We start from the raw sequence: 144,179 nt of genomic DNA, 5'->3' as shown, positions 1-144,179 counted from the left end.
GGTCTTGCTAGTTGGTCAAAATTGACTGCTCTTCCTGCTGATATTTCTTCTCTGTTTGCTTGAACAGGATGAGTAGAATCAGTGTTGAATTTCATTAATGGTATGGCTCTCGCTCAGCTATATCCATTTCTTCTCTTTGTGTATAGGGAACGTGTAGTCCTTTAAATATAGAATGAATACAATACATTGTTCTTAAGGCATGTCATCCCTTTTCGTCATAAACATTAGTTTCAGTTGGCCAAAGTAGTGTTTTTTCCTCTCCCTTCTTTTTATAATTGCTTATGTACATTGTCATTATTTGCATCCTGCTTTCATAAATCTTCCCATAACTGCTTAGATAATACTAATATCATTTGTATTAATGACAGTAAATACAGGTAGCCCTCAATTTATGACTTAACAACTCATTCCAAAGGCATCAAAAAAGTGATTTAAGACTGATCCTCACATTTGCAACTGGTCTTCACACTTAAACATTGCAGTGTCCTTGTGGTCACATGATCTAAAGTCAGGCACTTGGCAATCAGCATATAGTTACCATAGTTGAAATGTCCCACGGTCACATAATTGCCATGTATCTAGGGCCATGATGGCAAACCTATGGCACGCATGCCACATGTGGCATGCAGAGCCATATCTGTGGGCACACGAGCGTTGCCCTAGCTCAGCTCCAGCGTGCATGTGTGTGCCAGCCACCTGATTTTCTGGCCTTCCGGGCCCACCGGACATTGGGAAATGGGCGGTTTCTGGCCTCCGGGGGGGCCTCTGGGGCGGTGGGGAAGGCTGTTTTCGCCCTCCCCAGGCTTCTAGAAAGCCTCTAGAGCCTGGGGAGGGCAAAAAATGGGCTTACCGGGCCCACTGTGGTATCACGTGCCAAAAGTGGGGGACACGCGGGGGGTTGCGCACACATGTGCAAGGGGGTGGGCCACATTGAACTATGGGTGCGGGCACGCACGCACACAATCCCCCCGCACTCCCTCCACTTTTGGCACTCAACAGCAAAAAGGTTAGCCATCACTGATTTAGGGGCTTCTGACAAGCAAACTCAATGGGGGGAAATTGGATTCATTTAATGACCACAGTGATACACTGAACAAATAACACGGGCAGAAAAGTTGTAAAATCAAGTGCAACTCGCTTAATGACCACATTGCTTAGTGATGGCAGTTCAAGTCCCAATTGTAGCTGTAAATCGAGGATTATCTGTAGAGTAAGTATTACTTAAGAACATCCAACAACAAGCCTCTAAAATCCCCTATGGTCTTGGTGTAATTTCCCTTTGGAAATTCCTTGTGTTTTACAGACTCTGGTTTCTTTTTGATCTGATTTTTAAAAAAATTAGGACTTATATGTATATTTGTGAGGGTGAAGGTTTGTTCTTCGAGCTTGTGGGTTGATTTCCAAACATTTCATTACTAGGCTAGGTAACATCTTCAGCGGACTTTAGGGGAGTTTAGTTCCCCTAAATCAGGGGTCTGAAACCTTAAGCATTTGGACCCGTTTCCCACAGAAAAGAAAACACTGGGAGCCACAATACCTGGGTGGGCGTGGCCAACTCGATGTCACTCACTTCCACCAGTCACATGACACCCACCCTAGCCACGCCTACCCAGCCGGTCATTAGGGCAGAAAACCAGTTGTTAAAAAACACCGGGAACCACAAAACCCTTTTGACATATATCTCTCTCCCCTCCCTCCCTCCCCCCTCCCTCCCTCTCTCTCTGTATCTCTCTATGTCTCTCTCTCTCCCCTTCTCTCTGTATCTCTTGATCTCTGCCCTGGTCGCTTCTCCTTCCCCCGTCACCCTTACCTTCTCAGGCCAGGCAAGGAGTGACTGGGAGGGGAGGACGAGGGGCGGGGCCAGCCAGTGGTAGGATCACCCGATAGGGAGCCACAGCAGAGGGCCCAAAGAGCCGCATGTGGCTCCGGAGCCACAGATTGCTGACCCCTGCCCTAAACTAAAAAAGCCAACCATAGGTTTCTACTTCTCATATCATCACCTCTTCTCTCACCCTCCTAAAAACCAGTACTCGACTGAAACTCAAAGAAGTGAACATTATGGCAATATGCTTTTCCTTAAATGCATCCTTTTTTATGAACTTGTTATCCTGCTTTGCTTGTCAACCCAGCAAATGCGTCTCGTGAGCCTCCCTAGGGATGTATACTTATTAATAAAGACTTTGTTAATAAGAAAGAGTAATCACTAATGAAGAGAGATTGTTCAGAGGAGATAGATTTTATGCTAACTCTATCCCTGGAGAGAATAAGAAACTATTTCTGCTGTGCTTCAGTTTTTTTTTTTTAACAATTACAGAAATTAGGACAAGAATCATAAATCCTTCTTCCCCTAACAATATCAGAATAAATAGTTTCTAAAGAAAATGGGTCATTTATATTTGATTAAAATACTTTATAACCCTTTCAAATTATCTAGTATAAAATGTATCTGAATCAAGAATGTTTAAGCTATAATCCCACGTTTGCTATCCTAGAAGAAGATAAATTCACTGAGATTTAAGTCTGATTAAACATACATAGTGTTGTGCTATCAGTTTATATTTTAAGAAGCATTTTACAACTGATTCTCTAGTCTTCTCTCATTTGGATGGATTGTTTTGAACATAATAATCTAGGTTTCTGGAAAATTGTGCGTTATTACAAGTATAATGATTTATATTGTAGGGAATCATTCTGTCTAGACTCGTTCAAAAGCAGAGATATGGCCTGCTCTAAAACAACCAGAATTTATAACCTTGCATATTGATAGAGAACCAAATACTGAGACTTAATTGTGTATGACAAGCATGTGAGCTACCTAGCCAAGAGTTTGGGATTAAGTTCATGTATAGTTTTCAAAGTTTTGTCTTTGATTACAAGCAGGTATTTTGATTCGTCGCAGAAGTATAAATGTTTAGGAAAGATGCTATAATAAATTATCTTGACTTTTCTTAGTCATTTTGTAAATTTTTTTAATGCAATAATAGTACAAACGGTTACAGTATATCACAGGTGAGTACACCCCCTCACATTTTGTAAATATTTAAGCATATATTTTAATGTGACAACATTGCTTATTTACAAAATGTGAGGGGCTGTACTCACTTCTGTGATATACTGTGATATACAGTTGCATAATCATTCAAGTTCAGAAGACCTGTGAGTGTCATCACTGATGCTATTTTTGTAACTTTCTAGTACCCTTTACGAGCTGAGCACTGCCGACACTAACTGTTCTGCCCCAGCTACGGACCCCAAAGAACCCAGCACACACAAAGTCTGTACAAACCTTAGTTTACTAAATTAAATCAGTCTTTTTCAAACAAAGGCTGTTAATTAACTTTCTTAACAGCCTACAAGAATCCAAAGAATAAATAATCGTAATCTTACTATGGTTGGCAGAAAGCCCAGAAGCAATTTGCAGAGAACTAAGATCAAGACATGAAGGAGAGTGAACGAAGTTGTTCCCTGCAAAATTCCCTCAATCGTCGTCCTTCCTTAAATAGGCTAAGGGAGTGGCCAATTAGCCTCAAACCTTACTCTCAAGGAGATCTCTTCCTGAATAGCTACTCCAGTCTTTTGGCAGCTCTGCGCGCCCGTGCATCGAGAAGAGGCTCCTCCTCTTCTTCCTCTTTACTTATGGGAGTTTCTGGAGGTTCTGAAGGCCCTGGCTGAATCCCCGCCTCTGGCACCACATCTTCTCCAGCCTCCTCATTGTCTGACTCGAGTGACAGCTGCACAGGCTGTTGGCGCAGCACCACACCAGCCTCCTCACTGTCGGAATCAGCTACTAGCTGCACAGGCTGCTGACAGGCCACAACACTAACTGACCAGTAGAAGAAGCATCCAGACAGTGCTTCCCTTCCCCCTATTTGTTTTTGTTTTTGTGGAGTCACTCCCTAGAGTGGGAGCTTCAGTGATATTTCTCTGTTCAAATAAAAATAAAATGGTGACACCATAGCTTCCTTGACTTTGGAGAAAGGAAGTGGGAGGCTTTTCACCATGGGGTGAAAGTTCTCACTGTCAGAAAATTGCGTTCTTCACAGGCCCAGCATTGCTCTTGTTGTTGGAATTGGTTCCGCTGTGGAAGAGCTCTGGAGATACATTGAGGCGTGGTTTAAGTATACATCTAAGGCAGGGGTGTCAAACTGACGGCAGGCGGGCTGGATGCGTCATGTGTAAGCGACGCCCACCCCAGCTCCGCAAATGGGGGAAATGTCATGAAACCTCATGTGATGGCAATGTGACATGGCAAGTTTGACATCCGTGATCTAGGACAGTGGTCACCAACTGGTGGTCCGTAAGCTGCTAGTGGTCCACGAGAAAATTTTGGAGGTCCGCAGAAAAATTATTTGCATTTTTTATATTTTACTAAATCAGGGGTCCTCAAACTATGTCCCCTGGCCAGATACGTGCAATGAACGCTTGTGTTGCTACAGAGAGTCTCCCCGTTTGGGGTCTTTTTGTGTGGGTTGGAGGGGGCAGAAATTCTGACTTGGGGTCTGCTTCAGCCTCCTGGTGTGGGGCTTTGGGCGAAGGTTGGAGGGAAGTGCCGCTGGTGGCAAAGAGCCAGAGGGCCTTGTTCCAGTGGGACTGCATCATGGCCTGGAACTGGCTGACCATCTGAGCCCGCTGAGCCTCCAGGTGCCGGACCTGGACTTGCACTCCTGCAGGTCCTCCCTTTGCTTGGAAAGCTTATGCTCCTAGTCCTCAGTGAGGTGCTTCTGCTGAGCCTCCTTCTTTGTCAGATCCAATTTGAACTGAGCCAGCTGTTTTGCCAACTCTTTCTCGTGGTGGCCACATAGCTCCAACAACTGCTTCCTATTGGGACCTAAGGAGCCCAGGTGGGCAGGCAAGGAGTGGTTTGGAGGGGAGGGGTGAGTAGAGGCCGGCAAGACACCCCTTGATGTGAGTGACATCAAGTTGGCCCCACCCATCCAGTCACATGACCACCTTACCACACCCACCCAGCCGGTCATTAGGCAGATCATATTAGTGGTCTGTGGGATTTAAAATTATGAATTTAGTGGTCTCTGAGGTCCAAAAGGTTGGGGACCCCTGATCTAAGGTATATTTTAAAAAGAAGACAAGGCTATCCAAATTTGTATTTGGATTTTTTTAACTACAATGTGACACTTTTATTGTTATTTATTTACTTATATTTGTTATGGCTGCCCACTCCCAATAGATACTGTTTGTGGGAAGTTCTGCTATATGTTGTTTTCTTCCTGGATAATAGTGAAGGTACTTGGCATAAACAATTGTCAGTAGACATGAGCCCAAGAGATTTGCAATTAATATGGCTCTAAGATTGCGGAGTAATCTGAACCTACTAATCTTATGTTTCACTGACTAATTGAATTTTTTTTCATCTGTTCCTTTCATTTATTTGCAATTTATTGGTAATCAATAGTGAATAGAATCAGTAAATTAAAATAAATAAATAAGGAAGCAATGGTTGTACAAGCTCCAGTACATTGCTGATACAATTTAATTTCTTCTATTCCTGTTACTTGATTTAAGAGAGAAATCTAGAGCTCCTTTTGTTCTGTTGTAGCAGTCCCTTAAAAATTTATTTTGATTGACAAGAACATTGTGGCACAAATGAATTTCACTGTCTTTTACTATAAAGAACCTCACTGTTGAAAGTAATGGCTGTATATTTTAGCTCATAGCTAATCAAGTTACACATAATCTCCCTTCCCCATGAACTGTGCAGACTTTACACAACTCGTAAAATTGTGGAGATGCACCATCCATGCAACACTTTAAGTTGTATTGTTACTTGGAATATATTTTGGGGGAAGAAGCTCTGATGCTGTAAATACTTTTCAAGTAATTTGAAAGTCTCCAAATTGAAATAACGTTATTCTGTTTTGATTGTCAGTTCCTTTGCCACTTCAAACAAGTTCATTTCTCAGCAGTGTACAGGTTTTCTTTTTTAAATCCCCAATTCTGCTTAAAATACGTAAAGTATGATTGCATGTTCCATGGTAAAGGTTTCCCCTGTCCAGTCATGTCTGACTCTAGGAAGTGATGCTCATTTCTGTTTCTTAGACGGGGGAGTCAGTTTTGTCTGAAGACGCTTCCATAGTCATGTGGCTAGCATGACTATACACTAAGGTGCTCGAAATGCTGCTACCTTCTCACAGAGATGGTACCTATTTATCTACTTACATTTGCATACTTTTGAACTGCTAGGTAGGCAGCAGCTGGGGCAAGTTACTGGATCTTGTCCCATTGCACAACCCTTGGCTCTGGAACCAATGACAATCTCAGCTTCTTTAATGGCTGAACCCTCATGCCTCCCAAATTCCCCATTAACTGGGCTCAAATAGAGCCTTGGTAGTACAGGGGTTTAAGGCACCCTGTTATTAAGCTGGTTATTAAGACCAGCTGCCTGCAATTACTGCAGGGTTCGAATCTCGCCAAGGCTCAAGGTTGACTCAGCCTTCCATCCTTTCTAAGGTAGGTAAATTGAGGACCCAGTTGTGGGGGCAATAAGCTGACTTTGTATAAATATACAAAAGGATGAAGGCTATTGCTGAGCACATTGTAAGCCGCCCCGAGTCTTCGGAGAAGGGTGGCATACAAATCAAATTAAAAAAAAAATAAAAATAGGACATAGTCAAACCTACTTGATAAGGAAAGGGAAAGAGCATCTATGGTGTGGCAAGTTCAATGAAGCAATTTCAAAATGTTAACACACCACTGAAGAATGTAAACAGTTCAGCACAAAATGATTAATAAAACAAAGTGAAAGAAGAGTAAGATCCACATATAAACAGGATCTCATGTTGTACTTTTACAATCTGTGCTAGGATTGGCCTAGTGTTATATAACAAAAAGGTATGGTTCAAATTAAGATATTCTTCTGTGTGAATTTTTTGCTTGCATACTGTAAGCCACAGAACCATCCAAGCTGAACAAATAGCTTTGTGTCTGTGATGCAGAGAAAATAAATAGTAAACCCAACGTTTTAAGAGGGATATCCTTTTGCATTCTTATGAAAAAATGTGAATTAACATGTGATTCCTTTAATTTATTCATCACATCTCAGTATCAGGATAGAGCTTATTGATCCACAAAGAAGTTAATAGAAAATTCCTTTCTTTTACCCTGGAAGGCTATGAGATAGGGGTCTCCAAGAAATCAAGCAGTAGTGGTTATACCTTTGATATTCCAGTGAACAGTTTGCGGGAATGGATGGAAAATTTCTATCTTCCCCCTTGCTTTCCATGGTTGAGAAAGAAATTGAGATGGACATTGATATTTTCTTCTCTATATTTGTCCTTCCAAGACTGAAAGAGAATATTGAGACTCAGGGAATGCAAGGAGAATTGCTATATATTTCCCTCCAATTAAAATTATCAAGTGGTGTTTATGATAAAAAAAATTCAGGCCATCCAAATTTGAATTCCCAGATACAAAAGCAGCATCTGTCATTTTTCCGAGATTCAGGCTCTTACTTTTATATCATGAATGGTATATATGCACACAAAACAGAGGTATTGGGGAACCTCAAGATTTATTTATTTATATCCCGTCTTTATTGTTTTTATAAATAATTCAAGGCGACAAACATGTCTAATACTTCAGCATCCCTGAGAGAGAGTGTCTGGCCCAAAGTCACCAGGTGGTTTTCATGCCTAAGACATGATGTCATCATACAAAAATGCTTAAGGAAAGAAAGCTAAAGTGGGAAGGAAGGCACAGAATGTTGACTGACTTTGGGATAACCCTGGAAAAACAGATGGGAAGAAAATGAATTGGGATATTGTGGAGGAAGATATGAATGCTTGTCTGGCACCTTGCATAGAAACATTGCATGCTGCAGTATTTGTTTTGCCGGTTTTGTTTTGAATAGAATGCCAAAAAGATTATTAAACTCTCACTGGATGCTTAAAAACAAAGCACCAAATTATTATTTGTAGCACAAAATAGTAATTTTTCTTAGAAAAATGCTGATGCTCAGGCAAATATGCACAAGCATATTTTAGCTAGATGAATCCCTTCTCTAGTCTGTCTGTCTATTTATCTATATCAATCATTATTTATCTATCATCTATAACTATCATCTATCTATCATCTATCAATCAGATATCATTTTTGAAAATATTTTTTTCTGACATTGCGTGAATTTTCCAGACAGAATAAATTGATGAAAAGTGAGTGTCACATTGAATACACTGTCACTTAATTTTTTTGATGTAATATAATGAATATAATTTGCAACATTGGCAACATACTTAATTCTCCTCTTTCCTCTGTTCTGAGTGGGATTGGCATTGGGAAGGATAAAAGCATTCTTAGCCTGAGATCTAAAAGGACTCACAGAAAAATAGCCAGTAGGTCAGTCCAGAAATTAAAAGCTGAGCCAGTTTGAATTTCAAAATAGAAGACAATGAAGTGTCAATGCACCACAGAGGTCTGAAAGAGTATAAGTGTTAAGAGTGATAGCAGCTGCTTCAGTTAATGAGTTGCTCTTAGAGAACATTCTGTTAGAGCAGGGATTTTCAAACATGGCAGTGGTAAAGTTGTGTGGACTTCAGCTCACAGAATGTAGGTAGAAGAGCAGACAGAGCTGGGGGAGGGTGTTAAGCATGTCATTATTTTAGAGTCTTTACATTCCCACAAGCGCTCCGAGTCCAACCCCTCCTGAATTCCTTTGACTTTATCTAATGGCAAATTAGTCTTGAACTTTAGTTGACAAGATTCTTGTGTATAGACTTGAATAAATGTTCTATGCTGCAACCTTATGATTGATCCTGATTCTTTGTGCCTGACACAGAATTCCTCAGCCAATAATGCTAAAATAAAAACAATAAACAAACATTAAAAAAAACAATGCAAAACAGAACAAAAGGGGATCCAGTCATTCTATACAATACAAATCGCAGACAAAGAGAGACATGACATATCCAATAAGGGGCTCTATCCATCTCAGTCTAAAATCATGGCAACACATGATTTCAAAATTATTTTAAATATGCCCTTGAGCCCTGGATTTTGTGCTTCATTGGCTCAGTGTTTTAAGGTTGTTGCCTAGCCACTGTTCTTGATTTTCATAGTTTATGGCCTAAAATCTAATTATTTTGATCCTTTTTTAGCTTAATGTGCATTTGACTGAACAAATCATGAAATCTTATGTTTTAAATTTGCTCTTGCTGTAAGGCCTGCTATGTGTTCTGATTGGATTGTTTTGTTTTGGTCTTACCCTGCATCCCAGGTCATCATTGATAAAGGAAATGAGTTTGGTGTCTTTTGCAGGATACTTTGTTCTATTTTCAGCTTTTCATAAATGTGCTCTGACCAATGGATAATGAATTGATAACAAGAGTTCAGCTCAATAATTCATTCAACACATGGGAGAACTATGAAGATGTTTGAGTCTAATTTCTAAAACAACCCAATGGTGGATATGTTAACATAATAGTTAATAAGATTTTACCTTTAAACCATTTTGTCTTTTTTACATTATTGTGCCTCTGTTAGCAGGATGCAAATATATGGTAATATAGGGTATGAAAAATGGTAAATTTTTCATATAACCCATACAAACTAAAAAATACCTGCCATTATCAATGGAGTTGACAAGAAAAGGCCTTTTCTTGTCAATTCCATTGATAATGGCAGGTATTTTAGTCTCAGGGAAGAAGAAAACTGTTTCTTGATGCCGAAGACGATTCATTGAAAAGGAAGCATGGAAGCCCAGAGATCATTCACTTGGCTCCAAAATATTTTATCAGATTGAAGCTTTTGAATGATCAAAGTTGTCACTTTGTTTCTGTTCCTTTCTTTACCAGGATTGTAAGCAATTCTGCAAAGTTTTAAAGCATCACAAAAAAAGGTAGTAGCAAATATTGGTGCAAAGAAGATTGTGAGTCAAATTGCCAAGAATCAACCTGGACTTGAAGGAGGCTCTATCTTTCTTCTGTCCGCTGCTTGGAAAGTCCAAGCATGGGTTAAATTCAGGGGTGAAATGCTCCCGGTTTGGACCTGATCGCCCGATCCGGTAGCGATGGAGGTGGGTGGTTTGGCGAACCGGTAGCAAAAATCCCTGCCCCCCCAATGCCCAGCTGAGCCACGCAATCATCAGAGGCTTTTTAAAAAAAAATTAAAAGCATTTTTTCTACAACCTCTTTGGCCGAAAAAATGCTTTTAAAAGTAAAAAAAAAGCCTCTGATGATCGCGCAACTCAGCTGGGACCATCAGAGGCTTTTAAAAGCATTTTTTCTACAACCTCTTCGGCTGAAGAGGTTGTAGAAAAAATAGTTTTAAAAGTTCAAAAAAAAAAGTTGGCCACGCCCACTCAGTCATATTACACCCCCCACCAAGCCACGCCCACAGAACCGGTAGTAACAAATTTTACATTTCACCACTGGTTAAATTTGTTTGATTGGTCAGAGACTGAGTTGGGAATTCTTTGGCCATGTCTCCTTCTCCCGGCCGAGCCTCAGTTTTTTTCAACTCAGTCTGGAAGAGAGACTTGTTTGAATTGGCTCTGCAATTAAATTAAATTAATTAGGAGAAATTGGATATTAAAAAAAAAAAGAACCTCTTTAAATTGAGGCCTGGGTGGCTAGATAGAGCGTGGAGAGTGAGTCAGTGCTGTGAGCTCTGAGGGATAGCAATCGGATCGCTATTGAAGCGGCCATTGCCACGTGGCCAGAAAATTGCCAACAGAGGTGGCAGAGGCACAGGCGAGCATAATAGGCATTTGGGAGAACCGAGGCTTCAGTTTCTCCCCAATTGGGTGCCAGCTGAGACCCGTGGCTTGAGGAGAAGCGTACTGATCGGAAGGCTGATAGCTGCCATTTTGTGGCCGGTGGCCATTTTTTATGCAGTTTTACAGCAGCTAGAAAATGCAAACCGATCGGCCTGCCAGCAATTTGGAGCAAGTGGTCTTCGTTAACGGGCCTGGACATCCCTGAGGAGCACTTTACACGCAAGTAAACCATGTTGCTGGTTTTTAGGCATGTTTTTGTGGCGTTTGTGGCCATGTTGCCAGTCTCGCACCTGTTTTAGCACTGGAAATGCCCTGATTATTACTGCTGCTGCTGCTGTTACTGTTTGCAATTTCACATGCTAACAAACTGTGTTGCCGGTTTGGCGTGATTTCTAAAGGTTTGGACTGTGCAGTGAGTAATTGTCTAGGCTTGCCTAGCATTCTTATCTCCACAGCTCAATTATATATTATATATTAATCCTTAATACAATAATGGCAAATACTAGTGATTCTGAGAGATCTTCCACCAGTCAGCATCAGGCTGAATGTTCTACAGCTAAGAAGCCTGGATTGTGTTCTAACAAAGCCTTTACTAGCACCCAAGCCAAGCATTCAAAATTATCATCTGCAGCAGCTGAAAAAGATGCTCAGAGAAGGCAAAAGGCCTTAGAGAAGCATTTTGCAAAGGCTCAGCAACAGGCTGGGGCCCCTAAATCCCCAGAGCTTTCTAGGGGTCAGAGTGGGCTTACTAAACCCTTAACTCCGGCTTTGCAAAATGTGCAGGAGGATCAGCCTAACTGGCCTCCTACTATGCCTCAAGAGTCAGGTTTTCATGCTGTTCCATTTCAGGAAGGGATTGAGCAGACCCCTATTCAGTCTACTTCAGGTTCCTTGCAGGGGCCTGGCAAAGGGCATTCTGTGCCATCTGCCATGTTTATGCCCACAGCAGCTGGACTCTGTCCCTATGGAGGTGGCAGAGTTACATTATGCTATTGTGCAAACTATTACTCAAGGCATTGATGAGGCACTGGCACAAAGAGGGTTGATGGCTCCTTTACCTACAGTACCCTTAAGGCCTGAACCTCTGCATCACCCCTTGCATGGCAATAGAGATTATCTTGAGGAATCACATCATGCCACTGCTTCTGTTCACAGTGAGTCTTTGCTGGAAGGAGAGGAAGAACTAGGGGATTTATAATTTTCAGGTGATGAGGGGATTGTCCCAGATAAGCCCACCTATTCTGGTTTGTTCCGCCCCCATCTTTTTAAAACCTTATTACTTAAGGCCAAAATGACTGCTAATATGGGGCAGATGGAGAGTTCCACTGTAGATACTATGGAATCTCAGGATCTTTGTGCTAGTCTATTTACAGAGCAAGTCACCACCAGGAAGTTATTCCTTCACCAAATTTTTTTGTTGATGTAATTCAAAGGTGTGCCAGAATTTGTGCATTTTTCACCGAGACAGGGTCATTCTTTGTTTAGACCCGACGTTTGTGCTAAAGATAAATACCTGGTTCCACCGGGCACAGGAAGTTATTCTACCAGACTTCTGCCCCAATCCGAGACATCTGCGTGAAAAACGCTGGCATACCTTGGAGATTCGCAGGGCTTTAAAGAGGTACATTAAACGCACGGCCTCTTTCCATTGAACGGAATCCTTATTTGTATCCTTCCAGCCCATATCTATGGGGAAGAAAGTATCACTATCCACCATTGGATGTTGGCTCAAGGCTTGCATTGCCTTAGCTTATGAACAACAGACCTGTCCCGTGCCTTGTCGCATCACGGCACATTCTACCCATAGTGCCGCCACTACAGTAGCCTGGGCTACACAAGCCTCAATTCTGGAAATTTGCAGCCACTTGGGCTTCTCCTTCTCCATCTCCATTTGTGCGGAATTACAAATTAGACCAGTACACATCTGCGGAAGCAGCATTCGGGAGACGTGTATTGCAGAGAGTCCTGCCGGCCAAGGGACCAATCTGTCTCCCGCCCTGTAACAATTTAGCTTGGGTATAGCCCATGCTTGGACTCTCCAAGCAGCGCACAGGAGAATGAACGTTGGACTTACCTTGAACATTCTTTCTATGTGCACTGCAGGAGAGTCCAATCCCACCCTGGCTTGTTGTGGTCCGGGGTCCAGGTGAGTTTGATTCTTCGATTGGATTATGTCTTCTTCTGTTCCTGGTTTCATTGAAAAAAACTGAGGCTTGGCTAGGAGAAGGAGGCGTGGCCAAAGAATTTCCAACTCAGTCTCTGACCAATCAGACGAATTTAACCCATGCTTGGACTCTCCTGCAGCGCACATAGAAAGAACGTTCAAAGTAAGTCCAATGTTCATTTACCTTTAGAAAAAAAGCAAAGTCTTTCTTTCTTTCTTTCTTTCCTTCCTTCCTTCCTTCCTTCCTTCCTTCCTTCCTTCCTTCCTTCCTTCCTTCCTTCCATCCACCCATCCACCCATCCACCCACCCATCCATCCATCCATCCATCCATCCACTGGAAAGCTGACAATCCAATTTGAGTCTCAAATGCTGTGCATAAAGCGCACAATTTGCTCCTTAAGTCTCCCAATATTAAAAAAAAGTCCACATTTTTCCCCTGCCCAACCTCAGGTGACCATAAGCACAGCGGAAGGAATATTGAAATGGCACACTTCTTGCCTCCTTGCAGTAGCAATGCAAGTGTTTATTTAAGTTGACAGGTACTATGTCTATTTAATCATTTGTTGTTATTTGTTCCAGAGTTGGTGGTGTTGCTGGAATGGTGGTCAGGCACTACTTGTACCCTCCATTTGGATCAACAACCAAAGCCCAAATTTGGGAGTGAGAGTGCCATCGTCATCCTTAATCACAACTTTGAAATCGACTTTGTCTGTGGTTGGAGCTGTTGTGAAAAATTTGGGGTTCTGGGGGTGAGTTTTTATTAACATGTTAACAGATTCCTTTTTTTCTCTCCAGTGTGATACAACACAACTGCTTTCATGGCCAATTTGGTATTTATTTATGTCTTTTCTTCAATATTTCCATTTTTTATTGGTTTTAAAACACTGAAGCAATTTGGAGGATAAAGAAACTCTTATAGTGTTTAGTAGATCTGTACAGCCCATGATTTGTTCAATCTGTTCAACAATTAGAATCAGGCACTTAACAAAAGTCTACATCCATTGGATGCTTTCTTGGTTAAGGTTTGGATTTCAAAACTGTCTTCAGTGTAAAAATGTCAGTAGAATTATTGTAATTGCAGATTTTATATCAAGTGATAAGAAAGGGTTGCCTAGGCTTAAATTGAGCTCTAAATCTGTGCTGAAAGTGATTATAACTATTTTTTTTACTAATAGATTGTAAATTTATATATATATATATATATATATATATATATATATATATATATATATATATATATATTCCTATATATTTAATATATTTAATATATTTAATATTGCCTAGAGTAATTGAAGACTGATATTTTTTGGGAAACATATCTATGACCACCAATTAAAATGGAAAATGGAAAATAATAGGTCAAATAACACAACTAAGCCTACTACTATTTTAAATTTATATAATTTTAGGAGCATTAGAATAATACATCATTTAGGATTTTGCTGAAATAGAAGTTGAAATAAATATATTAAATGGTCTTCTCTTATATAATTGCCATGAAGATTCCTCCTCATGTTCCAGGTTCACATGTCAATAATCAATCAAAGAAAGTATAAGATAGTGACCTGGTTTCATGTTGCTATTAAGGAACAACACCTTACTAATTTTTTTAAAAAATATTAATTCTATCTGTGCTAGGGAATGCAACTGATATAATAATAATATTATGTCCACATCCCACTTTTAGTAGTAAAAAGTTAAGACATTCACATTCCTCTCATTCAAGGGAGAAAGATTTGGCTGTGTTTACCATAACATTTTATTTGGAATGAGTTGTCGTATAGTGAAAGATTGATTTAAAAAGTGAAATAAAATTAAAGAGAACACAGAACAAAAAATTGATTGCTTTGATTTTCTTTTATGCAGCCATACTGTGTAATTGTTTGATGATCACATTTGTCATGTTTATAACTGTTTTCGTTGTATGGTTTGAAATTGTTCCGAAAATAGACATTTTGAAATTTTAAGTCACCCATAGTCTTTTGGTATAGGTGACCATAATAAATCTTAGTAATTACTACTACTTCTACTTCTACTTCTACTTCTACTACTACTACTACTACTACCACCAATAGCACTTAGACTTATGTAGTGCTTTATATCCCTCTTTGAGTAGTTTATAGAATCAGCATATTGCCTCCAACAATCTGGGTCCTCATTTTACTGACCTCGGAAGGATAGAAGGCTGAGTCAACCTTGAGCCTGTCAGGATTGAATTCTAGGTTGTAGGCAGAGTTAGCTTGTAATACTGCATTCTAACCACTGCGCCACCAGTGAGGTCTGATCTCATATCATGTACCTTGTAAACTGTGGTTTATATTTTGGGGTTGATTTGTATATCATACTAAATCACAACAAAATCAATCACACCTTCGATATCTTAACCAAAGAAAATGTGGGTAAAGTGTTATGAGATGTAGATAAAGAATTTGTTATTTCATGCTACAGAGTAACTTGAAAATCATATTATAGTTTATCATTTATTGGCTCATTGTTTGAATAGGGATTTTGTTAGGCAGTGTATTTTCAATGATGCAGTCTATAATAAAAATTTCCATCTGTTTCAGGAGTTTGTATTTGGTAAGTTTGAGAATAGCACAAGAAAAAATAACTTTTTGCTCTTATAAAAGGCAAAAATGAAAATGAAAGGAATCTGTACTTGTGATTCACAATGCTTGAGGCATTGTCTGGCAGCATGAAAATAAGATGACATGTTTTGTAGCCAATGCAAGCTTATAGCATTCCCTTGAAGGAAAAGGCCATAATGGAGTAGGGAATTTTCACCCTTCAGGGTTTTTGTTTTCTTTTGCTTTTGTTTTAGCGTATTGCACGTGTTAGCCAGGGATCACCAAAGTGACTAGCTGCCTGTGTGAAAAGAATTTTTTTGGGCGGTGTTATCTTACCTGCGGGATGCCTGAATGCCAGTAGGCCAGGGGTTGTCTCAGGAATTCTGGGAGTTGAAGTCCACAGGTTGTAAAAGAGCCACATTTGCCCACCCCTGCGGTAGGCAATCAGGAGAGGCTTTCTTTTCCCTACACTGTTTATTCGCTGACGGGAATCGAGCCACCGCGCTGCCGACCTCAGCAGAGCGCAGGCTCAGCGTCTTTTTTTTATTTTATTATTTTTTTTTTAATTTGATTTATATGCCGCCCTTCTCTGGAGACTCAGGGCGGCTTACAATGTGCTCAGCAATAGTCTTGCCATGTGAGCCTCCGCGATCCCTGCCCTTCAGTGATTTATTGCTTCAATTAAAGATTCTTTAGCAGAAGACTTGCAATGGGAAAAACTTTTGCTCAGAAGATAATCAGACAGAGGAACAAACCCAGATTGAATCAAGAGATATCAAACATACTCTGCATTTGAGGGATCCTTGGTGCTTCCTGAGCGTGTTTGTTTTCTTGCAGACGTTTCGTTATCCAAACTAAGTAACATCAATAGCACTCCTTACTAGCACTGATGATGTTACCTATCATCAGTGCTAGTGGTGGGATTCAGCCAGTTCGCATCTATTCGGGAGAACCGGTTGTTAACTTTCTAAGCAGTTCAGAGAACTGGTTATTGGAAGAAATCTTATTTTGTTTTTTTTCCACTTTATAGGGCTAATCCTGTAAGGAAGGCAGGAAGGAAACATTCTGATGTTGTTTCTAGCCTAATCTTTATTGCCCTGCTTACAGAAACTGCCTCTCTGCTTAACCCTTATTACATTGTAACCGATAAGTCGAAGTACCCATCAATGTGAGTGAAGTTGAGTTGGCCACGCCCACAGTCACATGACCACCCAGTCATGCCTACCCAGCTGGTCATTAGGGCAGAGAACTGGTTGTTAAATTATTTGAATTCCACCACTGCCTATGGGTAATGGGTAATGAAACATCTGCAAGAAAACAAGCTCAGAGAGCACCAAGGACCCCTCATGTCAACCCTGAGCTACAAATATTCTCCCTTATTAATACTCTGCATTTGCTACGCACTAGAAACAGTTTTCAGGTTTTTGCAGTGAAACAGACTCTGAGTATTTAGAAGAAAGAAACACTGCAGAACAGGAGACAGGACAGTGGATCCTCAAAAGGCAGAGTTACAACTATGTTCTGCAAGACTAAAGGAAGAGCTGTGGTGGTTGGGGGCTGATTACTACTAGGATCTTTAATGAATGCCTACCAACCACTCTTTCAGCTCATTATGTGTGCTGCCCACCAGAAGATCTGGAATATGAGAGAACAACTTAGAAAGGTAAAGGTTCCCCTCGCAAATATGTGCTAGTCGTTCCCGACTCTACGGGGTGGTGCTCATCTCTGTTTCAAAGCCGAAGAGCCAGTGCTGTCCAAAGATGTCTCCGTGGTCATGTGGTCAGCATGACTAAACACCAAAGGCACACGGAACGCTGTTAGCTTCCCACCAAAGGTAGTCCCTATTTTTCTAGTTGCATTTTTTACATGCTTTTGAACTGCTAGGTTGGCAGAAGCTGGGACAAGTAACGGGAGCTCACCCCATTACGCAGCACTAGGGGTTCAAACTGCTAAGCTGCCAACCTTTCGATAGACAAGCTCAGCATCTTAGCCACTGAGCCACCGCTTTATAGAACCTATCAAAAGATGTGCTGTCTGGAACCATAAATTCTCAGTGATGTAGAAGATGATGGGTTAGCCTGAAATGGGTTGTCCTCACAAGGAATAGTAAGAACGTATTTGGGCCAAATATGTGCTTTTTGGCCGAAGACAGTTAAGAGTGACTTACGCTGTAGAGGTTATAAACAAAGACCCCGAAGGAAAGAGCTTAGATAAAAACTTGTTCACACTTTGCAAAATGGAAATGTTGCTCATATATGGCTTCCTCAACCATAGGCTGATAATTAAAATAAGGCTCAAAAGTAAAGAAAATGGAGTATAGAAATGTGAGGAGGGGAAGGAGGCTGATTGAAGAGGTAATAATGGAATAATAGCAGAATGACTTCCTTGACTGGAATGCAGCAGTTGAAGAATGTAGGTTTTTTCCCAAAGGAACAAAAACAGTAGAACAGTACAAGGAATTGCACTGTATCTTAAAGCGGTGATAATTGCATTTTAGGATAATGGAGGAACTTGCTGATGAGCTACCTATATTGATATGCATTATCTTTGAGAAATGGTGAAGTGCCAAATGGCAGAAGAGGGCAAATATCCCCATCTTCAAAATCAGCAATAGGGGGCTAAAGAATGCCACAGACAATCTTGCTAAATTGAGCATATCGTTTGATTAGACAACTTTCTTAATAGATACATGTCTTGATTTATTGATGATTATAAAATAGATTACATAACATGAGGATTAATTGCTGGCTCAAAAATTAGTGCATCAGTGATTCCTGATCAAATTGGAGAAAGGTATTTAAAGCATTTATCTCCTTGGTTCTTTGCTGTTGTTCCTTTTTTATTATTTTGATGGGGGTGTAGGGAATGCTTACTAATTTTGTGTAGGTAACACAAAATTGGCTATTACCATAGAAAACAGAAATAAAATTAAGAAGAGAGAAATGGGCTGAATTAACAGAAATAAAAATAAAATGGAATGTAGAATGGGAGAAATGCGCCTTGGCAATTGTATTTCAGAAAAAAATATGCTTGAATACCAAGCAGTTGCAACTTGAGAATGAGCCAACTATGCAGTCAAAAAAGACAAACAAAATTTGAGGTTGCCTCAACCAAAGTAAATTATCCAAACGATGAGAAATAATTGTTAAATGACATTCTTCATTGGTCAAAGACCATCTTGAGTACTGTTTCCGTTTTGGGGGTTGCAGTTTAAATATTCAGAACAAAATGGAATAACTTCAAAGAACAACTAGGATAGTTAAAAACTAAGACCTGTGAAACGGAAACCTCTCCTGTGAAGGGGAGATGGGTATGTTTAGCTTAGAGGAAAGGTGACTGAATGAAAGGAATGATAACAATGTTCAAATACTTGGAAGGATATCACATGGTTAAAATCTGTTCTTGCTCATTGCAGAACACAGGTAATGGAATAATGTAGTGGTGAAATCCTACCGGTTCTGTCCAGCTCGCACGAACCGGTAGAGGCAGCAGCATGTGGTTCGGCGAACTGGTAGCGAGGGAAGCACAAGGCTCTGCCCATCCACCCAGACGTCATTACTTCCTGTTTTGAACCAGGAAGTAACCTGTTTTTGACCCTCTGTGCATGCGCAGAGGGTTAAAAATTGGATGTGACAAGGTAAGCGTGCGCAGGTGCGCAGCAAGTGCACTTCCGAACTGGTAGGGAAGGTAAGTAGATTTCACCCTTGGAATAATGGGTATAAATCCCAGAATCCCAGATTCTGATTGAATGTTAGAAAAACATTCCTTAAAAGTAAGAACAGTAAGAATCACCTGTTCAGAGAGATGGTCACCTCCCCTTCATCAGACAAGTTCAAGCAAAGGACAGACACACATCTTTAATTTGCTTTAATTTGAATTCACACACTAGGGAGAGGATTGGGCTTGATGGCCCAGTGAAAATACCCAGAAATCAGGTTTTTGTGCTTATTCTCCTTTTTTTTATTCTTGTGTTTTTAATATATTGCTTCAACCTGAATTTATTGTTCAGTTTTAATCTGCAGTTGTGAACCATCCTGAAATACCAGCATTGAAAGACAGGCTAATAATGCCAAATAACGCCTTTTGTATGTATGACCAGTGATAAAGTATTTACCAATTTTCTCCTGCTTTTAAGCTTGTGAAATAAAAGCAGCTAAGGAAGTGTTGTCCTTAGCGTTAGAAAAGTGTTGACCCAACAAAAGAAATGCTTTGAAATGCCAGTGTAGTATTATTAAAGGGTACCAGCATTCATAACATCAGAGATAGTGTCAAAACCCGTATGTGTCACTTTCATGGAAGTTGGGCGGATCTGGCTCTTGCCAAGGTAACCAATTGTGACAGTAACTAGAATCCAGATAATGCATCAGCAGGGACATTCAGTGCCCTTGAATTTATATACAGCTAAAGGAATTAAATCCTATTACTTCTCCTGTAGTATGCATTAATTTTGAAGTAAGGATCCACAACTTGTGTTTCTGATTTTCTTTTCAAGAGGTAGAATTTAGATTCTTTTTCATCACTGAACTCTTTTAATACACTAATAAGGTAGTGTACACTCTAAAAGTGTACTCTTTTAGTCCACTAATAAGGTTCCCCTCGCACATGCGTGCTAGGCGTTCCCAACTCTACAGGGTGGTGCTCATCTCTGTTTCAATCCGTGGTCATGTGGTCGGCATGACTAAATACCAAAGGCGCATGGAACGCTGTTAGCTTCCCACCAAAGGTGGTCCCTATTTTTCTACTTGCATTTTTACATACTTTCGAACTGCTAGGTTGGCAGAAGCTGGGACAAGTAACAGGAGCTCACCCCCTTACGCAGCACTATGGATTCGAACCGCCGACCATTCTGATCGACAAGCTCAGTGTCTTAGCCACTGATCCACCGTGTCCCCATGGTACACTAATAGTTAGAGGTAATTTGAAGCAGTATTATTCTACTATGTAAATAAAAATATATATATTCTCTGGAGCTTTGTCTCAATTTTGACAAATTAATTTGAATTAATGTGAATAGAGTTAAGGAAAATATGTGAGGTGTAGGATTCTGTTCTATTTATAATGGCTTTTCATCATCAGTGACTAGATCTATGTATTTGCATTTAGGTTAATTTATTTTCCAATTATCTGTTCATTTTCCAAGAAAGGCAGATGTACATTTCTCTCTTCTACTTGCATTTTGTACTCCAAGCAGGAAAGAAGTCAGTGTACTCTCTAACAAGTGGTGGAAAGTGAAGTCCTATATATTGAATTGATATACGTGGAGCATGATTGTTTTTCTCACGTTGCATTCTGTATTTTTCAAAATGAGTCTCATCCTTTATATTTGACTGATCCTTATGATTCAAAATGTTGAATCAAACCATTGATATTGTGTAGTGGCAATGAGGAACACCATTATTATTTCAAGGCGTTTAGCGGCATATTTTGATTTCCTCTTCATACCAAGAAAAGTCGAGAAGTTTGGAGCTAATTCTGAGCTAACCTGCTTGTTTGTTTTATTCTTATTTGCTGAGTAAAGAAGAAAGGAGGGGGGAGGGGAACCTTCACATGGAGGTAAAGTTTCTCTTATCTGTGAAAATCTCAGATTTTTTTAATCATGTGCTATCCGGTCAAGGTCAGGTCTTTCGGTCCTGTAACCATAGACACGGGGCCATGAAGTTCATGTTGCCAGATTTTAATAAAAAGTTCTAGTTCTGTCCTTTAAGTATTGGGCTGCCCTTGGATATCTCTGCTGTTTTTAAGGAGGGTGTTGTTGGGTATCATCTTGTTTGGTATGTATGCTTTTATGTTATGCTTTTAAATTTGTTTGTTTGGGTTAATAATAAAATTTAAAATCTCTTCATTTACTGGAGTGTTCATTGTCCCTGGATCAAGGATGGGTTCTACTTACCTTTACTACCGGTTCGCAACAGGGCCGTGTGTGTGCGCTTCGCTTCCGCGCATGCGCAGAAGCTTCCCAATGACAGGGTCTGTGGGCGGAGCCTCCCGCCAGTCTGAACCGAGGGCAACCCACCACTGCCCTGGATCCAAAAGAACCAATTGCCTGGGCACTGACAACTGCCCCACCACTCAGCAAAACATGTCATTAGGCTGTATTGAGAGTATTTTGTAGGGTATAAGGTTAAAATGCATTATGAAGGTTGACATAATACAATGAAGACAATCACTTTCATTAGGTAATAAAATGTTTACTTGTCCCCAGCTGAAAAATTGTTTGTTCTTAATTTTGATTTCCATTTGACAGATCAGTATAAAGCATTCTAATAACAAAGTAGAAACCAAATACCCAGAATGAAAATAGAACAAAGAGTACTTTGAATCAAAATTTTGAGTGCTACAATAAAGACACTGTTTTTCTACTGAACAGCAGTTGGTACAATGTTGACATGATATTCTGCTGCTGAATAAAAGATCTTAGATGAGCATGATGCAAGCTGCTGCAAGGACAATGCCTAATTGTCCTGATAACTTCAGCCTACCTTAAACTTGTTTTTAACATCAATCAGGAAACCTGCTCACCTTTAGGGATGGTGTTGATGCAGAGAAATTCTCAAAGCTTGCACACAGTTCTCTAATACATTTTTTCCCTAAACGTAGTCTTGACGCTTCTGAAGCTCAAGTCAATATCTTTTTTAAAAGTTTCACTCCTTTTATTTGGAGATCATTATGTTCATGTTAGGCCTTTTTTAATTCATTCATAATGTATAATATGTTTTATATTGTATAAAATATTTATATAATATAATTGTTTCCCCCCTTTATTTCTCTATGAAGGGACAGTATTTGCCTTATGAAATAGGCCATGTAAAAGTTGAATTGAGAGTAAATTTGCTCTGAGTAGCAAAAATTAAATGCTGGAATATTGGTTTCATAAAAAGGGGAATATTAACTATGCAATGAAACATGAAATCTCAGAAGGTGATAAAGCAACATTTGTGCTAGAACTTGTACTAAAACAGTGGGGGTATTAAATTGGTTGATTATGTGTTGTTAAGTTGTTTGCAACTCATACTTAAAAGCTGATGGAAAGAAAGAAGAACATTACTGGGTATATGTTAATGCTTCTTATTCCTCCCTCCCTCTGGTTCGATTCTAGTTTTCTTTATGATTCTTCCACCACACCAATACCAGACAACCAAGGGAAAACTTTTCAGTATGGCTGCCCTGTAAAGAAATAACCCAGGAACTGGAATTTTCATTGATCACCCAGTAGATTTTGCTGTCCTGAAAAAGTCATATGCTACTAGGCTACTTATAAGGTCATAGGTAGTATATAACAGGGGTGAAATCCAGCAGGTTCTGACAGGTTCTGGAGAACCGGTAGCAGAAATTTTGAGTAGTTCGGAGAACCAGCAAATACCACCTCTGGCTGGCTCCAAAGTGGGGAGGGAATGGAGATTTTGCAATATCCTTCCCCCAGGAGTGGGGAGGGAATGGGGATTTTGCAGTATCCTTCCCCTGCCACACCCACCAAGCTACGCCCACCAAGCCACGCCATGCCCACAGAACTGGTAGTAAAAAAAATTGAATTCTACCACTGATATATAGATACTGTATATGTATATGCTTTTAAGTAGCGTACATTCTCAGATGTTATTTTCCAAAGCCATTGGGAGCCAGTTGTACTTCATCCAGTTGCAACCCTTCTTGTCATATCGTACCAATATCTATCCAAATAATTTGGATTTGTGTCTCAGTCTCTTTTTCTGTATGTTTTATAGAGTTCCAAAGTCTTTGCCAAGAAAGAACTTTCCTACATGCCGATCATTGGCTGGATGTGGTACTTCCTAGAGATGGTGTTTTGCAAGCGAAAATGGGAGGAGGATCGGAAAACTATCATGCGCAGCCTGCTCAATCTCCGAGATTATCCTGAACACTTCTGGGTATGAAACATTACTGTCAAGTAGCACCCTCATCACAACTGCATTTTTAGAAAGCCTGGCAGGCATAAGGCTAAAATTACTCTCTGAACCTGAATAAAATATGTTCTATTAATGTTACAAACCAAGAAAGGGAGATGAGATAGTCATTTCAGTTTCATTTTTTCCATTAAGAGAGAGTGCAGGTGGAGTCATAAATGGGAGAATTACTTATTCATTCACTGAAAAATGAGAAGGGAGGAAATCGGGCCTGACTATTAGGAACTCATAGGCATATGTGTGGGGGAAGGCAAAAACTTGCATAGGCTGGAAACGAATCACTCAAAACAATACATCTAGATTTATTTTGTCATGGGGTTCATGATTTATTTCTGTTTTGGGCTCATGGTTTATTTCTATTGACTTTCTGGAAGATTGGTTTGTTGATATTTTAGTACTGCTCTTTCAAACTGAAACTGTTTTTAATGTTTTTAATGTTTTTAATTTTTCAATGTCTTTTTATAATGATATTTTAAAATGTATTGTGAGCCGCCCTGAGTCTTCGGAGAGGGGCGGCATATAAATTTAATTAATTAAATTAAATTAAGCTGACCCATGTAGGTTTTATTGTGCATGCCTCGACATATCTATTCAAAAACCTGGTTAAATTCAGGGCAGCTTGTGTATTTTGTAAAAGTTTATATGGTTGCATTTTTACTGTTTGTCGGATGAAAGGGTTTTTCCTCCCCCATGGAGTACAGGAAATCTCGATTTACAATAGTTCATTTTGTGACTATTCAATATCACAATAACACTGAAAAAAGTGACATGATCTTTTTTCACTCTTACGACCATTGCATCATCCCTGTAGTCATTTGATCCCTATGGTCATTTGATCAAGATTCATATTTATGACAGTTGCAGTATCCCAGGGTCATGCGATCACCTTTTGCAACCTTCTGACAAGCAAAATAAATGAGGAAGCCAGATTCACTTAACAACCATGTTACTAATTTAACCACTGCAGCAATTCACTTAACAACTGTGACAAAAAATGTCATAAAACAGAACAAAATTCACTTAACAAATGTCTCACTTAACAACAGAAATTTTGGGGTCAATTGTGATCGTAAGTCAAGGACTACCTGTAGAGATTTAGATTGCTGCTTGAAAAGCACTTATAGGCAGTCCTCAATTTAGGACTACAATTGAGCCCAAAATTTCTGTTGCTAAATGACTCAGTTGTTAAGTGAGTTTTGCTTCATTTTACGACCTTGTTTGCCACAGTTGATAAGTGAAACACTGCAGTTGTTAAGTTAGTAACACAGTTGTTAAGTAAATGTGACTTCCCCGTTGACTTTGCTTATCAGAAAGTTGCAAAAAGTGATCATATGACCCGGGATACTGCAACTGCCATAAATGGAAGTCGGTTACAAAGTATCTGATCACATGATCATGGAGTCCTGCAGTGGTCATAGGTGTGAAAAACAGTTATAACTCACTTTTTTCAATGTCATTGTAACTTCGAACGGTCACTAAATGAACTGTTGAAAGTGGAAGACTACCTGTACTGCCCACTCTTCAGATATTTGGCTGGAATTATGATTTGATTTAAAATGACAATAAAAAGTTATTTGGTTACCACCTTTAGAGCGCTCCATGGCTTAGGACCGGGGTATCTACGAGACCACCTTCTGCCACCAGTAGCCTCTTACCAACCAGTACGCTCCCATAGAGAGGGGCTCCTCAGGGTGCCGTCGGCCAAACAATGTCGACTGGCAGCCCCCAGGGGGAGAGCCTTCTCGGTGGGGGCACCTGCCATCTGGAACGAGCTCCCCCCGGAGATACGGAGGATCCCGGACCTGCTTACTTTCCACCGTGCCATCAAAACATTTCTTTTCCAGCAGGCCGGCCTGGCCTAACCTCTCTTTTAAACTTTTTTAAAAATTTTAAAATTTCTAAATTTTAAATTTGTCTTATGAATTTGGGTTGTTTTAAATTTTGTTTTCCGGGCCAATTATTTAATTGTATTTTAATTGTTTTTTAACATTTGTATTATATGTATTTTATTTGGCTGTTCACCGCCCTGAGTCCTTCGGGAGTAGGGCGGTATACAAATTTAATAAATAAAATAAATAAATAAATAAAGTAAAAGTAAATGCTTCCCTTTCCAGTTGGCCAGGGTACCATACAAATACAGGTAGTTTCAACATACAGCAGTTCATTTATTGACCATTCAAAGTTACAATGTCACTGAAAAAAGTGACTTATGACCGTTTTTCACACTTATGACCATTGCAGCATCCCCATGGTCACGTGATTTATATTTGGATGCTTGACAACTGGTTCATATTTATGATGCTTGCAGTGTCCCGGGGTCATGTGATACCCTCTTGCAACCTTCTGACAACAAAGTCACTGGGGAAGCCAGATTCACTTAACAACTGTGTTACTAATTTAACAACTGCCGTGATTCACTTAACAAATGTGGCAAGAAAAGCATAAAATGGGACAAAACTCACTTAACAAATGTATCACTTAGCAACATAAATTTTGGGCTCAATGGTGGTCGATACGTCAAGGGCTACCTATATAACAACAATTAAAAAGTAAGTCTAAATCAGGGGTGAAATGTTCCCGGTTCGGACCGGATCGTCCGATCCGGTAGCGATGGCGGCAGGTGGTTCGGAGAACCGGTAGCAAAAATCCCTGTGTGCCCCCCCCATGCCCAGCTGTGCCGCAGGATCATCAGAAGCTCTTTTAACATTATTTTTAAAAGCATTTTTTCTACAACCTCTTCCGATGAAAAAATGCTTTTAAAAGTAAAAAAAAAAAGCCTCTGATGATCACGCGGCTCAGCTGGGATCGTCAGAGGCTTTTCAAAGCATTTTTTTCTGCAACCTCTTGGCCGAAGAGGTAGTAAAAAAAATGCTTTGAAAAGTCTCTGACGATCCCAGCTGAGTTGCCTCATCGGCAGAGAGGCATTTTTTAAAAAGCCTCTCTGATGATCCCAGCTGAGTTGCCTGATCAGCAGAGGCTTTTCAAAGCATTAGAAAAAATGTTTTGAAAAGTTAAAAAAAAAAAGTTGGCCACGCCCACCCAGTCACATTAACCCCCCCACCAAGCCATGCCCACAGAACCGGTAGTAACAAATTTTACATTTCACTCCTGGTCTAAATGCATATGTATGTATGTATAAAAACAGATCCAGCTTTGAAAAGACTGACTGCTGGTCTAATCTAGAATCAGTGATGGGATTCAGCCAGTTCGCACCACTTCGGGAGAACCGGTTGTTAACTTTCTGAGCAGTATGGCAAACTGATTGTTGGAAGAAATCATTAGGGCAGAGAACCAGTTGTTAAATTACTTGAATCCCACCACTGTCTAGAATGCAATATGGACTTGATTCAGTCTGTTATTAAACCTGCATTTGCTATTAAACCTGCATTTGGCTTTTACACATTATATACTGCATTGAGGATCGCTGATAAAGAAATAAAAGGAGACTAGTATAGATCTATTTCAAGCTATTTAGCTCTCATCAGCTAGCCACACCCTTACTCAGATTTGAACTTGGGCTGCCTGCATATTAGGCAGTTGTATTAACCTCTGAGCCACAAGTTCTCCTCCCTTCATCAGCTTGAGCCAGGGGAGAGATTAAGTGTTCTTTATCAGCGAAATATAAATTTGATATAAAAATGGTTTGTTGTGAATGTGACTGCTTGAAGGCTCCTGGATTGGAGCTGAAAGGCGAAAGGAAAGCAGAATGCTCCCTCCCACATGTTAGGGTAGACCAGGTGCCTCGATATAAAAACACTTAATTTCTCCCCTGGCCAAGCCACATCTGGCCAGACGACTGCTGTTTTATTTTCAATTTATGTATGTGCATGCTTGCATACTTACACACCTTCACAGTCCTTTTGGTTCAGATCTCCACAACAATCCCAGTTGCTAATGTGACCCCTTGAGAAAATTAATTGCCCATCCTTGCTCTGCACATTTTATCCATCTAATTCAGCCCTTGCTGTATTGGCATCCAAGGTTGAATAGGGCCACCATGATTCAGACAAGAAGCTTCTGCCCTTATTTATTTATTAATAATTTTTTGTGCCGCCCATCTTACTGATAAGGCGATTCTTACCTCCCCTCCAAATGTAATATGTAACTTGATGTTCAGAATGCAACCAATACTGCTTTCAACCATCTTTCACTATTTCTGCTACGCTGTCTGCTATTTATGATATGATATGATATGAGAATTACTTGGTCTGTTGTGTGGATGTTTGGGTGGTTTAGGGATGGGGAATTGTGGTGGGAGTGTGTTTGGGGATTGTTATGTGTGTTGGACCTGGTCTTTGGGTGTTAAGTGAATTTCGTTATATGGGTATACTGTATATACACGTACAATGACAATAAAGTTATTATTATGATGATGCTGTGTTCTGCGATTGCTGCTGAATCAGATAGGAGAGTCAAAATAGGAATTGATAAATGTTTCTGATGAAATGCTCCTTAACGCCTAACTTTACCCTGTTGCAACTACTCATGCTCAAAATAGTGCTGATAGCAATACAGTCTTTGTGTTTTTAAAATAGTTCAAACAGGAAATGGATGTGTTCTTTGGACAAGAGAGAAAGCAGCTACTGGTACTCAAAAAAAGAACATTGTGATGCTAAAACTGCATGTTAATTGTTCTTGCAAAAAGGCCTTATCAGCTAAAATCTGTAGTAAAACATGAAGAGCCTTGCAGATTGCTCTTCCTGAATTGTAGATGGCTCATGATGTTTAGGTCTTAAGAAAAAGGTGTGTATTTGAGATTTATCACAGTGTTGTGATTAATGTATAGAGTGGTCTTTTGTTTTCCTCTGTGCCCCATACATTGGCATGCAGTATTCCATAAAGAAATGTACTTCTTCCTCCCACACTCCCAATATATCTCTTCAGTTTTCTTTCTTCTTCTTCTTCTTCTCTTCAGTTTTTGATTCACTGTGAAGGCACAAGATTTACTGAGCAAAAACATGAAATCAGCATGCAGGTGGCCGAAGCTAAAGGCTTGCCAAAGCTCAAACATCACCTCCTCCCGAGAACCAAAGGATTTGCAATCACCGTCCAATGTTTGAGAAATGTAGGTAAGGAATAACATACCCAACACATCTAAGACCGCCATTTGAAATGTTTGTAATCAGATGTATCTTTTAGTTAAACTGGCATTTGGAAATAAAGGAAGTGGACATCTTTTGATTGCCATGTTCTGAAAAATAGCCCTGTTGAGGGATGGTGATAGCTAAACAATATCTTCCTTTAAGTCTTTCTTCAGGTCTCACTAATCATATTTAGATAGTCTTATCTTGATTTAATTGAGGTGTGAGATTTAGCCACATATCTCCAATTCCTTAATTCCCTCCTTTGCAGCAGGAAGAAAACAAGCTATGTCAGTGCCTCTTAACAATTATAATTTGTTGCTTTGTTCATTCAATAAACTGTGATTAGCAACTTTGGGACCCACTAGAATTCAAAAGCTCTGAAAACCATCTTCCGCTGAAGTAGACTCCTGTAAAGTGCACTAGGGATGGTTGGGTTGACATTTGAACCAGTCTATTTAAAAAACATAAAGTTGTATTTTTATGGCTGGTATAAGCTTTGAATTTCTGCTCTATTTTCTTGGAACACAACAAAATCTGGCCCTGCCTTCACAGCCTTTTTGTAACCTTGTTTGTATTTGGTACTAAACTATAACAATTATTTTTCCTCTTAACTGCCAAAGCTCCTCATTTTGATAACCTGAGCTTACATGGTGGTCACAGGATCGTGATATGTTTTGAAACCTCTGACATGCTTTAATGTGCCCTATTCTACAGTTTCAGCTGTATATGATTCTACACTGAACTTCAGAAATAATGAAAATCCAACGCTGCTTGGAATTTTACATGGGAAGAAATACCATGCAGATTTATACGTAAGGCAAGTACCTTTTTCTTAACATTTATTTTATTATTTATTTATTTTTTAAATTTATATACCGCCCTTCTCCCGAAGGACTCAGGGCGGTGAACAGCCAAAGGTAAAAACACAAAATACAAAATTTAAAAGCAATTTAAAATAAATTAAATAATTTGGCCCAACAGTTTAAATACCCCATTAAAATTCAGATTAAAATTAAACAATTTAAAAAATTTAAAAATTAGGCCAGCCCGGCTTGGTGAAATAAGAAAGTCTTTAGGGCCTGGCAAAAAGTTCGTAAATCCGGGATCGTCCGTATCTCCGGGGGGAGCTCGTTCCAGAGGGCAGGTGCTCCCATAGAGAAAGCTCTCCTCCTGGGGGCCGCCAGTCGACACTGTTTGATCGACGGCACCCGAGGAGCCCCTCTCTGTGGGAGCATACTGGCCGGTGGGAGGCTCTCGGCGGCAGAAGGCGGTCTCGTAGATATCCAGGTCCTAAGCCATGGACCGCTCTAAAGGTGATAACCAACACCTTGAATCGCACCCGAAAGACCACTGGAAGCCAGTGCAGCTCGCGCAGGAGAGGTGTTACATGGGAGCGCCATGACGCTCCCATAATCACCTGCGCGGCCGCATTCTGGACCAGTTGGAGCCTTTGGGTGCTTTTCAAGGGGAGCCCCATGTAGAGCACATCTTTAAAAGGCATCGTGTAATAGTAATCCAAAAGGAACTTTGGTGAAAATGCCTCTAAGACATTTTGAATTGAGCTCTACAATTCTTTATAATAATAGAGCTTATTATTATATCTTTATATTAGGAGAGCCAGTTTGGTATAGTGATTAAGGCATCAGGCTAGAAACTCTGAGTTCTAGTCCTCTTAGCTCTAGGAAAAAGGCAATGGCAAGTCACTTTTAAAAACCTTGCCAAGAAAACTGCAGGGACTAATCCAGTCTGCAAGAATTGGGCATAATTGAATAGAAGGAGGGAAAAAAGCTTGAATAGAATAGAATAGAATAGAATAGAATAGAATAGAATAGAATAGAATAGAATAGAATAGAATAGAATAGAATAGAATAGAATAGAATAGAATAGAATAGAATTCTTTATAGGCCAAGTGTGATTGGACACACAAGGAATTTGTCTTTGGTGCATATGCTCTCAGTGTTTATATTGAAACACTAATAACTTGTATTTTTCCCACCCAAATCTTGTTGCTTACATTCCCACCATAAATGAAAGTGAGCAGGTTGGTTATATGGTTTGTTTTCAATTCTTCTCTTCATCCTATGCTCTCTTCTTCAATATTTCTAGGCGGATTCCATTAGAGGAGGTTCCGGAAAGCGACCAGGAGTGTTCTGATTGGCTTTACAAACTCTATCAAGAAAAGGTTGGTTTACTATTTAACCATTCTTATGATGATTAAGACTTGAGATGGCCCTCCACAACAATCCCAGTCTCTCATGTGGCCCCTTGAGAAAATTAATTGCCCACCCCTGCTCTTTCTGTTCAGTTGTTACTAATTTCCATTCCTGAAATCTGAAAGCGATTGCTTAATTTTCTTAAAGAGAAGAACTGAATCTGTAGATTTTGCAAATGAGAAAATGGCAGTTTAGTGGGTGGAGGAATAATGTATTCAATAGCATTCTGTGGCACCCTCCCTAGAGGAACAGAAACACCAGAAATAGGGAGAGAAATCACACTTCCTGCTTGCAGTGATGAATTTAGCAGATAACCAGCTCTTTCCCATATTGTTCTGACTAGGATACCTTCCAAGAAGAATACTACAGGACAGAAAGCTATCCAGGGATCCCACTTGTGCTTCCTCGGCGGCTATGGCCTCTCTTGAATTGGCTTTTCTGGGCCTTGTTGCTACTCTATCCTTTATTCAAGCTGCTCATCAACATGATTAGCAGTGGCTCATACCTGACACTTGCCACTGTAGCCTCTGTCTTGATTGCAGGTGAGTTGTTTCCAGCCCCAAGGCTGCATCTATGATAAGGCCCTCTTTACAACCCTACCCAAAACTCTGCCCTCAGCATCTAATGTGGATAGATGAATTTGAGTGGGAGGAGTAAGGTTGGGCTTTGGTAATCTCAATTTAACTCTGAAGACAGAGGTGATCTAAAATTTCATTGGGCTGTTGTCCTACAAATTACTTGGTTTTTTAGAAGTTTACATAACTGCGTTGGAACTGCACTAGGAAATACTGAAGAAAAAAGGCAGAAGAGAACGTGTAAAACTAGCAAATTTTCAAATGTGTGGCTTATTGTTTCTCAGATCCATCTAACTTTTCTCTGTGACATTTCTTTCTTTCTTAAAAATACCCTTATGGCATCTCAAAGCACCTGGCTTTTCCTCCCTGGTATGAATGGAATAGCGGACAGTAGAAGATCCACTGCTTCTGGAGCTGGGGAGCCTAATGTGGCCTTTGGGGATGCAGGGGATCATATCTCCCTATGGCCATTATGGATGGTGCCAGGCAGAAAGCAGGCTGCACTGGGAGTTCGTAGGTCCATTGCCTTATTCCAGTTCAGGTCCATTGCCTTATTCCAGTTCAGTTCCCTGAACGTGTGGATGCCCCTGGGGGGATGAAGAGATGCTGCCTGGGAAACAACCAAGCGAGAAGGAGGAGCCCCAGTGGCTTAATGGTCAGAGAAGGAAATTTAGGAAGAACCCACCCTACTTGATCAGTGGCTTAGGTGGCAGCAGGAAAGATCTTGCTTAGACTTGCAAGATGTTGTTAATGTAACCCTACAATAAAATAGAATTAGCTCATCTAATTGTGATTTACCAGGAGAGGCTGACATCAATTTTGCAAGTCTGGAGGTGCAGACTTCCCACTGCCATTTTTAACTGTTTGATCAATTCTCTGCTGAGTCACTCATGCCTTAATCATCTCTTACTGTAATGTGTTCTACATGGTGCTGCCCATGAAAAGTATCCAGAAGCTTCAGCTGGGGCAAAATGCAATGATACAGGCAGTTATATTTACCTCTATAAGACCACACGTTATATCTCTGTTCTGTGAGCTGCATTGGTTGCCAGATTATTTCTGGGTCCAATTCAAGGTTCTGATTTTGAGCTTGAAAGCCACTCATAGTATGGGGTTGGGTTGCTTGAGGGGCCTTGTCTCCAAAATTACATCTCCCTGTCCCATCATCTGGCAGAAGACACATGCTGCGGGTCTCTTCTGTAATGAAACTACATATGGTAAATCCCAGGAGACGTGCCTTCTCTGCCATGGCCCCTACCTTAAGGAATATTCTTCCCTCAAAATTAATTAGCTCCATCCTTTTTGACTTTCCTGAAGGCCCTCAACACTTGGTTATATTATGAGGCCTAGGGATCGCAGGGAACCTGAGATATGCTTGGATGGCTCCATTGTTAAGATTGCCATTTTTATTCTCTCTTTGCCTAGGGGTTTGTATATTTGTTTTTTATGCTATTTATTTCTTAATACAGTTTTTTTTCCACATTTGTGGGTTTTTTAATCTGTGTTTTTTATATGATTGTTGTGCACTGTCCAGAGTTGCTTCTGATGAGATGGGCAACTATACAGATTGATTGGTTGGTTGGTTGGTTGATTAATTAATTAATTAATTAATTAAGCTTAAGAACTGATCTTGCTCAACATTCTACTTTTATTTTGTAGCCAAATTGTTATAAACTGAAAGTGCATCAGCCATTGTCTAGCAAGTGTATATATTGTTTTATTATTGTTCTCATGAAATTCTGGATGGAGCATGAATAGTCATAGATGGGCAATTGGTTCTGATGATGCTAGTTTCCCATCAAGTAACACCTATGTTTTTCAAGCAATGTTGAATATGAAACGGTAGGGCTATATGAGTAGAAAAGCTGTATGTGTATGAGGCCAAGTTCTCATTTCCAAATTATCTGGAATGTGGTCTTGAAATCCTCCACTTTGTGTTCCCTTTATTGTCTTTCCCTCCAGAGCAGTGCTTCTCAACCCTGCTATTGCAAGAATTTTGGGAATTTAGATCCACATATCTTTAAAGTTATTAAGACTGAGAAACATTGCTTATATATAAGTTATAGGTTTCTCCACAGCCCCTTCATCTAAAGCAGGAGAACTATCATTATGGAAAGCAAAATCCTTAGATAAGACCTACCTCTTACTTCCCTACTTCTTGCTGAGCTTAATGATCAAATGTGTACTTTAGGAAACTCTACAAAGTACTTAGTTAGGAACAAATGATGGACAGCCCGAAACTGCAGCAAAATAGATTCTTTCTTCTTTTATGATGTGTGGAATTCCTTGTTGATCATCAGAGCTGTGCATGGATTTTGGATAGTGCTACTAATTAAAGCAAACACATCTATTCAGGCTCACGTCAAAGTCTGAAATAAAGAATTGGTTGCTTTAATTAGTAGGGATTCTGTGCTTCTATGAGGTCCCCAGCACTTCTTCCAAATATTGATTAAAGCATTTAAAACTTAACTTGAATGCTCTATGCCCGTGATGGCGAACCTATGGCATGCGTGTCACAGGTGGCACGCGGAGCCATATTAGTGGGCACGCCAGCTCAGCTCTGGGGCGCATGCGGGCGCCGGCCAGCTGATTTTCGGGCCTTCTGGGCCCACCAGAAGTAGGGAAACAGACTGTTTCCTGCCTCTGCAGAGCCTGGGGGCGGGGTGGGGAAGGCCCGTTTTTCTTTCTTACCTGGCTCCAGATCCTCTCTGTGTATCTGGGAAGGGCGAAAACAGCCTTTCCCACTCCCTTGGAGGCCCTACGGAGGCTGAAAGGGCCCATTTCCCGACTCCCAGTGGGACAGGAAGTGATGTTTTTTCCTGTCCCCAGCCTCCAGAGACTCCTAGAGAGGCTCCTAGAGACTCCTAGAGAGGCTCCTAGAGACTCCTAGAGAGGTTCTGGAGGCTGGGGACAGCAAAAAATGTCACTTCCTGTCCCACCGAGAGTTGGGAAATGGGCCCTTTCAGCCTCCGTAGGGCCTCCAAGGGAGTGGGAAAGGCTGTTTTTGTCCTTCCCAGATACACAGAGAGGATCTGGAACCAGGTAAGAAAGAAAAACGGGCCTATCAGGCCATCATGTGCCAGGAGCGGGGGGGGAGGTGGTTGCGCACGCATGCGCGTGGGCACGTGCGCGCGCGACCCTCCCCCGCCCCCCCTCTCCTGGCACGCGATGGCAAAAAGGTTAGCCATCACTGCTCTATGCCAAATATGATTTTTGTATCGGTTATAGAAGTGAATGGGTAATTGGAGTGGGTGGAAGAAAATTGAAGCAGAGCCTTCAGAATCATGCCGTGGTTTTGCTGGTGTCATTGCTTTATAGTTCTTCCCTTGGGCCCCTCTACCATCTTCAGGGCTTTGAGGATGCAGATTGTCTCACTTCCTTCACTTTGAATACCCTTTTTTTTTTTCCTAAGTCTGTTTTATTTCTGTTGCATGCAGAGGTGGGATTCACTTACCTTCCCTACGGGTTCACAAAAAACGAGCGTGCAAAAACTGTGCATCCACACGGCCTTCTGTGCATGCACAGTAATCGCACATTACGTCCGGGTGGGTGGGTGGAGCCTCCTGGAGTCACCACTACCAGTTCGTGCGATCCGTAGAGAACCGGCTGAATCCCACCACTGGTGCATGACAATATTTTAATAACGAATACCTTTGGTTTGTCTCTCATGAAGTCAACCATTGCAACTATCCAGGTAATGTAATGCGATTTGGCACTAACCTGAGTACATGTAGTCCTCAACTTACAACACTTCATTTAATGACCGTTCAAATCTGAGAAAAGTGACTTATGACTATTTTTCACAGCCATGACCTTTAAAGCATCCCCATGATCATGTGATCAAAATTCAGATGCTTGGCAACTGATTCATATTTATGATGGTTGCAGTGTCCTGGGATCATGTGATCCCTTTTTGCGACCTTCTGACAAGCAAAGTCAATGGGGAAGCCAGATTCACTTAACAACCAGGTTACTAACTTACTAACTGAAGTGATTCAGTTAACAACTGTGGCAAGAAAGGTCATAAAATGGGGCAAAGCTCACTTACCAGATGTCTCACTTAATAACAGAAATTTTGGGCTCAGTTGTGGTCATAAATCAAGGACTACCTGTATTTTCTATAGGCCAAATTTTCTTTTTCTAGATTAAGAGACAGAAGGGGGCATTACAATAATTTGGGGCTGTCAGAGAAAAAAGATATGTGTTGTCCTCTCTATAGCTTATATAATCTGGTCCCTGCAAAGTCTACTGTGATTTCTGTACATAGTTTTACACCTGATTCAAAGACTGAAATGCAGTCTTTACTTTGACTGCATCAAAGTAACTTACATTCTGCACTGGTTTTATACATTGACCAATTTATCCCTATGTATTTAGGATGCAGGAAATAGTGTTTTCTATCTATTATTTTTTTCATTGGTTTATTTGATCAAGGTTAAAATAGATAATTGTTATCTCTGGTAACCCTAAATGGACTTTTGCTGACCAGGACTGAACAAGGTGGCTTTAAGAAATTGTTTATAGATAAGAGATGGAACATGGGAAGAAGGTAGTATGTTATATTTAAGAGAAGTTGATAAGATGATAAATTATTAAAAATGTTTATACTTGTGATGCCGGGGAAAGTCATTTCTTCATGTATTTTCTTTTTCTTTACTATATTCTTATTTTTCTTTTCTGTGCTTTCTATTTTTTCTTTTTTCTTTTTTTAGTTGTATTAGTTTTTATATTTTTAATAAAGTTTTGTCTAGCCCCATCAGCCTAACATGCTTTTTAAAGATAAGTGAAACCAGTACCATTTCTTTCATTTCTGCAGAATACATATCACTATGTTCATATATAGTGTAGAATAAATACGTTTTCTCCCTACAGGCAGTTCCTGAAAATTGAACTGGGTATTCACCATTTAAGGTGTTTGGAATAAGAAATAGCAAAGATTGATGTGAGATAGTACAGAGAATAAGGGAATCGTCTGGCCGCCCTGTTTAGGGTGACCCACTCCCTGCTCCATCCGGGAGTGCGGGAGGATCCCCTGGAAGGCAGGGCGGAGGATTTCAGACAATACCTGTATGACAAAATCGCTCAGATCCGGGGGGATTTGGACTCTGACTGGGTAGATCAGGGCAGAGTGACGAGGAATAGTCTTGAGAATGTTATCTGGGAGGAGTTTGATGCTGTGACTCCTGATGATGTGGACAGGATTTTGGGGAGACTTAGTACGGCCACATGTTTACTGGACCCGTGTCCCTCCTGGTTGGTACTGGCTTCCCGGGAGGTTACACGAGGCTGGCTCCAGGGTGTTATTAACGCTTCGTTGAGTGAGGGTTACTTCCCCGCTGCCTTGAAAGAGGCGGTGGTGAGGCCTCTCCTCAAGAAGCCGTCCCTGGATCCGGCAATATTGGCCAACTATCGTCCTGTCTCCAACCTTCGCTTCATGGCGAAGGTTGTTGAGAGTATGGTTGTGCGACAGTTTCCACAATTCCTGGAGGAAACATCTTATCTAGATCCGTTCCAGTCGGGTTTCAGGTCTGGGCACAGGACGGAAACGGCATTGGTCGCGTTGGTTGATGATCTCTGGAGGGCTCGGGACAGGGGTTGCTCCTCTGTTCTGGTCCTGTTAGACCTCTCAGCGGCTTTTGATATCATCGACCATGGTATCATGCTGCACCGGTTGGAAGAGTTGGGGGTGGGAGGCACCGTATTGCGGTGGTTCTCCTCCTTTCTCTCCGACCGGTCGCAGTTTGTGTTGGCAGGGGGGCAGAGGTCGACCTCGAGGCCTCTCGTCTGTGGAGTGCTGCAGGGATCAGTCCTCTCGCCCCTTCTATTCAACATTTATGTGAAGCCGCTGGGCGAGATCATCCGTGGCTTCGGGGTGAGATACCATCAGTACGCTGATGACACCCAGCTGTACATCTCCACCCCAGGCCACCCCAACGATGCCCTTGAAGTGATGTCTCAGTGCCTGGAGGCTGTGTGGATCTGGATGGGGAGGAACAGGCTCAAGCTCAACCCTTCCAAGACTGAGTGGCTGTGGCTCCCGGCATCCCGATATAGTCAGTTGACTCCATCACTGACTATTGGGGGCGAGTCCTTGGCCCCCACAGAAAGGGCTCGCAATCTGGGAGTCCTCCTGGATATGCAGCTGTCCTTGGAGGAACATCTGACGGCTGTAACCAGGGGGACCTTTTATCAGGTTCGCCTGATTCGCCAGTTGCGGCCCTTTCTTGATCGGGATTCCCTGTGCACAGTCACTCACGCCCTCGTCACCTCTCGCCTTGACTACTGCAATGCTCTCTACATGGGGCTCCCCTTGAGGGGCACCCGGAGGCTCCAGCTGGTCCAGAACGCAGCAGCGCGGGTAGTGATGGGAGCAGCATGGCGCTCCCATGTAACACTGCTCCTGCGCGAGCTGCACTGGCTCCCGGTGGTCTTCCGGGTGCGCTTCAAGGTGTTGGTTATCACCTTTAAAGCGCTCCATGGCATAGGGCCTAGCTATCTTCGAGACCGCCTGCTGCAACCGACGACCTCCCAGCGACCCATGCGCTCCCACAGAGAGGGCCTCCTCAGGGTGCCATCAGCCAAACAATGTAGGCTGGTGACTCCCAGGGGGAGAGCCTTCTCTGTGGGGGCACCTACCCTCTGGAATCAGCTGCCCCCAGAGATAAGGAGAATCCAAGACCTCAGTGCCTTCCGCCGTGCCCTTAAAACCCACTTTTTCCAGCAAGCCGGGCTGGCTTAGGAAGAAATTTTTAAAAATTTTTAAATGTTTAATTGGTTTGTGTTTTTTTTTAAATTTTGGGCCAAATTTATATAGATTTTAATTGTTTTTAATATTTGTATTTCATGTTTTTAATTCTGGCTGTGCACCGCCCTGAGTCCTCAGGGAGAAGGGCGGTATATAAATTGAAAAAAAAAAAAAAAATACTTGCATGCAGGCACAGCTTATTTACATACAATTATTTGTGAGTGTGTCGTCCCCCCCCAATTGTATTGTGAGTATGTTAGCCAACTCAGATTTGCCAACTCAGTTGCTATAAGCATAAGCTACAACTCTAAGGATTGTCTACTCGTCCTACTACATAACTAGGGTCTTGTCCCACATGTTCAAGGCAAGGAATTTGGAGGATACTTTCATCAAAACAGGTGCACTATTACTCAGCTTCATACTGACTAAATGAAATGAATCAGCCTTTGTATATGGAAATAAGAGAAATGAAATTTTGCACCATATTTGTTCCATGACACAGAGGTGTTGTGATTATTATTGTATCTCTCCAAAGGTTTACATCCTGTCCTCCTCTTCGCCCCCTTCCATTAAGAGATGGAGCAGAAATTCTTATATTTTTGATGCAACATTGCATCAGCAGCGAAAGTTTGATTGCTTCCTGAACTATCTGTCAAAAAGAGCTTTGCTCTTTTTTAAAAAAGGAAATCATGATGTTGGTTTTGAATATTTAATGGTAAGAGGAACTTAAAATGTTATGAAATGTTTCCAACATAAACATTTAACAGACAAGAGAATGAGCTGATCTTAAAACACATAAAATAATGAGATTAAAGCTGCATGATCACAACTACTGTATGGCTAATGTAATGGGAGAGGCTGCACCCACCGATTTTTGTGATGGAAAGGATATTAAGAATATTATTCATTTTGTAATCATCCAGGGTAAATTTTAAGATTGATTTCCTAAAACAGAGAACCCAACATTTGAAAGGAAAATCGTTGTGGGTTACAGTGAAACATCACAACAATTCTGACTCTGGTTGCATGCATGGCTGCATGTTTTTGCATGCAGTTTATTTGAAACCATTATAAAAATGTTGACTTTTTAAACTTTCAAGCAAGTGCAGATTTTAATCACTGAATCTTTCTACATAGCAGAAATATCACAATAAAAGCTATTTTATGTGAACCAGATGAGTCTGCTGCAAAATAGACACAGAAATGTCAGAGCCAGTTAACAAATACTTTAATTTCAATAGAAATTATTACTGTTTTGAAAGCTGAAAATATCTAGTTACTTACTCATATCATACTATGAAGAAATGTGTATAATGATAGTAAATCTGGTTACCACAATCTAGCATTGTCAACCCCATTTATTACAAATTTCTTCTGACTTTCCTTATTTAATTCAAAGAAGCTCTTAAACACTACACCAGGTTAATTGATTTTGAGATTACATTTTTAATATTCCTAATGTTCCATAATTTTTATTATCTGGAATGGTTGAAATACTAATAGTTACTAATGCTACTAATAGTTCATCATAACATGATGGAAAAAATTAAAAAAGGATAATAGCAAACATTATCACCCATCTTCTTTTCTCCAAAATGGAGACATTATTTGCTAAACTAAATCAGCAACTTTAGCCCTGCTGGATAGGAGTATTTTAATATAAGCTATTATATTATGTAATTAATAAATACTGAATGCATTCTGCAGATTATTGGTAAACCTGTTGAATATTATCACTGTCAATTACTAGCCAATAGAATGTTAGGTGAATCTTTACGATTGGAACTAATTTGATGATAGAATAGAAGAAGTAATTTTAAGAAATGAACTTACATGTAGAATTATTTCAACTCTGCAACCCAAATTATTTTCTGAAAACTATTAAGATGACCACTTAGTTAAAATTGTTAACATAATGTGAAAGAAGCTATTGTAACGATGTTTTAAACAGAGGTGCAAAATACTATTACACTGTCTTGAAGCAGCACGTTAGTACAATTTTCTTCATTCAATATAAGGAAACCATCTTTAATGCACATGCATCCCAAAGTAGCATTGAAGTCCAGATGTTGAATTACAGCATGGTAGACGGTTAAAAGATAATCTGAGATTTATATCTACTCCGGAGGAGTAATTTGAATAAGCTATTTGAATTCCAGAGATTCAGTTTTGAAAAATTATCTTGCTTTGGGAAGACAAGAGTTGAATAAAGTTGGACTTGGCCTCATTATGGTCTTTAAATAATACTTTATTGTGACAGCTGGATATGCAACATGCTGCTCTAATGAAGGGCATTTGTCATTTGGTAAGGAGGTATTTGGTTTGAGCACATTATATAAAGGACATTTGAGGTTACATTGATTTAAATGAAGTCCTGCATAGACATTAGCTGTTTTTAGCTAATTTGTATCACTCCACTTAATAATATCTAGCAGAATAGTGGCCATTTGAGAGATCCGGTGTGGTGGTGTGGTTAAGATGTTGACCTAGATTAGGGCAAGGAGATCTAGATTTGAGACTTTCCTCAGACACGGCAGTTCAACAAATCAGTCTCTTGCTCTTGTACAATCCTATCCCTCTCATCATGTAAAGAATGAGCAGAATGCCTGTCCAGTTGAGCTCCTGAAGAAAAGACAGGATATAAATCTTAACACATTTCGATGGCTTCTGTGACCGACAAGTGTTTTGGTTTCTTAGGGCCTTCTTTGCTATTGTGTCAGTAGATTTTCAAGTTGAGCTCTTCTAGATGATGTGCTAGGTTCAAAAAGTGGATGAGGGAGATTATAAAGTTGCTTTTTGTACATTAATAGAAGTTATTCCTCTCTTCAGCCACAAAGGCATTAATGAGGAATTTAACCAGGGTTTGGGGTGGGTGGGTGGTGGGAAGACATTGCCTACAAGTTTAAATCCTAAAAAATGTGACACAAAAAGAGACAAGAAAGGCAAAGGATGAGCTTGGGATGTTCAAAATAATAGTATGTAATAATCAGGTGGAGAAAATAAGGAAGAGCATCTTGATGAATATTGTAGAAAAGTATTTTGGAACACACAGGGGTGCATACATATTACTCATCTGCAGCTTCTTAATATATCTTTGCCTGGGGGGGTCATGCTACAACTATACAGGGCAGCTATGCAATCCTGATAAAGAACACGGTTGCAGATAGATGCTATGCTATTGTCTCATGCTCTGTAAAATGTCTTCTTGCCTTTAAACCTGGAGTGCTGCACAATTGTGGTAAACATGGAATGTTTCACAAGAATTTACAAGAAACCATCCAGCAGAGGGAGAACTCCATCAGTTAGAAGAGTTAGGATAATAATTGACTCTTTCTTTATTCATGTCAGAAGCACCTTCAAACTGTAGACATATAATGGTGAACATTGAGCATGTAAAATAAGTATAAAATAGGTCATAGAAATATAGTACATAGAAAAGTATGTAAAATAAATAGGATTAAAACTAAATGACATTCGCCCAATATCGGGCCACATCAACAGCATTTTCTCTCACCAGCATGAGGTTTTCTTCTGTACATGTTGAAGGACGTCATATGCACCGTAGCATATGTGAAGTGGATTGTTCTTCACACAAAGTATCCTCTATAGGGAAGCCCCATATATAATTGATTGATGAAGTCTCTGAATCAGAGGTGGGTTTCAGCAGGTTCTGACCAGTTCTGGAGAACCAGTAGTGGACATTTTGAGTAGTTCGGAGAACTGGTAGTAAAAATTCTGACTGGCCCCACTCCCATCTATTCTCTGCCTCCCAAGTCCCAGCTGATTGGGAGGAAATGGGGATTTTGCAGTAACCTTCCCCTGGAGTGGGGAGAGAATAGAGATTTTACAGTATCCTTCCCCTGCCATGCCCACCAAGCCACGCCCACCAAGCCACACCACAGAACTGGTAGTAAAAAATTTTGAAACCCACCACAGCTCTGAATGATGCAATACTAGTGGCTGCTATCACAACCTCAAGTATATTTGTTTCCTCTGATGTTTATTTTTACATAGTTTTCATTTTCCAGGTAAATGCCAGTATATTAGCCTTATTAAGCTGCTGTTCAAAAATATAGAATTCTGAGCTTGGTTGTTTTCTGGCAGACGTTTCAATGCCCACACTAGGTAATATCAGTGGTGAATGAAACGTTTGCCAAAAAAAAAAAAAAAAACCCAAGCTCAGAGAGCACCAAAGACCCCGCATTTCAACCTTGAGCTACATATATTCTCCTTTATTAACACAGAATTCATCTAGTTCAATTTCAGCTGTACATGAAATCGGCTAATTATTAGAAGCATTATGACCATGTTACAAAGAAATTGGTCATATATTTAAGATATTTTGAATTCTTTACCTTGCACACGTGTCTCTCTCACACACAGTTCTCTAAACAATTCCCTTCCCTCTTCGTTATCTGTTTGCAGCAAGAATTAAAATGGATTCTGGATTAGTAACATAACTGAATAGAAAGTACAAATAGGCCTTGCTTACTAATAGCAGTTGGGACTGGAAACTTGTTACTGAGTGTCCTGGTCTCTAAGCAAAATAATCTTGTGATTTACAATTTGACTCTCACCATTAAGCAATCATCGTGGACATTAAGCGAGACATCACATCTCAATTAATGGCTTCTGATTTCACTTCTGCGTTCTCCCTGCTTGTTGGAAGCCGGTTGTGCAGCTCTCAAGACAATTATGTGACAGCAGGATGCTGCAATTGTTGTAAATGTGCGAGGATCCAAATGAGGATCACATGACTGCAGGATGTTGTAGTGACTGTAAATGGAAGGAGTGGTCACAAAGCAGGTTTTCCCCCCCAACCCTTGTAAGCTTGAAATGGCTGTTAAACAAGGCAGTCAGTGAATGAGGACCAGTCCCATACCCTTTAAAAAGCGAGGCTGTACCTTATGCTAGAGAGTATGGATTCTTTTCAATAATATCTGCAACAGTCAAACTCAACACAATGTCTTTTATAAAAGTGCATGAACATGTAGTTTCAATTGAACGGTGCATGCGTTCCTGCGCATGTTTCCTTTCTCTCTCTCTCTCTCTTTTTTTCTTTCTTTCTCCTCCTTTCTAGGCCTCTGCTAGGAGTCTAATGGTTAAGAACCTTGAAGAAGGCTAGACGCCAGTAAGTGAAATTGTTTGAGCTGACCCAGGACTGAGTATCTCACTCAGGTCCATTAGAATAACAAGAGATGGGATGAGATATTGTGAAAACAGAACTTACAGTACTATTCTCTCTCTCTTGGTTATTACTGAGGTTCCAGTTAAACAGAAAACAGTAATTTCCTTATATTACCATAGCTGTATTTTCTACAACGAAGTTGACTTGAAATAATACGAATTGCATGTAAAAATGGAGGAGACCAGTTGTTACATTTTTATGTCAACCTGAAACTTTGCATGGACTACCACTACCACAGAGTACCTTTTCCATTTAGGACATGGCTTAATGGTCAGTAATAATCACAGAAAGCTGTTGTCATATATAAGATCCATTTGGAAAGAAATGAAGGAGCAGTCAAGTTCTGCACACAGAATGTTGTCCAGTCCAGTAAGCCATATATGGTATATATAGTTTATGCAAAAGGCGTTACGTTCTTATTTTTATGACCAATGTAGCTTTAACTTCGCTTATTCAAAACTATTTTAATATAATGGGAATCATATATCTTATATTTGTCAGATTGTTAGATTTCCCTAGCTGGAGCTGCTGAGAGTCTTCACCAAATAATGTATTTGGTGATTGGTTATTCTGCTTTGGAAGTGTGGTTATAGGATTATTTAATAGCCTGTTGCAAAACCGTTAAGCTCATCTGAATAAGTCTTTGTAATATCACAATGAATTTTCTGTACATAGTCCATACTATTCTGTAGCAAGTGAATATATATTGGGGGTGGAGGAATGATGACAGCATTTGTGCTCTCTGCAAATAATATTTTATTGTATTGATTTATTGTTGTTGAATTTCAAAACGCTGTCAAAACGCTTGGCAATCATTTATGCTGTAAGAGACATTGCTGCTAACATCACTGAGGGAGAAGAGTTTTAGAAGTTAATTTATAATATCCTTGCAATTATAGGATGCAAAATTGTGTTGACTAGGTTGTTGGAGGGTCATGCTTTTAGAAGTCATTAAATATCAAAGGTTACAGGCTAGTCACCACATTATCCAGAAATAAGCCTTTTGATGTTCAGGAGACTTTTGAATGGCATATATAGTATTATTTTAATGCCCCCAAACTAGCCAGTTGTAAGGAGATGACCAGGCTGAGCCCAAGGCCTGGGTCAAGTACATTGTCAGTCTGGAGTCACCCCCAAAAGACACCCGAGTCCCCCCCAAGTCCATTGACTCTTATCTGGCACCAATTTGCCTTGGCCATTATATATAGGTTGCCTAGAATAAACTCTCAATGTTTTCTGAACTCTGTCTTGGCTTCTGGCACCACCAATCAGGTTTGAAATCAGGTTTTTTTTTTAAAAAAATAATTCTTCATTCGAGAAATTGTTGTATTGTTTTAACCAATTAACACACAAAAACCATTTCCAGTAAGGGATATATAAATGACTTTAAATTAGTGATATAGCTTTAAGGAGATAAAATGGACAGCAATCTGTCTAGTTCAGGGGTGTCAAACTGGCGGTCTGTGGGCCGAATGTGTCATGCGCAGTCCACGCCCACCACAGCTCCGCGAAGGGGAAAAACATCATGAAACATCACCTGACAGCAACATGAAGCCGCAAGTTTGACACCTGTGGTCTAGCTGAACAAAGTATCTGACAATCATCAGTCTGTGTTTTTGTGCCTGCCTTTTCTCCTCCAATATTTTTAAAACTACAGAGGAAAAGCATTTATTTCTAGCATGATATCCCAAAGGCTGAATAATTCTCTTTCTTTGCATAACACGGCAGACTACTAATAGTGCAATATAAAGTTTGTATATGCTCTCATATATGAGAGCGAATTTGCAATTAGTTTTCTCCTTACTTCGCTGTGTTTAACACCAGATATCCTCTTTTTTTAAAATTTCAGTTTCAGTTGGTGTTCGATGGATGATAGGAGTAACAGAAATTAACAAAGGCTCAACTTACGGCAACCATGGACACAAGGAAAAGCAAAAGTGAAATCTCCAGAGACTGCTTCATACCCAAAGGGGACAAGCTTGTGAACTGCTGTGCACATCTGTCTTCAATCATGAAGACCAGGAATCTGTAGAAAGAGCTCATGCCTTCACTGAAGTCACGTCTCTTCTCTATCCATCTCCTCCCCTGCTCCAGCTGGCAACAAGAGTCAATATTCTGCAATTTATTTTATTTTTTTCTATACTTTGTTTTTATTCAGATTTTCCAGACAAACAATTCTTTTTTTTAAATTAAGGAAGAGAAAATATGCAGACATAGTATAGGAAGGAAGCAAATGAATGAATTAATATTCTTTTTTTTCTGAATAAATCTTTAATGGATTAAAATATGAAATAAAATTTACTTTCCTATAAGATGACCAAAATGAGTATTTTGTATATTTAACTAAAAAAGTAAGAACTATTTTACTTTGTTCTTTCTAGTCTGGTGGCCTATTTCCCAATTGTGTCCAATAAGCTGCCTCTGGAAAGCCCAGAGGCTTGTTATGAAGTCTGTATTCCAAATGCATTTTAATTTGTTTAGTTTCACTTCGAATCTCTTTATTGTTGTGGAAGTAATTGTTTTAACCGATGAGTGATTCTTGAGTAGTACTTTAACTGAGCTACTTAGCACTATCCAAATATTTATCCTCTGGCCAGCCTGATAAAAATAAGACTACTTTCCTCCTAACGTTTGTTTTCAGTTTGCCAAGACACTTTACCAGTTTGTTTTCAATTCACTTCAGATGGTGAAGTGAATGTATTTCTCTTTTATTTTGCAATCCCATTTTTTTATTTGCATTTGTTAATTCCTTAGCAGACCTGGCTCCAAGAATTCATTCTCAACCCTTTATTATATTCGGAAAGGTTTAACATTTCCAGTCATAATTACATATCCTAAAGAAATCTGTTTCTTGCGGTCTTCTACTGTATTACTTTTTACGATTTTACTTTTTTTTGCTTTTGTTCTTTAATCATTATGAATCTATAAGAGACTGCCTTTTTAATCTCAAGGTTTTAGTGAAGGTAAAAGCGGTTTGAAAGTCCATTTATAGAAATATCCAACACAATGCAGTTATTCATACATACACCAAGGAACTCAAAAGCATTAGTGAGAGAAGTTATTTCTATAGAAATTCTTATTCACTGAAATTTATTTTCTATATGCACAGTATTACCTTTAATACTACTTTCCAAATTAGACAGTAAAATATGTAGCCTGTCTTTTCTAAAATAATTTCAATGTTAAATACAGGTGTTACATTGGTTGTATTCCTAGTATATAGATATTGATCATGAAAATTATTTATATTAGAATATTGATAATATTTATCTCAGCTTGGATAGTACTCTGGCCCCTTTGATATATAGATCTGCACTGCTGCTATTATGTCTCCCTGTGGTGTTTATCATATTCTAATATATTACACCAGACTCTAATGTAGATTGTTTGATTCAGACCAAATAAATTTGCAAACCTGCTATTTTCATTTGTAAACAAAAGTTTATAGTTCTGTGGCTTAAGTAACAAACCAACTTTTATACTACAATGGTTTGTTTAGCATTCTAAAATCCATTTTTTGAGGTAGACTGTTTTTAGTAGTTATGTCCCAACCATTTAAAAATACTCTGTGGATTTGTTAGTAAGGACCAAATCCAAGATAACAGAACCAACCTTGTACTTTTGAAAGAGAAAATTATCAGCAACACAAGAATTTAGCTGATATATTTGGCAAAATGAGTCTTGTTACAGCAGATATCTGGATAGTTGAAAACTTTCATCAAAACCATTTCAATTTTTTTGAAACGTCAATCCTGCTTTACCTCTTCTGACAGCTTTGATGATTTATAGCAGACTCCAAGCAACAGATTCTTTTAGCTTGCCCTTTTATCTTAGCCCAGTTGCTTTCGACATGTCTGATACCATTAATCCAGTGGACCTGTATGCAGGTAAGTTCATTCCTGATAGACAGGTAGTCCTCAATTTACAAGAGTTCATTTGACCGTTTGAAGATACAACGGCACTGAAAAAAATGACTTATGGCTGTTTTTCACACTTGCGACCACTGCAGCTTCTCCATGGTCATGTTATCAAAATACTTGGCAATTGACTCATATGATGAGTCCTGTGCAGTGTCCTGTGGTCATGTGATCACCTTTTGCAACCTTCTGACAAGCAAAGTCAGTGAGGAAGCTAGATTCACTAAACAACTGTGTTACTAACTTAACTGTAGGGATGAACTTAACTGGCAAGAAAATTCACTTAACAATTCTCTCTCTTAGCAATAGAAATTTAGAGTTCAATTATAGTCATAAGTTGAGGACTACCTGTAAGTGGTTTTCAAGCAACGATCTAAATGTCGAGGACTACTTGTAGTATGGAGACATTTAAGATAATGTATTAAAATTCCTTCGCTCAGTTTCCTTTTTCCATTATGCTAAACTAGTGATTTCCAAAACACTTCACTTTACTGCTGCATTCAATCCATTACTTACCCATCTATTTATTACTCTAATAGACTTTATGATTCCCCCCCTTATATTTACCATATTTCAAAGTTCACTTGAAAAAAGAATCTCCTGTTGAACTTTTCTTTTCAATGGATAATATTCAGAATACCAACTGGATCCTCCTGCCCAGTGTTGTTTTTGATGTATTTCTTGGAAACAGGAAATTTCTTCCATGTACAGCAGAATTACCTTATTTTACAAGGCTGCCTCATTCCTGCTTAATTTCTTTCAACTTCCAGAACCAAATGAAATGCAAACACTGAGAATAATGTAAGCAAAATTAAACATTTAGTGCTTCACTGACAAGCATTGCTCAGTCTAAAAAAGTGAACTGACCTAGATGCCATGTTTTAATCAACTTTTAACCCAAATGCCAAAGAAGATTATATCCCACAGTAAACCTCTACCAACTTATGTGTTGTAATGGGGCAAATGTTCTGGATTTGAGGATTATGTTACGAATGCCTCCATATAGCTTGATTATTGCTAAAATAGCAGTATACTTAGATGTGAGTTGTAAATGTATTTTTCAACACATCATTAACAAAATAGAATGGTGCTGAGAAATCAGTCTAAATATAAGCATACTATATCAAGGGTGACGCATGCATGTGTCTTTAAAAGAACTGTAAATATGGATATTGTACAGGGAAAAGCCACATCTGATTTAAACAAGTACAGGAGTAAAAAAGCAAATATTAAAATGTAGCAATTCAGTCGTCTGTATGAGAGAACTGCGAACATTAAGTTTAAGCCCTTATAATGGTAGCCAGATGTGCATGAATTGAATTAGAATCTTCTTTGCTAGACTTTTGCTTTGATAATCATACGCAACTTAGCTATTCTTGACCGATAACCACTTTTCTCTATGACAGTGATGGCTAACATTTTTGCCATTGCATGCCAGGAGAGGGGGCGGCAGGGGGGGTTGCGCGCGTGTGTGGTCACAGCCATAATTCTATGTGCCCCACCCCTGCGCGCAACCATCCCCCCCCCCCGCTCCCAGCATGCAATGGCCCGGTAGGCCTGTTTTTCTCTCATCTGGCTCCAGAGCCACTCTATAATTCTGGGGAGGGTGAAAACGGCTATCCCCACCCCCCGGAGGCCAGAAACGGCCCGTTTCCCAACTTCTGGTTGGACAGGAAGTGATGTTTCTTGCTGTCCCCAGCCTCCAGAGACTCCTAGAGAGTCTCTAGAGATATGTCACTGAAGGCTATAATTACAGGTGAGGAACATAACTGATTCCTACATCAGTTACATCTGAAGATCTGGATTCATACTTCAATTGAGCTTTGGTGGCAAGATATAAGCATAACTAAGCAATAGTAAAGGTGCTACTTACCTTCTCAAAAATTATTAAAAGCCTATCCAAACTATAGTTCAAATAGCTACACCATTGAAACACAAGTGCAACCCTCACATAAGACTCCCGAGAGTAATAAAGCCTTTTAAGTATCAGCTTCAAACAAAATAGGAAACAAAAGACTTCCTAAAATAAACCATTTATTGAGAAAAAGCTTTTAAATTTCTTCAATCAACGTCTGCATTACAAATCAAGCTGGCCAATAAAAAACAGAAACAAAAAAACAGAAAAGTAGAAGTTCACAGTCAGTGCACTCAACAAACAGGAGATTAAAAATAAAGTTCAGACTGCCTGATATAACACTAACTTTGTTTTTGAACCTAAAAGTTCAAAAATCCTACATATTAACATTACAGTTCTCAGTCATCTGAGAAACAGAGAAAGGACAAAAATAAGTTCATGGTCCATTATACAGTAGTAATGGCACTTTCACTGAAACATGCAGCTTCTTTAAACTCATGGGGGCTGCCAGGGGAACAACAGGTGCCAAGGGAAACAAACAGCAGCAGCAGTAAAAGTGACGCCTGTCACTTGTGCAGTCTTCAGTCATGTTAGGCCTTGAGTCATATCCTGTGTCTCAACACAGTCCAAATGTAAATATTACATATAGTAGTGATTCAAAAAAATACTTCACCCGAGTACAGGCAACCATGTGCATAGCTTTATTCTTCATCTGTGCACACCTGGTGGTAACAAGGAGAGAGCAGATAATTAGCCCTATTAGACTTTTCTTTTAAAGGCATAATCTCCTTCCCTGACAGTGACTCCTCAGATGAGGTATCTTGCACTGTAGTTCAGGTAAGATCTACTGTAGACCCAGATTGCTGGGGGCAATTTGCTGGCTCTGTAAAACCGCTTAGAGAGGGCTGTAAAGCACTATGAAGCGGTATATAAGTCTTAAGTGCTATTGCTATTGCTACTGTAACTACTATGTAGACAAAATTATATCATTCTTTTCAAGAGAAGTGATTGATCCTCCAAACTGTGAAAACTGCACGAATGATGCTATTGGATAGTGTTTCCCAATCTTGACCATTTCTAGGTGTAAGGACTTCAACTCCCAGAATTCCACTGCCAGCATGGCCAGCGATAAGAAATCTGGCAGGTTGACAATACTTGTCAACAAGTATTGAAGTTGCCAAGGATGGATACCCCTGGATTAAGCCAAATATTGCACTTTGGAATTACGCTGATCTGGATTCCAGCCAATGCCCTTCACACCCTCACCCATCTAACTCCAGCATCTTATGGCCGCTGAGCATATCTGGTCAGAGTTAGGATAATTTTGTTTTGAAGATGCTTAGCCCGGCAGCAAAACTGTAGCTCTCCCAAATCTGCCCCTACCTCAATTTTGTGCACTGGGCCTTGTCCCAATGGCACACAAAGTCTAATCATTTGGAAGTTGCCAATAAGGGAAAACTCTGCAAATGCAAGCAATGTCTTTATCTCCCAGTTAGTTAGGGGTTCTGTACTACTGAATTATTTATGCTGCTTCAGTTCTTCTGATGATTCTAAAAGAAGAAAAACGTGTAGTAATTGCTTATGAAGACTAGAACTAAAATCCACAAGCTTTTTAAATTTAAACAGTTACTCTTGTGTAATAAGACCCCCACAGTTACTAACAAGAATAGTCATAGCTTAACTAACCTTGACAAACGAATGATCGAGGAGCTGGCTAGCTGTCCATCTCATCTTTGGATCACTCTCCAGGCAATGAGAAAGGAAACCTTTTCCTTCTGGACTTATCTTTTCAGGAATCGGAGGCTTATGACCCATCCCTACCCTGTACATGATCTGAAAGTTGTGTTCAAATTCATGCCAGGGTCTCTGTAACAAAGCAGGAATATCTAAGTTGAGAAATTGAATTTTCTCACTGACTAGACAATGTATACATTGTGGTGAGTTAGTTGGTGCATTTCTTCTTTGAGGACAATAAGCTCTGATAAGCATAACAAATAACCCTGAGTATAAAGATTCATAAATAAGCACATGGAGTGGGAGACAATTCCAATCAATGGGCAAGATTTAGCTGTTTCTCTATTCCATTAATATATTTAAGAACCAAGTAATGCATCAAACAATGTTCCTAGGCGGCTCTTATAACAGTTGGACTTTATTTACAATGTTGGCTTATCTGAAATCTGGAAACTAGCTTAACTCCCTATTTGGAGACAGCAGAAGTCTGTGAAGACTTCCTGAGGTCTTTAACTATGCTCAAAAAGATAAATGAACTAAATGATGTTGCAAGGACAAGATTCTGTCATACTTCAACTTTAATAAATAGATTCTATGCAGTCGAATAGTTCTTTTTATTAAGCTGAGGAGAGTATGCTCAGCTTTTCAGTCAAAATTAATTCTTCTCTTGCCAGTGACTTTTAATCAAGCAAAGTTCAAGTTATTTAATTTCCCAGAAATCCAATAATGGCATGTTTTAGATCAGAGGGCAGCAACCTGCGACTCTGGAGCCACATGTGGCTCTTTCATCCCTCTGCTGCTGCTCCCTGTTGCCAGTCAGCTCCACAATTGATAGGGCTTTCGGTTAGGACAGGTAGAGGAAAAAGGATGCCGCGCAGAGAAGACACTATGGTGGGCGAACCAGACTTCCGGTCGGCATAGGAAAAAGGACGCTGTGCTAGGAGGAGACTCTATGGCTGGGGGAACCAGATTTCCAGTTGGCAGAGGAAGAAGGATGCCGTGCTAGGAGTAGACTCTATGGTGGGAGAACTGGACTTCCAGTTGGCTCCAGAACTGAACGGGGGGCTTCCGGTTAGGACCTTTGTGGCTCTTTGACTGTTTAAGGTTGCCGACCCCTGTTTTAGATCATCCAGTAACTAAACTGATTGAATGTCATATAGGAGACTTACCTTCCCTGTGACCATTTCAATCACAACACATCCAAGGCTCCAGATATCTGCTGCTCGCCCGTGGCCTTCTCCTTTAGCTCTAGTAATCACTTCAGGAGCCATGTATGCTTTGAAAAAACACAAAGGATCACATCAAATTTATGCAACAAAAGGAACAGGAGCCTTCACAACAAAAGGATTTGTCTGAGAAACCAAAGCAAGATCAGTTGTAAACTACCCATCTATGCTACCAAGTTACTAAGTACAAAGCACAACCTTCAGCTATTCTATATGAACTTAACGTAGACATTTCTGCTTACTTTAGAAGCATTTTCACAAATCTTATTGTGCCTTTCCAAGACACCTTCTCTTTATGAAAGAGCTACAGGTGTCCCACTCATTCCAGTGCAAGGGAAATATTTTCACATAGTTTTATGTCTCTAGTACAGAGCTAGAAGTTAATATTGTAAAGCCTTAGTAGTGCACACCTACTTGGATCCAAATGAAGAAAAGCAGCTTTGGAGTGTGAGGTGGATGTGGTTCACTACAGTGGTGAAATCCTGCTAGTTCTATCCGGCTTGCGCGAACCGGTAGCGCTGGCGAGGCTCCACCCACCCACCTGGATGTCGTCACTTCCTTTGACCCTCTGCGCATGCACAGAACGCTATGCGCACGCGTAGAGGGTCAAAAATTGGACCTGATGATGGCGTGCATGCGAGGACGCAGGCACGGATCGTACACGGCGCGTGCACTTACAAACTGGTAGGGAGCGTAAGTAGATTTTACCCCTGGTTCATTACCCAAGTCTGGGCTTTCTTTAAGAATCCCTGCTTTTTTCCACTCCATGCACAGAATCATGCTGTCCCAGGAAAATGCACATTTGATCTCAACCATCAACAAGGTCCAATAAGGCCATCATACCCAGTTACCGTCTCCATAACGCATAAGCCTATTTTCCTAACACTGCACACAGCTTTAGTGAGAGCAAGGAAAAGTTGGCTTGCAGGTGCACCAAGTGGATGCATAGCCCTTCCAAAACATCTTTTCTGTTCTGCATCCAAAGAGGTGCACATCCCTATTTTTATTTATTTTATTTTTATTTATTTTATTAAATTTCTATACCGCCCTTCTCCCGAAGGACTCAGGGCGGTGAACAGCCAGAAGATAAAACACAGAGATACAAAATTTAAAATAGATTAAAACGGATGAAATAATTTGGCTGAATTTTAAAATACCCCATAATTAAACAGATTAAAAATTGTGTTTAAAATTTAAATTTAAAAAAGGAGAAGATTTAGGCCAGGCCAGCTTGATGAAATAAAAACGTTTTAAGCGCGCGACGGAAGGTGCGAAGATCCGGGATCCTCCGTATCTCCGGGGGGAGCTCGTTCCAGATTTTAGGTGCCCCCACAAAGAAGGCTCTCCCCCTAGGGGCCGCCAGTTGACATTGTTTGGCCGACGGCACCCGGAGGAGCCCCTCTCTATGGGAGCGTACTGGCCAGTGGGAGGCTATTGGTGGTAGCAGGCGGCCCCGTAGATAACCAGGTCCTAAGCCATGGAGCGCTTTAAAGGTGGTAACCAGAACCTTGAAGCGCACCCAGAAGACCACCGGGAGTCAGTACAGCTCACGCAGGAGATGTTATAAAATCTCTTTGCATAGTAGCAAAGGTAATGATAACAGGTGATATTGATGAGCACTTCACTGATATGCACAGTTTGGACAATCCCGACAATGCAATCTGAAGATTTGATTTTTGATTTAGAATTACAGCTGCATAGTGGCACTGATATTCCAGAAGGTGGAGGGATTTTAAGCAATGTTGATCAATCTTGAAAACCTAAACAGTAGCTAAGCCAGTACTTGGAATGGAGGATGGATACTTTTGTTGTAGATCATTCTCGTAATAAAATCAAGGCAGGAAGTCAATAGCATACAGTAGAGAATCTCAGTGGCCACTAGACGGTGTTATATACAGAGATTTTGTTGTATGTTCTTCCTTACCGGCAGTTCCCAGAGTACTATTCACCTCTCCAGGCATTGTCTGGGTATTATTCTTTAATTTTACCGAGCAGCCAAAATCTCCCAGCTTTATCAATCCTGATGATGTAAGAAAGATGTTTGCTCCTAAAAGCCAAAATAAATAAATGAATGAATGAATAAATAAATAAGATTTCATAATTAAACATTACAGAAGATTTTAGCTCCAAATTGCTTCAGAACAATCAGGCTCAACTATAAATGTATACGCATTATAAATATCTGGACAGTTAATACAGGTAGTCCTCGACTTATAACAGTTCATTTAGTGACCGTTCAAAGTTACAATGCCACTGAAAAAAAGTGACATGACCATTTTTCACACTTATGACCATTGCAGCATCCCCATGGTCACATAATCAAAATTCAGATTACAGCTGACTCACATTTATGATGGCTGCAGTGTCCTAGAGTCGAGTCAATGGGGAAACCAGATTCACTTAACAACCGTGTTATTAATTTAACAACTGCAGTGATTCACTTTACAAATGTGGCAAAACTCACTTAACAAATTTCTCACTTAGCAACATAAATTTTGGGCACAATTGTGGTCGTAAATTGAGGACTACCTGTATTCTTCCTTACAAATTCCTATAAATATCTTGTATGCAATCAAGGATGGGGGAATCACACTTTTCCTTTGATTCATTTATCTGAATCTTATTTCTGATGCAGCATTCCTGCATTCTCCAAATAAAAGATGGGGTCTTTCATTTTTATATCCCTTTTGCGATCTCTAAGCACGAGGAAGAGTCGGGAAGAAAAACTCTCATTTGTCTGCATAATTCCTGATCCCACAAGACTGATAGCAGTTGTTCCTATTTTTCTACTCCAGCTTAAGCTCTGAAAGGGAGGAAGCGCTTCCATTGGCAGGATGCCTCCTAAGTGCATTGCTATGGAAACTGAAAATGATCTTCAAGAGAGAGAGAGAGAAGCAGAAACTGAGCAGCATTCAGGCAGGTCTATCTCACTGCTTCAGCTAATGGTGAAAAACAACCATTAACATCATGTAGTCAAGCATAACTGCCTGCTGCCTCTATTCCCTAAACAATCTCCGAAACGTCAGCATGTAATATTTTCTTTTGTGAATGCTGATGTAATTATTGTTGCAATGTGTCCCCATTTGTGTCTTGATAAGTGATTTCATTTATCAGCAAAGCATGGTCACACTCCAAAGGCACCCTTCAGATTCAGTGGGAAGTGTCAAAATTGTCTGTTATTTCCTAATTACCTTCTGTTCCCTTTATCTATAAATATTGATCACAACTGTGAAAGGTACAATGAACCATAAATTCTGGCTGGCAAGCAAGCAAACCTCTTTTAAAACATCCAACTGCGGAGAAGAGGAAGTGAGAAAGGCTGAAAATCATGCAGCATGTTATTTGAAGCGATTGGTTTCTAAAATGTATAATATCCACATCTGGCTTTAAACAAAAGTCTGCTGGGCAGTCCAAAGTAGAAGAGAAATCTAAATAAATCTCTACCTTTAATATCTCGATGCACTATACCATGTTCGTGCAACACATTGATGGCAGTTGTGATCTGCTTTGTGTAGAGCCTAATAACATGCTCCTGGAGGCCCAGCCTTGACACTTCTTCCAGGGTCCCTTCGTCACAATACTCCATAAAGATGTACATTTCTTCCTGTAATTGAGGTGCAAAGAAGTTTAAGAAGTGGACATCCTCACTAGGTAGAATGCAGTTCTTTGTTTATAGGTATGGTCCAATAAGCTCTGAATGTGAAATATGAAAGCTACTTTGGTGTAGTGGTTAAAGACACTGGACTAGAAGCCAGGAGCACAGAAGCTTCCCAGTTGTTCACTCGCAACTATAGACAAGGAAAAACTGTGCTCTACCAACACACACTTGGCAGGTTACATTCCATAATCTTCAGTAAAGAAGGCTTTGTCTTGCAATGGGCTGTTTATATTACAGCAGGGAAACTCAAGGCCCAGGGGCCGGATCCGGCCCATGGGGTGCTTAGATCTGGCTCGTGGGGCCGCCCTGGAAACAGCAAAGAACCAGCCCGCGGTGCCGCTGCCAGAGAAAACAGAGGTCGGGAGGGCTGTGTGCGGCCCTCTACAGCTTCATTTTCGCTGGCAGAGGGATGCAGGAGGCTGTCGCAGCTGAAAACGGAGGTTGGGAGCCCGTTTTTGCTTGCAGAGCACTTGGACTACCACAGGTATCCCCAACACAAGTGACATCGAGCTGGCCACACCCACCCTAACCACGCCCCCCCAAGGTCAAACACAACCCTGATGCAGCTCTCAATGAAATCGAGTTTGACACCCTTGTATTCGAGTGTGTGACAGAGCCCAAAAGCTTTTTTAACCAACAGTTCATTCTGTATACAGTAGCATATAGCAGGAAATAGGACAAATGTTTGCTGTGATGGGCAACAAACATAGCTGCAGCAAATTACTCAAATAATTCACATTATTTACTAGATGTCCAACTATATTAAGGGTTTTACATGCTTTTTACTGCTGTACTTTGTTCTTTCTCAAAGGTAGCAGCCTTTTCCTTTTTCAAATTTCAGCCAAAGGTAGAAAAGATAATCAAGTCTAGAAGACCTCTAAGGTCCCTTCCAACTCTATTATTCTATTCAAGTCTATTTCATCAGCTATCCTATATAGCCACCCAGTATAAGGTTTAAAGTATAAAGTTTATTCAGATTATGTGCATATGAGTATGTAGTCCTGAGGTTTAAGAGAGAGAAAAACATCACCCAGCAATTTGCAAAAAAATAAAAAAAATAAAAATAAAAAATGTAAAGTTAAGTTCCAAGATCTCAGTTTAAACATACAGTAAACACTGGGGATGCTCTCCTTCAATTTCAGCCAAAGGTAGAAAAGAGAACCAAGTCTATTTCATCAACTATTCTAAGAGGAGAGGCCTCTTTTCTACTTGAAACAAAGCTAGTTTTTCAGGCTATGCAAACTCTTTTTATGTTTGATAATTAAAAGAGGGGGCAATGTCCAAGGTACCATATTTTTCGCAGTATAAGATGCATCCTTTTCCCCCCTAAAAGGGGGTGAAAATTTAGGTGCGTTTTATACACCGAATGTAGCCCCGCCCACCCACTGGCCCCCACTCTTTGGCCTCTGCCTCGCAGCAGTTATCTCCTTGCAAGCAAACGGCAAGAAAAAACAGCTCCTTTCAGCTTCAGCACAGGCTAATTGGCACAAGTTGATTGGATCGGCCTCTGACTCTCAGCTGATTTGCTCTCAGCTGTTTTGCGCAGGGCTCTGCTGCTTGCTGCAAAGAGGTAAATTGCTGGAGCAGATTTTTTTTTCTTTGTGCTAATCAAGCTATGCTGAAAACGAAAATGAAAGTAAAGCAGGCTGTTTGTAAGTAATCTTCAATTTGCTATTTTTTTCCCTGGAAGTCCCAGTGCAAAAACCAATTATAGAAAGGCAAACAGAATCCTTTTTTGTCTTCACTGTTCTCCAGTTTTAATTGCCAACCATTTCAATTTCTAATAATTTTGAAAGGAAGAAAGGTAACACGAATATATAAACTACAGCTGGATTTTCCCTCTCTTCAGCTAGTAATACCTTTGGGATAGAGAAATTACAATAGATGAAGGTTTGTTTTTTTTTTAATTTATTTTTTAATTTGATTTATATGCTGCCCTTCTCCGGAGACTCAGGGTGGCTTACAATGCGTTAAGCAATAGCCTTCACACTTTTGTATATTTATACAAAGTCAGTTTATTGCACCCACAAACTGGGTCCTCATTTTACCTACCTTAGAAAGGATGGAAGGCTGAGTCAACCTTGAGCCTGGTGAGATTCGAATTTACAGTAATTGCAGACAGCTAGTGTTAATCACAATGCTTTTAGTTTGCTGAGCGACCAGGCCCTTAACCTAAGGTTAAGAGATCAACCCTTATGAATCCTTTGACTAAATCCACTGCTCTTTGTTGGGAAATTGGACCATGCTTCTCACACATTTAATTTGCTTCCTAAATAGCAAATGTAATCCTGGAACAATCTACATATACTTACTTCCACAAACAAAATGAAACACAGATTGAGTCCATAGCTTAAAAACACAAAGCAAGACCAACATTCCCCTATACTCTTATTAACTAAATCAATTTTAATTTTAATTAATATAGAGTATAAATTAAAATATTATTACAGTTAATATAAACTGTAAAAGTCAGTGACCATCGTCTCCTTACCCTATGAAGTTCTACACCAAAGTAGCGGACCAGATTAGGATGCTTAATGCCTTCAAAAATTTTCAATTCATCTGCAGTTTCTTTTATCGTTTTGTGATCGTTGGGTTGAAATCTTATCTGCAAAAAGATATTATATTTCATGAGTGTTGCAAACCAAGCTAACAGGAAAAAAAGACTAGAGAAAAGCAATACTGAAACCACACAGAGATCTGTTTATTCTATCATACAGAATAAGATTACAATCACAGATCTGCACAGATAATACAGAAATCTCTTCGCTTCTATTCTACTCTTAATATAATATCTAGGGCAAGTTTTAACAAAAGTTTTAAATCTGTTAAAAATATAATCAAACAGGGGCTACAGACAAAAGAATTGCAGAATATTTACCAGTCAGCAAACAAGAGCTAACCTCCATATTTCTTCATACAGCAAGTTATTAAATAATGCTACTAGAGCTACTGAGAAGCCCCATATCTTGTCATTTTTCCCCATGCTTTCATTCTATGTTGAATACAGTGGGATGCCTCTCCTTCTGATACTAAGAAGCAGATATGTTAGTAGGAAAAAGGCATTCTCTCACCGTAAATAACTTAATTTAAAAAGCTGCCATTTGAATAATTAAATAAATTGTCCGAACAAAAACTATAAACATATAAAATTGTTTTACAAGCACATTGCTTACTTCTTTCATTGCCATCAATTCACCAGTGTCAACGCTGATACAGGTATAAACTTTCCCATATTGGCCTTCACCTGCAGAATTGTAATTTAAAAAAGAGATATAAGCACTCTGAAAATATTTTTTTTACATCTTCTCAGTATAAGTCAGTCATATATCATTTTGTGCAGAATATTTACACAAATATATGTGTGGATTCTTTTGTTAGGTGCCTTGGATGCATTAGGAATGACCAATCTAATTAAAGCACAGGCATTTAAACAAAAAGTATTTTAAATACACACATACACAGACCAGAATATCATATATGATAGCTCTGTTATGAAGAGTGCATAGTAAGACCATCACCTAGCTCCCGACCTATTCCATCCAATTCCAAAGCTAATAATTTCTAGATAAAATATATGTCATTTAGCTCTAAGTACCTCTCTTCACACAGTTGCATTACAGGACAGATTTTATTTCTAAATCACCTGCAATAATTTACAGAATATTCTGGATTTAGCATCCATCATGGCTTTTTAAACAAACCAGAAATTATAAACGCACAGGTTGATAAAAGCAAAGTCCTTGAGCCAGGTAAAAATTAAATATGCAGGAAGACACATACATTTCTGGGTTAAAAGCATAATAGTAACTCCCTCCATTAACCTAAATATCAAGTGGTAGCTCCCTAGAAACTTACCAATTTTGTTTCCTCTCTGCCACTTAAACGTGACTTTTCTTAAGCCTACATGCATGACGTTATCATAGGATTTGGGCGTGTCACAAACTTGGCCAATGATGTTTTTCCGTCTCATTTCCCGGTACCTCTTTTCTTCAAACAGCTGGACAGACTTCTGAACTGCTTCCATAGGTCCCTGCCTGGAAGCAGTGTCTAGAAACAAATAGGCAAAAGCGTTGATTATGAATGACCTGCAGTTATTTACCCTACACCATTAAAGCAGTATGAAAACTATTAGAGAGCCAAGACTGGTGAATGGTCTAAATATTCTAAAGGTTTAGAATAAAAAAAGTCAATCATTTAGACTTTATTTAATTAAGGGTATATATTTAGAATATTTATAAAATAATTACTTCTCCTTCCTCCCTTTTCTCACTCCCCAGTGATTCAAATTCATATATACATTCAGCTGTAAAAACTGGGCATGCAGCCATGGTTCCTAGATTATTTTCACCCCCTCCCCTTAGCAGGATGGGAGGAGTTTGATTTACTACATCCTCATCCTCATCATAGTTGGAAGGGACCTTGGAGGTCTACTAGTATAACCCCCTGCTTAAATAGGAGACCTTATATTATTTCAGACAAATGGCTGTCCAGTCTCTTCTTAAAAGTACCCAATGATTGTTGCCTTTGTTCCACTGGTTGATGTTCTCACTGTTAGAAAGTTTCTCCTTAATTCCAGGATGCTTCTCTCCTTGATTAGTTTCCATCCATTGTTTCTTATCCTGCCTTCTGATGCTTTGGAAAATAAGTCAATTCCGTCTTCTTTATGGCAGCCCCTTAAATATTGGAACCTAGCTATCAGGCCACCCCTAGTCCTTCTTTTCACTAGACTAGCCATACCTAATTCCTACAACTGTTCTTTGCAATGTATTGCATCTGGGTGTTTTTATTCCCCCACGTTACATCTCTGCAATGTCTGTGTCTATGCCTGCACTGGGAAACACGGATAGGCTGCATAATCCCACTTTAGGAGGCAGAAGCAAGAAAGGCTTAGAATGGAGCAGCAACCCAAATTGTCCCATGATTGTGCCTCCTATATGCATTCAGGGATTATTTTTCCCCCACACCAGACCACAATCTAACACACTGGTCCAATGCAGGATGGTTGATTCAATTTCCTAATCTAGGTAGGTAAGTGAGTAGTGGGTGAGTGAGTGAGCAAGCAAAATCACATAGCCATTTTATGCCTAAGGGGTGATTAAAACCTGGGTCTCTCTGCGCCTAGTCCTTCACCTTAACCATTATACCACACTGGTTTCCAAATATATGTATGCATGTGGATATATTTGTATTGAACAAAGGTGACAAGCTCCATGGATGGTTACTAGCAAGAAGAATGTAGGAATTGACACGGATTTAATCCTCCTATTATATCCTATATAACAGGGCCAGGGCAATCTAGATGATTTTGAATTTGTATCTGTCATCACTGGCCGCGTTACTCTTGTTATCTGGAAATAACATCTGAGGGCAAAGGCTTCCTAGTTATATTGAAACTATCTGGAATATAAGGAGGAAATAAAAGAACAAGCTTGATTTGTTCAAGAACCAATAATATGAATGTAGTTGGATGCAACTGTAAGAAAAATAACCTTTGAGAGAAATACTAAATTACTAGCTGGACGCCCGTTGCTTCGCTAAGAAACTATGTGCTCGGGCTTGATAAATTGACACTTGCAGCCTGAAATTTAATGCAGAATGTGTAATTCCGTAGCATCAGAGTGTGTTAATATAATGCAACTGGCAGTTGGAACAGAGGGGGAGGGGGAGTAGAATGTCCCAGCATCCATCAGTATTCATATGGCTAACATCCTGTCAGTGTGTGAGAGAGTTGAAACTCAACTGTTTGGAAACTCAAACGGTATTTGCTGTGTGAGCAAGGAGATAGGAAGGAGGCTGGGCGTGGTTTAGCTCAACTGTTCTGTATTAAAGCTGCTTGCTGCTGTGAAAGTAAAACTGAAACTGAAACTCCTCTGCTCTGCTGGTGTTTTGCATTTGGAACAGATTTCTTTTGAGGTGGGGAGGGGGAAAAGAACTCCTTAGCATCAGTGTGTTAATAATAATATAGGAAATACTAATGCTCTGATGGTCACTTCGAAAAACCCTTTCTTAGTGAGCACCTAGAAGCCAAGAGGAACATACGTGGCAAATTTCAAGTTTGTAGGCTTTACAGTTCTGGAGATTTCGTGATTAATGAGTGAGTGTTTTTCACTTTTATATATATAGATACCATGTTTCTTCAAAAAGACGATCCACCTTGAAAAGCCCTATCATGTTTTTGAGCGCATGCAATCAAATTAAGCCCCACCCACAAAATTAACCCTAATTAAGTCCCCGCCCACCCCGTAGTACAGGGGGTGGGGCGAGGCACAGAGGTAAAAAATAAGCTAGGATGGGGATGGGGGGGTGAAGTTGCCCTACCTTGCACACTAACTGCACACCAACTGCAACTGGAGCCAATTATCGGCTGCAGATGCCTTCCAGCAGGCATCTGAAAGTGAAACGGAGGCCAGGGTGATGTGTGCGAGTGGCGGCAAGCAGCCACAGAAGAAGTGGGCCAGCAGCGGGCTCCTGCTGGGCACGGCTGTCGGTGCCACCGCTGCGAGGCGAGTCAATAATTAGAACCCTCAAAAAAGAAGGCCTAGCTGTTTTTTCGGGCATCAAAAGAAAATAAGACCTGGCCTTCTTTTTGGAGAAACACAGTAACTACTATAGAAGGGCAGTTTGAAATACATTTCTTGCCAAAATAACAAACTCTTTTTTTTTTTTTAACCTTTGGTCTGACTGATGAGAGTCCGAAGCTCCCAACTTCTTCGGGCTGTTCCACTTGTATCCCCTTTTGGATAAGATGGCTCTGTGAAAAAAAAGAGATGCTGTTAAGAAATGTATGGCGCGCGCGCGCGCACGCACACACACACACACACACACACACACACACACACAGAGCCAACAACTGATTTCTTACCCTTTGATCAGCAGCTTTTAAGAATTGCTGCTTATGTTAAGATGAGAGTGAAGGCTATTATGAATGTGTGAACAGGGCTCCCAAACAAGAGATACTATTCACATATACTTGAATCGAGTACTTACAGTTATGATCAGCATAAGCATTGGGCCCCTCATGTCCTATTCTTTATCCTAGAGCAGGGGTGAGAAACTATGGCCCTTTTATGACTTATGGACTTCAACTCCCAGAATTCCTGAGCCAGCCATGCTCAGTCCACAAGTCATAAAAAGTTCCCCACCTCTATTCTAAAGACAGTGGGTTTGATGTGGAGAACCAGTCAAGGAACAAGCATCCCCTACTTCTCCTACACACTACGACTAATTTTCCCACCCATGACAAAGATAAGTTCTCAAGGATCAGCAGATCCTCAGGACAACCTGTATATCCCATCATGCCCTGCTGATGGAAGGCAGTTATTTGAAATTTATAGTGGAAGCATGCTACAGCTCACACAAGGCATTTTTGACTCCACTGCAATAGTTTAAAATGAATACTATGGAAAAAAATGGAAACATTCCATTTAATAGTATATGTAAAAATAGGCCTGTGCAGAATAAAATAATGAAGTGAAAAACTAGAGCGCTTCTCTTCAAAAAGGAAAATGAAGAGCAAAGTAACCGAAATAAATGAAAATCGTTCTCTTCATTAAGTGCAACAGAGTGGATCTTGGAAATGTTGTATTTAATGGAGCACATTAAATATAAGAAAAAGCCATAAAGACTAGTGAAGGATAACTTAACTATATGAAGTACTCTTCTTCTTTGTAGAAGAAATGGAGTTTGAATGTTCATACTCTGACTGAAGAATACAAGTGGTCCTCGACTTACAACCACAATTGAGCCCAAATTTCTGTTGCTAAGGAAGACAATTGTGAAGTGAATTTTGCCCAATTTTACCATTTTTCTTGCCACAATCGTTAAATGAATCACTGCAGTTGTTAAGTTAAGAACAACTTAAGTTGTTCTTGTTAAGTGAATCTGGCTTCCCCACTGACTTCGGTTGACACAAGGTCACAAAAGGTGATCCCATGACCCTGGGACCCTGCCACCATCATAAATATGAACCAGTTGCCAAGCAACAACCATAGAAATGGCAAAAGCCGTTAGCATAGCAACGGCAAAAGCACTTATATACCTCTTCATAGTGCTTTACCGCCCTCTTTAAGCGGTTTACAGAGTCAGCCTATTGCCCCCAACAATCTGGGTCCTGATTTTATCGACTTCGGAAGGATGGAAAGCTGAGTCAACCTTGAGCCGGTGAGGGATGCTGCAACATTCATAAGTGTGAAAAACGTTCATAACTCACTTTTTTTCAGTGCCATTGTGATTTTGAACGGTCACTAAACAAAGTGTTGTAAGTGGAGGACTATCTGTATTCAAGCTAAAACCCAAAGGGCATCTTAACAAAAAAGCAGCACTTAAATTAAAAAGTGCTGAAAGGAAACGAGTGCTAACTTTTGCAACAAGAAAACTATTTGAAGTACTTTCACTACTTCACTTCCAGGAGAAAAGTGACTGCTACCCCTGCCTGGGCCAAGAGCTCATGTGCTTGCTTAAAGATCTGAGAGAGCAACCCTAAAGTAAGCAAAATAGATTTTAAAAACCAATTTGGTGAAATCTGGTGAACTGTGGACCTTTACCCAATGTTAAAAATGCCTTTATTTATTTATTTATTTGAAGCTATTAGATTCAATTGGGTATTTAGGGCTACTCCATTCATAGCCACTAAGAAATTTAAGCATCTGTACCTCATTATCCCATACAGAATTCAATAGGTTCAGCAAAACAAACTGCCTTGTTTTGAATAACTGAATTTTGATTTACATAAGAAATAACATAATTGGTTTACATTTCGTGCTTGAATAGTCATATCAAATTACTTGAAGGGTCATACAAAAATACAAGTTATCCAACGACGGGCAATTTTCTAGATTATATTTAAGTCAGATAATTTATTATATATTTAGGTTATCGTTTTCCTATATTTGTATGGTTCCCCCAAAACTGTGCCTTCTAGTTGTACTGGACTATAATTTCTATCATACTTATGTAGTACATAAGTATGTAATACATCCATCAGCACGGTAGATGGGAATGTAGTATTTAAAAACAGCTGGAGGCCATGAAGTTATGAAGGGTTAGCACAAAGAAATGGCAGATGAACCAGATTCATATATGTAATTCTGGCAGCTCCAAAAGCATACAAATACTTTTGGTCCATATTAATCCCTTTAAATGAAACAGGAAATTCTTATATAAGAAATTCAGTGCGGGCACACCTTTCAACCTATTTCTCCACTATATTGTACTGTTGCAATTACCCAGTTTTCTGTAAACCTGTGAAAAAGGAAAGCCAAAGATAGTAACCAAGCATCTCTTTTTCTCCTTCTCTGGAGACAATGCAAATATGCCAAGATTTTAGAAAAGGTGGGTAGTGTTATTGTCTTCCACACCAAAAATATGTGTTTGAGCTCTTCCAGATCTGCACCTTATTGGAATTTACGTATGCAGTAAATTGCAGGAAAGGTTCTTCCATTCCTTTAAAGTCCATGACTGCAATTTGCTTTATAAATATGCTTCGCCTGTATATTTATATGCAGAAAGGGAAATGATGCAACAGATGAAACAAAGGTAGCTTAAAGTCTATGGAGACTCTGTATCATCCAGCTCATGGTTGTCCCAAGGATGCTTTTTCAAGAGGCAACTGGACTTTCTGGTTTTTCTTTGAAGACATTTCACTTCTCATCCAAGAAGCTTCTTCAGCTCTGACTGGATGGTGGGAATCTGGAAGCTTCTATTCCCCACCATCCAGTTAGAGCTGAAGAAGCTTCTTGGATGAGAAGCGAAATGTCTTCAAAGAAAAACCAGGAAATCCAGTAGCCTCTTGAAAAAGCATCTTTGGGACAAACATAGCTTACTTCAACTACTTACTATCTTAAAGAGGATGCTCTTTGAGTGACGGTTCCTAGTGAATGCTTTCCTTGGGAATTTTTCTTTAATGTCCCAAAGATGCTTTTTTTCAGAAGGCAACTGGACTTTCTTGCTTTGCTTGAAGATGTTTTGCTTTGCATCCGAGAAGCTTCTTCAGTTCTGACTGAATGGTGGAGAATGGAAGGATTTCTATTCCTTGCAGATGTTCAGTGAGGCTAAACAAGAAAGTCCACTTGCCTTTTGAAAGAAAACACCTTTGGGACAATCATGACCTTCACAACTGAGAATCTCCATAGACATTTAATTTAATGTGTTTACCAACAAGTTTGTAGCAGTCTTCTCAACACCAGCCCATACATATCCCAGAAAGACTATCTCCTAGGGAAACCTATTTCAAACTTTCTTTTCCACCAGCTAATTAACTCTTCCGTCCACAAACTTATAGATCCTCAAGTGATTTTATTTGTGGTCCGATAATTGTTATAGTTACTGTCATAGCTACCAATGTTGAAGTTTAACCAACTTCAAATGAAAGTGCCATACAAATAAATTTCAAGACTGGAATTAATAACAAAAAGCCATTCTAAATGTTTTTAAAAATCTGAGCCTATATTATCAAAATCTCCATAATTATATCAGAGTAAGGATACCAAACTAAAAGTTAAGCAGAAGCCTTACCAGGATATGATAAATATATTTTAGGGGAAATAGTATTCATATACAATCATCATTATAATAGCACCTTCTCGTTCTTCTGTGGGACTTGAATGTCGGCTTAGTGATCTAAACTGTAGTTCAGCAGCAATTGAAGCCAGGCGATCATTTTCAGGAACACTGGAGCCCCTGTTTTTTTAAAACAGTAAAAAAAAACACAGCTCTTTTATTGATCAGGGCTTTTACTCCCCTCATTTCTGAAATTGCAAGAAACTGAAAATGCAAGTAAGAACACAGCCATGGCTGGTTGTGTTAACCAAAGCTATAGTTTAAAAAAGCAAGCTAAATATGTATATTATATATATATCCATATAACTGTATCCATTATCCTGAATAAAGGGCCATTAAAAAAAACTGCTATTTTTTTAACAAATGCTGCTTTTAATGTTAAGAGTCAGTGAAACTAAATTCAAAAAGAGCCGGCATATGCCAATGTAAGATTAATCTGCATTTTAAAAAATCAATAATCTCCTAAGAAATTGGTGACTGAAATCTTTGGCATTACCATAGGCCAACTATTTGAAAAGAGTTTTAATTGACAGGTACACAAACTGCAGTTTTAGGAAATGGAATGGTAAAGCATTGGTTTCACCACCAGTTTGCAAGTGCATGTATATAGCACCGTGTATATGTGGTCCTGGTCATATCTCAAATGTATTTATTTCTATGCATTTGTGCTGGCTGTTATCATTGGTCTAATTTCACATGACTTGAATCACAGGTGGTACTACACAAATGCAGAAAGGGTAGACAACATGAACTGCATGCATTAAAGAGAATGAAATAATTCAAACTTTTTAAAAAACAAAGCAAAACATGCATTATCAAAAATGTAGTTGAACATGCACTTCGTAGAAATGTCTTTTAAGAACTTCACATCCTGAATGGAAACAAGTCAGTCATGGGGAACACACAATGGAACCAAGAGGAACTACTAGGGTCTAAGTGCACGCATGGTTTGTATGAGTGGCATGAACAAGCATGAGTCTGCTATACTGGGGAGTGGAGCTACCTGAGGTCATTTGTACTGCTGACGGGTTTTGGCTGAGTTGAGTCACTCCCAACAGGAGTGGGGCGACTGAAAGCAGAGCTGCAATGGTTCCGTACATCACATGGGATATTCCTTGTGCTGCAGTGAGAAGAAAAGCTTCAGGAAAAAAAAAAAAAGCTCTGGCTCCACTTAAAAATGGATTTTTTAAAAAAGTAAGATGACTCAAAACAGCAGCCTGGAAACCAAAATCTTGTAAAAAGTTATAAAACTTGGCTTCTAACGCACGAGAAAGATTTCTGAACATGAAGTGCTGAAGGCAAAATTAGAAAGAAAGAAGAAAAGGTAACAAAGATGATGGGCCACTTTAGAAGTCACTTGGGGTTTTAATTTATGGATGTGCATTCAACTAACAACAACAAAACATAGTTCTTAGTTGCATTCAAGTTTCATTAACAACAGAACATGGAGGCCGCCATGTCATGGACCAGTGATGGCTAACCTTTTTGCCATCGCGTGCCAAAAGTGGGGTGAGCGTGACGGGGTCCTGTGCGCATATGCCCACCCCCATAATTTTATGCGTCCCACCCCGCGCATGCGTGCATGCCCCCCGCACTCCCCCCACTTTTGGCACGCGATGACACGGTGGGCCCAGTAGGCTCGTTTTTTACTCTCCCCAGGCTCCAGAGCCTTTCTAGAGCCTGAGGAGGGCAAAAACAGTGTCGTCCCCCCCCCGAGGCCCTCTGGAGGCCAGAAATGGCCCGTTATCTCGGGGGGTGGAGAAGGCTGTTTTCACCGTCCTCAGGCTCCTAGAAAGGCTCTGGAACCTGGGAAGAGCAAAAAACGGGCCTTCCAGTCCCACCGGAAGTTGGCAAACAGGCTGTTTCCAGCCTCCAGAGGGCCTCCAGGGGGTGGGAAAGGCTGTTTTCACCCTCCCCAAGCTCCTAGAAAGGCTCTGAAGCCTGGGAAGAGCAAAAAATGGCCTTCCTCCCTCCCAGGCCCTCCGGAGGCAGGAACCAGTCTGTTTCCCTACTTCCGGTGGGCCCAGAAGGCCCGAACAGAGCTGAGCTCATGTGTCCACCGATATGGCTCCAAGTGCCACCTGTGGCACGCGTGCCATAGGTTCGCCATCACGGTCATAGACAAATCCACACATTTATTTTTAAGAAACAGAAGATAATGCGATACCATCAAGGCTTATCTTCTGCATCTCAGTTCCTTGGCAATCTTTTAAATGTGGGCATTTTTAGTAGATGTTAGTAAACAGCATCAGAGGCATGTTCTCTTGTCCTCATTCAAAATGTAGTCTGGTAGACTGATCTGAGGGACAGCCTTCTTTTCTTGATCACCTCAAGACTGAGCATTCAGAAAGGAAGGAAAGAAGGCTGCAGAAATTATAGCGCAGAGCTAGGTTATGTATAGGAGTACAAAAATGGAAGACCAGACCTTGTCCATGGAGAAACAAAAAAGCAACAATATAAAGTGTTCTTCAATTTAAAAATCACCACAGGGAGAGGAAGAACTAAATTACTTCTCAGCGTGTCATTCAGCAATGTCAAAAGTGCAATTCCATCACAGACAGGCATGCTGCACACACTACACAGAAGAGCAGGTCCTTACCAAGGTTGGAGAGAAAGTTGTGTTTTCCCCAGGAGTGCAAAGACTGTGCTTCAATGTAGAAGGGGAGGAAGGATAGCTAGAGGATAATATTGCTGGAACTGCTTTAAAAACTTCATTTTTTTTAATTCTGTAAGTTAATAAATGTTTGGGATAAAGCTTTACATACCTGAACCCTTCAGGTGTTGGGATGATGAGGTGAGGATTTGGGGGATCACTATGACATCGGGGTACTTTCACGGGGCGAGGGCTATTCCGATGAATAGCTGCAAGCAAAAAGAGAAGAACACTTGTGTGGGAACAGGGAGCATCACATCACACCTTAAATCGTTGAATTATAATAACTTCGTCAAAAAATGAGAGAATGCACTGGAATTCACTGATTTTGTAACTGTTTTTAAACAGTTCATGGTTTTGTCTTCAAACGTGTCTACCAAACTACTAAAATGAACTTTAATAATCCAGTCAGATCAAAATAAATAGGCTAGTAAACAGAGTAAGCAGCAAAAACAGAGTAATTTATGTTGGAGTCATGCGGCACAAAAATTCACCAGACAAAAAGAAGCAGGTAAAAGTAAAAAGTTACCTGAGTCACAAGCCAATTCCAACCTTGATGAGTTGGTTAATATGTCTTTAGGGCTACAGAGACATAACCAAGAAGTCTTCTAGGCAACAACCCAGAAGTGGTTTGCTTACATGGTTACAAGCCCAGACAAGATTGGCCAGCTGCTGCCACCTGCCATTTCACTTGCCTGTAGGCATAATTTTCACAATTAACCTGGATTGGTTTGAACCGACTCACTTTTCAGGCCCATCTTTGATGAACAAATGCATTTTAATATTACAGGTAGTCCTCATGGGACTGGCAATTCAGTCATTAAGCAAAGTGGTTGCTAAGTGAAACCGTGACTGTGCTTACGATCATAATTCAGTTTTTCTTTGCCTTTACAAGCATCATAAATGGGAGGATTGGTTGTAAAGTTGCCTTTTTAATCACTGTTGTAACTTTGAACAGTTGCTAAATGAGGTAGTCACTAAACCAGGACTACTTGTAATGGAATAATTCTTTTCTATAGCCATATAGATGCAGCTGTGCTTATGTTTCAACATAAGCAACTCATTTCCTTCAGAGAAAGCTACACCCAGTTGAGAAATACATGCTGCAGTCTGAAATGAGATTCCACATTTAACCATATAGGCTTGTACCCCAATGAAATCCATCAATTTTTTCATCCTTATCAACCATAACAGGAGAATGATGGATAGTTTTCCAGTCTCTTAAAATGTTGTAATAGACAGTCAGTGGGCTATACTTTAAGTTTGTAAGGCATAAGGTACATAACTGCAGTTGGTCCAGAATGCGGCCGTGCGGGGGATTATGGGAGCGACGGGGCGCTCACATATAACACCTCTCCTGCGCGAGCTGCACTGGCTTCCTGTGGTCTTCCGGGTGCGCTTCAAGGTGTTGGTGACCACCTTTAAAGCGCTCTATGGCTTAGGGCCGGGGTATTTGCGAGAACGCCTTCTGCCGCCAATAGCCTCCCACCGACCGGTTCGCTCGCACAGAGAGGGCCTCCTCAGGGTGCCGTCGGCCAGGCAGTGCCGGCTGGCGACCCCCAGGGGGAGAGCCTTCTCTGTGGCAGCACCTGCCCTCTGGAATGACCTGCCCCCTGAGATACACACGGTATCAGACCTCCGGACTTTTTGTCGGGCCCTGAAGACACACTTGTTCCATCTAGCTGGGCTGGCTTGATCCCATCCTCTCAGTTTTTTAATCGAATTCGGTTTTAATTGGGTTATTTTAAATTCGGACCAAAATTATTTAATTGTTTTTTAAAATGTTTTTAAATTTTATATGCTATGTTTTATCCTGGCTGTACACCGCCCTGAGTCCCGTAGGAGAAGGGCGGTATAGAAATATAATAAAATAAATAAATAAATAAATAACTCAAAATTAAGGAATCTCAGATAGGACCCCGTGAAAGAAATGTACAGAGGTAGCTAAATATCTGGTTTTTAGTACTTGCAATGACAACTGTAAGAAATCACATTCTAGTCTGTTCCCCTTGATTACAAAAGCCTTAGATCCATGTTAACGCGAATAGAAGACTGCAATGTGCCCACTGGCGGAAGCCTTTGAAGAGGATCCAAAAACTTCAATCAGTAGAAAAAATACAGCAGCAAAGCTACAGGCTGCAAGGAGTTATCCAAAACATGCAACTCCATTGTTATCCACTGGACCTTTAGTTTCAGAGCTCATTGTAAGAACTGCTCATTACCATTAGAGCTTTGAACAATTTGGGGCCAGGATTCCTAAAATGCCCTCCCTCCCATGTGAAACTGCCCACTCTTTGAAATCATCTGGAAAGACCCAGCTGCACATCCTGATTTCCAAGACTCATTTGACAGGAATGTGCAAGAGGGCCTTCTCAGCTGCTATGCCTGGAATGTCTGTTCTCTGGAAAAGCAACATGGCTCCCTGCCTAATGTCATTCTAATAAAATCTCTAATTCGGAAAAACTCTGCCCAGTTAGATACTTGCTTTGGGACTTTGGCATTTGGCCTTCTCTTTCTTGCTTCTATTTTAAAATATATTATCTGGGACTCCTCGTATTTAAAAGTTGCTAATGTTGTTATCATTTTTGTAACTGTGACTAAATAAGTGTTTATTTAATTTCCAAATAACTTAGATCATATCCCATTTCTATAAGACATTAGCTTCAAAATTCCATAGAAGAGACTACAACTGCTGCCTTACCAAGGTACAAACCTGTAACAGGACTGTGAGGCTTTCCAATAACATGGCCAATACATTCATTCATCAATGACTGCAAACTCTGGGGTAAAAAAACACAGAAAAAAACATTGAAAGTTATACTGCTGTATCTTCAAATCATGAGAAATGAATAGATTGGGAACCCATTATGTTAATTTAATGTAAATTAAGCCACTAATTAATAAATAAGGATAAACTATTCAAATCCTTTTTTAGTACGGCAGCTACTAGTTTCATATATAGTTGGCAATGTTTATCCATTTGAAATGTATGATTAATTAACAGCATACCAAGAAATCATCTTCAGGCAGAGCAGAAATAAAGGCTGGTTCAATGGCTTGAAGAAAATCAAACCCCTGTGTTGCCCACCTGTCCAACAGAAAGAAATTATTGGTTGATGTTTATACCAAAAATTCTATTTATTGAGAACACAGCTAATCCTCAACTTTTGACTGCAACTGGAACCTGAACTTTGGTCACAAATTATTGTGGTCATAAATCAAGGCACTCATGTGACTGGATCAGATATTTCTTTTACTGATTTTACCGCAGTTTTTAAGCAAATCACAGTTGCACTTCTGAATCACATGGTTGTTAAGCAATTCACATGGTCGTTAAGGAAATGACATGATGAATGAACCCATTCTCCCAAACAGGATTTTTTTTTTGTCAGAAGCCATCAAATTACATGACTGCAGGGCGCAGAAACCAGTCATAAATTGAACTGGTTGAAAAACCCCTGAAATGTGCCCATGTCAGTGTAAAGCACCCATTCTGAAGCCATCGTAACTTTGAATGATCATTAAGCAACCAGTTATAAATTGAGGACCACCTATAATAATTCTTTGTTATGCTATCTAAGTCTTGCCTTTCAAGTATTTATAATTTAAATAATAGGATTAATTCAAGGTTGCATACCTAAAGCTACTTTAAAACTATTGATCAGAAACAGTGCAGTAATGTCCACATGTTTAATTAAAGGTGCTTTACAAAAAGAAATCAGGTGATCCCCCAAGTTTTTCTAAGGTTGTTTTTTTAGATGAAAAATAAGATTCAGCAAAAATTATCAAAAACCCCTTCAAATAGGAAAAAACTGAATTTGGACTGAGGGGGAAAAAAAACCCAGAATAGAGCTCAATCCTGAAAACACAGTGGGCCTTGGATATAGGTCAATTTGGCATTTTTGCTTTAAATATACTGAATGATTCATGCCTTAATCACCTCCTGCTACGAGTCCTGCAATATGCTTTATGTGAGGCTGTCCTGGAAAAGCATTTGGAAGCAGCAAGTGGAATATGTGGCAGCCTGAGTAGTGATGGGTATATCCCATTTTGCTCAGGTGACCCTGCTGTTTGGAAAGCTGCACTGGTTGCCAGTGGGCTTCTGGGTACAATTCAAAAGTGTTGATATGACCTTTAAATCCCCACATGACATCGAACAGGTTATCTGTGAGAATATCTCCCAGGTTCATCTGCCCATCCAATCAGGTCAAATACAAAATGCAACCTGATGGAATTTTGGAATGTGGCATTTTGGCTTTCTACCTCCATGCACTGGAACTCGGGCCCACAGAGATCTGATCTGCTCATTCTGTCCTCGGTTTCGGGAGAGCAACTTATACCTAGGTATTTCACACATGCAGGAGGAGGCATGCCGTGAGAAATTGGTAGGTACATAATTTTGTCTATTTTTTTTTTGACATGTTTATTATTTTTGTTTATATTGTATGTCAACTTATCCATTATTTTCAAGGTTACTGTAATCTATGTAAGGATTGAAATTGTTAGCCACTTTGGGAATAGGCAGTAACTAAAGCAAGCAGGCAAGCCAAGTATGTTCTTTATCCCATGTAAGGTACTGAATGGCTTGGAACAAATTGTTGCAGTTGGAAACCACAACCTTGATTAGGATCAGGCAAGGAGATACTGATATCTATTCTTCTTCCTTCAGACTTATTAGCCCCACCCCAGTAGTGGGTTTCAATTCCCGGCGCTACCGGTTCGCTACTGGGAGCGTGCGCATGCTTTGCACACATACAGCGCTTCTGCGCATGTGAAGGTTCTACACATGTGCAGAGCATTTTTGATGACGTCTGGGTGGGTGGGTGGAGCCTCCCACCGCCACCACTACCGGTTCACCCAAACCGGGGCAAACCGGTAGCAACCCACCACTGCCCCACCCCATCAATTCCACGATATCTCTAGTCATAACCATTATTTTTTTAAATAAGTATATCAGAAAGGAAGTTCTCATAGTAAGGACAACTAAATACTACAATACCACAATATACTTTCAATGATACTGTCACTTCCCATAGAATTCATGAAGTTCAAGTGTACTCTTAACTGAGGCAATAGTGACTACATTCTAAACTGCAGTGATTATTTAATACATGGGCACTGCATTGTTATTTAATAATTTAATCAACACTAATTAAAATCAATTACTCTTCTGTGTTTAAGATACACACTTCACAGAAATGAAAGGCACAGAAAACATTTTTAAAAAGCATCTACTTTGTCATTACCTGGGTCTGGTGCCTCGTCCACTCTCACATTTAGTGAGGACATAATTCATCCATTTTCTTGCAAAACTGATATACTGGTCTCCTATTTTCTGTCTAAATTCTCCAGACATTAGTCGGATGACTTCTTTGTGATACTGTAATAGATTTAAATGATCAGTCCAGATAATGAGCATTCATTCAATGGTTGGAACAGGCTAATGGTGCAAGTAAAGAACAATCAGACACAAATTATCCTACTTTGGACACATTATTCAAAGATCTAGCTCTTTGGAAAATTATAGGAAAGATGGAAGGAAAGAGAAGATGGTGACCAGCAGCAAGATGGATGGACTCAATTACAATGGTGATGGGTGCACTTTGGGAGTTACCTTGCTCTATGATTGACAGGTAATGGCATCTCCCAGAAAAAAAAAAAAAAAGATTGGGGACAGCATCCAAATGTGGTTAGAACGTACCTCCCAATTTTTTACCTGAAAGTCTCATCCTGCTTCTCAGAACTGATCTAACGGAGATAAGAAGCAACTGCAAATGTTTTTACATGTCTGGATCTTACTAGAAAAATTAGCAACTGTTGGGATCGCTCTCCTACTTCTGGAACTTTCTAATAAACAACGAACAAAAGAGAAAGCCAATGCGGCACAGTGCTTAAGAGTTTAGATTGGAGGTGGGGAATGGAGAGACTCAAGTTCTAAATTCTCCCTCAGCCATGGAAAGATGACTTTGGGCTAGGCATTCTTTCTCTCAGCCCAACCTTCTTCACAGAGTTCTTGTTATGGGGAAAAATGGGAGGGAGGAGTGCTTTGAAGGCTGTCCTGAGCTTCTAAAGAAAAAGATGGGGCATACCTTTAGCTAACAACAAACAAGTCTGAAAGCACATTGCCCGCACTATAAGCACCATTGGAATTGATTGCTTTTAAAACAGAAAGATCAACAATATATTCCAAAATGCAGCAGTTTCTGTCAAAGCAGGCAAGATTAGTCTTTTTTGTCATGCACCAATATACAACACGGCTAAGAGCCGAGGTGGCGCAGTGGTTAGAGTGCAGTACTGCAGCTACTTCAGCTGACTGCTAGTTCAGCAGATCAGCGGATCAAATCTCACCGGCTCAAGGTTGACTCAGCTTTCCATCCTTCCGAGGTGGATAAAATGAGGACCCAGATTGTTGGGGGCAATATGCTATTTAGTATACTGTCTTTGGTGTAAGCCGCCCAGAGTCCTCGGAGAGTGGGCGGCATAGAAATATGAATAATAAACAAACAAACAAACAAACACTGAATTGTCAACAACCACAACAACAACAAAAACCCAGCTTTGGTTTTCAAAAAAGCATGTATTCTGATCATGATAAATACTGTGTTTATACATTAGATTTGTATTCTGCCTTTTGCGGAGCTCAGGGTAATGTGCATAGCATTTATTTATTTATTTTGTATCCTGTGCCTTTATTATTTTACAAACAACTTAAGGCAATGAATACTTTTCTCCTCTTATTTTCCCCATAACAACAACTCTGTGAGGAGAGTTGGGTTGACAGGAACTGTCTGGTCCAAGATCACTGAACTGGCTTTCATAGCTAAGGCAGGACTTGAACTCACGGTCTACCACTTGCTAGCCTGGTGCCTTAACCACTAGACAAAACTGGATCTCTTCAATTCATGCTTATTTTCCCTCACAACAACCACCCTCCGAGGTAGAGTAGGCTGAGAAAAAGTGATCAGCCCCAATCATTTACTCAGAAACTGAGATTTCTCATTTCCAGTCTGTCACCTTAACTATTATATCATCTGAGCTCTTCTCCCCCCCCCCATGTTTAATGTAATAGCTATAAATAGGCTGAGGTGAAGTAACAGTTTGCCAATGTTTACTTAAAATATATGACTTCCTTTTTTTCTGAAAAGGCAAAAGAAATTTCTCTTGGACCTACCTCAAAGCCGAAGTTGTAACACTGAATCATGGCTTCTCTATAATATTGCTGCAGGGTGGCAGATTCTGATTCATCAAGTTCAGCATCAAATTCGGAAGTGAACATATGATCAACTCTATCGATTGCGCTGCTGATCTTATTGCACAGGTGTAAAGCATCACTCTGGAAAATGCGGAAAAAAGCTCTGCTGATATGTTTGGAACGTAAAGACATATAATTCTGCTGTAATTTACATACACATAACAATACTAGTAATAAACATGAATGCCTACATCTTTGCTATTTAGATTATTAATCTAGAATTGAAGGGTATATTGCAATCCTATGCAGGTAGACCTCAACTTAGAGCCAGTTATTTAACAACTGTTCAGAGTTACGACAGGAAAGGATGCTTTACAGTCAATAAAGTACTTCTGGCCATTGTAAAATATCACTTCGGCTCTCCTGCATCAAATTTACGACTGGTTGTAGTGTTCTGCAGTCATTCAATTTGCCAGTTTCTGGCAAAAAATGCCCATTTAGGAGGATGGGTTCAAACTTACAACTGATTTGAACCTATGACCATGTTATTTACTTAACGACCGCTGTAAAAATGGTTATAGAATCAGATGCAATCATCTAGGTGCCTCAACTTATCACTGTCATGACTTATGACTGAAATTCTAGTAACAATTCTGGTTGTAAGTCAGGGACTACCTATATTCTGGTCGTTAAGTCAAGGACTACCTGTATAAATTTACCTAGAGTTAACCTCATTGAAATTAATAGAATTACTTCTGTTGAAGTGTGTAGAAATATAATATTAACAACTAAAAAAAATTCATCAGTAATATGGCATGTATTCTTTTGGCAGATATATTTGACTATGAGTTGTGGTGAAAACTTTTATGTCTCTTACACACACTTCATAATTATATTTATGTGTAATTTCAGTCATGTTAGGAATATGCTGATAACTCCTCAAAGACACATAGTTTTGTTTTTTTTTAAGATTATGTTTCCACTTCCTATTATGCAGCACTTATGGAAATGTTTTGAATATGTATCAAAATAGAGACAGTTGTGCTGCAATCCATACAGAATGTCACATTCAACTTATTTGCAAATCCTTAATCCAAATTCATAAACTCTCAACAGTTCTAGACAATTTATAAAATTATAAATATCATTCTGTAAAATTGCAGGGCAAATATTGCCGTACTGACTTTCTATGGAAAGCAGATCTAAGTGGTTCATTATATATTTTGAAATGACAAATGAATTAGAATCAACAGCAGACCCCAAGAGAGTGCAACTATGGTCACTTTACCACCTGTGATCTAAACTCTGGAATTCTGGAAGCTGAAGTCCACAGCTCGTGAAAGGGCCCTAGCTGTGCGCCCCTGGCCTAGGAGATAATAAATTAGAAAGTGCTGTACCTTCAACTGTTGTAAAGCTGTGGCAATTTCTGGTTGGCTGGAAGTTTGCTCCTGCTGCAAAGAGATCAGTCCTTCAAGTAACTGCTGAAAGGCTTTTCTCTGGTTCACAAGATGAACCGGCTGCATTACCACAAGGAGGAGGTTGTCAACCTAGAACAAAAGGTAACACAGCGTTGCTGAAAATAGAATTCAAATTATTTCATGCACTCTAAATATTCCAAGGATGGAACTTTTCTTCCCAGAAAATTAATCATCTTAACGAGAATCAGTTACAGATTTGGATTTACTAAAGGCTTCTCTCATTATGATCAATTAAGAGCAATTTTATAAATAGAAGCAGGTTTCTATGCATAGGGTTTGTCCAAATATTTACTGGAAGTTGCTAATAGAGGAATGAGAATCTTTTGTGCTAAAAAAAGAAGTGTTAATTATTCCATTTGTCAAAAGGCCGTCATTCTCACTGGAATTTTAATTACACTTACGTGTGTTGTTTCTTGAGGAAATTAAAGAAGACGAAAGGTTTGTTTACAACATGAAAATACTACCCAACTTTTATTTGTGCCTTCAGATTATGACTGTCAGGCAACTGCCTAGACAAATCCCTGCAGATTTATTGACAATGTTTTTCAGAAATGGTTGGCTGTGACTTCTTTTCTAGGGGTAAAGAGTGTGTGACTAGCCCAAAGTCACCCAGCTGGCTTTGAGCCAAAGAAAGGACTAGAATTCACTGTCTCCTGGTTCCTAGCCCAGCCCATTAAATCAGACTGGCTCGATAACATATTTAGAATGTCTAACAAGGGAAACCCACATTATTAAATATCCAGGACCTTATGGTAGTAATATTTCAGATATAATTTAGAACACATTAAGCATCACCCAGCATTTGAGTCCATGTATTAGCTAACACAGAAAGACTTTACCTGCATACTTCCTAGTGTATTAATAGTTTCCACTTGAGGAACTATTTTGATTGGCTGGCCTTCCCAAGTGCTCCAGCTATCATCAAATTCTTGGTCTTTTTCACTGTATTTTGTCATCAGTAAAAACGATTCCCCTGTGACCTCATCAGAATCTTTCGAGCAATCCTTTCCAGCAGCTGCATTAAGCAACTGCAAGATAAGAGATTTTTCCTGTGCAAAAGTATCTGGCACGAAGATTTGTAAATTTTCAAGCCCAGGAATTTGTACCTGTAAAACAAATGAAAATGGTCAAAACTATTAACAAGGAGATCGATATCTCATTTTCATAATTTTCTGTTTGTAATCACTACACTCACCCCCCCTCCCCCAGCCTCCAATACAGACTGCTTTGGTTTCTTTGATGTGCAAAAAGTTTTCGGAGACTTAATTATGGGAGTTCCTCTGAACTGGGACAATTCCAGTTGCAAAAAATCTTTATATCGTCATTACCTGGTTGCTAGCAATCTAGAAACAGCAGACATTTATCTTCCCATGTAGTATATTTAAGCTGCCATCCATGTATCCGAATTTCTGGGTAAACTCAAGGACTCCTTCTATTAATATTCCCATGCTACGTAGCCCCCGGACTGATTTTTACCTTTGTGTACTGCTGTGCTTTCAGAGCAGCAAGGAAATCTCTCACAGAGGCAGATAATGTGAACTCCGCTGCTATTTCAAGGTCCTACAAATATGGTGAGAAAAGTACATTTTGTTACAAATGAATGGCTTAGCATGAAATTGCAACTGGATTCGGTCTAATTTGTTTACCTTTCTTAATCTCTTGGCAAAGCCAAGAGCTTTCGATGCTCTCTCTCTAGCTTCATGAAATAGCTCTTTCAATGCCCGGCTAGTTTCTATAACAGACCTCCTACAAAAATCAAACAAAATGCATTCACGATACCTTTCATTTCAATATTCCAATTTGGAAAAGAGCATGCAAGTGAAGATTAGAAGGCAAATATGTGCAAACAAGAAACTAAAAATGTAATTACAATTGCTAAAGTATATATTTTATTTACAGGCAGTTCTTGTTAGTGATCACAACTGGGACTGGCAACACACTCATGAAACAAAATAATCATCAGGGAAACAGCAACAGTGCTTATGATCTTACTTCAGCTTTCCTTTGCTTTGCAGTCCCAAAAAGGTTGTACATGTAAATAATCGTTGTAGAGTTACTTTAGATAATTGACGTATTAGCAGTCACTAAATCAGGCAGTTGATAAACAAGGATAATCTTTATTGATTATACCTATTAATATAGCTGCCAATCTCAAAATTATGATTCTAGGTGGCACATATAGAATTACAACCAAACACAACAGCAATTTATAATGAAATAATATCAGGCGAGGATGAACCTAACTGGAATCACTAAAAGCACAATATCCCAATGATGCAGTCACCTATTATCCAGATGTGCTGCACAAAAAATGTTCTCCTTGATGTTGATGTATTTATAAAAATAAAATAAAAAACGTATTTAAAAAAATGTTCTCATCTTGACTATATTCCTCATTAACTCTAATCAGTATCAACAATGGTGCTTTATTCATATATGAACATTTTTCGAGGAGGAATACCTGATTTCATCTGAAGCAACACTGTCATCAGCACTAGCCCAAAATTCATTACAGCTCTCTTGTAAGCCAGAGTCCAAAAAGATTCCTGTTGATTTTAATAGTACTCCTGCAATGTCACTGCAACAAAAATAAAACAGTCACTTCTGAGAAAGTTTACGCACCAAAAAGTTCCTTTCCTGGAACTATAATAGAGATAAAGGAACAATGGCCCTCCAAACATTGCTCACTGCAAAACCTAACATTTCTCAACCCAGACTGACTCAGGCCTTGGAAATTATGGTTCGGCAAAGCCATGTTCTGCATCTATGCACTACAAGGTAATGCAGCAATTCGGATATAAGCATATATTTAAATTCCTCCCATCTTATTTTTTTATTCATCTTATTTTGAACAAAAAAAAAAAAAGAGTAAACAGGGGAGTAAAAGCTAAATTAAAGATACATTCATAGAAAAAAGATTAATATCCTTTTTTCATTTATTTACATAAGATGTAAATAAAGCTGTCGGATAAAATCAAATATTTCTGATTCTGATTTCAAGGGGGTTGAGGATTTTTAAAAAAAATATATATAGCTAAGAAAATTGCCACCACTTTTAGTACATGAACTTAATTTTGCATTAAGAATTTTCATCACAGATATATTTAATTATAAACACTTTCTGTACATGGCTAAATACAGCACACATAAACAGCCATGTGCCACATTTGCATTCCAGGAAGCAATAGATCAGGGGTCTACAAACTTGGCAACTTTAAGACTTGTGTATTTCAACTCTCAGAATACCTCAGACTGCATATTGCCAAATCAGGAGACCTCTGCAAGATTACAAACTCTGCCCTGTAACTTTGTTTAATTTGTAAAAGAATAACATTGTATTTTCTCAGTAAGATATTTCTGTGCCAAAACATAGGATAAGTGTTTTGGAAAAGAGCAGCAAATGAAAATCAGCACTCCTGGATAGGCAAATTTCTTGGCCATACTTTAATGAGTTTATTTGACTTATGTGGAACAGTGTGTGAAAAAAGAAAATATTAGCACCAAGAACAGAGCTAAACAGTAAGTAGACGTATTTTGAATAAATAATTGGCTTCCATTAAAATTATTCAAGTAAAATTAATATCAAACTAGAAGTGTTAGTTATCATTAAAAACATCAACTTTCAATTTGACAGAATATAAAAATTGGGAGACATATAAGCAACTTATTAAAAAATATTACAATTGTTGATGGAAATGTAGTATTAAAAAGTCATAGTTTGGACTTTAAAATAAATCCCAGAAATTTTAAACAGAAACTAAGGTATGAATTTTCACTTATTGAAAGAAAGTAAATCAATACAAACTAACAGAAGATTCATAGTAATAATGCAATTCTACCAGAATAGTTGTCCAGCTTGAGCTTCACCTCCTCGTATATAAGGCGTTATTTCTTTGGTGAAATTCCATTCTTCTTCCAAAAGATTCTTTAAACTATGAGATGCCTGAGGTAACTGCTGTAGCATTTGGATCCAGCTTCCCATGTAATCAAAATAAACCTTGAAACCCAGAGGAAAGAAAGAAAGAGTAGGGAAAGCCATTTAAAGAACAAAGACAAATCCTCATCCATAATATCTTGTTAGATTTCTAAAACTGAACATTGCTTACAATTCTCCTCTCTCCAATATAGAATCCTTTTATCAATTCTCATATTCCTGGCATAGAATTACAGTCCCCAACTTCCATGCCAATCAAGAGACAGAATTCCTCAAAAACTACAGAGGCGCCTCATTGGCTTGGAAAAGGGGTACTTTCACATAAGGAATTGTGTACAGGTAGTCCTCGACTTACAACCGTTCATTTAGTGACCATTCAAAGTTATAACAGCCCTGAAAAAGTAACTTATGACCATTTTTCACACTTATGACCTTTGTAGCAGCCCCAAGATCATATAATCAAAATTCAGATGCTTGGCAACTGATTCATACTTATGACTGTTGCTGTGTCCCAAGTTCATGTGATCAGCTTTTGCAACCTTTTAACAAGCAATCCAGATTCACTTAACAACCGTGTTACTTATCAACTGCAATGATTCGCCTAACAACTATGGAAAAAAAAGGTCATAAAACGGGGCACAACTGAACAAATGTCTCACTTAACAACATAAATTTTGGGTTCGATTGTGCTCATAAGTTAAGGACTATCTGTACTTAATTCAATCAACAGCACTGGTCTACTATAATGTGTATTAAATGGACCTTCAACATACCTGGATCTTTTAACACCAAAAAGAATCTACTGGTCACTCATACAAATAGACTTATTACTGTCAAGAGCTGCACTGAAAACTGAAGCAAGGTTTTCTGCCTGAGAGAAAAATACATCACTTTCTCTGTGGGTCTAGTTATCCTGGAAGATGATAGAAGATAATATGCATTCCTTCAATTCTGCAGGGCCAGGAATATCAACAAAGAGTAAGCTCCCTGCAGTTGCTCTTTTTGGATGGGGTCATGTTAACTTCTTATCACAACATCCTTCCTAGAAAGGATACATGGTTCTAACCATGTCCCAAAGATGCTTTTTCAAGAGGCAACTGGACTTTCTGGTTTTTCTTTGAAGACGTTTCACTTCTCATCCAAGAAGCTTCTTCAGCTCTCTTGAGAAGAAGCAAAACTTCTTCAAAGAAAAACCAGAAAGTCCAGTTGCCTCTTGAAAAAGTACCTTTGGGACAACCATGATCTGGATGACTGAGAATCTCCATAGACATTCTAACCATGCCTCCCTCTGAAACAATATTTCCTTCTGAGCCCAGATGATCTTGATTTTTTAAGGGTTGGAAGACCTAGTTTTCCTCATAGGTACACGATCAAATTTGTCAATCTGTCTGGTTCGAGTTTTACAATGGTTGTACCATGTTTTCCCGAAAATAAGACCCTGTCGTATATTTTTTTGAACCCTGAAATAAGCGCTTGGCCTTATTGCCATGCACTCAAAAGCCCAATTGGGCTTATTATCAAGGGATGTCTTATTTGGTGGGAAACAGGATATATCCATGGCATAATCTGTCATCATTTAGTGCATTTTATGACTGTTTGCTCCCTAATGTTAATATTCTTTACCTTGACTGTTTTCAACAGGATGGCTATAAATATATTTACTAAATATAAACAAGCAAACCCTTAAAGGCAGATAGATAGATAGATAGATAGATAGATAGATAGATAGATAGATAGATAGATAGAGTTAAAATACAAAACGCAGGTTTTTGCAGGCTAGGAAAGTACTTTGTTAATTGACATAATCTAAAAATAACCAAGCGGAACTTGAATCACCAGATGTTACACTGAATTGTGAGTTACCATTAACATCTTATGCAAGTCTTCTTCGAAGGAGTCGATGTTGCAGTGCTTCTGAAGGTCATCAACAACCTCACGTAACATAAACTGGTAATATTGCTTCATCAGGAGGCCACCTTTTAGAACCTCTCTACACTCGCGCACTAGCTGCAAGAGAACAGTCCATAAATAGTACACTGATCAATCTGGTGTTTTTATGCTGCAAAATGCAAAGATGTTTCTAAAGAGCAAACTCTATAAATATCTGTCCTCTTAAGATCTGCTGGTACATGAGACAAGCACCCCACAAAAAGAGTGATGCAAAATAAAACCCAATTGGTAGAACATCTGATGTCTGCAGGGTATGAATCTAAGCCCCTTGTCATCCATTTCCCATCTTCACAAGGCCTCTTGCTGTAATGTTTTATCTCATGGAATTTGGCAAGTACTGTTATCCCTCTACTGTCTGCATTTTTTTCATATTTGCTTGAATACTGAATAGTTGAAGTTTTCATTTAAGACCAAAGCAATAAGTTTATTTTTTCTTGGAGGAGTACTATCTATATCAAAAGGCCATTTTTGTTATCAGCCTAAATCTTTTTTTATTATTGAATGACATAGAAATAATATTTATTTTTAATTTTTGTTACTATTAAATTTATTTGCCACCCATCTTGTTTCAAACAACTTTGGGTGGCTAGACAAAATGAAATCATGACCCCAAAGATGGAGAAGCAGGGAGCTGGTGGGGGAGGAGCTGGAATTAGCCCTTAATTAGTCAACCATTTACAAATATATAAATTAGTCAATAATGTATAAATATATTTTACATATACGATGTTGAAATTTTTAAACATTATGCAGCATGCATATCTTCATCTAGCATTACAGCATAAATTCTCCAAAGTTAGAAAATACATGAATAGTTTCACTAAGAAGCCATTTTATTTAATTTGGGGAAAAAAGAGATTGCTTTTATGCCCTCTGCAGAATCCTCTGTCCTCCCTCTTTTCAAAACATAAAAATCAACGTCATATAGCTATTTTCCTGAAGCACTTATCATTTGTGGATAATGTAGAAGTTGCACAAGACATTGTTTTTTTCACTTTAGATAAAATAATTATTTCTAAGCAATGAGCATTTGTCGCAAGCAATGTTCTTGCTCATTATTTTGTGAGCAGCCTCTGGACTACAGCAGAGAATTGTGAAGATACATTTTTACCTGCCACCATCCTAACATTACAGAATAAAATAAAATATGACAAGCAAACCTGCTTAATACTCAAGAGGGATGGCTCCCCAGCAGGCTGCTGTTCCAATCTTAATTTGAGACACTCGTGGATAACATTGAGAAGAACTCGGCAAAGAACCAGAAAGGCAGGTTCAAAAGATGGCAAATCCATAGATTTCAACTCTTCCCATGATACAGTACTGCATTTTTGATCTGAAGAAGCCGGAGAATTTGACAACTGCACATAATCTGAACATAAAATGGGATCTGGGTATTCAGAAAACTAACAGCAATAAAAGAGAGAAAGAGAGAATTTGGTGATTAATTTAGTCTCTTCTTTGGAACAGTACATTTTTATAAACCACATATTAACTTTGAAAACTGCTGAAAATACATGAAGCAAAACCACCTTCTGTTTAAACCGCATCCTATCCCTGCAGATAAATGTTTCAAGAAAGGTCTCTAGGCCAGCAGTCACCAACTGGTGGTCCACGAGAAAATTTTGGTGGTCCGCAGAAAAATTATTTGCATTTTTTATATTGCACTAAATACTATTTATCTTTTTTAAAAAAATCATATTAGTGGTCCGCGGGATTTAAAATTATGAATTTAGTGGTCTCTGAGGTCCGAAAGGTGGGTGACCCCCTGCTCTAGGCTATACAGCATAGATGCTGATATTCAAAGTATGCTACCTCTCCTCCCCCAATAAAAAAATCCCTTTTGGTGCAAGCATGGGAGTTAGACTGGAACTAAACAACTGGCTGCTCCAGAAAAGTAGCAACATAGGCGTAATCAGGCTTGTAGCAATGATACATAACCAGCATGGTTGCTAGATTTACAAGAAACACATTTTCTAATACACATCTGGCAGCTTTACCCAAGGAAAATTGTTTTTAACAGAAATCCATGTAAAATTATTATTAAAATACCAGCAATGTCTAAACATCTTTAGGCTTGTCTTTCTTGGGTCTACATAAGAGAGCCACAGAGGCAGCCAATAGCTGCTATTTTCACTCTGGACTGGGATGGTATCATTATATAGCACAATGGGAAAATTAAAACAAGAAACCAGTGAACCAGAATACCTGGACAGTACAGAGAAATGCTGGGGAGGTGAGCCATTGAGGCTCCAGCACATCTCCCAGAGTGCCAGATGTTGATGATAAGGATTAATATGAAGAAAGCTCTTGCCAGTTTTCACATCCTACTCCATAATAGTAGGAACCAAACTACTGATCAAATGTAAACTTCATGTACCAGACATTCATCAGCATGCATATAAACGAAACATATGCAAAACATCAAGCAAAGGAAAAGTTTCCCTTGATTGGGCCTGATAAGTGTGGCCTATGATAACCCTCAGTTTTTTTGTGGGATGTTTTCTTGCTGCCCAGTTGAGCCTACATAGCCTGAGGGGACGGTGGGGCTCTCATTCTAACCATCCCCAACTTTGCTTAGCTCCCAAACCTAATTTTCATTGGCCAGTGCTGCCATTTGCTGAGGGAATGAAAATATAGAGAGAAAATGCTATAGAAAAAGAGAAGCAGACTTACCTGGTTTAGAATCTTCTTCAACTATCATGTCTAAAAATTTAAATAAAAGTAGGTTTTACCCCAGTCCCAGGAACTAAGGATAAATTATTCTGCAAAATGGACTCAGTTAAAACCTTTTCTAAAAAAAAAAAAAAAACCCAGTCTTTGCTTTTTCAATTGTCTTCTTCGGATCCCATATATTTTCCTAAATATTCGCAATTCTTTATAAAAATAAGACAATAATTTAACACTCTGTTAAAAACTACTTACAAGTTAAAACAATCATAATCTTTATCCACATTATCAAAATCTGCAGTGAAACAGATCAGATACCAGGAAAAACAATCAAATTGTTATGTCTATGGAGGAATTTACATAGAAAGGTAGCAGCATTTTTCTCTACCTACAACATTCAGAGGTTAAAAATCCTGCTTCAAGACACTATTTGCTTCATGATAATTACAGTAACATAATTCTAATTATAATTTGAGAGACATGGTATAATAAAACATTCATATACTGTATTTTTTGTTCCATAAGACACACCTGACCATAAGACACACTCCCGTTTTTGACCCCTTTGCGTCCCATCTTTGGTCTCCTTGCATCCTGTTTTCGGCCTCCATGTGTCCTGTTTTCGGTCTCTGTGCGCTGTTTTTGGCCTCCACACATCCCATTTTTGGCTTCCATGTGCCCTGTTTTTGGCCTCTGTGCGCCCCATTTTCAGCCTCAAAACAGGGCATGCAGAGGTCAAAACAGGGCATGCAGACGCAAAAAATGGCCGAAAGATGGGGGCCAGCGGGTAGGCGGGGCTTCGGCAATATTCGCTCCATAAGATGCACAGACATTTCCACCCACTTTTGGGAGACAAAAGAAGTGTGTCTTATGGAGCGAAAAATATAGTATATGGATCTTTATATGATAACCATGTAAATTATACAATACAAATTAATATTTGAGTTTTTATCATAACAAAACAAAAACTGTCAAGACTTCTTCCATATCAAAAATATTTCCAGGAATCTGACACCAATGTGACATTTAAATGCACCCTCTACTCATCCAACCTGTAGGCTATATGCTTGAGTACTTCTAATACATGCAAACCCAAAAGAAATTGGGTTTTGGGGGGGTTAAGCGTGCAAGACAAGACTGGGATATCAAAAATTAAATTCTCTTGTAAATCATTAAAACAACTGAATGATTTTGGTTAGCTACTCTCATCCAGCATAATCACAAAATTCTTGTGCGAATAAACAGGAGAGGAAAAAAATAGACAGGCTTCTAGAACTACTTGGAGGAAGAGCAGAATATAAGTACAGTAATGTATAATGTTTTTGTATTAATTATTTTGAATTTAAATGTATTTAAAATATTCTGTTTACTGTATCTTAGCTCTCACAGGACTTCCTGGTAAGGAAGGATTGGAACATTTATTCATTTTTTTTCATTTTGTGTAAAATTACCTTTCAGTCTAAAGAATATCCTTTCTCCCACAATCAAAATCACATCAGAAAACAATAAAGTAGCATAGATAATATTCTGTGAAAAAACTTTCATTTCTAGCACCTGGCCATTATTACTCCAATAAGGCCTGTCCCATGTTATAGGGCCATTAGTATCATCACTAAGAAAGGAGGAAGAGAATGGGAGAAATTGAATACCTAGTGCAGCGGCCCACAACCTTTAGGGCACCAGGGACTGATTCTGTGGGGAGTTTTTTCTGTGGACTGGAGGAGGCGTGGTGTCATGTGCTGCTTGCATCCCGTGAATGGGGCTTTGCTTGTTTATGCGGACCAGTTTCTGGCATGCTGCAGACAAGTGCTGGTCCCCAGACCAGGGGTTGCAACCCTTGATGTAGTGAATTCCCACTAACCTTTAACTGTCAGGAAATTGATACAGGTAGTCCTCGACTTATGACAACTGAGCCCAATATTTATGTTGCTAAGCAAGGCAGTTGTTAAGCAAGTTTTGCCCCATTTTACAACCTTTTCTGCCACAACAGTAGTTGTTAAGTGAATCATGCAGTCATTAAGTGAAACTGGGTTCCTCCATTGATGGTGCTTGTCGGAAGCTGGCTAGGAAGGTTACAAATAGCGATCTTAACTCTGCAACAGTGCAACTACTGTCATTCCTGTTGCAAAGCGCCCAAATTACGATCATGTGACCAAGCGAATGCTGCAATGGTTGTCAAGTGTGAAAAGGGGTCATAAGTCACTTTTTAAAGTGCCATTGTAATGTTGAACGGTCACTGAATGAATGGCTGTAAGTCAAGGACTACCTGTGTAGGCTCTGTTGTGGCTTTTCTGTAGTGCCAGACACAGAACTGACAAGGAAAGACCACATATATATTACATTATGTTTCACCTGATAATGTCACCATTACTAAAGCAAGTCAACATGGTTTAGCATGGTTTGAACTATATATGCATTTTTACATAGAAAAACTTTTTGAAGAAAAACATTGCTTTAAAAGGACTATTGCTTGAGCATCATCCATTCCACCCGCCTCCCCAAACCTACCTCTAGCTGCTGATCGCTCTTTATCAATGCCATTCGGGCCCTCTGCAAGGAGCCATGCATTAACTTGTGCAGTCTTAAAATGAGTTTCCTCAACCCCATCTGTTTCAGTGCTTTATCTACAAATGGCCTATAAATAGAGGTGAAACAAGGTCTGCCATAGCCTGTCTCTCTGCTGGACTCTGTAACTGCCCGGCAGGTTGAGTCATCTTCAGATTCAAGCCTATCAAGCTTTCTTGACAAATGTTCCTGTGCCTCAAAGTCAAAATTTGTATTGGCAAGATTATTCCGGAAGGCTTGTCTGAGTTCCTCCATTTTCTCCTCAGAGATTTGTTCTTCATCTTCACTTTCCTCTGTGCATGCACCTGAGGTTACCCTATCATCATCATCGTCTTCATCGTAAACTTCATCCTCTGGATCATTGTCCCTGAATGAACGAGGAGAAGGGATTTCAAACACTGGCCAGCCAATGTCAGAAAGATCCTTGATGCCCAAAAGAGTCCCCATAATCCTTAGTTTCTGGTTTAAATCTTTTGTAATGTTTAACCAAAGACAAAGTGCCTGCACCCTGTCCTGAAAATCCCTTGCAGCATATTTTTCATAGTCACTTTGAAGGGCCTTCAGAGATGGATAAAGTGCTTCTACGTATTCTAGCAGCTCCATTATCCGCTTTACCTGTTCAAAAGAGACCCGCTGGCGATGGAGGTGCTCGTGATAGCTTGAGTAGCCCATTACATTAGCTCCATGGGCTGCTTTACACTGTCTTGCCGACGTACCATTAAGACTAGCTCCATTTCCCACACAGGAGAGGTTCCGATAGTTTACCTTGAAAGTAAAAATTTCATTGATAATATCAGGGATGGCTTGACGAGCTGTGTACAAATAGAAGTCTTGGTCCTTAATAGTCCGCCCTGCATGCCATGCCTGCAGTTCAAGCCAGATTAATTCATTGGATCGGTTTAATTCAACAGAGGAAGTGCTTTCCTGGCCTTTCTGCTCTTTGTCCTTTTTCTTGGAAACTGAGGTAAGCTTTAGCAATAGCCGCAGGGTCTCAAAAAATTTTAAGCGATCTGCTGGGTAATCGGTACGAGACGTCTGGCGTGTAGTTTTGGCTATAGGCACGGGTACAGATACTGGAGGCTTAGCATTGCTGCAGCCAAGGCTGAGGTAAGGCTTATTGAGATCAACATCCGGAATCGACTTTTTTGGTAAGGACCCACTAACTGAGTCCAACATGAATGAACACTGTACGTTTTTCTTGTGATCCCTCTCAGTTGTCCTTAGGGTGGCTCGGATCTTTTTCCCCTGCTTATAGCTGTGCTCTTCTGAGTTCTCGGAGATTTTAATATTATCTTTGTTAGGCAGCTGGTTGGGTGAGCTCATTTTCTCTGAAATCATAACACGAAACACATTTTGTTCACATGCTTTTTTTAAAAAAACACACCTAATTTATACTAATTTTATTTATTCTATTCTGTAAGTGTTCAGTTTTGTTGTATGCTAAATGTACATGACACATTTATGACAGTCCCTTAAAATTATGTAAAAGGTTCAAAACCTAATAGATATCATACATAATTCAAATACCATTCAAATACTCTGCCCATGTTTTTATGTCTAGCGTCATAAATTTATGAAACACTGGAACACAGGCATCCAATAGAAACCACATTGATGTCAAACATCACATCATGTCAATTATGCAAATTATGTAATTTGGCTCAGTCAAATCATGATGCAGATGGTGTACAGTACAGAATGTGCACTATTTATGTGATGATGTCATAAGACATACGACATCATTCTCCATCTGCCTTCCTATGATATCTATATAGTACAGATTGTTACCTGGTACTTAGCTGTGCCCACAAATTAGGATGATAAAACGTCTTAGTAGTTATGAGAATGGCAACAGGATAGTCATATCCCACTCGTTCAACCATAACACATTTATGTTTCAGTAATTACATCTAAAGTTATATGTGGCCAGATTTGAAACTCTGAATTATTAGGTTCCTGTCATTACAAAACCACATGCCGAATTAACTTTTTACTTAAAACTTCAGTTTTTTTGTGTTACTGCTATTTTTAAACAATGAGATAAACCTCAATTATCTGATTTAGTTATCTTAATTTCTGTACCTCTTCCTTATGCTTTCCTAGTCATTCAACTTAAACCAAAATCTAACATAAGAATGAAAAAAACCGTATTTTATAAATATCCATGAATGTGTAAGTAGCAATAATTGATAACCACACCAAAGAGCTCTTTGAAACATACTTCACTCAAAATTCAAGGCACTCTGAGTCATTTTGTACCTAAGGGCATCATAATTATATTGTGGAGTTTTTAAAATAACAGGGCTAATGGAAACATTCAGTTGTACTAATTGTAATCCTAAGAAGTGACCTCTCATTACAATTCTCTTTTACTATACATAGCAGTTGGAATCAGTGACTAAACAGAAGTCTTCAGAGCATAAGCCTTGATGGAATGGAGAGGAATCACATTTTTCCCCCTTAAAATTACTGATTAAATCTTTCTAAAACGTAAGAGCTAAAAGGCAAAACTATGAGGTTGTAAAATTAATCTCATTGATGCATAATTTCATTCAAATTGACATAAGCAACATCCCCTTGCTGAGAAAGATACTTGAGCAACTGATTAATTTTGTAGAACCATTTTGGTTAGTTTAAGCCTGGCCTTTCCATTGACGCTAGCGTATTAACCCTTAATCATCATCTTAATCTCTCTTAGCTGAAAGAAAAAAATGGAGGGTGACTGTGATGATTCTGTTGAACCTCTGAGTGGGCTTTTGAAATACTGATCATGATGTCCTTCTGTAGAGGTTGTCCAAGTTAGATGAAAGGAAACTCTATGCATGGCCGTGCTTGCACAGCATAGCCATCTCCTGAAAATGGTGCTGCAGGATTCTGCAAGGTTGCATTTTATCCCACATGCTGTTTAAAATCTACATGAAGCTGCTGAGTGAGATCATTTGGAGATTAAGAATAACGTGTCACCACTTTGCTGATGACACACAGCCGTCTGTTTTCATTAGCTCCAGGTGAAGCAGAAATATTAATTCAGTGCTGGCCACAGTAATGGGCTGGATAAAGGCTAACAACTTCTGTCCGTCTTGTCTGTCTCTCCATCCAGCATTTCTGGACAAGACAGAAATGCTGAGAGCAGATAAGTTTATCCAGGTGAACAATGGTCACCTTATTCTAGAAAGTGATCTACAACTCTTAAAAGATAAGTTGCACAGTTTGAGTATTCTTTTGGTCACTAAAAACCCAAGTGTCCTCTGTGGTATAAATATAGGCTGGTAATGTATACCAACTATGGACTTTACAGCTTTTTATTTAGTTTACTATTATGTAATTTATCATTCCTACACTCTTTTTTCCCTATATCTTGAATTTTCAGCAGTTGGGTATGAGTTCTACAGAAGTAATGTGCATAATTCCTTGTAAACCCATATAAATGTACCTGGATCTACAAAATGTTTTTTATTACTATCCTAACAACTAAGGTGCTAAGTGTTATGAATACTAAGGTGGACCAAGCTAGTTTAAATCTTCCTATCTTAGCAGGTAGCCATGCTCTTGGGATAATACCAGTATAACACTGACCTATTTTAAAAGTTATTTTAAGGATAATAAAATGTGGAATACTTTTAAAGTTCTACTTTTTATAAATCTCATCTACAGTAAAAAAAAAGCAATAGAAAAAGAGAATTATTTAATAAACTCATAATTTTACTACACCTGAAATTCTGCTAAATAGGATGCTATGCAGTTTGCATAGCATGAGGAATATTTCTAGTTTTTGACAATATTCATATATTTTGCAAAGCATATTGCCAATACTAATATAGTACATACAGACTGATGTAATAAAACATTTGCTTTGGGGGGGGGGGAAGTGCCTTCAATCATGGCTGATTCCTGGTGGATATGTCCCCTCAGTTTTCTTGACAAAATTTCAATAATAGTTTGTCCTTGCCTGTTTCTAGGGCTAAAAGGGGTATGACTCCTCCAAGGTCATCCAGCCAGTATCCTGCGTTAAATTTCAGTGCCTTAACTACTACACCAAACTAGCTCTCAATTAAAGACTATTATACTGTTATTTAGTGAAAGTGAAGACAACATTTTGCAAAATAGTCAGTAGATTATTTTATTTCCTTGGGAATAATCATGCATATTTGTCAAAATAATGTATATGCATTCAAGATGCATGACTTTTCTCTGCACAATCTTCCTTACATAAGCCCATGCAGAATTATAGAGCACCTGCCTTGCTTTAAAAAGATAAAACAGTTAAATAGTTCAGAGGGGTAAAAATGTCCTTTCTCTGTATCAGACAACTTTGGACAATCATTGCCTGTCAGAATAAATAATAACAAGCTAAATAGACAACTAGACAACTGGGACAAGCTGACTATCCACAATGCTATTTTCTTCCCATTTCTAATTGCTTTTAATATACTTTGTAACGAATTAACCCTCTTAATCCTGCTGCTCTGCTGTGCCAGTTGTATTGCAAAAGAGCAAGTGATGAGACAGAAATCTGAGGCCCTTTGATCTTCCCACTAAGTTTTCTGCACATTCAGCAGAAGGGAAGACTGTATTGATTCTCCTTCCCCACAGAAATAGTTCATTTCTCAATTTTCAATGCATTGGATGAAAGCTCCCATTTTGTCTGTCTAATATAAATTATTATATATATACATACTATTACTATCTAATATGCATACTAATATAGTATGTCTAATTTACTGGGGAAACGATAGTAGATTTCAAGCATGATGCCAAGTTACTCACTGCTGACTGCTTTACTTTTTGCAATCCTGAAAAATTCTTGCGTACCTTTCAAAGCAGAACGGTTGATAGGTTTCCCAATGTTACTTTTCAGATGTTTTGTTGACAGGCGTTTCATCTGCCGTGGTGTGCTAGGAGGGGAGGTTCCATATAAAGTTTCAGTATTAGCTTCATCCGATAAGTCTTCAGTATCAGATTCTGATATCTTGCAAGTAGCATCTTCAAACCTGCACTCTTGCCTAAGTATAAGCAATGAAAAAAATTAGGAATTATAGGTTTACAATCCCCATCCCGTCCCAAAAGGGGAGAAAACCCCACCCCAATTTAAATGCTTCCATCTAAGGGTCATGATCTTTCTGCACCTTTGCCACTCCAGTGAGGTATATAGCAGCTCTTCCAAAGCAGTTTTTCCCCCTAGTGTATCACTTTTATGTCTTTGGTTGGAAAACATTGTAGATTGAATTGAATTTTTAAAAAGTGGACCCCTATGATCACTTAACGGGACAAAAATGAGATGTACAATCTGGTAGAATTGCCAGAATTACATCACAAATTGACATATATACATTTGCATCTATTAAAAAATGCAATAGCACAGAGAATTGTGCATATGTGTTGCTAAATACTTAATGCATCTGTAGCAAACTTTTGTCAAATATGCATTGTCATGAAGCGTTATCCCTTACGTATTTGCTTGCAACTACGTGAGTATAAAACGGGCAGAGTTTGCATTGAAACCCCACAGTATGACGGACATTTTATTTATTGGTTCGATTTATATGACACCCTTTTCCAGAGACTCAGGGCGGCTTACAATATGTTAAGCAATAGCCTTCATACTTCTGTATATACCTGCTTAGTAGGGCTTTCGCCCGCCCCCCAGCGGTGTTTTTTTTTATACAAAGTCAGCTTATTGCCCCCACAAACCGGGTCCTCATTTTACCTACCTCGAAAGGATGGAAGGCTGAGTCAACCTTGAGCCTGGTGAGATTTGAACTTGCAGTAATTGCAGACAGCTGGTGTTACTTAACAGTGCTTTAGTCTGCTGTGCCACCAAGGCTCTTTCATCATTTGATCCTTCTTTCACCAATTCTGTGCACACCAATGCCACATTAATTGGTGAGCAAACTATTAACAGGCCACTAATTTCTATATACATGCAATGCAGACTTCTTGTCTCGTTGGAGAGAAAAGCAGCAGATACCAACATCTTCTACAAACTTAAGAATGTTTAAGGTATGTTTCTACAGAGAAAAATACATGATTTTTACAACTGAAAAAAATATTATGAAAAACTTGGGGGGGAGGAGGGTTCTATATAAGAACAGTTTTTAAGGAACAGTTTTTACTTACATGAAAACATTACAAATTTTGAATAACTCCCGTCTCCAGCATCAGAGAACTGCAATTCCCATGTATATCAGTGCTCCTCTAGGAAACCCTCCTACTATATAATATCTACATCAGTCCAGTATCAGGGCCTTACAACTGGTTGCATAGCGACCATTTAGTTACACCAGACCCTTCAAAAGGGTCTTAATGACCCCGATTCAAAGTTCTGGCCAGGTACTCCCTCCTGCAATCATGTGACCACATTTTGGGCACTTTGGCAATCAGCCTGCATTTATAGCGTACAAATGCAGCATCCCACGGTCACATAACTATTACTTATGCAGTGTTTACCCCCAAACCATCGTTTATTTCATTTCTGGCAAAAAATGCCACATAGCAAACAATGGTTTTGCTTAATGACCACTGCATTCATTTAGCAAACATTGCATAAAAGGTCTTAAAATCTATTGTGATCATGCAATGACCTTTTTAAACAAGCATTATGACAGGAATATAACTGCAAGCTCACTTACAGTCGTAAATCGAGGACTATCTCTACTTAAATCTAAAGTATCCTAAATATGGCAAGAAAGAAGGTAACAGATCAGGCTCTCCTGGTTCTATGTAAATAGCCTGAAGAAGCATTGCAGAGAGAAGTTATTGAGAGTAAACGTTCTAATATTCAAAAGTTTGTCCTTTACATGGAAAAAAAATGAGAGACTGGACCTAAGCTAATAAATTCAAAATACCAAAAAGACTATTTTCATTAAACATCTTGAAAAATCTCTTCATTATACTGTTTAATACTGGAATAACATATATCAGGAAACACTGAAATCCCTTTATCTGTTTTCAATGGAAGCAGACTGGTTACTCAACACAAATGTTATAATATTTAAACCTCTAGATGGATTGGTATTGGATTACATGAACTTCAAGGACCTTTCAAAGTTAAGAATACAGGTAGTCCTTGACTTACAACCACAATTGGGCCCAAAATTTCTGTTACTAAGTGAGACAGTTATTCACTTTGTGACCTTTCTTGCCACTGCTGTTATTAAGTTAGTAACACGGTTGTTAAGTGAATCTGGCTTCCTTATTGACTTTGCTTGTCAGAAGGTCACAAAAGGTGGATAACATGACCCCAGGACACTGCAACTGTCATAAATACGAGTCAATTGCTAAGCATCTGAATTCTGATTATGTGACTATGGGTATGCTGCAATGGTCATTTGAGAAAAGTGATAAGACATTTTTTTCACTGCCATTGTACCTTCTAATGGTCACTAAACAAACTGTTGTAAATAGAGGATTACTTGTAGTTCAGTGTAGAAAAACCAGATTTCAAATTATGGAACCTGTTTCCTCATTAAAATGATTTCATGGTAAAAAGCCTTTGGACAAAACCTACTCATGTCCAGTTGCAGTCAGCACACATAATACTGGGTTATGTAGAAGAACATTCTGATTCAGTATGAAACGGCTTAATATGTAGTACGGTACATACTTTGCCTCTGAATTGGAGTAGATAGCACAGAAAACTCTTTGGTGCTTTGAAAGGAGGCTACGTGTGAACATCTAGTAGCTCAATCTTTTGTTCTAAAGAATTCAAAACATCGGATAAGACAGTGATTGCTGTCCCTGACATAATGAAGACTTCTTGGAAAAATCCTTAGTACTTTTGTGATGTGATATATGTGCATATGTGTGGGTGTGCATGTGACAAAAGCATGCACACAAGGGTTAGAAATTAAATCAATCTAACTCATAAGAACAAAGATTAATGTCATTTCAGTTTAAATCTCAGACTGTCTTTAGTAGTTTCTAAAATAACAGCCAACACAAGATAATGGCAAAAGTGCTAATAAATATCCATTTCTAAAATACAGCTGCTCCTGTTGTACTGCAACTGACTGAAACTAAAAGAGCTGGTGTTATTGGCTTAGTAGCAGTAAAAAGAAAAACTCATACACAAATGGAATGGTATACTTTTGCTGCTGCACTTCTTGTGGCTATGAGACAAAAGCCTACATTCCATATTCCATATATTTAAGTTAAAACAAGATGTTAATTTCTGAGCAACAATACTAGGCTCTCCTACTACAACAAGAGCTATGAAGCTATAAATATTTAGTACATCATACTGAGTAGTTGAAGAATTTTAAACGAGATTAAAATGCAATCAAAATGGGATACAAACAAGGTCTTTACATTTAGTAATATAAATGGCATTAATGCATCTTTCAGTAAAATAATCACCTCAAATTAATAAACTTACAATTTATCCAAGGATCCAATGAAATTATCCAAAAGCAGAATTTCAACAAAAATAAGGAACACTGTATTATGCATCTAACACCCATTAAAAAACAAAAACAAATGGAAGGAACAAGAACTATTTAGCTGAAGGAAATACTGCAACAAATGTTTTAAATTACTTATCTTTTGACTGACACAGAGAAAATATTGTTAGTTTGTCTAGAGCTCCTCTGGAATTTTAAATAATTAATTTTGATGATTAAAAGCATAACATTTACTTTTATTTTTAAAATTAAAATATTTTGGGTATTTAGATAAGCATTTGTAATATACCGGTATATCTTTAAATAGTGCTAATTTAGCAAGGAGGAAAAACTCTCTAAGAACCAACTTTAATGTAAACTGGTAAATGACTATAATCCTTGCAAAATATCACAACTGACATTTGAAATATTGTTAAATTTAAGCCAAGAAAAACAGCTAAAAGAGCAAGTTGTTTTATGTATGTGGTAAAAGGAACTGATTTGTAATGTCACCATCTGTCAAACTAATGAATAAAGGAGAAAAATGTACCTCATCCATCATGATAAAATCAGTTCAGAAGTAATAAGAATGTCTAAAGCAAAGCATATCTGCAGCTGAAGAACAGGCTGATCTGGAATAGAAAGATATCAGATCTAAAGGAATTTACCAATTAACCCAGAATGAGAGTAGACATTCAGCAAATTATCTTTTATTCCAAACTTGGCTACTCAACCCAATGCAATGCTAATATCTGCAAGAATGGGAATGACAGTTATTTGGCTTGCATTTTCAAAATTACAGAGCACAAAATGCTCCAACATAACAGTTCAGCCCTGCAAGTATTGTCTCATTTGGTGGTCACTCCCCCTCTATTGGAATTTGGAGGAAGAGACTTTTTCTGGTCCCTATTCCTTAAGAATCTCATCTGAAGGGATCCTGAGATCAGATCTAACCTCTAAGATCCCTATCCCTATTACTTTTGCAAAGCCAATTATGATTTGCCTATTCTGGGGTGCCGTTGGAGGCTGATAGTTTTATTTCTCCTGCTGAGGATAGTATTATGGATGATGTAATGCATGCGGAATGTTAATTAACTACAGTATATTATTTTGCTTATTTGGCTACATTTTTTTTTTTTAAATTTGATTTATATGCCGCCCTTCTCCGGAGACTCAGGGCGGCTTACAATGCGCTAAGCAATAGCCTTCATTCTTTTGTATATTTATACAAAGTCAGCTTATTGCCCCCACAACTGGGTCCTCAATTTACCTACCTTAGAAAGGATGGAAGGCTGAGTCAACCTACATTTAATTTAATGTCCCTCCTATTTAAGGTCTGCAAGCCACAGAGACTCTTTCTCTCTCTATTTCATTGTATGAATTTTTGTGGCTGTTTTCAGTTGAGAGCTGTTTGGATCAAAAGATGTCTAAGTCACTTTAAACTGTTTCTGTTGTTATATATATCCAAATTAACTCCTTGATTAGTCCAAGAAAACTGTGCAATTATAACCTATAGTCAAATATTCTATTTCTTGGAAAAGCATAGCTCCAGATGCATCTTGAATCCATCTCAGTTGGACTTTCAGCCAGAATACGATACTGTAATCTATGCTAGAAACTAAATGTAGGAAGTAAAGCCCTGTTAATTTTCATCTGAGGAACTTTCAATATAATTAGCCATTTGCTCTACCTGGAAAGATTGAGTCTGCTTGTGCCACTAGGGCTCCACTATTTAATGCCTAAGCTGTTGATTGGGATATCCTATAGAATTCAGCTTGACTCCCATAGAGTAGCAAATACCAATGTAAAATCACAAAGAAAAATAATTTGAAGCTTTGTAAGTGTAATGATACTCAAGCCTGCTACAGCTACCATTCAACTTCAACGAGCTAATCTGTTTTCCAAAATATGCACTCTCTAATGAGTTGAATGTAACTGAAATTAAATCAACACTCTTGCTTAAATAAGAAATTGGACTGAGATTTATCTTATTTTTTTGATGGAGTTGAAGCTCCATGTGAAAGAGCAGGTTTTCCATCTAGAAATTCCCTTGATTGCCCAGCTGTCGTTTGATTCACAAATAGCAACTATAAAAAGCAGCATATTTGCACAATTACAGCTGTGCCAGTTGCAGCTGTTTCTTAGGTTGAATGAATTAAGGAAAAGTTATCCAATAATTGGCTATATCCCATTCTGACTTTTATTGTCATTTATTGTCATATTTATAGGGTAGACGCACCACTTTCCTTCCAGGCCATTCTTTATGTCCTCTACAAATATATATCCTTTAAAGGCGCCTTAAAATTGCAATTAGTGAAAAATGTGGTAGCTTGGTTACCTAAAAGTGGTAGCAAAGAAATAAGAAACCTATCAGGAAAGATTTGCACTGGTTGATAATTATTTATCAGGCACAGTTTAAGAATTCGCTAGTAAATTTTAAACCTCCAATAATAAAGAGTTTGAATATCTAAAAAACACTATTATAAATCTGCCCAAATCTGCAAGACTTCTTCTGAACTGTTCCTTTATCACAGGTTCATTCACCTGGTATTGAGAGGAAAGCTTTCTCCTCCTCCCATGCCAGATTATACAGTGATTTTTTTTTGTGGCAGTTACATTTAGCGCCCATATTCTTTAGGTGTGAAAAATCTGAGAAGGTATACATGTCTTTCCTCAAAGATTCTCAAACTTTTTGTATTTTAATCACCATTAATTGACCTTTAATAATCATTTTAATAGGAAAAGAAAAGAAAAGAAAAGAAAAGAAAAGGAAGGAAGGAAGGAAGGAAGGAAGGAAGGAAGGAAGGAAGGAAGGAAGGAAGGAAGGTCCTTGTCTTGTCCAGGATAGATAAGATTAAAAAAAAGTTTGGAGGCAATTGGATTTATTGTATTACTGACGAATTAGCTTGGTGTAGTATTTCAAGGTATCAGATTAGAAACCAGAAGGTTGAGTTCTAGCCCTGCCTTAGCCACAGAACCAGCTGGGTGATTTAGGGACAGTCATTCTTTCTTAACCTTAGGAAGAAGGCAATGGCAAACCATCTCCAAAAATGTTGCCAGGAAAACTGCAGGGACTTGTGTAGGCAGTAGTCAGGAATCAAGACTAACTCAGAGCCAAAGCCATTTTGTACATACATATGAAACAATTGTTGAGTGTTTGATAGACTCAGAACATGACATCGTTAAAAAAAAAGTCAGTAAAAATGTAGTCCATAGTCCTAAGGTAATTGGGAGTAAAGTAATTAAGGTAATTGGGACTGGTATCTCCACTGCTAAGTGATGTAGTTGTAAAGTGGGTGTTGGTCTTACCTGTCACGCCCTTTCTCTCATGGGAGGAAACGGCAGTCAGGCATGGGTAGACTCCGTCTGTTAGCCAATCAGGACCGAGTCTGCAAATGTGTTAGGCCCTGCCCTTCCTTCTGCTCTCCAGTTTGTCAGCGAGGATTTCAATGCAGACTGACGTGTCTCCAGCTGGAAAGATAAAGAGTTAGTGAATCCCACCCACCCCGACACCTCATGGGTCGGCCCAGTAGGGAGGGGCTGACTGCCATTTCCTCCCATGAGAGAAAGGGCGTGACAGGTAAGACCAACGCCGATTCTCCTCCTTGGTGGAAACGGCAGTCAGGCATGGGACATACCAAAGCATGTTGTCCGAATTGGGAGGGAAATTCGACGGCCAAGCCAAGTTCAAGATGCATGAATCCCTTGTAGCACTCACCTGCCAAAGGCAGCATCAGCTGACGCATAGGAAGCCAGGCAATAATGGCGAATGAAAGGTGTCGGGGTAGACCAAGTTGCCGCTTTGCAGACCTCTTCTAATAAAGCCTGAGTGGCCCACGCCGCTGATGTAGCCGCACTCCGAGTGGAGTGGGCTGTAATACGACGGGGAACTGGCAAGGACTGCGACTCGTAGGCTGTAGAAATTGTGGCTCTGATCCAGCGCCCCAGGACTGGAGTTGTAACCTTAGAACCCATGGAACTGGGCTGGAAAGAAACGAATAAGGCTTCCGACCTGCAGAAAGGAGCAGTGCGAGAGATGTATATCTTTAAAGCCCTTCGTATGTCCAGTGTATGCCAAACCTTTTCCAGGCGATGGAGAGGTGATGGGCAGAAATTAGGTAAAACAAGTTCTTGAGCCCGATGAAAAACGGTGTTGACTTTAGGGACGAAGGTGGGGTCAAGTCGGAGAACGACCTAGTCCAGGTGAAACACACACAAGTCCTAACGAATGGAAAGGACTGCCAATTCAGAAATACATCGGGCTGACGTGATTGCAACAAGAAATGCCACTTTGAATGAAAGAAATTTAAGGATTACGTCACGGAGGGGCTCAAAGGGAGGTCTGGTCAGTACGGTGAGCACCTTGTTGAGGTCCCAAATAGGAAACCGGTGGATAACTGGTGGACGTAGGTTGGTGGCCCCTCTAAGAAACTTACGGATCAAGGGATGCTTGGTGACCGCTATCAAGGGATCACAGGCCAATACAGATGAAATGGCGGCAGTCTGCCATCTCAGGGTAGGGGGGAAAGACTTGTATCAAAACCTTTCTGCAAAAAACCAATAATATGGGCTACAGAAGCCAATGTGGGAACAATGTTCCGTTTCCCGCACCAGATGGAAAAGGAGCGCCATGTGAACTCGTAAATGCGAGTGGTTGATGCGCGCTGAGCGGCCTGGATGGTCGGAATGGCCCTGGGCAGAATATTGGCCCAGTCTCCAGACGGTTAACTGTAACCACTGGGGTTCTGGATGAACTAGCTTGCCCTGTAGAAGGGAGATCCTGTTGTCGGGAATCCGCCAGGGGCGTGCCACTGAAAGGGAGATCAAGTCCGCAAACCAAGGCCGGCGAGGCTAATGCGGCGCGAGGAGGATCAATCCTGCCCTCTCTTCTAGAAGCTTCCTGAGCCCTTTGCCAATGAGGGGAAGGGGGGGAAGCATATAGAAGGAGGCCCTGAGGCCAAGGGGCGAGTAGGGCATCCACCGCCTCTGCTCTGGGAGTTGGGAACCTGGAAAAAAAGCGTGGTACCTGGTGATTGGTGTGAGAAGCAAAGAGATCCACCGAAGCGGGAAGAAAGTTCCGCGAAAAATCGAGGATGAAGGCTCCATTCTGTTTGATCCACCAGGTGTTGGCTGAGGGAGTTGGCCTGAATATTCGCCTTCCCTGAGATGTGAGCTGCTCTCAAGGAGGCGAGATGTTTCTCCACCCAAAGACCTAGGCGAAGGGCCTCCTGCAAGAGAGGTCTCGAATGGGTGCCTCCCTGCCTGTTGATATGAGCTTTGGCAGAAACGTTATCTGTCAGCATGAGAACATGCTGACCATTGATCAGGTGATGGAACTGAAGCAAGGCTAAATAAATTGCCCGGAGTTCTAGCCAGTTGATATTGTGTTGCCTTTCCTGATCTGACCAGAAGCCCTGAGCCATATGGGACTCCAGATGTGCTCCCCAACCAGAGAGGCTAGCATCTGTGGTGATAACCAAGTGGTGACTTTCCCAAAACCGACTGCCCTTGGAGACAGCAGATGAAGACCACCAACCCAGGAAATCTAGAACCTTAGTGGGAAGGGTAACCTTTACTAAGTAGGTGCTCGTCCTGGCCCTTTGGAAGGGGAGAAGGAACCATTGTAACTGTCTGCTATGGAGACGGGACCAAGGGACAATACCAAAGAAAGACACCATTTTGCCCAAAAGGCGGGAGAGGTTAAGTAGAGGAACCGAATGGTCCCTGGAGCAGCGGAGGGCCAGGTCAGTTAAACTGGTTTGACGGTCTGGAGAGAGGGAAACTAAGGAGGAGGTGGTATAGATTAGAGCCCCCAAGTGCTGGATATAAGTGGAAGGAATCAAAACACTCTTGGGCCAATTTATGAGGAACCCATGAGCCTGAAGCTCATGAAGGGCGGTCCGGATATCCTGATGGGCCAGGGATTCAGATTTGGAAAGGATGAGAATATCATCCAAATAAAATAGAATTCGAATGGGCAAGGCTCGAATGTGGACAATGAGAGCTGCCATAAGTTTAGTAAATATCCTGGGGGCCGATGAAAGGCCGAATGGAAGGGCCCTGTACTGGTAATGGCATCCCGCATAATAAAAACGGAGAAATTTACGGTGAGCGGGAAGGATGGGGACATGGAGATAAGCCTCCGTCAGGTCAACTGACGAAAGAAAATCTCCTTCCCAGATGGATTCCAAAATCGTTTGAAGGGAATGCATTTTGAACCGGCAGTAAATAATATACCAGTTCAAAGATTTAAGATCCAAGATTGCCCTCCAGCCCCCAGAGGATTTAGGTACCAAAAACAGGCGAGAATAGAATCCAAGCCTGCGCTGATCAGGAGGCACCAATTCGATGGTCTTGATGTGCAATAAATGGCTAATAGCCGCGGCCATATGTCTGTGATATGAAATATCACGAGACACTGGACATGGAAAAAAAACCCTCGGAGGATTGGAGAGGAATTCTAGAGCTAGACCATTCCTGATGGTATTCCTTACCCAGGTATCGGAAGAAGTGGAATCTCAGCGGTTGAAGTAAAATGACAGACGTCCTCCAACATGGGAATCCGGGGGCATACTATCTGGACCTACGGAAGGGACGCCCCCTACCTCCTCGAAAGGGCCTCTTGGGGAAGTAACGGGAACCCTGCCTGACTTGGCTGTCCTGGTGTTGAGCTCCTCTGGTTGGGAAGGCCCAGGATGATCTGTGTTGGGAAAATCCGCTGTCCGAAAGACGAAAGGGCTGGGAACGAAAATAGGGTTGCTGCCGAAATTCCGATCTTCGTGACACAGACGGGAAGACTTTTTGGTGATCCCTGGTTTCAACTAGAATGGGGTCGAGAGAAGAACCAAAAAGTTTATCCCCTGAATAGGGAGAAGAAGCCAAACACCATTTGTTCCTGGTGTCAGCTTGTCATTGTCAAAGCCAAAGGAGTCTCCTGGAGGCAACTGAAGAACCTATTGATTTAGCTGCAAATCTGGCAGCATTTAGGGTAGCGTCTGCCGAAAATTCCACAGCTGCTAAAATCTTGTTAATGTCTTGGTGAGAGCGTGAATCAGAAGCAGGAATTCTCTCCTGCAATTGTTTCAACCACAGTATAGATGCTCTGTTAAAAAATAAGGCTGTCGAAGCAGCTCTTACCGACCAGGCGGCAGCCTGATGGCCTTTGATCAGGGTCCTTTCCACTCTCTTGTCCTCTGGCCATAACGACTCGTCCGGAGGTCCTGCCAGGTGAGTGGCTGAGGAGAGCGCAACCACGGGAGCATCAACGGTGGGAATCTGCAGCAGGTCAGGAAATTCTGTAGCCAAATTATAAAACCATTTATCCTGTACATTGGGAAGGGGACCCGAACCAGGAGATGCCCACTGACGCCGCATCACGTCTGAAAACAATTTAGGAGCAGGTAATGTATCAACACAAACAATCTGTTCAGAAATAAGAGAGGAAGATGGATCCGCCTCAGCCAAGGCCAACTCCTGTCCGGGGGCATCATTTTAGTTGAAGATAAGAACTTTAAATAGCAATGATCGAAACAGTTCGAGGCCTGAAAAGGCCTATAAAAGAAGGTTGGTCTGGCTCAAGGCCTTCATCATTAGACCATTCCTGATCCAAAGGCATGTCTTCTCCAGACAGAGAAACTGCCTGGCTGAAGCAGGTGACTCAGGCCTCTCAAGATGCTCTCCAGAATCATGCACAGGATGTGAACGACTGGCCTGACTTACACATTCAGACACATCAGACCCAGATCTCTGTTGAAGACCTTGGGCTATTCCTAAGTGAATGGCTTCTGATATCAAGGAGGCCAAGGCAGGGGTGATCACAGGCGGCTGTGTATCAGAAAGTTGAGGCTGATCAGGCAAAGTATTAATTTGGCTGGCTACTGGTACAGGAGAAGCCTGAGGAAGGCCTTCAGGAGATAAAGTGGCAAACAAAATGGCTGCCTCTGCTGAAGAAGGAGAGGACCCCTGGTTTAAACGATCTGGAGATAGTGAAGCCATGTGAAGTGGCTGAGGGGCAGTTTGGCAATCAGGTGTTGGGGAAATGGAATCCGGGAGTGTGTGTGGCTCTGCTATGGCCAGAGACCTGGCCTGCTGTAATGCCTCTTGTTGGGCTTTTTGAATAGCACGCTCTAAAGCTCTATGACGCCGCTGTTCGTCCTTATGAGCTTGTGAAACCACCCCTTTGGCCCGTTTGGATTGATGCTGGGTCCCTGAGTTCCCGTCTCCCGGATCACTATCATGGCATCTTCTAGTCCCGAGAGGGCACCATGCGGCTTGACTTTGCAGATCTGGCATCCGCCATTTTGAAACATTCCAAATTACAGATTAATGCGGTTGGAGCCCCAACCGCTACTCACTGCGCCTTCAAATTGTGCCCTGGTCAGTCCCGAACCACAGCTGGCAGAAGAAAGTGAGGGCAAATAAAGATTGCTCACCCCAGGTGAAAACGCGATCACTCCAGCGCGGTAAATAACTCCTCGCGCCAAATTGCTGCTGAGCAATGGCTATAAACGCAGCGAAAACGCCTGCAAGTAAAGCCTCCAATGGTCAGGAAGAAGCGGGGTCGGTGCGGGCCAGCGCTGCGGAGCGAACTTGTGCACGCTGCCTATTGGATTACCAGCCAGCAGTCCCAAATCGCCATGCGGCCTTCAGCGGAATCAGACAAAACAAGTCCTTCAGGCTGGAAATTCCAATCCGATCTCAAATGACTGAATTTTCAAATTTGAAAAAAAAACATTGCCTAACAAGGCAGAGAAAAAGGAGACACGACTGTCCAAGCACACCGAATCGACAAACTGGAGAGCAGAAGGAAGGGCGGGGCCTAACACATTTACAGACTTGGTCCTGATTGGCTAACAGATGGAGTCTACCCATGCCTGACTGTCATTTCCACCAAGGAGGAGAATGCAACATTATGTGACTGCATCAATTTACAATGGCAGTTCTAGCAGTTTCATTTGTGGTTCGTTGTGTGAGTCATTAAGACTCAATGTCATGTGTCATTTACAACCTCTACTTGCTTGTCCATTGTCAGAAGCTGGCAATGAAGGTCACAAATAGTGATCATGTAAGTGTGAGGTGCTATGACCACTATAATTGTTAGCTGAACAGTTGCTAACAGTTGCAATTTTGAAGATCAGGGATAAGTCATCTTGTTCAACACCATTGTAACTTTGAATAGTCACTAAGCAAATGGAGTACATTAACAGTACTTTCTGCTTGAATCCAAGAGGAAAAGAACAGTGTCCTAAATTTATGTCCTAAACAGAATCCTTAAGCTACTTAAATATTTAACAGATTTCTGAGCCTTTGAGATCACCAATTTTAAAAACTGAAGCCTTTAGCATTTCTGGAAACTCTTCATGTTCTCAAAAACATCAGAACTCTTAGTTCTGTCTAACAAGTACAATTATAAACTGATAAATACAAAAATTGTCCTTAATAGATTTTCAACATAGTTTGAACTTCATTATAAAACTATTTGTTCATTTCAAACCTTTATGCTCATGCTTCAGCCAAAAGACATCCAGATCCACTTTGCAAAGTAATAAAAATAAGAAAGTCCTTGCTGTTAGGTCCACAAACTAAAAAAAAAAACCCTGAGATGGAACTTAATATACTGAGGGGAAAGTGAAATTTAGCATTGTTTTTAAGTCTTAATGTTTCCAAGTTCTTTAGTGACCAGAGGTGCATGACCAGGAAAATATTTTTCTTGGTTAAAAAAAAAGGCCTTGAAGGTTCTCTAAAAAAGAGCTTCTTAGCAATGGCAATCTTCAATTACGGTCCCCTCTGTAAGCAAGAACCAGCTCTTCAGTAAAACCAGAAAATGGTTTTTCACTGGTTTCCGTTTCTTCTGTTGTGAACATATTTAATATTTTGAGTCAACAGATCTGGGGGAAAAGGATCTGGTAGGATTTGCAGCTATAACTCTGCAAAAAAAGCAAAGTACAAGAAACAATGTTCTACCCCCAAATTCTTTTAACACAAAAACTTCAGATATTACATGAGCAACAACTGCTCACCCCCTCTACTATAAATCCTATTGGAAGGAATTACAGCTGTATCCATTCATAATCCACAAAGCAGAATATCAGATACAACTTCCGAGAGAAGCAGAACCGCTGGGTGCATTTCTCAAATCCCTTTCACCACCAGATGTTCCTCACCCCTCTAGGCCTCTTCGTGACACTCCTTAAAAGCTGACAGAGCAGACTGCTCTTTGTTTCACTAATGCTGTAGAGTCATCTTTAACACCATGAACTTCTATTGTCCACTGAAGAGTAACCAATACTATTTACAAGACAAGAAGAGAGGATTTCATAGCACAGCTTTTTAGCAGCAATCACATTATTGGGATGTTTTGTTAAAGGACATTCTAACTGAATGTCACGCTGTTTAAAAAATCCAACTATTAACCTTGCCCAAGTCAGCTATATATTGCCAGCTGCTGTGATTACTAGATTATTAGTGCAATATGGATGGAAGAAAGTAGATCTGCAACTGAAAACTGATGTAGAGGAGTCTGTCATGCCAATCAGCTGTGCTGCCTGCCACAATAGAAATAAAAATAGAAAAAGAGTGGCCAATGTCCAACCAGTTTTCTTTTTTAACTCTTCTAGCAGTTTATTAGTATTCCATGCCCACTAATTAATTTAGCATTGATTATACTATTCTGGGTCCTTCCCTTAGAGTTTTTGCAATTGTATATAATTCATATATACTTCAACTACTTTCTAAACCTGGTGGCTGTTTCTGTTTGAAAGGGAAAGTAATTTAGCTATGTGAACTTCAAACATACAGGAAGTCAGATAAGATGAAACAAGTCCAAAATGAACACAATAAAATGATAAAAGTTCAATACATAAATTTAAATTTTACTAATTGAAACATATTTTACTGGATTAATATAATTGTTTATTTAGAAATGGGCTTTTATGAACTGTACAAAGGAAAAGAGATCCTTTAAAGAAAACTATCTTCTCTGTGTGGCAATTGCTGAATTTCATATAGGAACATTTAAAGCAAATACATATCCATGCAATGCAACTAAGGTGCACATGCTGATTCTACTATTAACCACACACACACACCCTAAATACAAAACATATTGCATTGGGGCTAAATTATCAGGTACAGAGAACCTTACTGCTGAGAAGTTTAAAAGTACAAGAAATAAACATTCTAGAAATATGACCATTCATTCTTCTTCCATATATTTTGCAAGTTCATACAAAAAGTTTATCAGTGATTTTTATTTATATAATTTATACAAGCAGTCATGGATTACAAAGTATACAAGTCATTTTAATGTATATGCAATTCTATGTAATCAACTTTTACAATTTTAATTTCATCTCAGAATCTTGCTCTTCAATATAAAATTTGTTGCCATTCACCCAAAACATCCCCCTAAACAGAGACAAGAGATTGTACTGTCACCAAATCGTAATAAACATTCCACAAAGGCCAATATTTCTAGGTTACATAACAATATAAACAGCTTTGACACTGTTAATTAACATACATGAAAACAACTAAGGTAAAGCAAATACCTATTAGGCAACAGCATGGAGTGGACAGACAATAATGATCATACACTGCACATGGGCAAAATAGACTCCAGTGCACAAAGACAGAATGATTGTCCTTCGGATCTTTAAAGCAATCCAATTTAAGGAATCCATGGAACTACTTTTCCAGGAAAATAATTATCTTAATTCTTTTCATTATTGATGAATAATGGCCATCCATTATTGATGCCAAATATGGAGCATACTAATTAAAATTAAGCTTAATTTTCAGATCAATTCCAAGATCAGATAAGTTCTAAATACCTTAACAAGAGCTATACTCACTATACTTCATCTATAGGGTATTGTGCCCATTAGAACTGTGGTCTTTGGGGTTTCAGGTCTAGCACTAGTCATGAACCTTGGGCAAGAGATGGGTGGCAACTGACTATGCAACATCGTCCCTTGCTGAGCTGTTAGACTTCATCTTGATGTTGGCAGAATGTTTTCCTAAACTAGAGTTGGGGTACTATGGCCCTTGTATGACTTATGCACTTCAACTCCCAGAATTCCTGAGCCAGCAGGTGTTGAGGTCCACAAGTCATAAAAGGGCCATAATTCCCCACCCTTGCCCTAAATCAATGGTGCTAGGGGATTTCCAGCTGCCTTCTTGGGCAACTTGACATTTCATAGCTAACCATGATAAGTCTGGTGTCACAAGCCTCTGCAAGGAGGGAAGACCTGTTTGATTGGTCTGCCTCAGATACCTAACGAACCTCTTTGGTTTTCATAGGGTGCTGGAAATTTTTCCAGGAGCATGATTGGCAGTTCTGCTAAGCTTGAAATAATAAGGCAGCAAGATACCCAAGTAGCCTCTCCTCTTTATTCAACCTGCAGTTTCTCCTTGGTTTACTTGAAGAATTCAAAAAGGTTGACAAGAGAGACATCTAGAGTGCTGCTGGGCAAAAATGAACAGCAAATCTGAATCTGACTGAACACGGGTAAGGCCTATCTTCTCTGGAACAGGAGACCTTGGTCACCACCTCCTGTTTGGATTACTGCAATGGCAGCTACACGGGACTATTTTAAAGACCACTTTAGTGATTCCAAATGCTCCAGAATGCATCAGCTCAAGCAGTTGTAAGCACTAAACAATCTGTCCATGAATCTGCTTTAAGAGCTGAAGTGGTTGCATGTTTGCTAGTGCAATTTAAGGTGTTGGTTCTCACTTATAAAAACTTTTATGGTTTGAGACCTGGGTATGTATTAGATAATCTACTTGCAAGCGATTAAGATATATAAGAGAAGACACTTTCTAGATTCCAACTCTTAGCAAGTGTCTGAATTTGAAATCTTGGATTTGGACCTTTTTTGGTCATTGCCCCTATCAGACTGACTATCTGCTGACATCAGACAGGTTCCAATTCTCCTGAAGTTTCACAAAACTCCCAAGAACTAGCTTTTTACCAAATCTTAGGTTAAGAACAAATCCATACATGCAAATCAGTATTCCGTGTTGGGATTTTACTATTATAGATATTTTTAAAGTTATTTAACTATTACTACAGTAGTAGTAGTAGATCTATAGACCACTTATAGTCAGGTATGGCTAGAACTGTACATAAGCCAAATAAATTATAAACAAATACTATTTATATCCTGATTTTCTATATTACAATTTAAAGATGGTTTAAGATGATGATGATGATGATGATGATGATGATGATGATGATGATGATGATGATTTATTGAATTTATATACCGCCCTACTCCCGAAGGACTCAGGGCGGTGAACAGCCAAATAAAATACATATAATACAAATGTTAAAAAACCATTAAAATACAATTAAATAATTGGCCCGGAAAACAAAATTTAAAACACCCCAAATTCATAAGACAAATTTAAAATTTAAAAATTTAAAAAATTTTTAAAAACAATTTAAAAGGGAGGTTAGGCCAGGCCGGCCTGCTGGAATAAAAATGTTTTGATGTTTTGAGATCATATTTCTTTCTTTCTTTATTGCATATGCATATGACCAAATATTTATTAACTGAAAATTAGAAAATAAAAATATAACACTTGAAAACAATGTGTAAAAAGTACTGATGTCAATGAAGCTGAAGTCTAACACACAGAACTCTCAACACCTATATCATACAAATCTGTAAACAGTAAAGCTTTTATATCTAAATAGTCCCTGACAATATTTAATATTATCAGTTAATATAATTACCAGTATAATAAAGTGGTATTACATATGACATTATTCTGAATATATATTCCTATTGAACATGCTTGGCTAATATCTGTGCACATATTTTATTTATCATATCTATATCTTTCCTTTGAGTACTTCTACATGTGAAGTAGATTAGTAATCAATAACTTTACAATAAATAAAATTTGTGATGAATAAACCCCATGATATTTGGTCGTAGTAAAAGTGTTAAACCTATCATTATTTCAGGTAAGTATAGCAGGAACTAATAAGAAATGTTAGAACATCTACTAAAAATTACTTAAAAGAAATATTCTAAATTATGTAATGCTCAAACAGCATTCTGTATTTAAGTTCAAAATGTAAAGGCGATACTGTTCTAGTTTAATATTTATAAATGTAAACTTAACTCTAATCCTCCCTGTACACACTGAAAATAATAAATAATATGCTCTTAAAACTGTTCATTAACCAAGTACTAAACCCACGTAAGCACTCACCCAGCAGAACAAGGAACAGGACACAAGGTGTTGCAAAAAGCCATCTTTAACACTTCTATAAACATTTATGCAATCTAATTGTAGAACTGAAAACACCTGGTGCAGACACAAGGTGCCAGCTTTATCAGTGAGTTCAGATATAATGAAAAATACACTTATATATTGAGCATCAGATGCCCCATTCTTTTTTTTCTCTCTGTGATCTTTTTGAGATGTATCCAGCCATATAAATAAATGGTCAAAATAGGCTATCTTTGTGTTACTGGCAGGACCTGGATGAGAGACTTCCATATTTTTTATTACTGCAACATTTGTGCTGTGGTAACTAAGGGACGTCACCTTCTGACTTGAATAACATGAAGAAGTGGGTGGAAATCATCCTAGCAGTTAAGCTTTATGATCAGGACATCCAAAATATTTTGAGCATGCAAAACCAAACCACCAAGCCTCCTACACCCCCATTCCTTCTCTGGAGCATTAGGATGACAGCCGTTTCTTTGGCTACTGCTTCAGAAAAGCAGTCCAGAAGGAATGAACAGAAACTGGATGAGTTCAATGTCTTATTTAATGGGCTAATGCCAACAGTGAACTTGTTGTGTAAGGATATAAGTAACAATGAGACACTGAAGACAAGGAGGAGGGGGATGCATTGAGATATTTTTAATAAAAACTCAAACTGTAAAGCATTTGACAACCTTTAATTATATACATTTAAATACCCTGTTTCCCTGAAAATAAGACCCAAATGGAAAATAAGCCCTAGCATTTTTCAGGATGCTTATAATATAAGCCCTACCCCCAAAATAAGCCCCAGTTAAGATTGTCAGCCAGATGGGTGCATTTAATACCATATTTCCCCCAAAATAAGACCTAACCAGAAAATAAGCCCTGATGCGTCTTTTGGAGCAAAAATTAATATAAGACTCAGTCTTATTTTCAGGGAAATGCAGTATGTAAATTCTAAAGGTCAACTTCCAAAGCTATTAAAATTTTCAGTCTACTATTTAATGGACATAATAAATTATGCTCCATCATTCTAATTTATGAATGTATTTTATCCAACTTTAAAACTTGTTTCACAAATTATATGAAACTCACCAGACATTCTAAATGTATACATATTAGAATATGGATATAATATTGAAGAGTTTATGTTTGAGAATGCTAGAAAATATTTCATTTACTAACGTCACAGATAAGTACATTTTGGACAGTCAAGAAGAATGCTAGTAATCGTTTTGGAATATGAATATTCGTGAATTTTTCAGAAATATCTGGCCTAAACTATAACTATACAAACATCCCAACTGTCACTAATGTCTTCTTGGAAAAACAATGTCCAAACATAATACAGAAAATACTTAACTTCTAAAGCAGATTATTAATACGCATTGAAAATATCATTTTAAATACAGTTCTTTTAAATACTAGAACAGTATCTTATAAGGTCAAATCAAATGCCTATTCAGTTCAACACGTTGTTGCTAAACCACCCATATCCAAATCACACAACTAATAGAAAACATACGAAAAATAATTTTATACAAAAAAAAAAGAACAAAAAACCCTTGAGTCCATTGCCATGGTTTCCATCCACATAGTTTAGGCTCCCCCCCCCCGCAATCAAATATTTTGCTTGAAGTGGAGTGGAATAGGGTTTGGTGGAGTAGGTGCTGAACAGTTTAGAGAAGTGCTGGTAATTAGGTCTTTGCTGTATTCTGTTACCCAACTTACTCAACTTCTGCCCTAACCCTGCCCTCCCCTTGGTAAAGAAGTGGCACACCTTAGATTTGAGGAGGGTCCTCCACATCTATGTTAAGAGGACTGCCAACCTGAGGAAAACAGAAGCACTGTTTATTTCCTTCCAACCAGTTTCCTTAGGTAACAAGGTCACACCTTCCACAGTGGGTCAGTGGCTTCGACTAACCATCACCAAGGTGTATGAGCTGCAGTCCCTGCCTAGACCCACACAAGTGACAGTGCACTCAACCCGGAGTGTAGCTACAATGGCGGCGTGGGCAACACGGGCCTCTCTAGAGGAAGTCTGCGGAGCGGCCACTTAGTCTTCCCCTTCTCCATTTGTTAAGCATTATAAATTGGACATATTTGCCACGGCGGAGGCAGTATTCGGTCACCGAGTCCTTCAATGTGTACATACCGAGAGAGAGACCCCTGACCAGACTGTAGCCCACCCATGAGGACAGCCAGCTTTGGTATGTTCCATTCCTGGATGCTATCTCCACCACTATGGAGAAGGGGCATTGGTCTTACCTGATATGCTCCTTCTCGTTGGGTGGAGATAGCATCTAGCCCCACCCTGAAAGCTGTCTGGTCATCGGTCACCAAGAATGACTGCGATAACGACATGTCAAGTCTGTCACTTCATCTTCCCACTTCAAAAGCTGGGAAGCCCTAGCAACAGAGGCGTGGCATTACAACTTTGACAGACTTAGTCCAATCAACTGAACAGATGAGGACAACCCATTCCTGGATGCTATCTCCACCCAACAAGAAGGAGCGTATCGACTAGTGCCCCTTCTCTTGGATTGGATATGCCCCTTAGGCTTGACAGTGGGAAGATGTGTAGATATTCCAGAGATGGTCATGAGGAGGAATAGCAAGAGACAGTGTTTAAGACCAGTACTGTATTCCAACCACCTATGCTCATCCTAAAGACCTTCTATTTGGGCTGCTTTAAACTCCAGTTGTTACTACTTAACGCCAGGCTAATTCAGAATAAAGCCCACCTCTTTCACAACTTACATTGGTCCTAGACCCTTATGATGTGGTGTGCCTCGGGGCTTAGATTTCTCTTTAATATCTACATGAGACCACTGTGGAAGGTCATTCAATGACATTTGGTGCAGTACCTTCAGTATGATGAGATTACCCATCTGCACTTCTGGCCAACCAACCAAATATTGTCCCAATAGCTGGAGGCTGTGAGAGGGTCTGGATGGAGAGGACCCTTTAATGTCTGATCATGACAGACTGTAGGTTTTTGCTGCCTCAGATCTAATAAGGGGTCATCTTTGAGTCTTGATAGAGTGGCACTTTCCTGAACAGAGCTTGTATAATTTGGGGACCCTCCGGGACTCGTATTGTAAGTTTGAAGAACAGGTGGCAGCAATGGCTAAGGGAGTCGTTGCATAGAATCAATCTTTTGTGCCAACTGTGCCATTTCCTAGATTAGGAAACCTTGTTCATAGCCAGTCATGCACTGGTTACTTCCCATTTGGATTATTGCAATGTGCTGTATATGGGATGCTCTTGAAGTCGATCTGGAAGTTAAAGTGGGTCCAGAATGCAGTGGTAGGCACACTTATGGGCGGGCACTCATGGTTCACTCATACTATGCTGCTGCTGTTGTGTGAGCTGCATGGGCTTCCAGTTTCTTTCCAGCTACAATTCAAGGTGCTGCTTATCAACTTTAAAAGCCTGAATGACACAGGGCCAAAGTATTTGCTGGACTGCCTCTCCCTGAGAGTATCTACTCGTTTACCACATCAGATGGGATAGAAACATTCTAGGTTCATTACCTTAAATGACATTTGGGAGGACTTAGGAAGTATATCTCCTCTATAGCAGCCTCAATTCTGTAGAAAATCTTCCACAGTGAGTTCCTGCAGGCCACCTCCCCTCCTAGCCTTCCAGAAAGCTTGAAGAGCAGGCTCACTCTTCCCCAACTATAGGGTTAGGGTGAGGATGGATCCCAATCAAATTAAATGCTGTTGTATGGAGGAGTATTTGTTTTCAGGGTGCCAGGAACTTTTGATACTGGTTCTATTGTCTTTTTTGTGAGCAACCCAGATTTATAGTACATAAGGTGGGTGATAATATAAACCAACCAACCAACCAACCAACCAACCAACCAACCAACCAAATAAATAAATAATAAATAAATAAATAATTCAAAAGTTTCTCCATAATTTGTGACAGTATTATCCACCATGAAAACAAATCGCCTTGTATGCAAGATGATCATTATTTCGCTACATATTTTTTGTATTATTATATAAGACTAAATACCCATACATTTACATTCCCAATTTGTAGTTACACAACCATCAATTATAGTTTCATGATTGATCAGGATCCAAATGTTTAGGAACTAAAAGAGCTGAGAAACATGAAATCGTTTTCCAAAACTAGCCTTTCTCATCTGCAAAATAATCATTGAGTAACTACTAGGAAGTTACTAAGCAATAGCATCTTGCTCTCTTACCAGCCAGCTTCTCTGAAAAAGTATACTGTAAGCACTGTTGCACAAATCTTTTGTGGACCAGGTGAACTAATATTAGAGCCCTGAATCATCCTATCCAACTGATGTACAATAGTCATGGACAAAGAACACTTCTTCACACAACAACTGCATGATTAATCTATGGAAATTACTGGCACACAAAGTATGTCATAAGCTGAATTTAGTTCACAGAGGTTTATCAATGGCTCCTGGCCATGATAATTGTGGCCCATCCATATTGTGAGAAAATACGTCAATAGACATTAATTTTTGAATTTTGTCGTGTTGCCATCACGTTCTCTTAAGGGCTTTTCACAAGCTTATGTGTTTCTCAGAATAACTTGCCAGACCTACATGGAAAATAAGAATCCTTTGATTGGTTCAGCAAAAGTCTGCAAAATGATCTAATACTATATAGATTTTTATATAAAAATACTGTCCTACTTCATTCACCTCACTAAAGCTGCGATTCTCTGTGCTATTAATTAAGAGTATTTCAGTGAAATTTGTTTCTGAAGCACAATATGCAAGATAGGACTATCTAATAGGGATGTGTAATGCTTCAGCATGTGCAGAATCATGACCATAGCACTCATCTGTGACTCACTGAAATAGACTGTCTACAGGACTGTGCTGCTGTGAAATTCTTGAAACAGAGAAGTCTCCTTTAACAAGGTGCAGCCAGGTGCTATATTTGTACTCACAAATATTCTAAAGTGCCCCTTCCAAAGCTAAACCCAAGCAAAATAAACAATGCCACTGCCGCTGAAGATTAGGTCTGAAAAACCCAGGGTGGATAAAAATCAATGATTTTTTTTAAAAAAACATCAAAAAAAGCAGATTTTTTTGATTTAAATCGGATTTTTTTGATTTTTATCGAATTTATTTTAATAAAAAACTTTGGGGGTAAACATCTATCGTAAGATAGTTTTCTATTTAAGATACATAAATAATTTAGTTTATTCAGCACGAAATGGAGCTTAGTTATGTAGCATGAGGCTGTATATTCTGCAACACTGGGACTATCGGTGAGTCAACAGTGGGTCAAAGGAGTAGCAGAGATGACAGTTGCTCTTTAAAAATTATGATTTAAATCGAGTTGATTTAAATCAAGCCTTTTTACTAGTGATTTAAATCATGATTTAAATTGTGATTTAAATCAACTTGATTTAAATCAAATCTACCCTGGAAAAACCTATAGCTATCTCTCTTCTACCTATTTTTAATTCCCATTCTGTGATTAATAAAAATAAAAGCACAGCCATAAAATAAGGATATGCAAATTCCTCTGTACTGTGCTTGGGGTGAGGGTTAAATCAAAACATGATAAAGAGTTAAGACAAAAAAAGATGAATGGAACAAGGGTAATAAATTAATACAATTTAATTTCTATTCAAATGGAATGAAATTAAATTAACTGATTACAGTTAACATTGTCATTCCTTATGTAGCTGATTTGTTTTTACAATCATGATAGAGATTACAATTTGCAGAGAACTGGGGGAGAGGTTCAGGGAATCTCCACATATGGATTTATTGGACTGCATGCAGTGTTGGGCATGCATTAAGCATTCTTTCTCATAGGTTTGTGAAACTTTGCCACAACAAAATTTCCTTCCTTCATAGGAAGGTAGGTCTGAAAACAACCTATCGTATTATTCCCGACAGTTTAAATATTTGCATCACTTTCAATCACTCAACAACACCAGAAACTTCAGCAGCAACAGGCTAAGTAGATCCAATCTATCAGAAAAAAGAAACTGCTTCCTTTTCAGCACTTGATAAAGGAGGACACCATGACTGAGCTAGCATTAAACTGCCTAACTCCAAATGACTTTATGTGGTTTGCAAACATTAAAAAGCAATGCAGCAATAAAACAAAAAGAACACAAGCCATGTGAATCAAGAAAAAAAAAACAGTTCCTCAGACAAAATCCTTATTCCAAAATCCACACTAACCCAAGGTCTGGGAAAACAGCCAGGTTTTCAAAGATCTCTTGAACATCAAGGTGGAATTCAGGTAAATTGGGGGGGGGGTATTGCAGTTCCAGAGGGCAGATGCTGTGATAGAAAAAGAATGTTTCCTGGGTCCAGATAAATGTTTACTGTTTAATCAAAGGGATTATGAACACATACTTTCTGGCGCAAGAGACCCTCCCCACACCCCTTCCACTTGGACAGTCCAGAAGGGTACTACAATTCATGGTATCAAAAACCACTAAGAAATCAGGGAGCCATGAAAAATGCATCATCCTCATCCCAGCTGAAAGGATATCAGCAAACAGGACTGATGCTATGTTTGAAAGATACCCTAATCTGAAATCCAACTGAAATGGGTTCAGATAATCTATTTCTTCCAAACTCCTATGGAGCTGTATGTTCAGTCACCTGGCTTCTTGAGGAAGGGGTACAAAGGTAAGTCATACATACAAGGGTTCACCTTACTTTCTTTTGTCAAAATTTTACTTATTTTATAATCCATCCTGTACTGACAAGTGTACAATGCTGGATTCTTAAAAGAAGGCATTTCCTGAGTACCTGCTGGTGAGGAGTAACATGAATCAACAGGATGTTATCCAAGTGAGAAAAATAATTGCTTGGGAATTACGAAGATTAATGTAGCACTTTGACTGTCAGCTGGAAATCTGAAAATATCAGAGCCATGAAATAATTTTCATTCTCACTTCCCAAGACCAATTCCCACTAATATACATTAGTTATGCAATGCAGTACAGTGCAAAGAAATGATCACATGGAGTTCACAATCAAATTCCAGAAAACGGTAGTTTCAAGCAATCCATAATATGTATCTTAATGTTACTGAAGTTCTGGTTTGCAATGTAACAAAAGGTTATCTTATCAATTTCAGATCATATTTGATAGAGTTAACTGATTCTAAGATTAAATACTTCAGATACATGTTTAATTTGTCTCTCGTCATTAAAGTTCCCTGAGCTGCCTATGACAAGACACTATTCCTATCCTTAATCATTACATACATGGTTGTGCACAGAATAAAATAAGAATTGGTTAATATTTTCTTACAGAAAATCTGGAACTATAAAGAAAGTTATAAACAACGAAGCACTGCACATTTTCAGGAAACAGGGAGTTCAGGTGAAATCAGTAACCTGAATTGCAAACATATCCTTTCTATAGTGATAGATTGATATAGTGATAAATTGGTGTAAGAATCCAAATTAGAAGAGCAGACATTGAAAACAGAAGAGCAGATTCACTTTCCACCAATCCAGTTCTTGAGACTAGACTTCTTTTCTTTCCAAATAATCACCAGTTAAACACACAATTTGAAAGTCATTTTCTGAATATCCTTGAGACTGCATTTCCAACACCCTGCTTTAAAAAGAAGCAGAAAAAAATGCTTTTTTTCCAACTACCTTTTATGTATTTTTTTTCCTGCCTGTTGAAACTTGGTGGGGGAATTAACTAGTTATTTGCACTTGAAATTAGAACTGTACTTGACAGAAAATCCGAAGTATCGTTCTGCTACTGCAATATTTAGTGAAAACGGCATTACAGAGGCATATGAACAAAAGATATGAAGAGTGGGAAATTAGTTAACCTGGAGAACAACAGATAAAATTCATAAAAATTTGAATGTAAACTTATTTACAAAGCACTATACTAGCTCTGATTAACAAATTTAGTATACTTGAGTTTTTGTAACATAAGCATTCAATTTATTGCATCAATGAAATAAATTTCAAAATAATGGCCTTTTTCCTCTTTGTCCAAATGTTCACATCTGAATCTATTTCTTCAGTAGCATTTTAGGGCTGAAGAATTCATTTAAATGCATTTATGCAATCTATACTGCAACACACCACAGTTTTAAAAGGAAACCTGCACCCCCTTCCCTTAGTGCAATTATCCCTGTTGCAGCACGCCTGCAACCACCACTAGAAAATACATTGGCTTCAGAATTTTCCCTTGTAAAGAAATAGTAGTGGAGAGATTGAGGGATTTTCATGCTAAAAGAGAACAAGAACTACACCCCTGATCTGTTGCACGCTGCCTTTTTAGACTATGACCCATTGAACTTCTGAATAAGCTCGCACAGGATGGAGCTGTGGCATGTTGAAATGTTATTTACCATTATGAATAATGCAAAAACGAGCCTGGAAAAGATCTTCCGGGGGAGGTAAAAGTACTGGTTTCAATGCATTTCAATGCATACAGCCAACATTCGTTGCAAGTGGGTAATAAGTAACTGCCTATTTTTGGAATTCCTGTTCTGCAAAGGCAAAAATAAGATTTTGCGTTCTACAAAAACCGACTCACAGCAACCGTGTGAGCTCGGCTGAGCGCAGAGCAATGGTAACAGGGTGCTTTTGGGTTGGCAAAACGGTTAGTCTACTTAACCAAAAAGAGCATCAAAAAAAGAAAAAAGAAAAAAAAGCAACCCCTCTTGCAGAAGCAGCAAGGCAGGCGGAAGCTACAGAAAGAAAAAGTTAGTGAAAAGGCAGGCGAGGCAGCTGTAGGAAAAGGGAGGAGGGGAGAAAAACCGAGCAACTTTCTCTCTTGCTAATGCATTAATTTTTGGCAGCCCCGTCGGAGTCTGACCTGCTTGCCGAGCAGCTGCACTCCGGCTTTGGCTCCTCCATGGCTCTGACGGAGGCGGCGGCGGCGTCTTTCATGCGTGCACCAGGGCAGGCATGGCAACCCGCAGGAGCTCTTCCGCAGCCCGGCCTGGCGACCAGAGCGAAGGAGCGCGGGAGGGGGGGGGGCAGCCGACCGACAGAAAGAAGCGATGTCACTCACTCGCTCACTCACGACCCGGCTGCAGAGACCCAACCGCGCCGAGCTGGCCGTGCAGCCGCCATCTTGGAAAGAGGCTCCAAGAGGAGCGAAGCCGGGAGCATCGCTCGTACGGAGAGCGTCTAGGGACAAAGCCCTCCACAGGCGCTCTCATTCGCTCCTCGGAGCGGCAAGTGGAACGGGACGCCACCCGGAAGGAAGAGGAAAGGAACGTCCCATGCAGGAGTGGAGACGCTGCGGTGCGCGTCTAGGAGGAGGAGGAGGACCGGACCTCTCCACTCCGCTCGGAATTCCTTCCTTTTGCAAATCCCGGATTGCAGCCCCGCCGTGCGCAATGCCTACTGAAGGATTGCTCTTGCAGCCGCGTGCTGCTTGGTGGCTGGGCTCCTGTCCGGGATGGCTTTCCTTATCTCAGGGATAAGGAGAGCCAGGTAAAGCTAAAAGTAGAATAAGCGGCATAGACGGGAGACGGGGATTTTACTTATTCATTTATTGGCGGACAGCAGTGGGGGAGAAAAAAAAACAGGTAAGCGTCATATCCTTGCAAATCAATGCTTGCCTCATTTACTCGGAGGCAGCGTCACTGACCTCAGCAAGGCTTACTCATTGATACCGCTGGATAAGTTACCTGCTTGCACGCAGTGGGATTTTCTTTTTAGGGTAAGCACGAAAAACGCCGCTCAATATTACATAGAATAATCTATGTCTTATGATTTATCCCGTTGGATTATGGGGTCTAAAGTACCGTTTGATGTTTAAAAAAAAAATAAATGGCTTTTTTTATACCTAAAAAGTATAAAATTTATATTGAACAAGCAAAACAGCCCCTAGTTACCTTTGGTGATCATGAAAAATTATCCTGTTACTACAGGAGTTATTGCACTTTCCCAACCTGATGTCCTTCAAATGTATTGGAACTGTAAACCCAATCTTGGCCCCAGATTTGAAAATCATAGTATTTGCAGACACTAACCAGACTGAGAAAAAGTAAAGTGCATATATAGTCCAACAGAGATTAAAAATCTATTTATGCACAGTAACACCCAAAGTATTGGCCTGAAGATGTACACTAATGAAATCATGCAATCCTTAGAATGAGCATACAATCAGGTTTTTTAATCCTTGCTTCTTTTAAAGGCCCTTTTCTGTAAACAGAAGTGTAAACTATAAACAAAAGTGGGGTGCAAACATGATTAACACCTTTGATATAATGGTGAAACAGTGAAATGTAAGATTTTTGTTTTTATGCAAAGGAATACCTCTTAGTAAATGTTACTGATGCATTTTTTAAAAAGACTTTTTATCCCACCTCAATTATTTTTATATTTTAAATCAAGGTAGGGAAAGGCTGTGTCCATTTTATTCCACAACTGCAATCTTATGAGGTAGGCTGGCCAAAAGTCACCCAATGAGTGCCTGTAACTGAGTTTAAACTAGAACCTGAGCCTCTACTTCTAATCCAATGCCAAAACACTACACTAAATTGGCTCTCTAATATGATCCAATCAAATGCCTTTTTGCAAGAGGCTGACTCTGTAAACCACTTAGAGGGCCGTAAAAGCACTATGAAGCAGTATATAAGTCTAAGTGCTATTGCTATTGCATTTGATTGGATATTACCTTTAAGGATATTGCCTTGTACTTATCTCACCTTTAAGGATATTGCCTTGTAATCTCAATTTCTACAAGTTTGGGCTTTTTAAAAAAAACCTTACTTACCTATGGCATGTTTCTATCAGTTTAGATTGACATTTGGTTTAATGTGATCATAGATCATCTTTTAAATGAAAAAAGTGTCCCTTTTTATAGACAATAGAATAAAGTAATTCACAAACCTTTTGTAAAAGAAGCATGACTGCCTCTTTATTTACATCAATGTGGTTATGATTATTTTTATTACTTTCATTTTACATTACAAATGTCAAACTAATGGAAGCTTTCATCCTTTCATCCTTATTGCAGAGCAAGGATTGAATGTTCATATAAATAAAAATAAACCTGAAACAAACAAACAAAATGTGGATATACACTTTCTGTCTAAGCGTATACAAATCTACTACTATAATCAGATTCTCAAATATATCATTTGCAAGAAGGATTGGGGAGAATAAGAGCAACTTTAGCCTGCATCCCTGCAAAATTATGCCTGCTCGTGTTGGTTATACTGAATACATACATCATTAATCTATACAGCATACAAAGACATAGTTTGTTTTAATCATAATTCATTGAACAAGAGAATAGCTTAGTTCATAACTACTAAGCCAATAACCAAACCACAATAGATGGGATCATGCAACATGCTTAGCTATAACTGTCCAAGCCACATTATGGTTTACTAAAATCCATTGGTATAAGGAGCTTCCTGTTTTCCTGAAGGGTAGCTGCAGACATTTCAAAAGGCAGGGAAAGAAGTTCCTATTGTAGGAACTCATAATTATTTTTGTATAAACCATTGTGAATACCCTACCAGGGTAATGGCTCATTAAACGAATTATTAGATCAGAAGCTGTTTCCAGTTAATGCTAAAATCAAAGGATTAAGATTTACTATCACTCCCAGAAGGGACCCCATAGCTGCTCAGTCTTGGAGAGGAAATGCCAAATACCCATAGGTGAGTTACTCTAAAATACAGGAAGTTCAGCTGAGGACAAAATGTCATTAAACATACTGAAAGTGAAAGGTGGATACAAAGTTGTAAAACTAAAAAGACTCTAAAGACCAAAGTTATTCTTTGCTAGTAAAACCATTGATCAGAAGTTTTATCCAGGGATTATCAGATGGTATGCCTGTTTTCTGCCAAGGTTCAAACACTGTATCAGCCACCAACATTTCATGCCTTCCTAATGTGTCATTATGAAACAGTTGTGCAGTGAGCTTCAATGTACTTCTCTGTGCCAGCAGTTAATTATAAAATAAAGTGCAATGTTGTTATAGGTCAACACATAGTTATTTTGGAAAAAATCTATGTCGTGTGTTAGTTTGGTATCTAAAAACAAATAGGCAAACAATTACTGCTGTACGCAAACATAATAAAGCAGTGCTGACATTTTAAAAGCCATCAAATTTTCTTAGAAAGAACTACAGGGTTAGACAAATGAGCAAAATGGGTGTGTGTAAATTGAATTTAGGGAAAATAAATGGTAGTTGGGTTATTCAAAAAGCTTAAAAGGTAAACATGGATTTCAACTAAGCGAACCATGATTTATGATCAATATTCTAGTCACTATGTCAATTCACAGATTATTCTATTTCATTTTAATGAATTTTTTAAGAAGAATATCCCGTCTTTCCGTCATCAGCTTAAGGTAGTATAAGTACTCTTCCTCCTTTTAATTTTCCCCACAGCAACAACCCTGGAAGCAAAGTGACTGACCCAAAATCACTTGAGGTAGGATTTCGCAGGAAGCTCTACTGAAGCAATGCAAAGCAGCAAAAAGGGGTGGAGTAGGAGGATCACCCACTGCTTTCAGAAGTACAAAAATATGTCAGAAAAAAGTAAAAGGGTGGTTGTGGGGAATCCCCAAAAGACCAACAGTGATTAAACCGGATGAATCAACATAACAACAATAACACAAGCCGATTGTGTATTGGGAGAACAAAAAAGAGATAACGGACATGCTCTTTAATTTGTAACAGACTGGTTGCACTTTGATTACTAAAATTCTCATCTTTTTTAACATTAAGAATAGCAAGAGCACTATACTGCTTCATAAGTGCTTTACAGCCCTCTCTAAGTGGTTTGCAGAGTCAGCATATTGCCCCCAACAATCTGGGTCCTCATTTTACCAACCTCAGAAGGATGGAAGGCTGAGTCAACCTTGAGCCTGGTGAGATTCGATCTGCCAAACTGCTGGCAGCCGGTGATCAGCAGAAGTAGCCTGCAGTACTGCACTCTAATCACTGCACCACCACAGCTCATAATAGATATTCCTATCTTTTCAGTTTGGTGTAGGCTAGAAACTGGGAAGCCATGAGTTCTAGTTTCACCTTGGGCACTAAGCCAGCCAGGTGATTGGGCCAATCACTTTCTCTCAGCCTTAGGAAGGAGGAAATAGCAAACCACTTCTGAAAAATCTCACCATGAAAACTGCAGGGACTTCTCTAGAAAATCTCTGCGAATTGGACACAATTGAATACAGGTAGTCCTCGACTCTGGCCAGAGCCACAGCCATCAAAAATACAATCCTCGAGTTAAAACAGTTCATTTTTAGTGACCATTCAAAGTTGCAACGGCACTGAAAAAAGTGACGTATGACAATTTTTCACACTTGACCATTGCAGCATCCCCATGGTCCCATGATCAAAATTCAAATGCTTGGCAACCAACTCATTTATGACTGTTGCAGTGTCCTTGGGTCAGGTGATCACCGTTTGCGACCTTCTGACAAGCAGTCAATGGGGAATCCAGTTTCACTTAATGATATTACTAACTGAACAACTGAAATGATTCACTTAACAACTGTGGCAAGAAAGGTCGTAAAATAGGGTAATGTTCACTTAACAAATGTTTCACTTAGCAAGAGAAACTTTGGGCTTAATTGTGGCCATAAATCAAAGGACTACCTGAGGAAAAAAAAATCCTGCTTTTGGTCTCATCCATTCTGCCACCATTCTGAGAAACAGTTTCAAGCCAACCCACAGTCATGTTCCCCACAGCTGGCCTCAAAAACAGATGGGACAATCAATGCTGCCTCCAGTTGCCTAAGACACTGCAAAGAAATGGCTGTCACGGTTCTGAGCTCTGAGCCTCACGGAATTAGGACACCACACAGCAAGCAGAGTAACACCCCTTTATTCCGGCACAGAATCTCGGCACGAAGTGAGTCTAAATCAATACTATCAGCCTTCCAGCTGATTATGAAGGGCCGGAGCTTCCCGCTCCTCTCCAGGTGTTCTGGAACACCAGCAATCACCCTTTGTGCCTTCAGTGTTCATGCCTTAGCCGTCGCTGCTCTGACATCTCGGGCTAGATTCGGGTCCCATTGCTCCACCGTGCACCCTCTCCCCGTGAGTTCCTCAGCACCATCCCTTTCGTGACAGGGCCTCTTGAGTGACAGGACTTTTTCCCTCTCCCCATGTGTGGCGACCCCAAGACGACGCACAGGCACTCTCAGCCGCCACCATATTGGAGGTTGACAATGGCATTGAACCATTTAACAGTATTTTGTTTGGCATTTAAAAGATATTTTGTCATCACAGTTAACTGCAATGCAGTCTAAGCACCATATATGTCTGCTCAGAGTACAGTATTAAAATAGCAGAAGAGAAAAACAATGCAACAGTGACTTAACCACTGGGGTCAGTGTTTCCCACCAGTAGAAAACAGGCCCATTCTTAAACTCAGAAGAAATTGAAAGTGAGTTTCCTTGTTCTCCATGAGTTTCCTTCATCTTGAACTGTACCTCAACTGGAACCAAAGTGGCTTGCCTGCCTAGCAGATACTATATTGGGAGACCTCATAGAAGTGGGACTGATCTAGGAATACCACAAACATCACATGCAGACTTGTGAAGGTATCCTTTCTTTTTTCAATTATCTCAACACGGGTAGCACTAACAACCCGCTCTCAACAGAGGGGGAGGGATACGACTCCTCCTATCTCCTGTTTACAACACAGTCCTTTCCGCAGTTCCAAGAAGATTCCACACCCATTTGCACTATTCAGGTGACCCTGAGGGCACAGATAAACCTTCAAGTTTTCCAGATGACTACAAGAAATATAAATCCTTCCATCCTCCACCCTTCAGTCAAGAACTGAAGAAGCTTCTTGGATGAAAAGTGAAATGTCTTTAAAGAAAAAAAAAATCAAAGTCCGTTTGCCTTTTGAAAAGCATTTTAGGGACAACCATGACCTGGATAACTGAGGATCTCCATAGACACTAGTGACTGATGTGTTGTTTTGTTGTGAGGTCCCAGCTCTTTCTTCAATTTTTGAAATGAATGTATTATTTTGACTTCTTAGTGGAATAGTTAAGATAATACATCCAATGAATGTTTTAAAACAGTTCAAATGGCACTATTCATTTTTTTCTTAAAAAGGCAAGCAAGCACAAGGACTGACTATGCTCAGTGTCACACAATGTTCTCTGACCAGATAGCAACAGTTCAAATTGGTTTTGGTGGCAGGCCCTCTGTGTGTGTATGTAATCAGCAGGGACAGCTAATGAGTTGCCCTCAGGGTACCGTTGGCCTTTGACTCTTCTCAAGTTCAATCAGCATGGCAACTAGGTTAAGAAGTATGGAAATTGCAGTCCAGAAATATCTGGAATACCATAAACTGCCGCCTCAATGTATTTATTTATTATTAAATAGATACCCCTCTTTTCTGCTTTTCCAAACCTACCAAGCATTTTACAACGATAAAACAAAATGCAAACTACAGAATATGACATAAAACCTAATACAATTAAAATAAATTAGCCTATCATTAAAATCATTTAACAATATATGATGCCTTAGTCACTTCCCATTTGGCCTTCAGCAATGGACTCTACGTGCGAATGCCCTAAAAACCATTCAGAAGCTTCTTCAGCTGGTCCAGAATGTAGTGGCATACACACCATTGGTCAAGGTTCACCCATGTGACACCTCCATCCAGCTGCCCTGGCTTCCAGTAGCCTTCCAGGTACAATTCTACGTGCTTGTTATTACCCACATGGCACACGGCCAGGTTACCTCCTCTTCTCAATACAGGTAGTCCTCAACTTAATGGCCACAATTGAGCCCAAAAGTTTATGTTGTTAAGTGTGACAATTAAGTGAATTTTGCCTCATTTTACGAACTTCGTTGCTACAATTCAGTGAACTGCAGTGAATCACTGCAGTTGTTAAGTTAGTAACATGGTTGTTAAGTGAATCTGCCTTCCCCATGGACTTTGCTTGTCAGGTCGCAAAAGATGACCTCAGGACACTGCAACTGTCATAAAATATGAACCAGTTGCTAAGCATTTGAATTTTGATCACGTGACCATGAGGATGATGCAACAGTCCTAAAGTATGAAAGCCAGTCATAAGTCACTTTTCCTTGCCATTGTAACTTTGAATGGTCACTACACGAATGGATGCAAGTCAAGGACTAACTGTACTCTTGTCCATCCTACCAGATCCAGCAAGATAGACATTCTGCAGGTCCATTCTATGAAACAATATCATATACAAGTAGTCCTCAGTTTATGACCACTCAGTTATGATTTACCTGAAAAAGCAGAGCTATGACCCGGATCCAAAGTTCTGATAGCCACACCCCCATCACAGTCACATGACCCCCACTTCGGACATTCAGCAACATGGCTGCATTTATGGCTGGCTGCAGTGTCCCCTGGTCACACGACTGTGTTTTACAAAGGTCTCGTCAAAAACCAGCACTAACTTCTGGTTTCTGGCAAAACTGCACTATAGCAAACAATGGGTTTGCTTAATGGCCGCTGCAAAGTCATAAAAAAGTTTCACAATTGTTACGACTTAGTGAGTCGTACCTGGTTTTATTACTTTTTTGCCACAGTTGTTAAGCAAATCACTGCAGTTGTTATATGAATCACATGGTCATTAAGTGAATCCAGCTTCCCCCATTGACTTTTGCTTGTTGGAAGCCTGCTGGGAAGGTGGCAAATAAAGATCACGTGGTCCTGGACTCTGCATCCATTGTAAATAAATACCGGTTGCCAAGTGCCCAAATTTTGATCATATGACTATGGGGATGTAAATGCAAGAACTGGTCATTAAGTCACTTTTTTCAATGCTGTTGTAACACTTACAAATGAATGGTTGTAAGTCAAGGACAACCTGTGTTATTATTTTTAATAGTTCTTTCTATATTGTACAATGTGGTCTTCCCTTGTATACTATTTATTAATCACCTGCAGTTATTTGTTTAAACTGTGCAGCCACATTTTCTAAATAATTCTAAATGAATAAATACATCTTTCTTCAATTAGGGATTTCTGCTGTAACACATTCTTTCCTGAAAGCTACTGTTGCCATACCTGCAAAATTTTAACTCTGAGCCTACATCAGGCACCAAGAAAAACCTTTGACAGAAAGGATATTTTTGTCTTAGCACCTTCACCTTATTCTCTCTCCATATCAAATCTGGGTTCTATTAAGTCATTGCTATTCTGGGAGACTTTAAAACATGGTACCATAAGGTCAGAGAATTCTTGAGCTTCATTCTCTCTTGCTTCTGCCAGCTGAAGAATTTGTCTCTACTTCCTGTCTTGAAAAGCTATTACAAATTATAGTACATCTTGCCTTCTTATATAATAGCTGTTTCTAATTTTTATTGGCAGATAAAGTCATGTAAATGTTATGCTATAAATACCAAAGATCTGATTCCAAAGCTTTCCTGACAAGACCTTAAAAAAGTTTTTAGGATTGAATGCCTCTGTGTCTGTATGTGTGTGTATGTATGAGTTGAGAGAAAGGGGAAGAAAAAAATAGATGGATCAATGGATGGAGAAAGGTAGGTAGGTAGGTAGATAGGTAGATAGACAGACAGACAGACAGGCAAACAAATATTGACGAGATCCACAAAAAAGTTACAATTTTAAAGAACAAAAGATGGCAAGGGAGAAATAAAGACAGTAAAATATGGAAAGATTTTAGTGTAAACTAAATATAAAGCGGACGCGGTAAGACACTGAGCTTGTGGATCGAAAGGTCGGCAGTTCAGCAGTTCGAATCCCTAGTGCCGCATAACGGGGTGAGCTCCCGTTACTTATCCCAGCTTCTGCCAACCTAGCAGTTCTAAAGCACGTAAAAAATGCAACTAGAAAAATAGGGACCACCTTTGGTGAGACGGTAACAGCATTCCGTGCGCCTTTGGTGTTTAGTCATGCCGGCCACATGACCAAGGAGACATCTTCAGACAGTGCTGGCTCTTCGGCTTTGAAACGGAGATGAGCACCGCCCCCTAGAGTCGGGAACAACTAGCACATATTTGCGAGGGGAACCTTTACCTTTTTAAATATAAACAGAATTCCTTTTCTGTTCTCTCCTCCCTTTAATTTATTTTGCTCACTTTCTATGCTTTTTTTGCATACTGTCACTTATTCCAGGAGAATTAGTGTGGTAGTATGTATATATAACAAATATATCTATATACCTGAGGGTAACATGCATAGCAGAAGGGCAAGACTTCCAGGTAGTTTGAGATGCCAAGTTTCATACATGACTGTTGTATTCATGAAGCATATCAAATGTGTCACATATGTTTAGCAGTACAGGTAGTTCTCGACTTACATTCGTTTAGTAACCATTCGAAGTTACATTGGCACTGAAAAAAGTAACATAACTGTTTTTCACACTTACAATTATTGCAGCATCTCCATGGTCAAGTGATCAAAATTCGGTTGCTTGGCAACTGGCATATTTATGATGGTTGCAGTGTCCGGGGTCATGTGATCACCTTTTGTGACCTTCTGACAAGCCAAGTCAATGGGGAAGGTAGAATCATTTAACAACTGTGTTATTAATATAACTATTGCCATGATTCACTTAACAACTGTGGCCAGAAAGATTGTTAAATAGGCCAAAGTCACTTAACAACCGCTTTGCTTAGCAATAGAAATCTCAATTGTGATGGTAAGCCACGGACTACTTGTAATTGGTCCTAGATCCTCCATAAGGTTCGTGCCTGAAGAAACGTTTGAATCCAAATACCACACCCCTAGCTCACACTAGCTTCAGCACAGGGCGGCATATCAAGAAAAGATAAAGCTCCACCCACTGTGACTAATTCAGGGGTGAAATGTTCCCGATTCGGACCGGATCATCCGATCAGGTAGCGATGGAGGCAGATGGTTCGGAGAACCAGTAGCAAAAATCCCTGCCCCCCCCTCCCATGCCCAGCTGAGCCGCACAATCATCAGAGGCTTCTTTTTTTACTTTTAAAAGCATTTTTTCTACAACCTCTTCGGCTGAAAAAATGCTTTTAAAAGTAAAAAAAAAAGCCTCTGATGATTGTGCGGCTCAGCTGGGATCCTCAAAGGCTTTTAAAAGAAAAAAAGCCTTTGCTGGATCAGGCAACTCAGCTTGGATCGTCAAAGGCATTTAAAAGAAAAAAACCCTTTTTTCTTTTAAAAGCCTCTGACAATCCAAGCTGAGTTGCCTGATCGTCAGAGGCATTTAAAAGAAAAAAAAGCCTCTGCTGATCAGGCAACTCAGCTGGGATTGTCAGAGTCTTTTGAAAGCATTTTTTTACAACCTCTTCACCAAAGAGGTTGTAGAAAAAATGGTTTTAAAAGGGGAAAAAAATTGACCACGCCCACCCAGTCACATTATCCCCCCCCACCAAGCCACGCCCACAGAACCGGTAGTAACAAATTTTAGATTTCACCACTGTAATAATTCATTTAACAAGAGTTATTTATCACAGTATTTGCCAGTCGATTTATGAACTGCTGAAAGTGGCTAGGGTTTCTTTCTATTAAAAGGACCTGCATGTTCATCTACAACAGTACACTTTGCTTTTATTTTTGTATTCACACAATCTATCTGCTGACCTGCGCCCCTCCTCAGACCCTGACATACTGATTTGATAACCACTGTGAGCTTATTAAGGTCAAAATCAGCACAAGGGAGTAACAGGAAGGGATATGAGGAGTGTTTTCAGAAGATGACTGTCCAAATTTACGGAAGAGATACTTTAATTTTTCTGTTTAGCATCCCTCATTTTTCATTGCTGGGGCATGAAAAAAGTTGGAAAGATTCTATGTGGAAGATTAGGAACTCCAGATCCCTTGACAAATTCCAAGAAAGAACAAATATGCAATAAATGTCTAGGGGAAAAAACATAAGAGACTACCAAAATATTTTGTCTTTGATTTGAATGTTATAAATCATGATAAGCAGGCTGTGCAGTACAGCTATAAGATTATTCAGCACCATAACACGATGTCTTAAATCACAGATTAATTCCACTGTCAGCTCAAGCCATTAGTGGGTGTTGGTAGTCAGGCAACCGTGCTAAAATCTGTGATAGGGAGAGTTTGTCTACCTTCTTAATTGCACAGAGTGGTTTCACAGCACTGAAGATGATTAAAAGAGAAGAAAGAAGTTTTCAGTGAGAGCAAAAAGATGGAGCAAACCCTTCTGCCTTGACAGACTTTCTATTAAAAATTGAGAAAGGAAACAACTCCTGGGGCAGAATAGTTTCCTGCCATTAGCACAAAATTGCTATGAGAAAGCTGCCTAAATTCAAAAGGTCATCCAAAAAGATTTAGTGTTGTGAAGATACAAATCTTCATTTTGCATCAATTGAAGTTCACAAGAAGCTCCCACCAAGAATATCAGCTTTTTTCCAATGCATCTGTACAGAGAATGTATTTAAGTCGTTTTAAGTAAGAAGTTACCACGGCAACCTCTGTTTTACCAGGAAAATAGTCAACACTGTAACTGAATTTATGCAAAAGTAATGGGAAATTGCTGCTACATGGTTATGCAAGTGCAAAGCTAGACACTGGCACATTTCCACTCTGTAAACCTTTTATTTAGGGAGAAGTGCAAATTGAAGCCACAACAAACTGAAAATTCATTCCCAGCTTGACTATAAATCCCAAGAGAACATTTAGTAAATTGAATTAAATCTAAGTTTGGATTTTTAGTCTCTCCAATGATCCTAGTATACTAATGTAGGATGTCCACCAAATGTCTAGACTCAGAAATGAGAGAGTGAGTAATAGAAGTACTGTGGAATCCTAGAGAGTCGGAAGGAATCTCGGCGGTTATCTTCTGCTCTATGCAGGATCCACTAGAGCAGGAGTGGGAAACGATGGCCCCTTTATAACTTGTGGACTTCAACTCCCAGAATTCCTGAGCCAGCATGGGAGTTGAAGTCCACAACTCATAAAAGGGCCATCGTTCTCCACCCCTGCACTACAACATCTTTATTCATTTATTTGCAATGAATACACCACCTCATTCTAACTAGACTCTAGGTGGCTTACAATATATTTAATATAAGACATAAACAATATAAAGCTATAATAGATTGAAAACCTCCAATGAAGGAGAACTCACCACTTCATGTGTCAGTGTGTCCAACTGGTTAACAGCTTGTAGAGGCAGGAAGTTCCTCCTGATATCTAGCCTGAAACTCCTTTCTGGTCTCTGGTTCAGCTTCTAGGGCAATAGAGAATAAATCCACTACCTCATCTGTGTGGTAATCCTTCAGGTATTTGAAGACTACTATCATATCATCCCTTAGTCCTTTCTGTAAGTTAAACATCCTCAGATTCTTTCACTATTTCTCCTAAGATTTATTTTCAAGATCCTTTACCATTTTGACTGCCCTTTTCTGAACTTGTTCTAATTTATCATGGCTATTTTTAAATTGTGGTGCCCAGAATTGGGCAAAATATTTCAAATAGGGACTGATAAGGGCAGAAACTGAGCAATTGAATTGAACAATTTCTTCCATGATCTGGACATTATGCTTCTATTAATATATCCTGCAATAGTACTTGTCTTCCTGGCAGCTGATGCTTTACACCATTGGCTCATGTTTAATTTATGGTCAACAAGGTCTCCTTTTCATTTCAGCACACTGTTCCAACCTGTTTGGATCTTTCTGAATCTTCTCTCTAGCCCTTATTTTCTCATTTTATTAACAAATAATTTTGCGAAAGACTGTCAAAGGCTTTACTGAGATCTAGATGCATTGTGTCCATGGATTTCATGCTCTATTAAATTACTGTACTTAACAAATAAAGAGGTGAAGCTAAGTCTGGCAATATTTGTTTATGAGAAACCCAGACTGTCTTCTGTTAATTGAAGCATGCCTACACAAGAGCTCACAAATGCTTTTTAATAATCTGTTTGAGGATCTTGCCCAGTATGGATATCAAACTGTGGGTCTATATTTTCCTTTCTTGAAAATGGGGACAACATTTGCTCTTCCCCAACCTTCTGGGTCTTTGCCAAACTAACACGTTCTCAACAATTTCTGTCAGCAATTCTATAATCACGCCTGCTAGTTCATTCAATATCCTGGGTTGAAATCTCTCTGGCTCGGAGACCCAAGTTATCTTAAATTAGCAAAAATCTCTCTTACCCTCTCCTTTTTTAGTTTAAGCTCAATATCTTTCCTTTCCTCAAGGGCACAACAGTGAACTAGGCACCATTTCCCTATTGAGAAAAGACAGATACACAATAAGAATAAAGAAGTCCTGTCTTCTCACAATTAACCATTACCAAATTTACTAAAAGAAGATAGTAGATTCTGTTTTTTCTTGTCTTTTCTGACAAGAGAGGACAAGAATTTGTTGGACCCATGTACCTAAACATGCCTCTCTCGCCTTTTATTACCAGCATCCTTACATCATTGAAGATCAAATCTAGGCAATCATTTCCAAAGGAAGTTAAGCAAGATTGGAGCTAAAATGAAGCTTTGTGGATCTCAGTCATAAAAGCCAGTGAAGACACTAATTTCTTTCATCTGAGGACTGACTTCATAAAACTACTGTTCTTCCTATACCTCAGGCCATCAAAGCTGATTTCAAAAATACAATCACTACAATGAAGAAGCCAATTCAGAAAAACTGAAGTTCTTGAAACAAAGCTTCAAACTTTCCAACTGAGATCCCAGAATGATACGTAGCATGAGTAAACTATCTAAACCACTCATTATCCCTCAAAAACAAATAAAACTGATTTCAGAGTCTGAGAAAGATAAACTTATTTTAATTTCCTCTTTTTAAAAAAAGAATACATTTTAACAATTTTATAAATCATCATGGACATTTAGTGGAAAGGCAGATAATATCAGTAATAATCTGCCTGTATATAAATGAGCAATAAAATTAAATCAGTTGAGAGAATGGTAGTGACAGAAACCCCAATTTAAAAGAAGCTTGTCTAATTATTCTGGAAAATCTCACCAAACTCTTGAGGAGTCTCCATGTACATTCATCACTCACTCATCATTCATACTCACTTGGGTTCAACAACCATTTTAAAGAGGACCAGTGTTATCCTTCTAGCACTGAGAAAAAGATTGCTGACAAACCTGTCTATAATAGGCATTAGATATGATTGGTTGCAAAGTTCTGTGCCAAAGTTACATAACTATTTCATGGCTGCATGAGGTCATGCAACTATTTATCATCCAACTCCCTAATTAGGGATTTTAAGATAGAGTCAGTCTAAGTTTAGCTGCTCTAACCTTTGGATCAACCTCTTTATGAGAAACTGCTCAGCTCGAAACAACAGAACAGAAATTATATTTTTTTCCAAATTCCTTAAAATCTGATTAAAATCTATATAAATTGAAAAGATTATACAAAGTCTAAAATTCCATATTTTATTTAGGGCATAAGCATTCTAACTTTTCTTCTAGGAAATGTAGACTTCGAGGAACCCAATTCCACTCAAAGGCTGAAGCCCTGGTCACAATTTTGCTACTGAAATACCACTGACTTCACTTGGACTTAAGTGATTTGGTCGGCAGCTGAAAAACGGAGGTGCCACCACATTCAGAGTCTTATTGGGCTTGTACTGCTGAAATAGAAGGGAGGGGGGGAGCTTATTCTGTCTTTGGTTCCATGTAGAATTTCCCTCAAATCGCAACTAGTTAAGCAGATGTTTGGGGACTACTAGAAAGGATCTGAATCTGCCCCTTTTTTTGATCCTTCCAACCTTAGAGGCAGAAGCTACCAAAGCTTCCATGTGGATTGGGATAGGATTTAAATTTAGTCTTCCTGCTTTGCAGACCAGCTTCTCTTCACCTCTGTTCAACTCTATTTCCCAGGACGCTAATATGATTGTATCTTTCTAGTCCAACTCTAGAAGCAGTAGAACTTATCATAATAGTACATTTTTGAACGAGTTTTAAAAGCTGAAGGAAATGTGTTTATAAATAAGAGAAATCTGGAGCACTAGAAGCTTCCACTAGGGCTTCAGACCTTTCTCGGGTGATGGGAATATTTGATATTTTGGGATCAAGTTGTGGTGCTTTCATAAAATAGCTTATGGAAGGAAACCTGCCCATTCATAAAATGGCTGTCATAGATACAAAACATGGATTGATCAGAATGTTTCCTCCTATCAACTAGAGTCACATCCAGACACACACTTTGCTCCCTCATTTCCTTGCTTTGCTTTATTCCTTTTTTGGGCAAAAGGCATCACATGCAGGGCAAGTTTATTTCATTTCTAAAAAGCCACCAACTCAGAGTTAAGAGTTAGGCTTCCAGTTAAATAGGTACCAACTTGAAGATCAAGCTCTTTTTTTAATGACCGGTATATGTTCCTTGCCCCTTTATTAAAGAAAGGAAAACAAATACAATAAGGGCAATACTTTCTAAATACTCCAGCCCCTATTATTTATATTAAATAAAAAGTAGTTACAAGTACAACTGGATTCACATATTAAGCTATATTGTAGCTTAGACCATCAAGCAGAAAACAATATCCCAATCAAGGAACTACTAAGGAGAAAAACCACACTTCCATCAACATTGACGACTGTATATAAACAGGGAGCAAACTCCACACTCACTAGCACTGATGATGTTATCTAGTTGGGTAATGTAAGGTCTGCAAGCAAATAACCAAACTCAGAGAGCACTAAGAATTCAACCCTAGTTCAACCATAAGCCACTAATATTCTATTCTATTGTAAACTATTTTGTTGTGTGCTCCCTAGAGTTGGCCTTGGGGAGATGGGTGGCTGTATGAGAGAGACGGGGTGGGGAAAGAGAGACTGGTTTGGGTGAACCCAGCCATTTTGTGCTCTGTTAACCAAAATTTATGGTTTAACCTAATGTGTGATTACAGCCAGTCACAGTTTATTCAACAAACACCAGTTAAACAAACCTTGTCTTTATGCAATCCCTACCTCTCTCTTTCTCAAAAGAAATTATGTGGGAATACATAATCACAGACAGAGGTCTATAACATTACATCAGATTTCTTAGAAGTTCTCTTCCCTGTCCAAAATATAAACCAAACAAAAAGAATCTAGTATCCAAAGTAACTGACAGGCTCTGTATGCAAGGAATGAAGGCAAAAGGAACATATGCATTTTTCTACTTAGAGCAAGATGAATTATTGTGTCAAGCAAACAATCCAAGACCCTCAACAATGGTGAAATTTGGGGAGATACACCTACTCTTTACTTTTTCCTCCAAATAGTTGACAGTTAATGCAAAAAGCTTCTGTCAGTCAGAGAAAACAAATTATGGATTAAATAGACAGTTTGCCTGAACAACTCAATTCAGCTTCCCATGTTCTTACCTCCAACATGTTGGGATGAATCACTGATCTGGGCATGCCTCCTGACTGGAAGAAGGCAAGTCTGGAGAAATGACTCATGCAAACACCAAAGAGGCAACCTACATAAGAAAAGAACAACTCATGCAGTTGTATTGCCATAACATTAACAACTGGTGTATCCTCTTCCCTCCCTGACAGATTTCCCATATTTCTAGCTTAGCCTGCACCTATCTGGAATTTTCCAGTTGTTTTGGGACTGTAACAGAGAGTTATGCTGGTTGGGAGTTCTTGGTGTTACAATAGCAATATACCTGAAGAGTATCAGGGCAGAGAAAGCTGTCAAAACTATTCTTCAATCACTGGCATCTCACAGGGAAACAATGGTGGGGATTGTTATGTATCAAAGTATACAAGTAGTTCTCGAATGATAATCATTCATTTAGTGACTGTTCAGTTACAATGGTACTGAAAAAAGTGACTTATGATCGTTTTCACACCTACAACCATTGCAATATCCTCATGGTCACATGATCAAAATTTGGACCCTTGGCAACTGGGTCATATTTATGACGGTTGCAGTATCCGGGGCTCTCGTGATCACATTTTGCAAACTTCTGGCAAACCAAAGTCAATGGGGAAGCCAGACTCACTTAACAAACATGTTACTAGCTTAAACAACTGCAGTGATTCACTTAACAACTGTGGCAGGAAAGGTCATAAAATGGGGCAAAACTCATTTAACAACTATTTCACTTAGCAACAGAAGTTTTGAGCTCAATTATGGTCATAAGTCAGGGACTACCTGTATAAATAATCACAAGTAAAAGCAAATTCAAGTGATCGATGTGTTATTGTTTGAGCCACCTGAAAATAACTATAACTATCCTGTATATTTTAAACATTTTTCTCTTTTCTAAAATGTAAACATCAAAAGGACTATAACAATACAATATAATGTCTTAAAGGAAACTAATTGTCTAAACTTCATATTGTTTCATGAATAGCTTTACCATATTGTGTGCATTGCTTGGATATTATTATTTTTTAGTTTCAGAGCATTACTTTTCAGTTCAGTTTATTTATTAGATTTAGTTCTTAGCTTTAGACTTTTTTTTTTCTTTTCTCAGGAAATGCACACGCATAGTGCATTTCATTTGGGTAATGAAATGTCTGCAACCAACCAACCAAACTCAAAAGACCACCACGGACTCTATAGCTCCTGTCACCAATACCCAACCTGACCACTGATGGAGAACATTAATATGAGGTGGATGAGAGGTGGGGTCAGGGGGAACCTGAGCTAAATTGTCCAATGTTGTATAAGACAGGTTCATCTGTTCGTTACCTGGAGTGGGTACATAGCAATAGCACTTATATACAACTTCACAGTGCTTTACAGCACTCTCTAAGCAGTTTACAGAGTCAGCATATTGCCCCCAACAATCTGAGTCCTCATTTTACCGACCTCAGAAGGATGGAAGGCTTAGACAATCTTGAGCCGGTAAGAATCGAACTGCTGAACTGCAGGCAGCCAGCAGTCAGCAGAAGTAGCCTGCAATAATGCATTCTAACCACTGCGCCACATAAGAGGTGGAACAGGACTCAGGAACAACTGTGCAGAGTTTATTTATTTAAGAACATTTATACAGCCGCCCAACTCACTCTCAGAGATTCTAGAAGGCTTACAAAAGTAATTTAAAGAGCATTTGTTTCAAGGGCACCACTGACATGATGACTCACAAATGCTAGCTCCATAATAGGTAGGTTTCTCTGCTGGGTCTAAGTACCAAGATCTTCCCCTGTATGATTGAAGACTAATGTTGAATGAAATCCTATGCTGCAGGCCTATCTATCTCACTGAAAATTTCTCACTTAACATGGAATGGAAAGGGTGCTTGAACTCTACATACCAAGTGCAGTATACTATGAATCCAGTTGCATGCTCTACATGCCAAATGTGTTATTAATCCAATTCCCAAATCCCATGAATATAAACAAGCATGTCTGTGTTTCCAAACCTCAGTTCTCGAGGTTCATATTGTAATCATTTTAATGCTGACAACTTAAACATAAATATGATCTGAAGTAGGGAAAAAGATTATATTCAATATTTTTGTGCAACATTAGGCAACAAGAACCCACATATTAAGGTAATAAGTTGGGTTCAAGTGAACTCAGAAGGATTCCATTTTGAAAATCAATATCCTGAAACTTCAGAAATCACAGAATACAATAGTTGAAAATAAGGGGAGAAATTGGGCAGAAGCAAAAGGCAAGTTTAATTTTAGCGGCACTTTGGTACCATCACAAAAACACAAGCAGAAATTTTAATAACACCAAACCCAGGCAAGAAGCTGCTCCTCATTACCAACTTCATATTCAGGGAATGGGGCTGTAAACAGCAATCAGGATTTTTAATTAGTCTGCTACAAAATGACATCCGAATTGAAGAAGAGGCTTGGTTTTTTTCCTGTAGTCAATCTACAAATCTTGTAGAAGTGCTGATAAAATTAGACTGCATAGAAACAGCATATGTATATATTAATATTTCATTTATGCTTTGTTTCTTAGGATATTCTACTGGACATATTTGTGTTAAGATGTGGAATTTTAGGCTTCTTGTATCTGTGAGCCTTTGCTCAATTACTAAGGGAACTAACACAGCTTTTATAAAAATGGAAAAGAACTAAACAACACAAGAACCAAACAACATGGAGAAAAAAGCAGTTCCAGATGTCGGGAGAATTAGAGAAAGGGGAAGGAGTTATAGGAGGCACAGTTCTGTAGTCAAAAACAGGATGAAGACTAAAAAACCAAGGACTAGCGGTTTCATAACAGGCATGAGCTTGTACAATAAGCTTAATTATAGACACAGATCCTTTATCTTGTTCTCTTCTTGTATTTAACAGAGTATACATCCACAAAGAGATTAAATGAGACTGCAATTTGGAAATCTGCAAGAATAAAAGGGTGACTTCTTTGTGGTTTATCCCACTTTGAGAAGTATCCAATAATCTTCAAAAGGGTCAATACTGTATTGTTTAGCCATAATTATGATGCTTGAAAACAGGCAGAGAGGAGAGAGGAGGATATTTTTTAAAAAACCTTTTCAAAAACATTACATCTGGATTCCTGCAAGAGAGAGGAAGTCAGTCTTGTGGTCTTAAAGTCCAATTTCTCTGGTTTGCATTTTCCCACCTTCTACAAAGAACCCAGGGTTCTTTCCACTGAGTAAAATAAAATGTCAGCTATTTGGGGAAAGAATGGGAAATAGTTTTAAGTTCATGTGATGAAGGACATCTAATTTGCAATGAATGGAACATTTTCCGTATTGCAGCTGAGAAACCAACATGAATGTCACCAGGAATTCAGCTCAGATCAAGAAAGCCTTTATTCATTTACATCCTGATAACATACTGTACTTGCTTCGGAGCAAATATGTGGAGGATTGCACTTTTACACGTCCAATGATTGCTTCATATTTATTTCATGGGACAAAAGTGTAAGTCTACATATAGATTTTTATTTTCCTTTTAATTCTGAGGACCCAGTTTGTGGGGGCAATAAGCTGACTTTGTATAAATACACAAAAGTATGAAGGCTATTGCTTAACGCATTGTAAGCCACCCTGAGTCTCCGGAGAAGGGTGGCATATAAATCAAATTTTAAGAAAAACAAAAAAAACCCCATTATGTTCTGGCTAGTTGGTTTTTTTTTTTTAAATCAGTACTATTTCATTGCCATAGTTTATCTTTCTCACATGCTATATAGTACAAGATATGTTAATTTACTCATTAACCTCAGCCCCCTAAGTTATATAGCAAATTAGCTGTAAGAGCAAATCCTGCAGAACTTTGCATCTGTATATTTGCATCTGTATATTTGTGCCAAAATAAGACAGAAACTCAACAGATCAAGCTTTCTCTCACCAAATTGGCTTGGGCACTAAACGTAGGAAAAACAAATGTTGTGTTATCTTCAGCGGAACAAGCTTATCAAACCATCTGTTTCTTCTAGCTAATTTCATTTAACACTTTCAACTTTTCCTCAGAGGTTGAGAACTTGGTCACCAGGAATTTAATACATTTATTTGCCAACTATGGTTTGTTGAAGAAGCCATCACACTAAATCATACTAAAGTATGAGTTGACTTAGAACATTGTACAGATCCAGCTACTGTATCTAGTCCATAATTAGGCTGCTTTAGAAAATTATTCAACAACTTTTACGTAAAATTCATACATACCTGAGTTATGGTAAATGGCAGCTTTCTGCAGAAACACCTACTAACCCACCCGAAGTGAATATTGCTCCACTTAATGTGGCGTTCCAGGATATGAATTAACCACAATTTTTCAGCAAATTTGGATGTGTTATTACAAAAGGGCAAGCATAGTTCCTGAATATATGAACATAGTTCCTCCATGGTTGCAGCAGTAGCTGATTTCATGCTGAACTGTTAAGTAGACTGTTGGTTTGGGCTTAGCATGGTTTGTGAACCATAGTTTATCATGGAGCAGTATATATAAACTGGACTTTTTCATCAAACCATGGTTAAAACAAACCACAGTTTAGCATGATCTTTGAATCCAGCACATATACACAGATCTTGTCCAATTAGGTTAAACCATATGATGCTGGAGTAACAAACATGAAGAGTAGGCTTTTGAGTATGCCAGGAGATCAATCTTCAAGACCTCCTGCCAGCTGTAGATGACTTTTTGACCCTTCCCTAAGAACTCTTGAGTGATATACGAGATCCTACTAGCTGCAGCAAATGATCACAGCCAGCCACAGCAAATTATCTTTGCAATGTAAAGGCAGAGCATAACAAGAATGACATGTGGATTAGAAGACATCCAATTTAAAACGTGCATCTTCTAGAAACTCAGTAGTTGGATGGTTACAAATGTGATAAATAGAATTAAATGCAGGAAGCCTAGGTATAAAACGCATAATGGTCCACACTCATCAGTCATGCAGTCTTAACAATTACCTATCACTTCTTCCAAGTGCCAAACAAGATTTAATACCAAATACACAGCCCAGCCTTCCTTTGTTCTCAAAGTAATCCAGGCACCTAGCAATCTAATCTGGACATGTAAATATGTGTTTATGTAAAGGTAATTTAACTTTACTGATAACATCTATATCGTAGAACTGACTACTAGTAACATCCTATCCTTAACCAACTGTCTCTGTGTTTAAAATAAGATATACATTCTGCAACATCTAAAACCGTGCACAGTACAGTTTCAATCCTATGGAGATTCCCATTTACCAAGAAGCAAGTTTTATTGAAAAAAGTGGAACTTTACTGAAAAAAGTATTGATGGGACCAGACTATAATCCGGCAGATACTTAGAAACTAAACTCCATTCAATTATCTTTATGAAAAAAACCACAGGTCAGGCTCTACACCAGGGCTGTCAAACTCAAGGCCCACGGGCCGGATGCGTCACATGCTGGCCACACCCACGCCCGGTTTAGTGAAGGGGAAAAAAGTCCAGATACATCACGTGACACCGCCGTGATGACGTGAGTTTGACACCCCTGCTCTACAATACTGCTTAGGCATGTTATATGTACACAAAAGGAAGTCAAGCTTGATTTTAAGATGCTCATCAGCCAAAGAAAAATAGCACCAAATCTTCAGCAAATCTAAGACAATTTATCTTTAAAGTGCAAGTACTACCCGGGGAAAAAAATCAACTCTACTTTTGGGGCAAATTACCTTAAAATAAACCCGAGGAACTCCCAGAAAAAAGGCACCTAGGTTTGGGCTAAATTCACAGCATACTTACTCAAAACGGTTATGGAAGGGTTTTAGTTCAGCAACATGTTTGACGTGCAAATGCTTCCGATTTCAAATACTAACATATCCCAGCTATGGTAGGAAAAGCCTGCCACCCATAACAATTCAGACCTTTCAGCCAGGCAGAGAAGAATAGATACAAGGCAATTTGTACATTGCCAAATATATATATGAGCAGCTTTACAGATAACATATTTCTGGAAAATCAAATTGAAGCTGTTGCTATGCCCTTTCTGTATTTAAGGGCTGATACATTCATTACCTATTAAAACAAAGGTTTTCCCACAATGCAGAAACTATTCTGTTGCCAAGGGCCACCATAAGGACACACTGACGGGTCATGGCACAAAGTGACAAGTACATGATGGTGAGGGTATGCCAGAAAAAGCTTTTACCTGGCAATTGGCCTGAAAGATATTCCCTTTCACCTGTGAACCCTTCCCTATTCCCTAACACACGAATTCCACCACCCCCCCAAAAAAGAAAGGAAAAACAATAATGCCAAGAAAGGTGGCATGGCTGATGGACAGAGCAAGGAGCCCTCTTCCTTGGAAGTAGGTAGATACAAGGGGAAAGAAATGAATTGAGGACATGCAGTTTTGATGATGAGACAAAAAATAAATAGGAAAAAAAAGAGTGCTTTTGTAACCATAGAGTTAGAGGTAGTTTCGTATTTGTAAATTATACCTGCTGTAAAGGAAATCCAAAGTGATTTCTAATTTGCCTTTTTGCGACTTTTTCCTTGTCTCTTTCATTTTTCTTACTTTGCATTACTTCTTGATCGTTTTTAACTTCTGTTACCCGTGAAAATCTACGAAAACATATATATATACATATATACATACAGGAATGTGCCACTGGACGCAATGAGGTGTCTCCACGCCTACAGGATTGCTGCCTACATTTCAAGCAGCCAGATCACCTTTGCCTACCTTCCTCGAAAAAGTTGCAACAATCCGGCGGGGGTCCAACGCGTTTAGGATGGCAGCCCAAGTCTTTACGGGACGGCGAGGATCCCCGGACTATTAAAACTTTTGTTGGCGAGCCGCTTCTTCCCAAGAAACCAATTACAGAGGGATGATGACGAAAGTAAATACGCTTAAATTGCATCCAGTAATCATCCAGTTTTCCACCGAGGATCAGAAGAGCTGCTGGAAACCCGCTGCCTCGCTGGCTTTACACCCATAGTCTTCCCGCTCGGGAAAGACCGGAGAACAATGGAGAAAAGTCGCCCGCGATGTTCCCACGCGGCCTCGGTCGGAAGGCAGCGGCTTCTCCGGCTCAGCCAAAGGGTTGCGCAATTCTGCACCTCCTACCTCGCGTCTTCCAGGGCGGGGGGAAAGCCGCGGCCAGTTTGGGGCTCTTGCCTTTTCCTTCCGCTTCTTGTTTTGGCGGAAAGGAGGCGACCGAGCAGTCGGGTTGCCAGCGTGAGACGGCGTTGGAGAAGGCGCGGCCCCGAGGGAGAGCCTTCTCCAAATCCTAGCATCTCCGCCGCTGAGGTGATTTTTGGGAAAAGAGGCCAACGGGCGCTTAGAGAAGGCTGCCCTCTTTTGGGAGCTCTTCAAAGCGCAGCCCTGTTGCAAAAAAATAAAAATAAAATAATTGTGAGGTCGGATCTAAGTACAGGTGGTCCTCGACTTACAACAGTTCATTTAGTGACCGTTCGAAGTTACATCTGCACTGAAAAGAGTGACTTGTGATCCTTTTTCCCATTTATGACCATTGCAGCATCTCCGTGGTCACGTGATTTACAGTCAGATGCTTGGCAACTGACTCCTAGTTACGACTCCTAGTTGCAGTGTTCAGGAGTCATTTTGCAACCTTCTGACAAGCAAAGTCAATGGAGAACCCAGATTAGCTCAACAACCGTGTTTAATTTGCACAATTCGTCTGGTGCGCCAGTTGCGCCCCTACCTGGACCATGATGACCTCCGCACAGTCACTCATGCACTCGTG

At 39.4% G+C, this 144,179-nt stretch overlaps 2 protein-coding genes across 21 annotated transcripts in view; one reads left to right on the top strand and one right to left on the bottom strand.

Moving 5' to 3' along the window:
- The window catches only part of AGPAT4 (1-acylglycerol-3-phosphate O-acyltransferase 4), a 58,384-nt gene extending 12,890 nt beyond the window's left edge, over positions 1–45,494 (top strand). For all 3 annotated transcript variants that reach the window (XM_060692309.2, XM_060692310.2, XM_060692311.2), the window contains exons 3-9: positions 13,471–13,640; positions 23,180–23,341; positions 28,293–28,446; positions 29,176–29,278; positions 30,568–30,643; positions 31,018–31,216; positions 45,032–45,494. In XM_060692309.2, coding sequence (XP_060548292.1) covers positions 13,471–13,640; positions 23,180–23,341; positions 28,293–28,446; positions 29,176–29,278; positions 30,568–30,643; positions 31,018–31,216; positions 45,032–45,123 — 956 coding nt within the window. In that variant the 3' untranslated portion in view covers positions 45,124–45,494. The remainder of the gene's footprint in view (positions 1–13,470; positions 13,641–23,179; positions 23,342–28,292; positions 28,447–29,175; positions 29,279–30,567; positions 30,644–31,017; positions 31,217–45,031) is intronic.
- A 3,622-nt stretch (positions 45,495–49,116) lies between these two features.
- MAP3K4 (mitogen-activated protein kinase kinase kinase 4) lies at positions 49,117–143,731 on the bottom strand. Of its 18 annotated transcripts, none has more exons than XM_087887712.1 (29): positions 143,156–143,719; positions 132,215–132,316; positions 93,384–93,574; positions 88,515–89,899; positions 84,500–84,742; positions 83,253–83,396; positions 81,295–81,452; positions 79,917–80,033; positions 79,102–79,201; positions 78,932–79,015; positions 78,295–78,561; positions 77,375–77,524; positions 75,957–76,118; positions 74,032–74,165; positions 71,795–71,873; positions 71,487–71,565; positions 68,898–68,994; positions 68,732–68,779; positions 67,136–67,252; positions 66,152–66,252; positions 62,246–62,326; positions 59,431–59,622; positions 58,749–58,819; positions 58,064–58,180; positions 55,359–55,518; positions 53,839–53,961; positions 51,858–51,964; positions 50,641–50,820; positions 49,117–49,676 (listed from the first exon to the last, which is right to left on the bottom strand). In XM_087887712.1, exons 2-29 carry the CDS (start codon positions 132,220–132,222, stop codon positions 49,656–49,658), a joined length of 4,716 nt encoding a protein of 1,571 aa, XP_087743838.1. In that variant the 5' UTR covers positions 132,223–132,316; positions 143,156–143,719; the 3' UTR covers positions 49,117–49,655. The 18 variants fall into 18 exon arrangements, with proteins under 18 accessions (XP_087743838.1, XP_087743841.1, XP_087743850.1 ...); XM_087887715.1 differs by having other exon boundaries at positions 132,215–132,313; positions 143,156–143,704; XM_087887724.1 differs by lacking the exon at positions 132,215–132,316 and having other exon boundaries at positions 143,156–143,731.
- Between the last annotated feature and the right edge of the window lie 448 nt (positions 143,732–144,179).

The sequence above is a fragment of the Pantherophis guttatus genome, chromosome 1, assembly GCF_059756535.1.
Source record: "Pantherophis guttatus breed Tessera chromosome 1, ASM5975653v1, whole genome shotgun sequence".
NCBI lineage: Eukaryota > Metazoa > Chordata > Lepidosauria > Squamata > Colubridae > Pantherophis > Pantherophis guttatus.
The sequence above is the reverse complement of the archived record's forward strand: the minus strand, read 5'-3'. Positions and strand labels throughout refer to the sequence as shown.

Bases quoted from the DNA above. Each gene is read 5' to 3' on its own strand.
- MAP3K4 (XM_034428515.3), bottom strand. From the start codon at position 120,076: ATGAAAGACGCCGCCGCCGCCTCCGTCAGAGCCATGGAGGAGCCAAAG. The intron at 67,253-68,731 runs GTAAGGACCTGC...TTCTCACTGCAG, and splicing joins CAACTTTCTCTCCAACCTTG to CACAAGGAATATCCCATGTG. The intron at 66,253-67,135 runs GTAGCTCCACTC...TTAAAAAAACAG, and splicing joins AGCAGTACAAATGACCTCAG to GGGCTCCAGTGTTCCTGAAA.